The 123,298-nt window shown below is 45.2% G+C and overlaps 1 protein-coding gene across 1 annotated transcript; it reads left to right on the top strand.

The window, feature by feature from the left end:
• The first annotated feature begins 23,472 nt into the window (after positions 1-23,472).
• Positions 23,473-108,053, top strand: LOC148107468 (small G protein signaling modulator 1-like). The gene is given in 16 exon segments (XM_087857172.1): positions 23,473-23,819; positions 50,958-51,167; positions 77,836-77,903; positions 78,978-79,141; positions 79,532-79,661; positions 83,446-83,584; positions 85,951-86,015; positions 87,936-88,081; positions 91,643-91,771; positions 95,695-95,877; positions 97,361-97,429; positions 98,779-98,788; positions 98,791-99,365; positions 101,311-101,435; positions 103,360-103,442; positions 107,875-108,053. Coding segments are annotated over 16 exon segments (2,622 nt in total).
• The last annotated feature ends 15,245 nt before the right edge of the window (positions 108,054-123,298 follow it).

Below are 123,298 nucleotides of genomic sequence, written 5' to 3'. Positions count from 1 at the left end.
AGGCCTGGCGAGAGCAGAGACACGGTGTAACCTGGCCGTGCAGGGGATTTGCAGCAAGTTGGGTCGGGCACCAAGCTAATGATGAAGCTTCACTGAGAGTTCCCATTTGCCACTGACCCTTCCGTTTAAGCGCTTTCAAGATGTAAGCGTTTTTGAAGGCTAATGATGATTTTCTGATAGGCTAAAATATCTTCCCGAATCTTCTCTGCTTTGACCATGTATGAGAAATGTCCCCTACTACGACAGATGTTGGCCCCTTCATTTCTGCCCCATCCCCATCTGAGGAAAGGGAATCCTAAGCAAACCTCCAGGTGTAGCTGTGGTCAGGGAGGCATGTGGTGTCCTAGGCAGTGTGCACAGTGGGGATGAGGTTTACCTTAGGAAATCTGACGCTTGCGTCAGTGAGAAATGTCTTCTGATGAAACACACACACTCAACACTCCCACTGGCACAATCCTGTCGCATCGACTCACACAGAAACAACCCCCAACCCTCATACACACCAGCCACACCCCCTAAAGGACCTACTTGTGTCCGGGGACTGTACAACAGGGTCCTAGGTTTTTACAGGGCAATCCGTTTTTCTCACTCAGTCCCCGCCTCCATTCCCAGTGGGATCCCAGAATCAGGGAAGCTCTCCGGAAAAAAGAAGAGAAAGCCCTACCTGATTCATCAACCAGATGTGTCCTCACGAAAAGACGGATCTTAGAAGATGTACCTTGACCCTGTCCGGTTGCCTCCTCCTGCAGTTAGAAAAAAGGAAACACCATGAGGATCACACCCTCGTCTGCACACCATTTGCACACATCTTTTGTTCTCTGGGTGACGTAAGCAAGCTGGATGGGATACAGTCACTGAGTGCATGATCACAAAAATGATAACTTCACCTGCCAAAAAGGCTCCAGCGTTGAATGTCAGGTCTCACGGGTCCATTCTGGCCAGCAAACACAAAGTCATTTTCCAGATCAGGAAATGATCTGGAAAATGCTCGCAACCATGCATCGTGTAACTAATTGGTGGTGACGTTTTTAACGCCCCTCTAAATACAGTGTCCATGAGTGATAGAGACTCGCTACGACCTCTCAGCACCAAGGAAGTTGTATATGCCCTCTGGGACGTACGTGCTCGCATGTTCATGGAAACAGAAGCAGAACGATGGTCGTATCTGAGGCACAAGACATGAGTTTACCTGAGGGAGAGTTGGAGCTTCTTCCTCGGCCTTTGAACCGGGTAGCTCTTCCACCAGGTCCTCTTCCACCAGGTCCTCGGGGGGAGCTGGGAGGATACAGAGCCGCTGTTAGGACCGGTGTCGGCTGTTCAGGGACTGCACAGGGAGTCTGGGTGGATGAGGACAGGAGGCGAGTGCGTGTGTGTGGTTGGTGAACATGTAGGGACTGCACGGCTGCTGGGCACCCTCCTTGGTGGACAGAGGAAGGGACGGGAGAGGAGCAGGAAGGAAATGAGTAAAGGGATTTTGGTGTTTCTAGCGAGGCGGGCCTGATCAACACGAAATAGTCCATCAAATACGGGTAAACCCTACAGTGCCTTCTGCGTGAGGACCGAGTCCCAGAACCTCTCTCGACTGAAGTGCCACTAAGCTGTCACTCTCTTCTTCTTTGGAAATCAGTTCTTGCCCCAGGATCTGCCTATGCTGCTCCTGTATTCATCATGTCCTTGTAAGATTTTGCCCTGGATGAAAAGCAGCCTTTATTGCGGGGCAGCATTTGGTCCTAGGGAAGGTACCTCAGTAGTTTCCTTCACTCATCATTTGTCCTAAGGAAACTCCGATGTGTAGCATTGGAAAATATGGACACCCTACGTTGTAAAACATAGCCAAGTCAATGAGTTTGATGTATTCCTTCTACTTTCCTTGGGCTGTACCATGTGGGTGTGTCTATCAAGACAGTGGTGGTCCCAACCGGCCCAGGCCATCGGACAAATGGGAAGTTCCTTACACAGAGGAGGCCTGGAATGAGCACTGGCACTCTAACCCTGCTGTGCAGGAGATGTGGAAAAGCGGTATTGGGCACAAAGCGTACAACCAAGTTTGACCTTGAGTTCCTATTTGCCCATGGCCCTTGGGTGTGTGCATACAGACCTGCCACCCTGCTAAGGCTTCTGGAAATCTGATGAAGCACACTAAATTACCTCCCTGGTTCTTATCTGCCAGTGGTCCTGTATACGCAATAACCCCAGCATGACGGATGTTGCCCTGTGCTGTCCCTCCATGGGGCCTCCCATTTGCAGCATCTATGGGCTTGACCAGGATGATGTGGCCTTTCTATGTCTGCTCCACACCAGTGGCCAGGCCACAGCCAGTGCTTTGTGCCCCTAGAGTTTCCCTGCTTTATGTGACCATGGAGGCCACTGTGTCATGTTGGGCAGTGTAGGGGGCCTTTGTAGAATCTAGGACGTGAGCTAAGTAAGCAATGCTGGCGCTCCTTTGCTGGCCAGCTCCCTTGCAAGCTCCTGACCCCGTGGCTGAAAGATAAGTGCAGGTCAATAGTCCCAAGCAACGTGCCGACCGACACCTGGGTTCACACCTTGGCTCTTCACGTAGGGAGTCAAAGGTTTTGATCATTCATCTCTGTGCCAACCCCGTCTCAGGAAAGGAAATGGAAACATCCTCCATGTATAGCTGTGGTGGTGGTGGGGGGGATGAGTATGTAAAGTGTGCCATGGTGATGGGAGTGTTTCAGAAGGGTGACACTTTTATTGCGATGGAAGTGTGAGAAGTACGTCCTGAAAAATGCACACACTCACGTTCACAATCCTAACACACAGACTCACACACACAGGCCCTTCACCCCACGTGCACACAAGTCACACCTTCTGCACGCCATAGTTCCGCCAGGCCCTGTAACACACGGTCACAGTGCCTTACTGGACAATCTCTCTCAATTTACCCCCACCTCATTCGCAGGAGGAACCCATAATCAGGGGGCAAACTTCTTTTTACCCTAGATTTCATCACCAAGTATGATACTCTTAAATACGTACACTGTTCGTTTCTCCCAGCATCTACCTGTGATTGGAGAAAATAAAACACAATGAGGATCACACCATCCTGTCCACTGTTTGCACAGCTCTTCTGTTTGGTGAGGACTTCAGGAAATTGGTGGGGTACAGCGGTTGAGTCAATGTCCCCCCACCCACGTTAAAGAGGACACATTTAGTGATGCTTGAGCTTTGCACGGCAGATCTCTGAGATCCACTGTGATCAACAGATAGAACATTCTTTTTCCAGGAGAAACATGTTCTGCTGAAGAAGGTGTTCGATCCCATACAGTTTGTCACTGAGGCTGTCCTGTTTCGTCGCCCTTTTTTGTGTCCCCTGTCAGTGGGTAACAGACTTCCGCTCGGCATTCCTCCAACAAAGGAGACTGCCTATCTCATGTCTGAGGTATCGTGCCAGATTTCCATCCTGCAGTGATTGAAGAAGAAGGAAGGAACATCGCTATCTCAGAGGAAGAGAGGCGCACTTACCTGAGGGACAGATGGGGCCCCCTCCTCTGTCCCGTCCGTGGGCAGACCCTCGGCCTGGCCCTCCGTAGGATCTAGGAGAACACAGAGTAGCTGTCAGGATATTGGTTGTGCTACTCAGGAATGACTCAGGGAATTTTGCTTGATGTGGACATGGGGCCACAGGGGATGTATGTGATCGGTGAACGAGGAAGGCCTGACCTGCTGCCGGGCCAACCTCCTTGGTGTACAAAGAAATACAGAGGCAAGGAGCAGGAAGGAAAAGAGAAAGGGGGCCTTTGCTTTCAAGCCAAGGGGATCCCATCAGCGGGAAATCATCCATCTCAAACAGGGAAACACTCAAGGCACACTGTGTTTCATGACGCAGTCCCCTGAGCCCTCCCGCCCACTGTGAAGGCCAGCCACACTCCCACGTCTTCACCTCTCATGGGACCAGTTAGCTTTCATCCCTGCGAATCTGCTGCGACTGTATCTGTCCTCTATTGCCTCGGGGGACTCGGTGTTTATGTGATGGACTCTACGTGGTGTTTACGCTTTCAGTAATTACTAGGTGTGTGCTCAGTGACACCATTTGCATTCATAACGCTTTGTAGTCGACACTACCATCTGCATCCCAAACATTTGCATCCTGTCTTGAGGGACCTCTGTACGCATGCACCAATGACTGCACTTCCCCCTTCCTCCCTCCATCGTACTCTCTACTTTCTGGGTCTATCGATTTCCCTACTCTAGTTTCCTCAAAGGTGGGACCGTGTAATATACGTCTTTCTGTGTGTGCCTTGCTTCCAATAGCATATTAGTTTCTCATGGTGCATCCATTTCATAGCATATTGAAAACTTTAGTTTCTTCTTAGGGCTGAAGAGCACTCCATGATGTGTATGTATCCCATTGAATGTGTGCTTTCCCCACAGGACGGATTTTTTTTTTAATGATTTTTTATTATATTATGTTAGTCACCATACAGTACATCCCCAGTTTCCGATGTAAGGCTCGATGATTCATTAGTTGTGTATAACACCCAGTGCACCATGCAATACGTGCCCTCCTTACTACCCATCACCGGTCTATCCCATTCCCCCACCCCCTTCCCCTCTGAAGCCCTCAGTTTGTTTCTCATAGTCCATAGTCTCTCATGTTTCATTCCCCCTTCTGATTACCCCCCCTTTCTTTATCCCTTTCTTCTCCTACCGATCGTTCTAGTTTTTATGTTCCATAGATGAGAGAAATCATGATAGTTGTCTTTCTCTGCTTGACTTATTTCACTTAGCATTATCTCCTCCAGTGCTGTCCATGTTGTAGCAAATGTTGAGAACTCGTTCTTTCTGATAGCTGAGTAATATTCCATTGTACATATGGACCACAACTTCTTAATCCAGTCATCTGTTGAAGGGCATCTCGGCTCCTTCCACGATTTAGCTATTGTGGACAATGCTGCTATGAACATTGGGGTGCATATGGCCCTTCTCTTTACTACGTCTGTATCTTTGGGGTAGATACCCAGTAGTGCAATGGCTGGATCATAGGGTAGCTCAATGTTTAACTTTTTAAGGGACCTCCACACTGTTTTCCAGAGTGGCTGTACCAACTTGCATTCCCACCAACAATGTAGGAGGGATCCCCTTTCTCCACATCCTCTCCAACAATTGTTGTTTCTTGCCTTGTCTATTTTTGCCATTCTAACTGGCGTAAGGTGGTATCTCAGTGTGGTTTTGATTTGAATTTCCTTGATGGCTAATGATTTTGAACATTTTTTCATGTGTCTGTTAGCCATTTGTATGTCTTCATTGGAAAAGTGTCTGTTCATATCTTCTGCCCATTTTTTGATTTGTTTATTTGTTTCTCGTGTACTGAGTTTGAGAAGTTCTTTGTAGATCTTGGGTACCAGTCTTTTATCTGTAGCATCATTTGCAAGTATATTCTCCCATTCCGTGGGCTGCCTCTTAGTTTTTCTGACTGTTTCCTTGGCTGTGCAGAAGCTTTTTATCTTGATGAAGTCCCATAAATTCATTTTATCTTTTGTTTCTCTTGCCTTTGGGGATGTATCATGAAAAAGGTTGCTTTGGCCGATGTCGTAGAGGTTGCTGCCTATGTTCCCCTCTAGAATTTTGATGGATTCCTGTCTCACATCGAGGTCTTTCATCCATTTGGAGTTTATTTTTGTGTATGGTGTGAGAGAGTGGTCAAGTTTCATTCTTTTGCATGTAGCTGTCCAATTTTCCCAGCACCATTTATTGAAGAGACTGTCTTTCTCCCACCGGATGTTTTTTCCTGCTTTATCAAATATTAGTTGCCCAAAGAGCCGAGGGTCCATTTCTGGGCTCTCTATTCTGTTCCATTGGTCTATGTGTCTGTTTTTGTGCCAGTACCATGCTGTCTTTGTGATCACAGCTTTGTAGTACAGCTCGAAATCCGGCATTGTGATGCCCCCAGCTTTGTTTTTCCTTTTCAACAGTTCCTTGGAGATTCGGGGCCTTTTCTGTTTCCATACAAATTTAAGGACTATTTGTTCCAGTTCTTTGAAAAATGTCCTTGGTATTTTGATCGGGATAGCTTTGAAAGTGTAGATTGCTCTGGGTAGCATGGACATTTTAACTATGCTAATTCTTCCGATCCATGAGCATGGAATATCTTTCCATCTTTTTATGTCTTCCTCAATGTCTTTCAAGAGTGATTTATAGTTTCTAGAATATAAATCCTTTACGTCTCTGGTTAAGTTAATTCCAAGGTAACGTATGATTTTTGGTGCTATTGTAAATGGAATGGATTCCCTAATTTCTCTTTCTTTGGTCTCGTTATTCGTGTATAGAAATGCAACTGATTTCTGAGCATTGATTTTGTATCCCGCCACATTACTGAATTGCTCTATAACTTCTAATAGTTTGGGAGTGGATTCTTTTGGGTTTTCCATATAGAGTATCATGTCATCTGCAAAGAGAGACATTTTGACTTCTTCTTTGCTGATTTGGATACCTTTGATCCCTTTTTGTCGTCTGATTGCTGTTGCAAGGACTTCTAGTACTATGTTGAATAATAGTGGCAAAAGGCATCCTTGTCGTGTTCCTGATCTTAAGGGAAAGGCTCCAGCTTTTCCCCATTGAGAATAATATTTGCAGTAGGCTTTTCATAGATGGCTTTTATAAGATTGAGAAATGTACCCTCTATTCCTACACTCTGAAGGGTTTTAATCAGGAAAGGATGCTGTATTTTGTCAAATGCTTTTTCGGCATCAATTGAGAGGATCATATGGTTCCTGAGTCTTTTCTTGTTGATATGATGTATCACGCTGATTGATTTGCGAATATTGAACCACGCTTGCATCCCAGGTATGAATCCCACTTGATCGTGATGGATAATCCTTTTAATGTACTGTTGGATTCTATTAGCAAGTATCTTGTTGAGGATTTTGGCGTTGATATTCATTAGGGAAATCGGTCTGTAATTCTCCTTTTTGAGGGGGTCTTGCCTGGTTTGGGGATCAAGGTAATATTGGCCTCATAGAATGAGTTTGGTAGCTTTCCTTCTGTTTCTATTTTTTGAAATAGCTTTAGGAGAATAGGTATTATTTCTTCTTTGAATGTGTGGTAGAATTCCCCAGGAATACCGTCCAGGCCTGGAGTTTTGTTATTTGGAAGGTTGTTTATCACTGACTCAATTTCTTCATAATTAATTGGCCTGTTTAAGGAATCAATTTCTTCCGGTTTCAATCTTGGTAGTTTATAGGTTTCCAGGAAGGATTCCATCTTTTCCAGATTGCTTAGTTTATTGGCATATAGCTGTTGATAAAAAATTCTAATAGTTCTTCCAATTTCAATGGTGTTGGTCATGACCTCTCCTTTTTCATTCATAATTTTAATAATTTAGGTCCTTTCTCTTTTCTTTTGGATAAGTCTTGCCAGTGGTCTGTCAATTTTATTGATTCTCTCAAGGAACCAGCTTCTAGGCCTGTTGATCTGCTCTACTGTACTTCTGGTTTCTGATTGATTGATTTCTGCTCTAATTTTGGTCAACTGCTTCCTTGTGAGTGGATTAGGCCTGTCCCTCTGTTGCTGTTCCAGCTTCTTGAGGTGAGAATATAAAAACTGCATTTTAGATTTTTCTATTCTTTTGAGTGAGGCTTGGATGGCTATGTATTTCCCCCTTAGGACTGCCTTTGCAGTATCCCATAGGTTTTGGACCATTGTGTTTTCATTCTCGTTGGTCTCCATAAATCGTTTAAGTTGATTTTTGATTTCCTGGTTTACCGAGTCATTCCTGAGCAGGATGGTTCTTAGTCTCCAAGTGTTTGAGCTTCTTCCAAATTTTTCCTTGTGGTTGAGTTCCAATTTCAGAGCGTTGTGGTCTGAGAATATGCAGGGGATAATTTCAATCTTTTGGTATCGGTTGAGACCTGTTTTGTGTCCCAGAACATGGTCTATTCTTGAGAATGTTCCATGGGCAGTAGAATAGAATGAGTATGCTTTGGTTCTGGGATGTAGTGTTCTATATATATCTATAAGGTCCAACTCGACGAGTATGGCATTCAAAGCCTTTGATTCTTTGCTTAGTTTTTGCCAGGGTGTTCTATTTCTGATAGTGGAGTGTTGAGGTCCCCTACCATTAATGTATTTTTATGTATATGTCTCTTTATTCTGGTTAAGAGTTGGCTTGTGTATCTTGCTGCTCCCCTGTTGGGGGCATATATATTTATTATTGTCATATCCACTTGTTGAATACTTCCTTTAAGAATAATATAGTGCCCTTCTGCATCTCTAACTATAGTCTCTAGTTTAAAATCCAATCTATCTGATATGAGAATTGCTACCCCAGCTTTCTTTTGAGGTCCATTTGCGTGAAAGATGTTACTCCATCCCCTTACTCTCAGTCTGAATGCATCTTTGGGTTCGAAATGAGTCTCTTGTAGACAGCAAATGGATGGGTCATTTCTTTTTATCCAATCTGCAACCCTGTGGCGTTTAAGGGAGAATTTAAGCCATTCACATTGAGACTGAGTACTGAGAGATATGATTTTAATGATGCCATGTTGCCAGTAAAGTCTTTGTTTGTATTGGTTGTAACTTTATTTTCTGTATCATTCTTGGGGCCTTTTTACCTTTATAGAACCCCCCTTAATATCTCCTGTAGGGCTGGTTTCATGGTTACAAAATTGGCTAGTGACTGTCGATTCTGAAATGTCTTTATTTGTCCATCAATTCTGAATGACAGCCTTGCTGGATAAAGGATCCTTGGCTGCATGTTTTTCTCTGAAAGAGTTTTAAAAATACCCCCTCCCCATGCTTTCTCTCATTCCAGGTCTGTGTAGACAGGTCTGACGTAATTCTGATGCCTTTGCCTTGGTACGTGAGAAATTTCTTTGCCCTGGCCGCTTTCAATACTGTATCCTTGGATCTAACATTTGCGAAATGCACTATGACGTGATGTGGCGTAGGTTTGTCGTGGTTGAGCTTGGGAGGGGTCCTCTCTGCCTCTTGGACACGAATGTTTGTTTCCCTCGCTAGATTAGGGAAGTTTTCAGCTACAATTTGTTCAAATATCTCTTCTAGACCTCTGTTTTTCTCCACCCCCTCGGGGATGCCGATGATTCTAACATTGGATTGTTTCATTGAGTCAGTAATCTCCCGTAACCTACATTCGTGGGCGTGGATTTTTTTAAGACCAGCTTCTATTTTCATTTTTTCCTCTATTAACTCATCATCCAATTCACTAACACGTTCCTCTGTTTCGGTGACCCTGGCCATCAGAGCCTCTAGTTTTGCCTGCATTTGGCTCATAGAATTTTTAATTTCTGTCAGATTCGCTCTCATTTCTGTTCTTAGGGATTCTATATTCTCAGTAACCTTTTCGTTAATACTTATTTCAATTCTACTCATCATTTTGACCATTGTTACTCTGAATTCCATTTCTGATAATTTGGTTACATCCATATCCATTATTTCTGTGGCAGAGGCCACAGACTCACTGTCTTTTCTTTGCTGGAGGGGGGGGCTTCTCCTTCTTGTCATTCTGATGAGGAGAGGTTGCGGGGTTGTCCAGAGCCCAAATTATTGACTGGGTCCCAGGCCGTGCCCCTTGTTTTATAGGGATCTTGGGGATGTGGGCTTCTTCTTTAAAGATTTTATTTATTTATCTGAGAGAGACAGACAGTCAGCAAGAACGGGAACAGAAGCAGGGGAGTGGGAGAGGAAGAAGCAGGCTCCCAGCAGAGGAGCCCGATGAGGGACTCCTTTCCGGAATGCCGGGATCACGCGCTAAGCCGAAGACAGGCGCTCAATGACTGCGCCACCCAGGTGCCCCGGGTTGTGGGCTTCTTGATTTTTCAGCCTGCCTTCTGTGTTCTGGGGGAGGGGCCTGCCGCGCCGATACTCAGGCAACCCTGTTTGGGTAGAGTCACCATGTCCCCTGCGAGGGGGGATGGGGATGGGCACTCTCTGAGCCGGTATTTCCAGGCTTTTGTTCTATGGCGGCTTTCCCTGGCGGTTTGCTGTGCCTCTTCTGAGAGTCAGAGCAGCAGCGGCCGAATTTCAGCCTCTGTCACAGAACAGAGGGATTGCGGCCCGTTCTCTACTAATGTTCTGGCCACTTTAACTCCGTTACTGTTGGTGCTGCTTAACCCTGCAGCGACCCGGGATGTGCGCTCCACACCCGGCGTCCCAGCCCTCACTTCCAGGGCTGGCGCATCTCTGTCCTTTGTGTTTCTAACGCCGCCAGCCGCCCCGCGCGCTCCGGAAGCTCCCGGTGTCAGTCTGGATCCCGTGAGCGCACCGGGATTCCGGTGTTCCGCGAAATGCCTGGTGGCGTGCGCTCCCGGCTCACGGTCTCAGTCTGCTGTTTCGCGGGTGGGGTGCCATCCGTGAGTCCGCCCGCTCCCCCGTGCAGGTGGCTACTGCTTCCCGCTGCCCAAACTCGGCGGCTCCCTCCCCCTTCCATTTATCTTCCGATATCTGTGCGCGGTTTCACGGCTCCCCGCTTCGTACCTCAATACTCATCACTGGAGATGTTCATTTGTAGAGATCCAGATGTATCTTCCTGTGTCTCAGGCTGATTCCATGGTTGTTTAGGCTGGTCTGGTACCTATCCAGCTCGACTCAGGGGACCGGCTGGAAAAGGGGTCCCCTACTCCTCTGCCATCTTACCTCTCTCCTAATCTCCCAGTTCTAGATATGGTCTCTGCTTACTAAAAATCTGAAACCCGTGGTTCGTGGAGAGATGTATATTGACCTGTGTTCCAAAAATAGCTAAGATCCATACATTCAGCTAGTAGATACTTTCTTCCTATGACACACGGATCCACTTTCAGGGAGAAATGCATCTTGACTTTGACACTTAATGGCGATGGACTTAATAAATTTAAATGCATACATATGAAATCATAGAAAAATCTGTCTCAGCATTTTTCTCTTCTTCTGTAATGTCTATGTCACTAAATGAAAGAATGATTCTGAAATCAACTTAATGAGTAAATTGCCACAGTACCGTCCTCGGTGTCCCTGATCAGGTACACACGGTGATCCAGGCAGAAACGGACTCTCTTCTGTGTTGGCCTGGCAGGGGCCGGCATGACTGTGAGGGGCTCCTCAAATTTAGGTTCCCCCTCCACACAAATTCCTGGGAAATGCATAGAAAGAGAGAGCAGTGTTGGCATCTTGTTGTCAGAAGACCATAGGAAAACAAGTCATAATTTACTCCCAGTTCAACCTTCGGCTCCCCCTACTCACCAGCTGCCTAGCAGACAGTCCTCCCTCAAAGTGGGACCTAGGACGATGTTGCAGTGTGGTGTGCACTGAAATCCCCCAACTGACAGGTTTTCTGGGCAACCACTGTTGTTTAGCAGAGATATTAGAGAAATGCAGCTACGCACAGAGACCACACCTGATGGCCTGGATTCACATTCCATTTAGCAGCCACACATACCTGAGAGAGTTCTTGAGAGCCCTCTGTGACTTAGTTTCCTGGTCTGAAATGTGGACATAGTCATACCTCCTATTCATTAGCGTGCTGTGAGGATGGGAAATGTGATTGACCTCAAATAAAGCCTCGGACGTAGTAAAGGACTGATCCTTCACCATTGCTCTGTAGGTGTTCAGGTTCTGAATGCCTCCAGAATGAGCTAGACACCCGGTAGTGGGTGAATCCAGACATGGGACTGGGATGACTGCACTGCATGGGGGGAAGGAAGCTCACTCTTTATCCTTCACATGGGAACGATGCCTTAGAGCTCACAGAGTATATGTGTCATCTACTCCTGTCATCCCCCAGCAGCACTGTTGGGAGGGGAAGCAGGGGCTGTGACCCATAATTTACAGTGGAGGGCGTTGAAATATAGGGAGTTGGAAGTGAGTGTCCAGAGGGGCCACGCTGGTGAGTGACGGATCCGGCAGATGAATGTAGTTGGTTCCCTGAGGGGAAGAGATCCTGAGCAACTGACACCAGCCCAGGGCCCCTGAGAAAACTTCCTGAACCTCTAAACCAATAGCTGCCCTCAATTTCCCAAATCCACTTATGCCAGTGTTTCTTTGGGAGAGAGTGGGCGCCTGCAGGAGGTGTCTGTGCCACGAGAACAATCTCAATCCTAACCCACCTCTCTGTTTGGGTCCCTGACATCAACTAATGATGCAGTTCCATCCAAATTGAGCCCCAGTGAAGGACCAGGGAAGCGCAGCTCGGGCCACCTTCCCCCAGCTCTTTGCGATATCAGCTCAGTCAGCCAGGGCCTTCCTGAAGGCCAGTTGACCACCCACTGTGACTGGTGGACTGCTGGCTCCCAAGCTGATTCAAAATCCAGGCCATTACAAACCAACTGTCACGCTATGACCCTGCCAAGAATTCGCTTGCCTTCAACTGACCAATCCCGAGAAGCAGTTCATGGGAATTAGCATGACAGTGGCCATCTGGGCTGGGGATGGTTGCTTTCAGGAACGAAGTCTGTGATGCTGACCGTCCCTACTGTTGATCTCCGGAATGGTCTGAGGGGCCTGGACTAAAGTGAGGCTCCAATGTTTGGAGTGAACTAACTAACTAACTAACTAACTTCCTTAATGGCGATGGACTTAATAAATTTATTTTTTTATTTTTTTATTTTTTTAAAAAGATTTTATTTATTTATCTGACAGAGAGATAGAGACAGCCAGCGAGAGAGGGAGCACAAGCAGGGGGAGTGGGAGAGGAAGAAGCAGGCTCATAGCAGAGGAGCCCGATGTGGGGCTCGATCCCATAACGCCGGGATCACGCCCTGAGCCGAAGGCAGATGCTTAACCGCTGTGCCACCCAGGCGCCCCGGACTTAATAAATTTAAATGCATACATATGAAATCATAGAAAAATCTGTCTCAGCGTTTTTCTCTTCTTCTGTAATGTCTATGTCACTGAATGAAAGAATGATTCTGAAATCAACTTAATGAGTAAATTGCCACAGTACCATCCTTGGTGTCCCCGATCGGGTACACGCGGTGATCCAGGCAGAAACAGACTCTCTTCTGTGTCAGCCTGGCAGGGGCCGGCATGACTGTGAGGGGCTCCTCAAGTTCAGCCTCCTCCTCCACACAAATTCCTGGGAAATGCATAGAAAGAGAGAGCAGTGTTGGCATCTTGTTGTCAGATGCTTGCTTGCTTCCTTCCTTCCTTCCTCCCTCCCTCTTCCTTCCTTCCTCCTTCCTTCCTTCCTTCCTTCCCTCCCTCCCACCCTCCTTCCTTCCTTCTTTCCTTCCTTCCCTCCCTCCCTCCTTCCTTCCTTCCTTCCTTCCTTCCTTCCTTCCTTCCTTCCTTCCTTCCTTCCTTCCCCAATTCCACTCTCTATTCTCAGGTCTCTTCATCCTCTCTAGACACTGTAGGGTTAGGGGACAGTCTCCTGTCTCCTCTTAGGGAGTTCCCTCCATACATACACAGAGCCTTGAGAACCCACCCCAGGACTATCTCTGAAGATCTTCAGACAGTCCATTCCTCAGCTGTGAAATGTTCATCCCACCTACTCGATGGCATGGTCCCTTCTCATGCACTCGCAGGCATCATCCAGACAGACGGGGAAGCCCTCCACATCAACCCATGAAAATACCACAAGATATTCCAGTCTCTCTCCTTCTATAAAGCTCTGGATTTAGACTGTTCGCACTTGCTTTCAGATTTTGTCATCTACACTGAGAAGAGTTGACCTGGAATTCCTTTCTCTATCATGGGTTGCTGGGATGGCATCAAGATCCTCCCAATCCACCGACAGCAGTGTGCTGTATTCCCTGCGGTGTTCTCTGGATGAGTGTGGACAAAATTGACATTCAGAAACAGTCCAGTTTTCTGAATTTAGAATTTCTGAATTTAAGGAAGCCAGCTTCATTGAAAAATCAAAATTAACTAATACGGAAAACCTAGAATTTTCATCTAAAACTGTGGACAAATTGGAGTGTGGAAATGAAAACAGAAATTTAAAAAAAGAAACAAATTTCTCTAAAAGTGAGGCAGCCAACGTGAGAGAAGAGAATTCAGAAAATCAGTACGAACATACCTTTAGAACAACAGTTCAGATTTCCCATCGTGGGAAGCTTCACACCTGCTAGCCAAAGTGCACGGGCTCGGCTCACAGAGTGACAGTTGAAATGGAAAGAGAGGTGTGCATCTTAATCAGGTTGCCATGGCGATGGCTCATGCTAGAACTTTCAGAGCCCAAGGCAGCTCTGCACACTGTCGGTTGATGGAGGGAAGTGGGTCAGGGTTCGGTAGATGGGTGATGGGTATGAAAGAGGACACTTGTTGATATCAGCACTAAATGTTGTATGTAAGTGATGAATGACCAAATTCTACTCCAGAAACCAATACTGTACTGTATGTTAACTTAAAAAAAAAATAAAAGGATACCCCTGTCAGGGACACATAGGTGACTTAAATTTTCATTTTACATCTGCTATACTATAAAACTTTTATTAGTAAAACACTGTTTAAAAAAGTCTGAATTCGGTCAGTTTCGGTAGGAGAAGGAAGGGAAGAATGAAGGGGGAATGAACCATGAGAGACTATGGACTCTGGGAAACAAACTGAGGGCTTCAGAGGGGAGGGGGGTCGGGGACTACGATAGGCAGGTGATGGGTAATAAGGAGGGCACGTATTGCATGGTGCACTGGGTGTTATATGCAAGTAATGAATCATGGAACATTACATCAAAAACTATGGATGAGAAGGGGAGGAGTTAAGATGGCGGAGGAGTAGGGGACCCCTTTTTCAGCTGGTCCCCTGAGTCGAGCTGGATAGGTACCAGACCATCCTGAAAATCCACGGAATCAGCCTGAGACACAGGAAGATACATCTGGATCTCTACAAATGAACATCTCCAGCACTGAGTATTGAGGTACGAAGCAGGGAGCCATGAATCCGAGCACAGATATTGGAAGATAAACGGAAGGGGGAAGAGCCGCCACGCTCGGGCACCGGGAAGCGGTAGCCACCTGCACTGCAACTGGGCAGACTAGAGAGCAGACTGAGACTGTGAGCCTGGGAATGCGTGTGCAGCCAGACTGAAAACCGGAGCTCCGGAGCGCATGCGAACCCTACTGAAACAGGGAGCTCGGGAGTGCGCGGGGGCGCCAGACGGCTGGCGGTGTTAGAAAGACAAAGGACAGAGACGTGCCAGCCCTGGAAGTGAGGGCTGGGATGCCGGCTGTGGGGCACACAACCCAGGACGCTGCAGGGTTTTTAACAGCACCAACAGAAACAGAGGTAAAGTGGCCAGAAGAGCACTGTGGAGAGGGACTGTGATCTCTCTGTTCTGAGACAGAGGCAAGGATTCGGCCACTGCTGCTCTGACTCTCAGAAGAGGCACAGAAAACTGCCAGGGAAAGCCGCCAGAGAACAAAAGCCTGGAAATACCAGCTCACATTGTGCCCATCCCCATCCCCCCTCACAGGGGACAGGGAGTCTCTACCCAAACAGGGTTGCCTGAGTATCAGCGCGGCAGGCCCCTCCCCCAGAAGGCAGGCTGAAAAATCAAGAAGCCCACATCCCTAAGGTCCCTATAAAACAAGAGCACACTGCCTGAGTCCTGGTCAATAATTTGGGCTCTGGGCAACCCTGCAACCTCCCCTCATGAGCATGACGAGTAGGAAATCCCCCCCCGGCAAAGAAAAGATAATGAGTCTGTGCCCTCTGCCACAGAACTGATGGATATGGATATAACCAAATTATCAGAAATGGAGTTCAGAGTAACAGTGGTCAAGATGATGTGTAGGCTTGAAAAAAATATTAACGAAAATATTAACGAGAATGTAGAATCTCTAAGGGCGGAAATGAGAGTGAATCTGGCAGAAATTAAAAATGCTATGAATCATATGCAGTCAAAACCAGATGCTCTGGCAGCCAGGGTAAATGAGGCAGAAGAACGAATTAGTGAATTGGAGGATGGGATGGTAGAAGAGAAAGTTAAAATGAAACTTGGCTCAAAAAAATCCATGTCAAGAATCAAGGTTATGGGAGATTACTGACTCAATGAAACGTTCCAATGTCAGAATCATCAGCATCTCCAAGGGGGTGGAGAAAGAGAGAGGTCTAGAAGAGATATTTGAACAAATTGTAGCTGAGAACATCCCTAATCTGGCAAAGGAAACAAGCATTCGTGTCCAAGAGGCAGAGAGGACCCCTCCCAAGGTAAGTGACCACAGACCTATACCACGTCATGTCATAGTGCAATATGCAAATATTAGATCCAAGGATACGGTATTGAAAGCGGCCAGGGCAAAGAAATTTCTCACATACAAAGGCAAAAGTATCAGGATTACATCAGACCTGTCTACACAGACCTGGAATGAGAGAAAGGGTTGGGGGGGCATTTTTAAAGCTCTTTCAGAGAAAAACATGCAGCCAAGGATCCTTTATCCAGTAAGGCTGTCATTCAGAATTGATGGACAGATAAGGACCTTCCAGAATCGCCAGACACTGACCAATTTCGTAACCACGAAACCAGCCCTACAGGAGATATTAAGGGGGGTTCTATAAAAGTAAAAAGGCCCCAAGAGTGATACAGAACAGAACGTTACAATCTATAGAAACAAAGACTTTACAGGCAACATGACATCATTAAAATAATATCTCTCAATAATTACTCCCAATGTGAATGCCCTAAATGCTCCCATAAAATGCCACAGGGTTGCGGATTGGATAAAAAGACATGACCCATCCATTTGCTGTCTACAAGAGACTCATTTTGAACCTAGAGATACATCCAAACTGAAAGTAAAGGGATGGAAAACCATTTTCATGCCAATGGGCCTCAAAAGAAAGCTGGGGTAGCAATTCTCATTTCAGACAGACTGGATTTTAAACTGAAGACTGCAGTTAGAGATACAGAAGGACACTATATTATTCTTAAAGGATGTATCCAACACGTGGATATGACAATTATAAATATCTACGCCCCCAACAGGGGAGCAGATAGATACACAAGCCAACTCTTAATCAGAATAAAGAGACATATAGATAAAAATACGTTAATAGTAGAGGACCTTAACACTCCACTATCAGCAACAGGTAGATCACCTAAGCAGAAAATCAACAAGGAAACAAGAGCTTTGAATGACATACTAGACCAGATGGACCTCATAGATATATACAGAACACTACACCCCAGAACAACAGAATACTCATTCTTTTCGAATGCACGTGGAACGTTCTCCAGAATGGGTCACAAAACAGGTCTCAACTGATACCAAAAGTCTGACACTATTCCCTGCATATTCTGAGACCACAATGCTTTGAAACTGGAACTCAATCACAAGGAAAAAGTTGGAAGAAACTCGAATACTTGGAAACTAAGAACCATCCTGCTCAAGAATGATTCAATAAACCAGGAAATCAAAAATCAATTTAAACAATTTATGGAGACCAACGAGAATGAAAACACAACGGTCCAAAACCTATGGGACACTGCAAAGGCAGTCCTGAGGGGAAAATACATAGCCATCCACGCCTCACTCAAAAGAATAGAAAAATCCAAAATGCAGTTTTTATATTCTCACCTCAAGAAGCTGGAACAGCAACAGAGGGACAGGCCTAACCCACGCACAAGAAAGCAGCTGGTCAAGAATAGAGCAGAGATCAATGAATCAGAAACCAGGAGCCCAGTAGAGCAGATCAATAGAACTAGAAGCTGGTTCTTTGAAAGAATAAATAAGATCGATAAGCCACTGGCAAGACTTATCCAAAAGAATAGAGAAAGGACCCAAATTAATAAAATTATGAATGAAAAGGGAGAGGCCACAACCAACACCAATGAAATAGGAAGGATCATTAGAAACTTTTATCAACAGCTTTATGCCAATAAATTAAACAACCTGGCAGAAATGGATGCCTTCCTGGAAACCTATAAACTACCAAGACTGAAACTGGAAGAAATTGATTTCTTAAACAGAAGACCAATTAATTACAAAGAGATTGAAGCAGTGATCAAAAACCTCCCGAAAAACAAGACTCCAGGGCCTGATGGATTCCCCAGGGAATTCTACCAAACATTCAAAGAAGAAATAATACCTATTCTCCTGAAGCTGTTTCAAAAAATAGAAAGAGAAGGAAAACTATCAAACTCATTCTATGAGGCCAATATTACCTTGATCCCCAAACCAGGCAAAGACCCCATCAAAAAGGAGAATTACAGACTGATATTCCTGATTAATATGGACGCCAAAATACTCAACAAGATCCTAGCCAATAGGATCCAACAGTACATTAAAAGTTTTATCCATCATGACCAAGTGGGATTCATCCCTGGGATGCAAGGGTGGTTCAACATTCACAAATCTATCAGTGTGATAGATTATATCAACAAGAAAGGAGTCAAGAACCATATGATCCTCTCAATAGATGCAGAAAAAGCATTTGACAAAATACAGCATCCTTTCCTGATTAAAACAATTCAGAGTGTAGGGATAGAGGGCACACTCCTCAATTTCATAAAAACCATCTACAAAAAGCCTACAGCAAATATCATTCTCAATGGGGAAAAGCTGGAAGCCTTTCCCTTAAGATCAGGAACACGACAAGGATGCCCACTCTCGCCACTATTATTCAACATAGTACTAGAAGTCCTTGCAACAGCCATCAGACGACAAAAAGGGATAAAAGGTATCCAAATCAGCAAAGAAGAAGTCAAACTGTCTCTCTTCACAGATGACATGATACTCTATATATGGAAAACCCAAAAGAATTCACCCCCAAACTACTAGAAGTTATAGAGCAATTCAGTAATGTGGTGGGATACAAAATCAATGTTCAGAAACCGGTTGCATTTCTATACACGAACAGTGAGACTGAAGAAAGAGAAATTAGGGAATCCATTCCATTTACAATAGCACCAAAAATCATACGTTATCTCGGAATTAACTTAACCAGAGAAGTAAAGGATGTATATTCTAGAAACTACAAATCACTCTTGAAAGACATTGAAGAAGACACAAAAAGATGGAAAAATATTCCATGCTCATGGATCGGAAGAACTAACATAGTTAAAATGTCTATGCTATCCAGAGCAATCTACACTTTCAATGCCATCCTGATCAAAATACCAATGACTTTTTTCAAAGAACTGGAACAAATAGTCCTCAAATTTGTGCGGAACCAGAAAAGGCCCCGAGTTGCCAAGGAATTGTTGAAAAGGAAAAATAAAGCTGGGGGCATCACGTTGCCAGATTTCAAGCTATACTACAAAGCTGTGATCACCAAGACAGCATGGTACTGGCACAAAAACAGACACATAGACCAATGGAACAGAATAGAGAACCCAGAAACAGACCCTCGGCTCTTTGGGCAACTAATGTCTGACAAAGCAGGAAAAAAACATCCAGTGGAAAAAAGACAGTCTCTTCAATAAATGGTGCTGGGAAAATTGGACAGCTACATGCAAAAGAATGAAAATTGACCACTCTCTCACACCATATACAATGATAAACGCCAAATGGATGAAAGACCTTGATGTGAGACAGGAATCCATCAAAATCCTAGAGGAGAACATAGGCAGCAACCTCTACGACATTGGCCACAGCAACTTTTTTCATGACACATCTCCAAAGGCAAGAGATACAAAAGAAAAAATGAAATTGTGGGACTTCATGAAAATAAAAAGCTTCTGCACAGCCAAGGAAACAGTCAAAAAAAACTAAGAGGCAGCCCACGGAATGGGAGAAGATATTTGCAAATGACATTACAGGTAAAAGACTGGTATCCAAGATCTACAAAGAACTTCTCAAACTCAATACACGAGAAACAAATAAATCAAAAAATGGGCAGAAGACATGAACAGACACTTTTCCAATGAAGACACACAAATGGCTAACAGACACATGAAAAAATGTTCAAAATCATTAGCCATCAGGGAAATTCAAATCAAAACCACACTGAGATACCACCTTACACCAGTGAGAATGGCAAAAATTGACAAGGCAGGAAACAACAAATGTTGGAGAGGATGTGGAGAAAGGGGATCCCTTTTACACTATTGGTGGGAATGCAAATTGGTACAGCCACTCTGGAAAACAGTGTGGAGGTCCCTTAAAAAGTTAAAAATTGAGCTACCCTATGATCCAGCAATTGCACTACTGGGTATTTACCCCAAAGATACAGAGGTAGTGAAGAGAAGGGCCATATGCACCCCAATGCTCATAGCAGCATTGTCCACAATAGCTAAATCGTGGAAGAAGCCGAGATGCCCTTCAACAGATGACTGGATTAAGAAGATGTGGTCCATATATACAATGGAATATTACTCAGCTATCAAAAAGAACGATTTCTCAACATTTGCTGCAACATGGATGGGACTGGAGGAGATAATGCTATGCGAAATAAGTCAAGCAGAGAAAGACAATTATCATATGGTTTCACTCATTTATGGAACATAATAAGTAGGAAGATCGGTAGGAGAAGAATAGGCAGAAGAAAGGGGGGGGGTAAACAGAAGGGGGATTGAACCAGGAGAGACTATGGACTCTGGGAAACAAACTGAGGGCTTTAGAGGGGAGGGGGTGGGGGAATGGGATAGGCTGGTGATGGGTATTAAGGAGGCCACATATTGCATGGTGCACTGGGTGTTATACGCAAGTAATGAATCCTGGAACTTTACGTCAAAAACTAGGGATGTACTGTATGGTGACTAATATAATAAAAAAAAATATTATTATAAAAAAATAAAGTATATTAGAAGGTATGGTCCTATCCAGATCAATTATGTACCTCTCCCATTTGTTCAGTCTTCTTTTACATCCTTTGGTGACATTTTAAATTTTCTCCATGAAAATCTTGATTATTTCTTGTTTAGTTACTTCTAGATATTTTAGTCTTTGTTGTCACTGTGATTTATTTCTTTCTGTTTTGTTTTTTATTTTATTTTTTAGAAGATTTTATTTATTTATTTGATAAAGAGAGACAGAGATAAAAAAGAGCGAGAGAGAGCACGAATGGATGGGAGAGGGAGAGGCAGGCTCCCCACTGAGCAGGGAGCCGGACACAGGGCTGGATCCCAGGACCCCGGGATCAAAACCTGAGATGATGGCAGATGCTTAACCAACTGAGCCAACCAGGTGCCCCTAGTCTGTTTTTTAAATGGCTAATGACAGTGGATAAGAATGTTCCTGTGTTTTTCTTTGTTGATTATCAGATTATTCTCTGCAATTTTTAAAGTACAAATTCTCTGCCTTTGTAATAGAATCAACCTGTTCGTTGTTCTTGCTCTTGTTGTTGTTGTTGTTACTGTTTGCTTTGGCCAGAACCTGAATCACAACATTGAATAAAATGAGCGATAATGAGAAAAAAAACCAACAACTATGGATGTACTGTATGGTGACTAACATGACATAATAAAAAATTATTATTAAAGAAAAAGACAGATGGGGCGCCTGGGTGGCACAGCAGTTAAGCATCTGCCTTCGGCTCAGGGCGTGATCCCGGGGTTCTGGGATCGAGCCCCACATCAGGCTCCTCCGCTGGGAGCCTGCTTCTTCCTCTCCCACTCCCCCTGCTTGTGTTCCCTCTCTCGCTGGCTGTCTATCTCTGTCAAATAAATAAATAAAATCTTTAAAAATAAATAAAAAATAAATAAATAATTTTTAAAAAGACAGAAATAACAAACCTTACCTAGGATGTGAAGGAAAGGGATCCCTGGCGCACTGTTGCTGGGTACCTAAGTAGGTGCACACGCTGTGGAAAACAGTATGCAGGCTCTGCAAACAAAAGAAAAATTAAAAAGAGAACTACCCCACCATACAGTAACTTCTCTTCTTAGCTTTTAGCCAAAGAAAATGAAAATACCTATTTGAAATATATTTAGACCTGCGTTTTCATTGCAACAGTATTGTTTAGTAATATAACATATAAAGCATAATATTTAAATAAACAGCATATACAACATCTATAATGCAAAGTATAATACAAGACTGTATATACATAACGTAACATAGAGGAGCCAAGAGAGAAGGATAACCTACAAGTCCACGTCCGTGGAGAAATGGTTCCATAACGAAGATTTGTTGTGCCCTTGCCACCGCAAGTGCCCTCCCCGACTCCACTGCCCTGGCTGCTCTTGACACCCGGACACTCACCGACCTCTCCCTCCCCCCCATCCTCACCGCCAATGCTGCCCACCATGCCAACCCACTTGATGTCACTGGTGCATGGAAGGGCCTGCGCTGCTGCCTCCACGGCCCTTGAGGTCACTGATGCACCACCACCGCCAGAAACGCCAGGGACCTCACTGCCAGCGTCCTGGCTGCTAGAAATGCCAGGGACCTCATCACCAGAGCTGTGGCTGCCACCGCCGCAGAACTCCCTGCCCACACCACCACTCCCATAGACAGGATGCCACTCCCGCCCTTACCGCTGAGGTTGCCCCGGAACACACCATTTTCGCCCATGCCAGGGCTGCCATTGAGGCTGCATCCATCCACTCCACTGCCCTGACAGAACTAACAACCCTGATCTCTGATGTCGTCCACACGGCCTACGCCACCCACAACATTGCCGCCCCTGATGTCACTGACACACCGCTGCCAGCAATGCCAGGGACCTCACCACCATCGCCACCACGCCGCCCTTGCCACCGCAGAACTCACCGCCCTCGCCACGCTGCGTTCCCCAACCTCACCACCCTTTCCAACGCAGCCCATCTCCCTGCCACCCGAGCCGCAGCCCTTGCTGCTGTGGCCACCGCTGAACATTCCACCCATGCCCTCTTCCATCTTCGCCTACGACCATACCACTGCTGCCCTCGCCACCCGGTGACAACTCATATCCCTCGCCCTCACCGCCGCCTGGGACTCAGAGCCCTAACCAAGCACGCCATCCTCTTCCCCGCCAGGAAACCCATGACTTCACGGCCCTTGACCTCACTGCGTACCTACAATGCACGCGCCGCTGCCACCGGGGCCCCTGACCTCACTGACGCGCCGCCACCGCCGGCAACACCACGGACATCCACACCCGCGACACCATCACCACCCTCACTGCCACTCGCATCGCAGCCCATGCCGCCTGGGAACTCACCATCGCCCTTGCTGCCACTGCCTCCACCGCCGCCGCCTCCAGCGCTGAAGCCGAATCTGTTGACGCCGCCCTGGCCTCCAGTGATGCTGCCTTCAATGCCAGAGTCCGGGCACCACTGATGTCAGAGGGAGGCGCCGCCGACGCTGGGGCTGCCTCCAGCACCGAGGCGTCCTCAGTCAACGCCCCTCCAGGAACACCGCCACTGGCGCCGCCTCCAGCACGGCCTGCACGGCCTCCAACGCCTCCAGCAACGCCGCTGCTCCCGCTGACTCCCTTGAGGCCGAGGACGCCTTCAGCGCCACCGCTGCTGACTTCATCAACGCTGCTGAAGCCTCCAGCGCCGCCATCTGCATCCACGCCGGAGTCCCTGCCGCACTAAAGTGAGGAGGGCCGTCCAGCGCGCGGGGCTTCCACGGGTGCCCTTCGGCCTCCTGCGCACCGGGCCCCGCCTCCAGAAGGAGCGCGGTCCCAGAAGCCTTTGGCAGGGGCGCCGCATGCATGACTGCTCCTGCCGCCTCCAGTGAGGCGGGCGCTGCCTGCAAGAAAGGCACTGCTGCGGACACCACCTCCAGCAAGGGGACTGCTGCCGCCGTCTCTGGCAGGGGTGCCGCTTCCGTGGACGCCCGCCGCCTCCTCCAGCTTGAGGCCCCGGGAGCGGCGGGCGCCGCCTGCGTCGTCTCTTGCAGGCCTGCAGTGCGCCGGTCGCGCTGGTGGTGCCTCCAGCAGGGCGCCGCGTCTGTGCACGTCCCTGCTTCCTTCACTGCTGCCGGTACCGCCTCCAGCAAGTCATCGCCGCCTCCTCGAAGGGCGCTGCTTCTGTGTGGGCTTCGGCCACCTCCAGCTCGGTGGGTGCCGCCTCCTGGAAGGGCACCGATGCCGGCGCCTCCGGTTGAGGCGCGGCTTCCGTGAACCCCGTGCGGCCTTCACCGCGCCTGGTGCTGCCTCCAACAAGGGCGCCACCGCCAGTGCTTCCCGCAGGGGCGCCGCTTCCCGTGGTCGCCCTTGCGGCCTCCAGCGCAGCGGGCCCCGCTTTCAAGGGTCACCCTTGCGGCCTCCAGCCTGGCGGGCGTTGCTTTTGTTGGAAGGTTGGATAGGCAAGTATTAACGAACATATTTTTTCAGACACTCCTCTTTACAAATTCTTTCTCCCCTTTCACATTCAGAGAAATTGGAGTGACGACAGAAGGAAACAAAACATTATGCAGTGTATAGAATAAATGATGGGTGGATGGATGAATGGATGATTTAATCTGGTTGTTTAAAATTATACACAAGTATTATGAATTCTTTCTTAAATGACTCAATTCTGTATATCTCCATTCAAAATACATAATATATAAAGACATATTTTCCATAATTTATTTATAACTATATATATGTAGATATATTTCATTCATATTAATGGCTTTCCATTATATACCATGTCAAATTTGAAGAGAAATTAAAATAAGATGGTTTTAACTCCTTATATAAATTATAAAGAAAATAATGATAATTTATATTAATATAAAAAAGCAGAACTGTATCTTGGAATTTAAAAATATCTTAAATATACATATTTGTAGTTTATGATTATTTACATTTTTTAAGCTATTGAGGGTGAATGGTTTAAGCAATAACCTTATTATATATTTTACCAGAATGTCACAGTATTGGATTAGACCGAGCACATTTCCTCTGAAATACAATAAATACTGAACAGTACTTTGCAAAATGAATAAATGGGCAAGTGCATGCTAACTCTACCTTTAGACAGTATTTTAGGCTAGTCCTCCAAGATAAATTAGATGAACTGCTTACAAGTGTATCATCAAGTAATCATATAAATGGGCTAGTGATTCATGCCTTTTAAACTGCATGGATAACTGCTAATTGAATCAGATATCAAACATGCAGTGAATGTTATGATAGATGAGCTAACCAGTTTGACATACAAACAATTAAACCAACAGCCACGTCATAACTATGTAATTATCTGTGTTCATAGCTATGTATTTATATGGTTTACAAAATGTTCACATCTATTATACCACTCTTTACAATTAGGAACCCAAAGTTAAGCAATTACGACTTGGGCTATTTCAGATACATAAGAATTAGCAGAATCAGAATTAGGAATTTAGGTTTGTGTCTTTAAATCTAATGCCCTTTTTACTACACGATAAATGATTAAATATAGTTATAGACATAGATAATAAAACCACACACGCATAAATATACAAACAGATATATATCAATATACTTACAGACACTATGATGATACTAAATTTGCCATATTTAAAATCATAATAATAAAAATTTTAAGTAAGTGTCAACACTACTATTTTCTACATTTTGCTTTTTACCTACGAAGTAATCTGGGTGGTCTGCTCTGAGAAATTTCCTAAGTTTTGGGTTGTCGGAATATAGTGCTAACAGCAAAGAGGAAACGACAAGTACAAGGAAAGTTAGAAAAAAAGTCATACTCTGCTTACAATGAAGGAAAATAGAAGAAACTGTGACAGCTGATCTCACACATTTTAAGAACATTCATATGAAGAAAAGGAATTTGTTCTGTTACGGGATTGTGGCATCGAAATAAACAGACTTCGTGGAATACCATCGTTTTTGCCCGAGGAAAGGTTCATCTAGAGTTTCCGACATGGACGTGCTCCGGCCATGTAAGCAGATGCTGACGCCCTAAGGAAAGTTGAGTCTTCATTCCTGCACTCACGCTTGATGCACGTGCCGGCGCTGTACTTCGTTCTCTGTAGAGATTTGGACCAAGTGGGAAGATTTGATTTCTCAGATGAATTAATTTCCTAGGACAGCCCGTTCCCTGAAAATCTGAGAAGTCGTGTTGCAGACAGTGAGTTCGGAATGCGGAAGACTTGTCAGGGGTTACAGCTGTGAACGTTAAAGGGAGGAAACGTGATTCAGTTGGGGGAGTTACTAGACCAGGATGCTGCTCCGGCAGTGTCTACCAGCTCAGTGAGAAGCCCTGGAGCAAAGACTGCCCTTTTTAGAAGTATCTCATGTTGGACGAAAATGACTATGTCCCTGAATGACTTTCTCACGCCTTCTCCGGAAGTGGCACCGTCACCTTCTTTAGCTCTTCTGCTGGATCTGTCCTGAAAAAAGCATGATGTTGGCTAGAGAGCTGAAGCAAACCCTGAAGGAGCTAGCAGTGAGCTGGCAGCGATCAGCTAGCCATTTTCTTCTGAGTTGGACGGATTTCCTCTCTTGAAGGGGTCCTGAGAGCATATCTGTATCCCTGCCACACCCTACCCTAACCTGCTTCTATGAAAACCTACTTTGCAGAAACTAGCAGTTACACAGGATAAAAAACTTGGAGTCATTACTCTCTCTTCTCTTTAATAACCCCTGTGTGATCTATCAGTCTTGTTGCTTCTCCTTTCAGACACTGTCCACGTCCCTGACTCCATACCTGCTGCCCCAGTTCAACCCATCATAATCTTTTTTCTTGGATTACTGTGATAGTTTCCTCACTAGTCTTACTGATTTTAAGCTTGCCTCTATAGTCTATTCTCTGCACAGTATATTATATCTCCTTTGTGTTCTCAAATCTTGCTGTCCATATCCTTGGGTCCTATCATATCTTTCATTTACTCAGACTCTTCAGTGATTACCCTTCTTACTCTTGAGAAGAAAACCACATTATCTAGTCCTCTCATTGTTATTATTAATCTTTATTCTGACCTCTAATTCTCTACTTACTCTGTTCCAACCTTAGTATTCCTTAAATATGCTAGGCACCTTTTAGCCTCAGGGCCTTGAACTTGCTATTCCCACTCCTTTCATACATATTCAGGTCTTTGATAAAGTGTCATCTTTTCAGAAAGACTTTCCCTGACAACTCTATTAAAAGTGCAATTCAAACCATAACTCCAGGTTGAAAGATGGCACTGCCATTTCTCCATCTATTATTTTTTTTCATAACACTTAACAACAAGTGTCAATTACTGTATCTCCAGGACCTAGACAGATTTTGGCATTTGTTATGTTTTCGAATGAGTATTTGTCGAATGTGCGAACTCTCAAAAACTATCATTTTCCTACCTTCACTCCGTGATGGTAATAGGAACTGTGTATTTGCACATTTTGTGTGGTTATCAGTGAGAGACTCGGTTGGGCCTGATCCAAAAATAACCAGAAGATTATTAGGAACAAGGCAACAACATAAAAAGAGATCCATGATGGGGCGCCTGGGTAGCTCAGTCAGTTGAACCTCTGACTCTCAATTTCAGCTCAGGTCATGATCTCAGGGTTGTGAGATGGAGCCCAACATCAGGCTCTGCCCTGGGTGTGGAGCCTACTTGGAATTCTTTCTCTCCCGGTCCCCCTGCTCTTCCCCCTTTCCCCCTCGCTCACACAGGCACTCACTCTCTCTCTCTCTCTCTCTCTCTCTCTCTCTCTCAAACATAAATAAGCAAGTAAATAACAAAAGAGATCCATGACATAAGAAATGTAATGCCAAGTAACGTTAAATGCTTACTCTGTGACTGGCACATGCAAATTATGAATAATTAATTATTTAATTTGTCCTTAAATAGGTATTAATATCATCTGGTCTACTGATAGAAACAGGTTTAGAGAAGTAAAGTACTTAACCAAGTCTCTGTTTATATGGAGAAGTAAAGATTATCTTCCCCATCCCTTTATCATTTCTACTGCATTCTGAGAATTAAGTACAATAACCATTTGTCAGGAATCATGCAATAACTTCCTAAATTTCACCAAAAAAATTCTGCATTTCCTAGTCTTTTATGGACCTCCCTCAAATGCACATTATTTTTTTTATCCCAACCTTGATTTAAATATATAACTCAGTCTTTAGCATAGATTTGTAACTCTGTAAACTCAGATTTTTCACAAAGTAGCATTTACTCATTCATTGACAGTTCTGCCTATCCACCCACAATTGATTCAGTCACGCATCCGTTCACTTATTAGATTTTTCTTTAACTGTGCAATCTCCTGATGGTTTATTTGAAGATCACAAAGACAAAGTTTATACCTTCATGGGAATTAAATATATATAAGCATTTTGTATAAGCTAAGTGACACCGGTATTAAAAATAAGATTTTCTGTCAGTGGGTGCAGACATCATGAGGCTCTAATTTAGTTTGGAGATTAAAGCATTCACATAAACCCCACATACACCAAGATGAAATAACAACATCTTAAGAATGTGGTCTTGATGGAGCCAAGGGAAGAATAGCTCAGGACTGTTCCAACCCAAAGGAATTGCCAAAGTCAAAAAATGGGGGCATATGTGAAGAAATGAATTATGCTTAGCTGAGCTTTCTAAGCTAAGTGTATCTTATCTTGAGAGAAATTGGAATCCGTGAAAGTATTTTATTTATTTATTTATTTTAAAAAGATTTTATTTATTTATTTGACATGGAGACAGCCAGTGAGAGAGAGACAAGCAGGGGGAGTGGGAGAGGAAGAAGCAGGCTCCTAGCAGAGGAGCCTGATGTGGGGCTCGATCCCATAACGCCAGGATCACGCCCTGAGCCGAAGGCAGACGCTTAACGACTCCGCCACCCAGGCGCCCCCCGTGAAAGTATTTTAACTGAAAGACTGAAGTTGCCAGAACTGTATAATTGAGGAATTACTCTTACAATAATAGGGAAAAAGGATTGAAAGCGAGCATCTGCTGATACCTGGTTTCCCATGCCCTAATAGTTGAATGAAACTATTTTCACTAAATTTAACAATGACTGCCTGTTGCTAAATATTGTTTATATATGTCTTATACCTTCATCTTGTTTGACGTCCCATTATCACTTAGTACTTACATAGTAATAGAAAGTAAGCAGCAGGACAGAAAGGTTAAAAACTCAGATGAGATACAGAATGAAAAATAGAAAAGACCCTAAATGGGGCATACTGGGATAGACTCAGAACCCAATTAGCAAGACTTATCTTTAATGCAAGTAGGAATGTGAGTGTCATGGGGGAAAACAGCTTGAAAAATGTAGACTTGATTTGAATTTGGTCATTTTGGAGAATGGCATTGGAAGTTGATTACTGAACCATATGTAGATAAACCTAATGGGATTACTGGGCCATAAATTATACGGACACAAATCTTGGCTTTCATGCCTTTGTCTCCTATAGATCTCAGCTAACAGGTGCAAGAACCAAGTCCTGACCCTTGGAGTCCATATCCTATTCTGGTTTTGACAGGCGCAAAGGAGGGAAGAAAAGGTAAGAGTTTGGGATGCGGGCAGCAGGGTGACTGAATTTGGGCCCCGACTTCTAGTAAAGTGAAGAGAGGTTAATTAGAGTTAAATGAATAATTATTAAATAAGTGTTGTTCTGAGTTGCCATGTACAATGAAGTAAAGGTGATATTTCGTCAATTATGTAAGTTTCAAATTTTTCTCTGAAAGCAAGGTTACTTAAATAAATTGCTGGACTTGTCCGGACCAAGCATGTGCTTAACCCATGTTATTCCAGAATTTTTCAGGCCTCATAAGCTGCATTTAAGTTGTTTTTGTTGAGCTACCAGAATGTTAAAAAAAAAAAAGTGTTCCAATATCTCTAGTTTTAGAGCTTCACCGCAACTATTGGTTTATAAGAACCTTTTTAATCTATAAATGAAAATTGCTTAACCTTTAATGGCATTTGAATATAAATCAAAAGAAAACAAGCATATATGTACAACATGAGATATAAAGGCAAACTATAAAGATAAGGTATTTTCAATAATTAAAAATCATTATTCGTAGAGCTTATATTCTTGTGAGATTTTCAGATCCACATAAAGTATCTTTAAGCATGTCATTTTTTTTAAAGATTTTATTTATTTATTCGACAGAGATAGAGACAGCCAGCGAGAGAGGGAACACAAGCAGGGGGAGTGGGAGAGGAAGAAGCAGGCTCCCAGCGGAGGAGCCTGATGTGGGGCTCGATCCCAGAACGCCGGGATCATGCCCTGAGCCGAAGGCAGACGCTTAACCGCTGTGTCACCCAGGCGCCCCTAAGCATGTCATTTTTAAAGAATTTTGGTATAAACTAAGAAATAATGCAAATGTAGCTAAGCTGTTCCTTAAGCAAATATAACCAATTCTTAGAGTGTGCTCTCAAAGATTTTAAGGTCTTTTAATGACAAAGAAGTGAGAAATTCAAATATCATAACTGCTTCGTTGTAAGTTTGCCTCCATGTTATAAATTTGTCTTCTCCACCCACTCCAAACTTCACACCTCATTTCACACAACCCTATATACTTGGAAGAGCATTCTGATTAATGTTTACTCTTTTCCCTCTGTCTGAAATCATTTTTTTTTCTCTTTCTTAAGCCCATCTGTTTTGTGGCAAACCCACCTGCTTCAATTGCTCCTTTGTCTTTTTCATTTTTCTTAGCACCGTCTATGGTTGCTGATAAAACCTCTCTTCGTGAGAATTGCGAACTCATTGAGTTAGAATTTGAATGTGCTTGACCTGTTTTCTTTCCTACACATTTCTGTATGAAAGCTAGGTACTGGGGCGCCTGGGTAGCGCAGTGGTTAAGCATCTGCCTTCGGCTCAGGGCGTGATCCCAGCATTCTGGGTTCAAGCCCCACATCAGGCTCCTCCACCAGGAGCCTGCTTCTTCCTCTCCCACTCCCCCTGCTTGTGTTCCCTCTCTCTCTGGCTGTCTCTCTCTGTCAAATAAATAAATAAAATCTTAAAAAAAAAAAGGAAGCCAGGTACTCATAAATAATATTAGGAGTAATAATATAATTAAAAATACTAAACAAAAGATTTATCCTCTCAAATCAGTAAAGATGCATAAAATTCTGAGATGTACATTTCTGATTTATAGTTAAGTGCTGAAAAATATTTGAAGACATAGCACTGAAATATATTAAGTACTGCTTTTATATAGCTCACTAAAGGATAGGATAAAATTTCCACTTTCCTATAACAACAACTTTAAAAGTATTTGAGAGTATAATTTCAAAAATCATATTTACGGTGTATGTTGCTGACATATATTTTATGCTATAAATGCCAGAGTATTGAATTACAGTATTTCCACCTTGTTTAATGCATGCTTTTTCTGTTAAAATTATGAAACATTGATCATTTTGAAGACTGTCCTTTTTTTTCTCTCAACATCATAGATAGGTTTGTTTTTTCTAAGATTTTATTTATTAGAGAGAGAAAGAGAGAGAGCGCAGGGGGAGGGGCAGAGGGGAAAGGAGAGGGAGAGAATCTCAAGCAAACTCTGTGCTGAGATCATGACCTGAGCCAAAACCAAGAGTCAGATACTTAACTGACTGAGCCACCCAGGCGCCCCTCTCAACATCATTTATACATTATTTTTTCCATAAAAAGCCAAAACAAAAAAAGGTTTGACGAGTACAGCTTCAACTTTTCAAAGACTAAGTCAGAATGTTTTTATTCGGAAGTACAGCTGGATTCATATATGACATAAATTTGCATAATAACTAAGCAAAGGCAAAACAGGGTTTATAAACCACTTTTTTGTTTGTTAAATAAATAAATAAATAAATAAATAAATAAATAAATAAATAAATAAATAAAAATTTCCCTCAACATCATTTATAAAAATTTTTATAAAATTTTTAAAAAGTAGTTCTACCTCGGGGGCGCCTGGGTGGCACAGCGGTTAAGCATCTGCCTTCAGCTCAGGGCGTGATCCCGGCGTTATGGGATCGAGCCCCACATCAGGCTCCTCCACCATGAGCCTGCTTCTTCCTCTCCCACTCCCCCTGCTTGTGTTCCCTCTCTTGCTGGCTGTCTCTATCTCTGTCGAATAAATAAATAAAATCTTAAAAAAAAAAAAGTAGTTCTACCTTCCTGAACACATAAACACACCACACCCACATTCTATTGAATACCAAAAAGAACGGTGTCCTAGGTTTTATTTTTAAGATATTAGTAAAATTACCAGGGCCATTGATTGTTGAGACCTACCACTTTAGAAGACTGACGGTTCTCAATAATGACTTTGTGATTGATTATAGGGTTGCAGTTCCATTTAAGAGTGATTGTCATACTGTCTTGTCAGTTTGTGTTTCTTATATAGTAGAAGTCTCGTGGATCCTCTGCAATTTCTGTCTCTTAACCGTCTGGAGAAATATGGTTTTGGTTTTGTTTTGTTATTCCCATACAACTGTGTTCTCAGCGTGACCAGATAGAAAACACGTATTAATGCACAAGAAACATCACATATAGGGCGCCTGGGTGGCACAGCGGTTAAGCGTCTGCCTTCGGCTCAGGGCGTGATCCCAGCCATCTGGGATCGAGCCCCACATCAGGCTCTTCTGCTATGAGCCTGTTTCTTTCTCTTCCACTCCCCCTGCTGTGTTCCCTCTCTCGCTGGCTGTCTCTCTCTCTGTTGAATAAATAAAAAAAAAAAAAAAGAAAGAAAGAAACATCACATATAGATAACTTCACATCTTTTTCATAGCAGCCTGTCAAAAGGGAGACTTGATGACAAGATCCATTCCACACAGATGTTATTTTTTCTATCCCCTGTGTTCAAATGGACTTTCGGGCTTCTATGACGGCGTTTATTCTATTTGTGTATTAGGGCTCTATGTGCATTGATCCCCATTTTAAAGTATATTTAAAGAACTTGCAGGTAAGGGATAATTTTATTTTTCATCTTTGCATATGCTGTAATACCGAACAAAAACTTTTTGCGCATCAATGCATATTTATTGAAGTAACTACTTAAGAATACATTAAGCATTCAGTTTTTTTTTAAACCTACCATGTGGATTTAAGAATTTAATTGTATTATATTTTATATTAAAGTGTTTTTTTCATATAGCAGTTGTAATAGTATGTATGGAACCTGTTGTTGTAACTCATTGCCTGGGTTCAAATGTTAGAATTCTTCAGTATAAGTGTGTTCTTCGAAGACAGGAAACTACTATTCACCTAGAATGTGAACAACAGGAAAATTGCAATGGCCATGTATTTTACTTAAGGTTCTGTGAGCCATTTGAAGTAGAAGCATACCAATAGAATGAATAGACCTGTAGTGAACACAGCCAAGAATCAAAGAAAAACAGGGGCGCCGGGGTGGCGCAGTCCGATTAAGTGATTGACTCTTAATTTCAGCTCAGGCTTTGATCTCTGGGTCCTGAACTCAAGCCCTGCGTTGTGCTCCGCACTGGGCCCGGAGCCTACTTAAAAACAAAACGAAACATAAATATGAAACTAAAAATACCAAAGGACATAGGACCACAGAATTAGAGGAGCAAATTTACATAAGATTATGCATATAGTTCTCACTTAATAAATTGTCAACATCACAAACAGAATTCACTGGGAAAATGTAAATGACCAAAACTGAGCCAAGAAATAGACAACCTCAGGCGGCCAAACAGCAGAGAAGACATCGAAAATGTCGTCAAAATACTACGTCTAAGAAACGTGGCAGGCCTAGCCATAAAGGCGAATGCTTTTTGTATATTCCAAGAAGAGATCCGTTGAGGATGTAATATAAACTCTTCCATAGGAAAAGATGGCATGCTTGCTGGCTTATCGTATGAAACAACATAACCCTGGCAGAAAAACCTGTTAAAATGTGGGAGGAAAAAAAATATACATTGATATTTGTGCAAATATAATACAAATACAGCTATAAATAGAGATTCGGAATGAAATATTAGTGCATCTCTTCAAGGATTCAGTATGGATAAGCCATCGTGGGTGGATAGACAAAAGGCATTTGGTTAAAATTAGCATTCGCTCGCAATCCAAACTCTTAGTAAACTAAGAATAAGACATTCATCCTCAACTTGATGAGGAGCGTGTCCTGGAAACTGGCACACGGCATCACACTTCAGCGCTGTCACGTATTCCCATTCGCCAGAAATAAGAAGTGAGGTCCGGTAACACCGTGGTTAGAGCAGTATTCAGGGTTGCTCTATCCAATGCAAGGAAATGCGAGACATGCATTTGAGACCAAATTGTTATTGTGTGCTGATTATATAACTGGCTAACAGAATCAACAACGAATACTTTCAAACAATCAGAATTTTATCATATATTTATTTTTTTTAAGAAAATACATTTTTATTAGATTCTTTTTCTTATAAGTTTTCTTTTTTTTGGTGTATTTTTTTATAATAATATTTTTTATTATATTGTGTTAGTCACCATACAGTACATCCCTGGTTTTTGATGTAAAGTTCCATGATTCATTAGTTGCGTATAACACCCAGTGCACCATGCAATACGTGCCCTCCTTACTACCCACCACCAGTCTATCCCATTCCCCCACCTCCCTCCCCTCTGAAGCCCTCAGTTTGTTTCCCAGAGTCCATAATCTCTCATGCTTCACTCCTCCTTCTGATTACTCCCACTTTCTTTATCCCTTTCTTCTCCTACCGATCTTCCTACTTCTTATGTTCCATAGATGAGAGAAACCATATGATAATTGTCTTTCTCTGCTTGACTTATTTCACTTAGCATTATCTCCTCCAGTGCCATCCATGTTGCAGCAAATGTTGAGAACTCGTTCTTTCTGATAGCTGAGTAATATTCCATTGTATATATGGACCACATCTTCTTTTTTTTTTTTTTAAGATTTTATTTATTTATTTGACAGAGATAGAGACTGCCAGCGAGAGAGGGAACACAAGCAGGGGGAGTGGGAGAGGAAGAAGCAGGCTCATATCAGAAGCCTGATGTGGGGCTCGATCTCATAATGCCAGGATCACGCCCTGAGCCAAAGGCAGACGCTTAACTGCTGTGCCACCCAGGCGCCCCATGGACCACATCTTCTTAATCCAGTCATCTGTTGAAGGGCATCTCGGCTCCTTCCACGATTTAGCTATTGTGGACACTGCTGCTATGAACATTGGGGTGCATATGGCTCTTCTCTTCACTACGTCTGTATCTTTGGGGTAGATACCCAGTAGTGCAATGGCTGGATCATAGGGTAGCTCAATTTTTAACTTTTTAAGGGACCTCCACACTGTTTTCCAGAGTGGCTGTACCAACTTGCATTCCCACCAACAATGTAGGAGGGATCCCCTTTCTCCACATCCTCTCCAACGATTGTTGTTTCCTGCCTTGTCTATTTTTGCCATTCTAACTGGCGTAAGGTGGTATCTTAGTGTGGTTTTGATTTGAATTTACCTGGTGGCTAATGATTTTGAACATTTTTTCATGTGTCTGTTAGCCATTTGTATGTCTTCATTGGAAAAGTGTCTGTTCATATCTTCTGCCCATTTTATGATTTATTTATTTGTTTCTTGTGTATTGAGTTTGAGAAGTTCTTTGTAGATCTTGGATACCAGTTTTTTATCTGTAGTGTCATTTGCAAATATATTCTCCCTCTTTTCCCTTGTTTTGATGTACATGTATGGGGACTCCATAGGCAAAACAAAACAAAACAAAACAAAAAACCCAAAACAAAACCCACTGAGGCTCTTTCACCAAATTTACTACCATATGGTATGTGTGATATTTCAGTTTCTGCAAAGTTGGGTTAAACTTGACCCATCTTCAAACACAGAAGAGAATTTAGCTTCAAAATTATTTCACCTGTCACGGAGAAGTTTAAACAGGTCACGCCGGTTGCTATTATTTTGTCAGTAGCGTGCTCTCTTGGGTAGAATGGGCCTTTCAGTGGGTTGTAGGATGTCATTCTGAATTCTGCAAGTCTGGTGGCTGCTGCTCCCCTAAGAGGCATTAGCGGGACCCTCAGAGTTCACCTCCCAAGCTGACAGCCGTGCCCCTGTTGTCGATCTCTGCTAACACCACCCTTTTTGCTCAGACCACAGAACTATGGCAGCAAACAAGACTTTGGGGTGTGGTTGCACAAATACATTTTGCACTGAGCCTGTGTTTGCCTACAGTTGGCTCTGAGGGAGCCTCTTACCCTTAGGGACTGAGTTAACTCTTAGAGAATCTCTAAACCCTGTGATGCGAAGGAGCCCTGAGCCATGTTACAGTTCAAGCCTGAGGCACCAAAGAAGGTCCAACCTGTAGCTTCTAGGCCAGCCTAGAGAATGACCTGAACTTAGTTGCAATGACAACAGCATAGGAAATAAAATTCATGAAGGTATTTGTGAGAGCAACACAAATTGAATTGGAAAATATAATTATAGGGGCGCCTGGGTGGCTCAGTCAGTTAAGCGTCCCACTCTTGGTATTGGCTCAGATCATGATCTTGTGGGATCGGGCCCTGAGTTGGGCTCACGCTCAGTGGGGAGTCTGCTTGAGATTCTTTCCCTCTATGCCCCCCCTGCCCTGCGTGCTCACTCTATTGCTCGCTCGCTCCTTCTCTCTCTCTCTAAAATAAATAAATAAATCTTTTAAAATTTTTAAAAAATTTAAAAATTAAAAAGAAGAAAAAAAACACATGTAATTATAATCATTGCTGAATTAACCATGAGCATATCCACCAAGCAACTGAGGGATGATTTCAGAACCATTGGTAGTTTTCCTGCTATGCTCAGTCTTTTCTTCAAACACTCCTTCTAATAAACATATCCTATGGTATCCTAGAAAAAGGGGCTTGAAACTTTCTTGGGATGAACGATGTTCACACATGTGAAATATTTGTTTCAATGCCCATAATAGAACAATACAGTTAAGTTTGGGGAATGAATTAGAAAGAGGGCAAAACTTCAAAATAAATTTTAAAATTTCATGAAATCAGCCCATGGCAATTTGTGTCTGCGTTTTAAAATAGAGATAATTTACTGTGCTACTGAAAATAGCCTATGAAATTATAAGGGGATAACAAAAATTAAAAGATCAAGGGGGAAATGTTGCTATTCCTGGAGAAGAAAGCTGAAAAGGAATGCTGTTTAAAAAAAAAAAAAAAAAATTGTCAGGGGCAAGGTCATGCTCGATAGCTATGGTACTAGCGCCACCCACTGTTCTAAGTATAAATTGCAGCTATGCCAGAGCCTATTCGTTCTGAATTTTCAGAATTCTTTTAAAACCTGCCCTTTCATGGCAGAAACAGGTGTGTTTTTGTTTTTGTTGTTTTGTATAATAATTTTTTATTATATTATGTTAGTCACCATACAGTACATCCCTAGTTTTCGATGTAAAGTTCCATGATTCATTACTTGCGTATAACACCCAGTGCACCATGCAATACGTGCCCTCCGTAATACCCATCACCGGCCTATCCCAATCCCTCACCCCCCTCCCCTCTGAAGCCCTCAGCTTGCTTCCCAGAGTCCATAGTCTCTCATGGTTCATTCCCCGTTCTGTTTACCCCCCCTTTCTTCTTCCCTTTCTTCTCTTACCGATCTTCCTACTTCTGTTCCATAAATGAGTGAAACCATATGAATATTGTCTTTCTCTGCTTGACTTATTTCGCTTAGCATTAGAAACTGGTGTTTTGTGTTGCTTTCACTATTTCCACTTACCTAAATCTTATTAAGGATTACTGTGCTAAGAGCTTTACATAGATCTTTGTACTTACTTGTCATAACCTTATCAGGCTGGTAGTATTTTTATCCCCATTGGATAGATGAACAGAACAGAACTTAAGAGTCCCTAAATAACTTAGCCAAGGTCCCATAGGTGGTGACGGACAGAGCCAGGGGTAGAACTTTCTGATCAGCAATCAACCTCAAGGCTGCTGTTCTGCCTTTGTCTGCTTTATGGCTATGTCTTGGTATCTCTCCTGTAGGAGATCTTCCAGAATGTATGTTTCCATCACTTCAGCCTTCGCTTATCATCTTTAGAAGAACTCACACAGAGGAACGAATTATTATAAAACACTATTAGGGCAAAAAAGAGCATCTGCAGGATATTTTGGGTGGTCCTTCCTATTTTAATTAAAAAAAAAACACGGGTATCGAGTTTCAGGCCTTTATGTGCCTTTGTACTAATTTGTGTGTCTGACAGTGATAACTTGTATTTGGATATTTTCAGATTACCGTAAGTGAGAGATAGGAAGATGGGTCAGATTTTCCCTGAAAGGCACCCCCTCTAAGACTAAGGATTCCACCACCAATGTATTTCTATCAGGGGGACAAGAATGGCTTATTGGTGCTTACTTTGTATAGAAGGCTTGTTATCAAACCTTCACTGGCTGTCATATGGAGATGCTAAAAACTCTTAGTACTATCTTCCAATGAATCCCCGGGTTGTGCTAAATGTAATGGTATTTTGTGTCCAAGGTTTGAAAACACAAAACGGAGAGAGGAGGAAGCAAATGGAAAAGTATAGACTGGATGAAGTCCAGGAGGGCAGAGGGCAAAAGTAGAGGGAGACACGGACAGGGTCGCAAATCCAACTGGAGGAGAGAAGCAAAATCAGGGAAGTGTACCCAGGAGCCAGGTCCTAGGAAAAGCAGAAGTTGGAGATCCAGTGTCAGCACGCAGCCACGAGCTGCACAAACGCCGAGTGATGTGGAGTTGAGACCAGTTGGAAGCCCACAGTGGGGACTCCATGACAGTGTGTTGGTTGTTAGGAGGACAGCTTTCAAATCAAGAGAGTCAACACCAGATGCTATTAGAGTCCCTTCAATTCAACGGCATAAATATTTATCCAGTGCCTTTGGAATGAAAAGCACTGTGGTAGTTGTGCACTGTGAGTAGTCAAAAAATCTGCCTCAACAGACCTCTTCCCCTGTTCTCTCTGCAGATTAGCACAGGTAGTATTTAACGCCATCTAGCGGTAAAGACCGGTAAAGCTCAATGGCTGAGTTCCAATCTGATTAAGCATGGTGAGCCCGAAAGCTACAGTTTAGTTACCTAGTTACAGCCTAGATTGGCATCTCCAAGCTGTGTAATGATTCCCGAGCCAGCATCCTACTTCTAGCCTGGAGAACCCTACTTCTTACGTGTGTGTATTAGTTGTAATTTTTTTTCTCTTTTTAAAAATTGTGGTTAAAAAACACATAACATTAAGTTTATTATCTGAATCATTTTTAAGTGTACAGCTCAGTTGCCTGAAGTATATTTACATTGTTGTGCAACAGATCTCTAGAACTTCCTCATCTTACAGAACTGAAACTCTGTACCCATTAAAACAAATTCCTCCTCCCTCCTCTCTCCAGCGCTTGGTCACCACCTTCCTATTTATTGATTACTTTAGAGACGTCATATGAGTTGAATCACACAGTATTTTTCCTTTTGTAACTGGCTTAGCATAATGTTCTCAAGGTTCCTCCAAGTCTTAGCATGTGACAGAATTTTTTTTCTTTTTTTTTTTTAAGGCTGCATAATATGTGCTTGTATATACCACATTTTCTTTATCCGTTCATCCATTGATCACATCTCTTGGCTGTTGTGAATGCTGCAATGGGCCTGGTGCTTATTTTTTAAAAACCCAAACTACCCCACCTAGAGGTTTAGCAGTCTACGGAGTGTTGATGGAAACAGAGGCAGAAAGGTGATGGGTTGCAGGCTAAGTGTCTCAGGAAGCAGAGCATGTAGCAGAATTGTTGGCTGCCATGCCTCACCGCCTGTACCTTTCACTTAGAAGAAAGTGTAACTGTTGGTATGACCCCTTGGGTTTACAGAAAGACAAACTTGCAACAAAGGGCTGGAACTTCTCTTCAGTGACTCATGCCGGTCACATAGCTCAGATCTCTAGTGTCCTTGTATGTCCCCCAGAGATTTCATGGGAGTCATCCTCATCTGCTTCCGACATGGACACATGTGTGCTTTGTCCAATTCCACAAAGGAAGGCATGCTAGAGGGGAAGAAAGAACACGGATTCTGAACTCTGGCCTCTGAGGATACTCGTTTTAGTCCATTGTTTTTAAACTTGGGAAAATCATTTAAATTCTTCGAATTTCAGCCTTCTCATTTATCAAATGAGGATGATAATGCAGACTACAAATTTTTGGTGAGGATTTAATGAGAGTAATTGTCAATTCTAAAAAAAAAGCCCAAGGAGGGTGAGCTAATTTAGGGGTTATCAACAGCTGCTACCACCACTGGGTCCAAGGGACAGAGGGAAATGATATAGATTATATCATTGTTCCCATTTATTCACTACGCTCCCAGGTTTGTATGTCTTGCCTCATGGATATGTGACTTGCTTGGCTAAGAAAGTGTGAGCAGAAGTGATAGACACTTACAAACAGCTGGCATCACAGTCTTTCTGACAGCTGGGCAGCTTGATAAGTAGGCAGCACTGGGCTTGGAGTCAGGACATCTGTATTAAATTCCTGGCTCGGCCACTTACCACCTAATAGATCTTGGGTCAATCACTGGGCTTCACCTGAAGGCAATTTCTTCACTGGGGAAGTGGGCTCTGTGATGGTTTTATACTGATCTGTCAGTGTCCTTTTATCCTGCTACCATATACCTTGGCTCAACCATACAACAACGGTCCCTTAAAGGAGGAATTCTTGTCCCTAGATTGAGTACTTTATTTTCCCTGTTCTTTGACTAAACATTGTCTTTGTCCTGGTACTTATGCACCAAGCAGGGTTTTTTTGTTTGTTTGTTTGTTTTCTGCTAAGAATGACTATTTCTTCTATCAACCAAAGCACTGCAAAGTCGACTCATTCCAATTTTTAATAGAACGATTCCATTGGCTGGGAAAAAGAGTGTCAGTTTCAGGAATGATTTGGCAGGTGCAGGAAAAACCTCAGCACTCTAGGGCCTCAGACAGATGCAGATCCTTTCAAGTGGCGCTGAGTGTTGTGATAAAGCAGTTTTCAAAAAGGAGCTGTAATGCAATCTTTTAGTCCCCCACCTCCCCCCAACTACACTTCCAAACTCCCAATTGGGCTTGTCACCTGCCCTGCCACCACCTTCTTTTCCTCCTTTTCATTGGAAGAAAGATTGTATTTCACTTGAGTTACTCCAACCAGATTTCCTGGACTGGCTACCAAGGACATCTCTGGTGGTTTTAAATCCTGCACACAGTTGTGATAAAAGTGAAGGGATAAGGGTGAAGAGTGCCATTTTAGGTGATCACCAGTAAGTCTGAGAGTTGTGGTGCTCTCCAAATCACTATATCAACATTCATTAACGATGTGCTTACAAGTCATCCTGCTAGGTACTTCTGAAGTGTAAAGTCCCAGCACTGGGGAAAACAGTCACCCCAAAGAATGGTAGAGAGAAGATGGGATGAAGGAAGGGAGGTCTCTTGCCTACCTGGCTGAGACAGAGCTATGCCCATCTTTCCTAGGCACTGTCCTGGGATCTCTTACCAATCCTACCTGACGGCCACACTGATTTCTCAATAAAAGGCCACGAGTGGGGCCATCACCCTCTCACAGGGCCTAGATTGCTCAGAGATATCCATATGCACAGGTGTCAGCTTGATCCCTAGGCCAACCTCCCTGGGCAGCACCACGGTGGGTGGGATGGCAGAAAGTTCTTCAGGTTGAAAGTCTTTCAAAACAGATTATCATGTCTGATAATCCCGTGTTTGGGTTTCCATGACAATGGATCTTCCTGCAGTTTTTCCAGCCTGGTTAAAACTTTTAAAATGAATACATGCAAAATCAAAATATGGCCTTGCCTGCCTTCACCAAGAAAGAGGGTGGGATTTCATCCCACTTCCCACCTTTCCTCCACCAACAGGCTTACATCTGTTTGTTTCTATTTCTTTAAATTTTTTTTAAAGTAGTAAAAGTAATACACACGGAGTGTGTTCGTTTCCTGTTACTATTGTGCAAATGACCACGAACTGAGTGGCTTGAGACAACACAAACTTACTATCTTCGGGTTCTGCAGGTCAGAAGTGCAAAATGAATCTCAGGGGCTAAAATCTAGGTGTCAGCAAACCTGTATTCCTTTTGGAGACTGTAAGGGAGAATCCTTTTTGCTATGTTTTCCAGCTTCTAGAAGGCTCCTCGGCTCCTGGCTGCTTCCTCCTCAAGATCTGTCGCTTAATCACATCTGCGAAGTCCCTTGTGCCATGTACATACAGTACCATAGTCCCAGGTTCCAAGGATGAGGAAACAGACATCCTTGGGGATCACGTTGTGTCTACCACACTTATTAAAAAGATAATAAGTAGTATAGAGAACATAAAATAAAAAGTCAAATCGTGCCCCAAGTAATTTTTAATTGCGTCTGTGTACATCCCTGAAACTGTACCTCTTGGAGGAAAAAATTCCAAGCATCAAGGCCAATGGAATCCCCCCACTCACCCCAGCAACTACTCAAAATTGGCTCACGTTTTAATTTGCCTCATAGAGACCTGTGACCTCCTTGGATAGAGGCCCTTCTGGCAAATTACAGGAGAAATCAAAACACAACTCCCAGGGCTAGAGCCCTCTGGGCACTTGAAGTGTGGGCCATGCCCAGTTAACAAGGACAGACATTAGCAGTCAGGCCATTTCTAACTGGAGTTTGTCTCCACAAAGAACATAACCGAATTTACTTCTCCTAAAAGACTTTTTGCCTCTGTGGTATGAATGGTTCTGAGAAACGAACCCTGAGGCCTAATTTTATGGGAGGGAAGGGCTTGTTTAAATAAGAACATTCTGCCACAGTAACATGACTAAGAAACTATGTAAGTAGAAAGCCCTGGGGCGCCCTCCCCCGATGCAGCAGAGCCCGGTGATCTGGGCAAAGTGTGTAGACAGATCTTGTTATCTTGAAAGTGAGCTCGGGAATATTGCCCAAATAGGAGGCGAAACCATCTTGGGCTGAAGCCATACCCTGAGATTGCAGAGTATTACTTTAGAATGTTGACTGCATTTTAACGTGAAAAGTTTGTTAAGCTATCATTAATGGGCTTGGCAATCACAGATTTGCTTGATTCAAAGAATGGCTTTCGAACGATCCCAATTTAAAATCTTGTAATCCCAATGAACAATCCCTAAAACGTGGAGTTACTCGTACTGTGGCACGAACAATCCGAGGCTGAATGTAGGTTCTCTCAAGAGAATAAAAAGGCGGACGTTCAAAAAACATGAATTCTGAAACCAAGGACAGTTACAGACAGCAAACAGCGGTCTCAATTTTAGTGAGCTAATGAATGTGAAAGCATTTCAGAATATTACTTATCTGTGTGTCCAAACGAGATGAGAACAGGGTATTGAAGAGATATCTGCACTCCCATGTTCACTGCAGCATTATTCACAATGGTCGAGATATGGAAATATCCTATCAACGGATGAATGGGAAAAGGAAATGTGGTGTATTTATGCACAGTGTGATATTATTCAGCGTGGAAATAGAAGGAAATCCTCCCATTTGCAAGAACATGGATGGATCTTGAGGGTATTAGGCTGAGTGAAATAAATCAGACAGAAAAAGACCAATACTGTACGATCTTATGTATATGTGGAATCTAAAAAAAAAAGTCGAACTTATAGAAATAGAGAGGAAATTGGTGGTTACCAGGGCCTGGGGGGAGGGGGAAAAGTTGGTCAAAGGGCACAGACTTCCAGTTATAAAGTAGATAGGTTCTGGAAATCCAATGTACAGCATGGTGATTATAGCTAACAATACTGTATTATGGGGTGCCTGCGTGGCACAGCGGTTAAGCATCTGCCTTCGGCTCAGGGCGTGATCCCGGCGTTATGGGATCGAGCCCCACATCAGGCTGCTCCGCTAGGAGCCTGCTTCTTCCTCTCCCACTCCCCCTGCTTGTGTTCCCTCTCTCGCTGGCTGGCTCTATCTCTGTCAAATAAATAAATAAAATCTTAAAAAAAAAAACAATACTGTATTATGTCCTTGAAACTTCCTAAGAGTAAATCTTAAATGTTTTTACCACACACACAAAGTGGTAGAAGTGACAGAAGGGGACCTTACTGTGGTCCTTATCTCACAATATAGAAGTGTATCAAAATCTTTAAAAAAAAAAAGGGGGGGGGCGCCTGGGTGGCACAGCGGTTAAGCGTCTGCCTTCGGCTCAGGGCGTGATCCCGGCGATCTAGGATCGAGCCCCACATCAGGCTCCTCCGCTGTGAGCCTGCTTCTTCCTCTCCCACTCCCCCTGCTTGTGTTCCCTCTCTCGCTGACTGTCTCTATCTCTGTCGAATAAATAAATAAATAATCTTTAAAAAAAAAAAAAAGAAGTGTATCAAGTCATCCCATCGCACACCTTAACCACATGCAATTCGATATGTCATTATATTTCAGCAAAACTGAAAAAAAAAAAAAAAAGAACTCCTATCGGTCTCTGGTTCTACACTTTCAACACCCTCCTTTCCCTGCCAAGTCTCCCTTCTAGTATTTCTGGAAAAGCCCAGAGGGTGTAACTCAGAATTCACACCCATCTGCCCACGTTGCTTTCTTTTCTTCTGCTCTGACCTTTGCCAGGTGATATCATCAGTAGCTACCTGGCCGTGCAAACGTTTTCACAGAGGTTGTCACATCTCCTTCTGGCACCGTGATCTGAGATACTCAGGAGAATGCCCCCTCCACTCATTTCCCCCTCAGCTTTACTGAGATATAATTAACATATAACATTGTGTAAGTTTAAGGTGTATAACATGTTGATTTGATACCTTCATATATTGCAAAATAATTACCCCCGCGGCTATGGCTAACACCTTGATCACATCACGTAATTACCATATGCTTTCCTGTATAGTTCAGGTGAGAACATTTCAGATCTACTCTCTTAGCAGCTTTTAAGTATATAATACAGTATCATTAGCTATAATCACCGTACTGTACATTAGATCCTCAGAACTCATTCATCTTTGACCTGGAAGTTTGTGCCCTTTGACCAGCATCCCCTCACTTCTCTCAACCCCCAGACCTGGCAACCACCATTATACTCTCTATGAATTTGGCTTTTTTTAGACTTCACCGTTAAGTGAGATCATACAGTATTTATCTTTCTCTGTTTGACTTATTTCACTTAGCATACTGCCCTCGAGGTCCATCCATGTGCTATCACACATGCCTGTCTTTCTCATGACTGAACAGTAATCTGTTGTATGTACACACCACATCTTCTTTATCCATTCATCTTTGGATGGACACTTAGCTGTTTCCATATCTTGGCTGTTGTGAACAATGGTGTGATAAATGTTCCTCCCCCGTCCACCTGTAGATGTCTACTTGTTCAGCGGGTAGCAAAGCAGTTGCTTGTATGCTGTCTTACAGAGGTTTAGTTATGTTTATTTATAGTTCCTGTCATCCAGAATAGAGTTCAGAGGGCTAGGCCAGGAGACAATTCCCCCAAACATACTGTTTTCAGAAGTGCCCCAACCTCTAAGGTAACTTGTATTACTTGGAGTCCTTCTCTTCACTCAAACTCATACAGCGGACTTCTGGTGGAAAGTTCCTACACTGATGTCTCCCTTGTCACCCTGACCCTTCTCCTGGTGGCACCCTCAGCCTTTCCGCTCACTTCAAAATGTGGTAGTAATGGTTTTGAGCAGGAATTGGCCAACTATGGCCCCCGGGCCAACAACAACACACAACCTGTTTTTGTACAAGCTTCAAGTTAAGAATGTTTTCTACATTTTTAAAGGATTGAAAAAGTAAAAAACAAAGATTATTTCATGACACATGAAAATCATATGAGATTCAAATTTCACGTCTACAAATAAAGTTTTATTGGAAAACGGCCCCATTCATTTGTTCACGTATTGTCTATGGGTATTTTCCTGTTCTAATTACAGAGTGGAGTGGTTGCAACAGAGACCAGATGGCCTGAAAATCTAAAATATATATATGGGCCCCTTATAGCAACGGTTCACTGACTCCTGGTTCAGAGCATGGACCCTGGAGCCAGTCTGCTCAGGGTTTGAATTTCGTTCTGACACTAACTTATGATGTGGGCAATATCTTAGCATGTTCTGGGCCATGCTTTCCACATTTGTAAGGGGGGAGGATGAAAATAGTTTGATTTATCTCATTAGCTTGTGTGAGGATTAAACAAGTTGATTTAGAATAGTGCCAGGCACAGGCCGTGAATATTAATTATTATTGTTACACTACAGCTGGTAACCATGGAAAATCTATCTGGTGTTAAATAAAAATTCTAGATCGAATGTGTGTTTCTTAACTGACCATGAAGTAATAGGAAGACAAATCTGCTGACTATGACAGTCACTTAAACAATATAGTCACAGTGTCACTGTTACCAAGCGGCTGCAGAATGAAACTTCACTCTTGTCCCAAATAAAGGTCAAATTTAGGCATTTAATTTCCTGGTTTCCTACAGCATCCAGGAATCTCAGCAACCAAGTGGTTTTCTTTTGTTTATTTTATTTTGAAGAAGGTTGAATAAAACTTTCCATTTTTTAATGGTCCTCTATAGTAATTTTTCCATGTAAAATATAATTTTATATAGTTGTATTATGGCATATACAATTTAATTATTTTTTACTTAAGCTTACATTATAATTTTTTCACATTGCTTCTTAGTTCCCACCATCTCTTGTTTTAAAGAGTTTAAGGAAGACAGATTTTCAAGTTCATATAGGAACTTTTCAAGATACATCTATAAGCAAAGTTTTGAAAACTCAGGTGGTTTTCATTGCTTCTCACCTACGTATTGATCCAATTTTCATCAGACTGATGACTTTGAATTGCTCATGTCATTGGTTTCTCCCAAAGGTGATCTTGGAGCATATTTCGATATTTGCAGCAACGAGCATTCGTTTTAGAGGGTTTTTTTTTTTTTTTAGATTTTATTTATTTATTCGACAGAGATAGAGACAGCCAGCGAGAGAGGGAACACAAGCAGGGGGAGTGGGAGAGGAAGAAGCAGACTCCTAGCGGAGGAGCCTGATGTGGGGCTCGATCCCACAACGCCGGGATCACGCCCTGAGCCGAAGGCAGATGCTTAACCGCTGTGCCACCCAGGCGTCCCAGCAACGAGCATTCTAGAAACAAACTAAAGGCTTTTTGCTGTATTCATGAAGAGGGTTCCCAAGCATAAATCTTGCAGCGATGGGGATGAGGATATGACTGGCATTAGAACACCGACCATCATTTCTCACTCAGCAGAGAAACAGGACCTACAAAGCCACATGGCAGAGGCAAGAACAGACCCAAAGATGCTTACCAGACAAATCATTTGGGGGGCAAAGAGTAGATAGTGAGTTTGTAGGGTACAATTTTTAAAAAAATTGCTCCTAGGGGTGTGGAGGTCAGTTCCTTCGTCCCATTTGGCTCACAGGTCCCAAATAACCATGCATCGCCCTGCACCTGACCTACATACAACCACCTTGTCCTAAAGCATTTGCCCTTGAAAGACCTTAAAGTGGTGGTTAGAGCCAATTACGTTTTTCCTCTATTTTGGGGGGGGTGCATTCTAGCAGCTACATTCACTCATATGTAGGCTCAAAGAATGAGCCTCTTCTACCTAGAAAAAAAAAGAGACGCTTTTTAAGCAGAATCCATAACTTCCCTCAGAGAAGCAATCAAGTCAGCGCAAAATAAACCTGGTAATCAATGGAGGAAGTGAAGCTCTTGCCAGTTACCCTCACATGCATCTATTCTCTTAGGCATTGTAAGGGATAGCCACAATTTTCATGTCAAACTAGCCTCCAAATTCATGTATCCTCATTTCTTTCTCCAAGGCACCTTCAAGCAGAGTGTGCTGGTGCATAAATATGTTTGTATTTGTGTAGATTTTGGAGTCTGAATATCTCTGGTTGTGAGGTATGCTTACTGTTTCTTCTGAAAAGATATCAGAGGAAAGAGCAAGTGGTATTTCTGGGAATCCTGCTCTTATTCCACCCACCCATCTAGTTGACTCCCTAATTCTCAGCCTCATTTTAATAAAAGACATTGAGTAGCTCTGCGTTTATGATTTAAATGGACTTTCAAATTGGGATTTAACCATCTGATATAACAAAGTGGGCAGACTTCAGTCTTCAGAGGGAAAAGAATAAACATACCGAAAGCTGTAATTAAAATTTTGCCTTTGCCTCCAACCCTCTTCATGCAACTATTGTCAAACTTGAAATATCCAGTGCCCAAATTCCAACCTCAGGTTTTACAAAAAGTGGTAGGGGGTGGCAGCTGAAAACATTCCAGAAAAGGCAGCTGAAATGATTTTGGTAGAAATCCAGATCCGCCGGATGAGCATGAACACGCTGACGTGTATTAAATTCAAATTGTACCGGAGGTTAGAGACCATTGGTCAATTTCCTTGAACAGAGGGGGTTAAAATAACTTTGTGAAGCCCGCATTCTAGAACGCAAATGCTTCAGCTCCTAACGGTCCACGTGGAGGCATCACCGAGGAAGGTATGACCAAGTAGGCCCTAAAGAAATAAGAAAGAAAAACTTCAATACAGAACAATTGGGTATATTTACCAGTTACTCAAGCCCCCAACCTTAGAGTCATCCTTGACCCATCTTGTCTCTCACACCCAGGGATGAGATCCAAGGTCTCTGGGGCCTGAAGCATATATAGTAAAGATCTTAAGAAAAGACACACACACACACACACACACACACACACACACACACACACACGCGGGTTTTTTTTTTCTTTGCAAACTTTCCAGAAACATAAGCTAATGAAAGTGTCCAGAAGCCTCACAGTAAATTCCCCTCTGTGCACACTGCGCTCCTGTTGGTTCTGCCTTCAGTATATGTAAGAATCCAGCCTCTTTTCCATCTCTCCCCTACCATCCTGGACCCAACTACTTTCATTTCTTGCTTGAACTACTGAAATATTACTATGTCTTCCCTTGGGCCTTTGTAGTCTGTTCGTCCCACAGGCAAGCAAATTAGATTGTGTCCTCGGTTGGCTTAAAACCCTCCAACTTCGTCTTCTGTTGTACTCTGTAAGTCCTTACAGTGCCTTTCAGGGTGCCACTCTATCTGGCCACCCTGTGCCTCTTGGACCAAGTTTGCTCCTCACTCACCTCTTACCGACCAGGATTCCTTGCAGTTTTGGGAACCTGCTAAACATGCCTCCAGGCTTCTGCATTTGTCATTCCTGTTATCCAGAATACTTTCCCCTGGAATCCGTACTTCTGTCTGGTCTTACACTTCAATGTCACCTTCGCAGACCACCCAGTATAAAACAGCAGCAGCCTGTCCCCCCAGACATCCTCTCTTCCCTGCTTTGCATTTGTCTCTACATGCTCAGTGTCATGTGGCATATCTTTGTTTGTTTTACTCTCCTCTTCCAGACTGCAGGCTCTATGACGGTAGGGATTTTACTGTATTCACTGCTGCGATCCATTCTTACAACAGTGCCTAACGTTTGTGGAAAGAAGAGATTATCTAGCCTGGGTCATTAGGTTAATCATGATGTCATTGGCAGGGAAAGAAAAAATATATTCAGGGAGATGGTGGAATGCCTTCATGCCTTCTGGATGTTAAGTCTAAAGTGACAGATTCTTAAATTATCACTATATGCTGTAAATAAATACCTATTTTTGATGGAGAAGAAAGTGAGTGCTAGGAGTAACCCGCCTAGAACAGGACCTTTTTTTTTTTTTACATTTTTTATTTTATTTTTTAAAATATTTTTTTATTATGTTAGTCACCATACAGTACATCCCTGGTTTTTGATGTAACGTTCGATGATTCATTAGTTGCGTATAACACCCAGTGCACCATGCAATACATGCCCTCCTTACTACCCATAACCAGCCTATCCCATTCTCCCACCCCCCTCCCCTCTGAAGCCCGCAGTTTGTTTCTCAGAAGTTGTGGTCCATACACACGTAGTAAAAGGGAGTGAAACTTGACTGGAGAATTCGTGCATTGTAACTTTAGTAACTTTTGTAAAACCAGATATGAAATTTAAAAAAAAAAAAGCATGAGAGACTATGGACTCTGAGAAACCTTTTTTTTTTTTAATTTCATATCTGGTTTTACAAAAGTTACTAAAGTTACAGTGCACGAATTCTCCAATCAAGTTTCACTCCCTTTTACTACGTGTTTATCTTTCATGTTCCAAATAGGCAAGGAAAATTTCACAGACTGCAAGGACAAAACAATTTCTTTCAAGAGGTATTTTCTCAAACCGTGAACACAAATCGGCTGGTCATTTACTCTGAGATTTTACTTCTGTGGGTCAGGTAGCAAAACGTCCCTCCCCTTCACTCCTCAACTGGGGGTCTCTAATCCCATCTTCATTTCCCAGGTCTCTCCAGGAAGAAGTGAGTTCCAGGAGGGGTTTCAGAGGGCTCCAACAAGAGCCTTCTGCAGTTCAAAGGAGCAGTCCCTGGATTTGGCTGTTGGTCAAAGGATGCAATCAGTGAAGGAGAGAAGACTGGACGTGCCCTGTCCCCGTCTCCGCCTCCGCGGGGATGCTCTTTAGGCTGCTGGTCTCTTGGAAAAGGGGGGTCTTGGGGCGAACTTTCCCCTGGAGCATAAGGGTGTGCATTTCTCCAGCTGGGGAGGAGTCCCGGTGTTTGGGGGGTACAGGATGTCCAAGTTAAGGCTCTCTAAAGAATTTTTCCCAACGGATCTCCCCCAGGAAACTGACACTTCTGAGGAGCTTTTCTCCCTCGCATCAGGTCTCTATTTACCCGAAGAGTAAATGAGCCTGTTTTGAAAGCTATAAAAGGTGGCGCGGGGGGATCACGTCTGCCCTGGAGTCCGGCTTCCGGCTCTCTCAGTGTCAGTTAAAGCTCCAGGGGGTGAACGCAGTTGTCAACTGCTCATTCATTCAACAAATATTTATTGAGCGCCCGCTGAGTGCCAGGCACTGGGGGTGCCCGGGCCCCAGTAGCAACTTAAGAATTTATACTCGTTCCCCCAGAGGCGCGGCGCACAGTGGGAGCGACCCCGCACTCCTCGCCCACCCGCAGCTCCCCTGGGTGTGTCCCGCGCCTCCAGCGCTGCCCTCCCGACGCCCCCCGGGATCCAACCTCGAGGGTTTAACCCGGGGGAGGAAGGCGGGGGGGGGGGGGGGCGGCGCCAAACACTCAAAGGAAAAAAACCTGAGCCCAGTCGGCCCTGGGAAACCGCTCCCGGGAAGCACGCGAGGCGAACCCAGGAGAGCGCAGCGCCCCGGGGCGGGCGGGAGAGGCCGGCGCCCGCGGGTCGGGGCGGGGAGGCGGCCCCGGCGGGAGGAGGGCGCGGCCCGCGGCAGGGGCTGGGGCCGCGCCGCAGGGAGGGGCGCGCGACGGCGGGGCTGCCCGGCCCAGCAGGTGACCGCGGGCCGGGGCGGAGCAGGAGCAAATCCGCGCGCGCGGCGCGGCGGGGAGACGGCTCGCGGGGTCGGCGAAGTTTGCCGGAACACGGCGGAGGAGCCCGAGCCGTGCAGGAGCGCGGCACGGCGGCTGCCGGGGACGCAGGAGCTGTAGCCGCCGCAGCCGCCGCTGCGGGGCGACGTCGCCGCCATGGCCAGCTGGATCCCGACCAAGAGGCAGAAGTACGGGGTTGGTGAGTGCTCGCCCCACCCCGCCCGCGCCCTGCTGCCGCGAAGTTCGCGGGAGCGGCCCTGCCTTGCGCAGAGTTGGGTGGCGGACGCCGGGCCGCTGGGTACCCGCGCTGCCCGGCACCGGTTTCGGCTCCCGCTGCCCTCGCGGGCTCAAGCAGAGCTCAACTCCCGCAGCGGCAGTTCCCGGTTGGGGACGTCCCTCCGGGTTTGGGGAATCCGAGTGCACTCGGGCTCCGGGACTGGTAATTGGGCTCCAGAACCCAGAGCTCCAGCGCTTTGCATGGTGGGAACGTCAAAAGATGAGCGCTCGCTTGCTATTCATTCATTTGGGGCACCGGGCCTGGGTGCTCGCCTTTCTCCTCCCCATCCTTGGGGTTTCATTGAGTAGTTGTAATCGGCCGCCGTCGGCGGATTGCGGGTTGCCGCTCGCGGACCCGGGGCTTTCTGCCTTCCCTCTTCCTGGGTTCTCTCTGATGTCCCAAAGTGAGGGTTTGGCGGGAGAAAGCCGCCCGCCCCCCTTTCCTCCCAGGGACTGGGACCCTGCTAACAGTTATAAACTGAATGGGAAACTGAAGTCGTGGGGTGGAGGTGATGGAAGAGACATGAAGTGTGTGACCAGGCAACGGGGGTGGTTGCGCTGGGGGCTGATTGTGCAAACACCCTCGTCGCTAACGGAGCGTGTATGAGACGGTGTAAGACTGCCTTCCGAGCCCCGAGTTTCGTCGTGGGATAACATGAGGATTTTTTTTTTAAAAGATTTTATTTATTTATTTGACAGAGATAGAGACAGCCAGCGAGAGAGGGAACACAAGCAGGGGGAGTGGGAGAGGAAGAAGCAGGCTCCTAGCGGAGGAGCCTGATGTGGGGCTCGATCCCATAACACCGGGATCACGCCCTGAGCCGAAGGCAGACGCTTAACCGCTGTGCCACCCAGGCGCCCCAACATGAGGATATTTTGTTAAGAAAACTGTGACAGGTCCTGGCCAGGCCCTTGGCATTCCTAGCAGCCCTCCTGGAAGAACCCCCACCACCCGCGGAGGGATTGTTGTTGTGTTGTTTTGCATCGGAAACACTGGATGTGCCTGGTTTTGACCCGGGTGAAAAACCATGGCCCTTGCACCTTTTAACCAGGAGAGAGGTTGCAGAGGTCTCCTGGAAAGACTGCCTTAAGTCCGGCGATTACAAGGGCAAGTAGACTTCCTGGCGGTTCCCTAGAATAAACAACAGTTGTGTGTGTTGAGAATTTTATCACTTCCTCTCAGGTTCATTCACTGGGCCCATTTGTAATTTAATCTTTTACTTTCGTCCCTTTCCTGCCCCCATTTTCCCTCCGAGCTTCAGTTAGGAGTGGTCCCTGAACCTCTTCCGTGCTTCTGCGTTTTCTGTCAGTGGAGTTCTTTCAGAGATACTCTTAACATCCTCTGGGTGCTTTTTACCTCTGTAACCGCGAGTCAGTTAAACCAACAACCAGACCCTTTTACATTTACTATAGTATTCTTGATTGTGACCCTTTATGTATGTATGTATCTGTGTATATAATAATATATATTGTATATACATAATTCCTTGTTTTCCCTCTGCTCCAAAAAGCTTGTTTCCTCTTAAATTTTATTTAGAATCCTTGCACTCTCCTGTGGCTACAACTCAGAAATGAGTAGGCGTTTCTTCTGCCTCAGACTACCTGGTCCTGGGGCTTCAGGCAGGTGCCAGCACTAGCCAGTAGTTATGGAAGTGAAATGGTCTAAGATAGAGGGAATCCATTTCTTTATTTTTGAGCATTTCAGAGTACTACTAAATTAAAGCATATTTAGCAATGCCTAATCATTAATTACTACTTACAAAGTTTAATTTTATCAGTTTTAATTTTAACAGGATCCAAAACTATTATGACTTTTGTGTAGTTAATGCAAGCATACCCCCAATATGGTTTTAATTGCCATAGTCATAGGAGCAAGTATGACATGTTTTCTTTTTAATATACTTTTTTTTTTCTATTCTGGGGTCAGGTTCCCCCGTTATTTATCATCAGTCGAGAAAGGTATTTGAATTACATTTCCAGGGCATAGGTGGTAGCAAAATGGCCCCAGGATGTAATTTGGCACACTTATTTTACTAGACACAATAGATTCTGATTAATCTTGGCTTGACAAAAGGACCCACTGTTAGGACAGATTAGCTGAGGAGATAAATCACCATTGTTTTTTTTTTTTTTTAAGATTTTATTTATTTATTCGACAGAGATAGAGACAGCCAGTGAGAGAGGGAACACAAGCAGGGGGAGTGGGAGAGGAAGAAGCAGGCTCATAGCAGAGGAGCCTGATGTGGGGCTCGATCCCAGAACGCCGGGATCACGCCCTGAGCCGAAGGCAGACGCTTAACCGCTGTGCCACCCAGGCGCCCCAACCATTGTTTATCCCTAAAACTCACTGTTGTTCCTAACACCTCCCTGCTTGGAAGCCTTCATTGGCCTACAGGGTAAAGTCTAAATTGAGCCCAATTTTCAAGGTTAAGATAATCTGGTTCAACCTATCTCCACCAACCTTATCTCTCCTGGCTTCTTTCTTGAACTCACCAGTGCCGACACTGCCCTTCCTTGCTCTTGCGCCATGTGCAATGGCGAGTCTCTCCTTTGAGACTTTGCTCTCTTGTGCCTGTCCCCTGTCCAGAGTGCCCTCCCACTTCTCCATCCCCCCAATCCGGCCTTTTCCTCAGGGCTCAAATCCATTGCCATTACTTCCCCAGATTTGGTATGAACCAGACCTTCCCAAACCTTTACGCCTGTCCTCACAGTCACTACATTGTGCCATCCTTTGTTACTTACCCTTTTATCCTTGGGTTCACTGAATCAGGTTATGGTTCTGTATTCCTGTCACAGTACTAGGCATAGAGCGTGTCTTCAGTAACCGCTTGTCCTTGGTGTTGAGGTGACATTCTAAAGCCCTAACCTAATTTCTGTGATGATTTAATGCAGTTCCTCTCCCACCCCCCCAACCCTCCATTCACCACCATTTGAGTTTTATTTTGTTTAGTTAAGTGCAGAAAGTGAGAGCCTTCACTCTGTCTTCATCTTTGCAAGTAAAAAGAGACAGAGAGAGAGAGAGAGAGAGAGAGAGAGAGAGAGAGATGTGCTGTTGAGAAAATAAGGAAGCATAGAGTAGAAAGACTCACTTAAACAGAATTAGGAAAATTGGCTTGTTGGACTTTTGGGAGGATAGTAATCACTTACGAGTGTCTGTTGGTCAGATTGCGTTTCTGGGTGAAGGAAGCCATATGGTAGCCATTTTGAAGCATTTCAATGACTCACAGCTACTCTGTGTGAGGGTAGGGCTTTGATCTCAATTTGAATTTTGCTAAGTGAAGCTAGCAGTCTCTACTCATATTATCTTGGTGCCACTATTGGTTGCTCCTGACGTAGCCCAGATTTTTCTATGGGGACTGAGATGCAATCTGTCTGGGCTTTCTTGGTTATTAAACATAGCTGTGTTGGCTCAATCTCTAGCATTTAGAAGGGCCTAAATGACCCATGTGTGTTTTCTGTGTTATCAAGGGAGAGAAGCAGTAGATTTGCTTCTTTAAAGTTCTAGTCCATTCATATCCCAGTGTGAAGTGCTCCCTGCCAAGTGCTTAGAATAAAGTGCTCTTCCTATAGCCATGGAAAATTCCCTTTCCTCCTTCCTTTTTCTTTTTTCTTTCTTTCTTTCTTTCTTTCTTTCTTTCTTTCTTTCTTTCTTTCTTTCTTTCTTTCTTTCTTTCTTTTTCTTTCTTTCTTTCTTTCTTTCTTTCTTTCTTCTTTACTTTCTCTCTTTCTCTCACTCTTTCTTTCTTTCTTGATTTTTTTCTGTTTGAGGATATGAGGGTACAATCACTTTTATTTAGATTTAAAGCAAATGTTAGTGGTATATATCCAGGTTACTCTTCTGATGATTGGAAACATTTATGTTTAAGTCTGCACCCAAACAAGCTATTTATATCAATAACAGCCCCAGACTATGTTGATGGTTGATTTTTTTTTTTTTTGCAAAATAGTTCATTATTGCTTATTTGTGATCTCTACTGTTATAATGTGATAAAAGATAGTGTGGGAGAATCTTTGCTTTCTGTTTGATTCTGCTAGGCCCCATTAATCTGAATGCATTTAGCTTGGTAGAGTAGATTCTCGAATGCTGGTGTAAAAATTGAAAGCAGACCCTTGTAGCTCTTTGTTAATGCATTCAGGTGTGCTGTGGGTTCCCGTCCAGCTCTTGGGGGGAGGATCTCAGAATAATCTCTAGTATTACTAGTCCAGTTTCCCTTTAAAGAGAAGAACTTAGTGTCTAAAGAGGTAAAGTGAATTGCTTAACACAAGGTAATCTTTTGACTACATGAACTCCCTTGGTCATCTGGTTAAGCCAGTGGATCCCTTCCTTAGAATAATGATTTTAAATACACAAAGTCAACTCTGAAGGATTGAAAATGAAACCCAGTTGTATTGAAATACAGCTGTCAAGATATTTTTCAAAATTTGTGATATTGTAATATACGTGCTTATCTGTGCACTAGATACCAAGATCTCCTGGCAGGTCTAATAACTACCGTACTTTTGAATTAGTGATGAGCATGTATGATTTTCTTAAGATATCTGCAGTAACTGTGAAATGATATGAAAATACCTATGATTTCAGTTTGGTACAAGTGGGGGGTCTATTGCCTGTTGTCATAATTAAGGTACATGCTGAGGGTTAGAAAATAGAGATGTATTTTTTTCCCTTTTCAAGTCCATGGATCTCTGAATTTGAGCACAGACTAAAAATCCTTGGCTGAAGATCACACGGCAGATTAATTACTGAACCAGAGTAAGCAGCAGTAGTAAGTAACCCTTGTTGATCAGCTGTCTACAGAGGCAGGGTGCTGCTAGATATTGTACAGCTGATGAAGAAGTCTTTGCCCTAATGTGTTCTTGTTCTAATAGCATCGAGGCTAAGAACAAAGGGCAGAGAGAAGTAATATTTATTATGAATTTACTTTGTTTTACAAAACCCTTTAATTCAGTATGTTCCAGGTACATGTGGGGGTTGTGGAGACATTTTCAGTGAGCCCATGAGATTGAAAACTTTTTTGGCTATGATGCTAAGATGTTATCGGCCTGTTTCACTCTACCCTCTCTTGAGTATATGGTTTCCCAGAGCCTGCATGAAGTGTGATATCACAGCAGATTGAACGCCGAAGTCGATGGGAGAACCCAGTTGCCTTTCATGAAGGTAGACATTAAAGAGATTTACGAAGATGCAAAGCAGTGCCTCTCCTAAGTGGTTTTGTTTGGAGAAGTGTTTTTTTTTTTAATGATTTTTTATTAGATTATGTTAGTCACCATACAGTACATCCCCGGTTTCCGATGTAAGGCTCGATGATTCATTAGTTGTGTATAACACCCAGTGCTCCATGCAATACGTGCCCTCCTTACTACCCATCACCGGTCTATCCCATTCCCCCACCCCCCTCCCCTCTGAGGTCCTCAGTTTGTTTCTCATAGTCCATAGTCTCTCATGCTTCATTCCCCCTTGTGATTACCCCCCCTTTCTTTATCCCTTTCTTCCCCTACCGATCATCCTAGTTCTTATGTTCCATAGATGAGAGAAATCATATGATAGTTGTCTTTCTCTGCTTGACTTATTTCACTTAGCATCATTGGAGAAGTGTTTTTATTTGGAAAAATACATATTCACAAAAAACATGCATTGGGTTTATTATGATTATTTTATTATTTATTTAAATTTTTAAAAACTTTTATTATTTGAGAAAGAGTGTGCAAGAAGGGGGAGGAGCAGAGGGAGAAGAACGAGCAGACTCCACCCTGAGCATGGAGCCCAAGGTGGGGCCTGATCACAGGACCCGGAGATCATACCCTGAGCTGAAATCAAGAGTCGGTCACTCAACCAACTGAGCCACCCAGGTGCCCCATGATTATTTTATTTTTAAGATTTTATTTATTTATTTGAGAGAAAGAGAGCACAAGTGGAGGAGGAGGGGGGGAGGGGGGAGGGGGAGGCAGAAGCAGACTCCCTGCTGAGCAGGGAGCCCCCTACGAGGCTCCATCCCAGGACGCCAAGATCTTGACCTGAGCCAAAGTCAGCTGCTTAACTGACTGAGCCACCCAGGCGCCCCTATTATGATTATTTTAAATTAGTTAAGTAAAAAAGTATAAAATGTCTCAGTTTTACTTTCTAATATGGTAAATAGTGACAGATGGAACCCAGATAAACAAAATCTCTTTGAGAGTCTCGTAACTTTTAAGAGTATAAAGGGGTTCCAAGACCAAAAAGTTTCAGCTTTGCTTCTCTACCTGCTATTTCATTAAATTGAGATAATGCTGTAGTTCTCATCTATCGTCCCCTTTCCCAGATAAGACAACTGAGGCTCACAGAAGGTACGTTTTTCATCTATGGCTGTATAATCTTACTCTCAAGCCAAAACTCTACTCCATATGTTTCCCCAGACTTTAGTTGTTCGTTGTCACCTTGATCTCTGCCGTGTCCAGGTGACCTTGTGAAGCAGCTTCATGCCTGATTCCAACCCGTTTGCCTGGTCTGTTTCCTAGTTCATCTTCTATGTTGCGACCTTTTTTTTTTTTTTTGTCTTTACTGAAAACAATTATTGCAAAAGAAAATCCTACATTCCTACCACTAAAGGAGAACCAGTATCACATGTCATAGGAAAGAGCAACTATAAAAATAACACCAACAAAAATAAAACAGCAGTGTACTGGAGTCTGGCTAGAATCTGGTACCTGTCAAGCCATTTCTCTATTAAAGAGCAAGGATGATGCCCAACTCCAGCGTTCTCTCTGTTGTAATGTAGATCCCTGTGATTGGTGGAAGTTAATATTCTGTAAAGTAGCTGGGAACACTGACTTAGGGAATACTGAGCCATCGCTCCTAGGCGAAATTCAAGGTCAGGTTGCTGTGAGCCTCTGGTCACATTTTCATCAACTGGTCAGTACATAACCTTATTTTATGTGTCTTCCGTGTAAGGTTTAAAGACTTTATTTATTTATTTATTTATTTATTTATTTATTTATTTATAAAGATTTTATTTATTTATTTATTTATTTATTTATTTATTTATTTATTTATTTATTTGACGGAGAGAGAGACAGCCAGCAAGAGAGAGGGAACACAGGCAGGGGGAGTGGGAGAGGAAGCAGCAGGCTCCCAGTGGAGGAGCCTGATGTGGGGCTCGATCCCAGGGCTCTGGGGTCACGCCCTGAGCCGAAGGCAGATGCTTAACCACTGAGCCACCCAGACACCTCTTTGGCAGTCCTTCGACATTGGTTTATAGGTAGCATCCAGCATACCTCAGGAATCATGGGCTTTTATTTTTAAGTTTAAAAATGTTATATGCAAGTAATGAATCATGGAACTTTACATCAAAAACTAGGGATGTATTGTATGGTGACTAACATAATAAAAAATATTATTTTTTAAAAAAAGTAAGAGGTTAAAAAAAATGTGCTTTGGACATCAGGCGAAGAAATGACTTTGAGGCAGAGATTTGGGTAAGCAAGGGAAAGCAGAGGATGGTTGTGTTAATTTTATTTTTGCAAGTGATGTCCAGGCCGTGTGCTCCGGCAGTCGGGACTCAAACGATTGTCTGAATTACTGGCAGCCAGTTCCCAAGCAAGAGACGAAAGTGGTCTTTGTCTTTCCCAAAGCTCTGTGCCATCGCAAAGCTGCTGTTGTTCCAGTGGCTTTATAGTCATGGATCCACGTTTCCAGATTGTGCCATTTTCTCCTACTTTCCCATACCCCATTAAACTCGGGGACTGCCCATGTCAGATACAGTAGTTGGACCCCTTGGAAGCCCTCTCTCTCTAAGAATCCTAGGCATCCATTCTTTATCTTGTCAAATAACTTGAGGAAAAGAGATCGGAGCAGAGATTCATTCCCTCTTGAAGATAGCTCTTGGCTGACTCAGCCAAGGTGCGTAAGAATGCATCCTGCTGACCGGTTTGTTACATGTGTACCTGGGACAGGATGTGCCGTACTTTGTCTGTACTTTCTCTGAGCCTGGAGTGATAGGGCTCTCCCTCCCCAGACTTTCCTGCTGGAGACTGGTTATAAGTCATAAACCTGAGTTACAGAATCTGACAGCTTTGCCTTTTTGTGTGTAGAATCAAAATATTAAGGGCTAGAGTCTATACGTATCCCTTCATAGCTAACATCCTTGTATATTGGAAAAATATGCCGCAGAGGCATAAAGTGATTAACCAGAGTCATGGGTCTACTAGCAGATTTGTTTCAGCCTATTGTCTTCTGGCTGCTTCCTCTCTCTTTATAACCAGACAGAGCAAGTTTCTTTATACGCCTACTTAGGGGTCTGACAAGTAATTGAACCCCACGCAGTCCTAACGGGAAAATGTCTGTCTTCCCTGGGTTTTTTCTAGGTGGAGGTTTGTTATAAAGAAGATCCAGCTATCAAATCATCTTCTCCCCCCCCCTTATTGAAATATCATTGACATATAACATGATGGCAAGTTCACTTGTACAGTGTCAAGTGTCTAGAATGTGAAATGATCACCACGTTAAGTCTAGTTAACATCCATAAGCACACATCGTTATAAAGTTTTCCTGGTGATGGAGACCTTTTTTTTTTTTTTTAAGATTTATTTATTTATTTTAGAGAGAAATAGCATGAGTAGGAGGGGCAGAGGGAAAGGCAGAGGGAGAGAGAGAGTCTCAAGCCGACTCCACACTAAGCATGGAGCCCGATGTGGCTCGATCCCGTGATCCTGAGATCACAGCCTGAGCTGAAACCAAGAGTTGCACGGGTAACCAACTGCGGCACCCAAGCGCCCCGTGATGAGGACTTTTAAAGGCTAATTTCAACTTTCAAATAGACAGTACAGTATTATTAACTGTAGTCATTAGGCTGTACACTACATCCCCAGGACTTACTTATTTTAGAATTGGACTTTTAAAGGCTAATTTCAACTTTCAAATAGACAGTACAGTATTATTAACTGTAGTCACTAGGCTGTACATTACATCCCCAGGACTTACTTATTTTAGAATTGGAAATTTGTACCTTTCGATCGCCACCCATCCCCCACCTCTGGCAGCCACCAATCTGTTCTATCTATGAGTTCCATTTTTGGGGTTTTTTTTTTTTGCTTACAATCCACATGTAAGTGATATCAGACAATATTTGTCTTTCTCTCTCTGTCTTCTTTCACTTAGCATAATCCTGCAAATGGCAGGATTTTCTTCTTTTTTATGGGTGAATAATATTCCGGTGTGTCTGTATCACATTTTCTTTATCCATTCATCCATCAGTGGACGCTTAGCTTGTTTCCAAATCTTGGCTATTTTAAATAATGATGCATGAAACATGGAGGTGCAGCTATCTTTTCAAGTTAGTGTTCCTTTGAATAAATACCCAGAAGGGGGATTGATGGATTAGATGGTAGTTCTATTTTTAATTTTTGAGGAAACTCCATACTGTTTTCCATACTAGCTGCACTAATTTACATTCCCATCAACTGACACAAGACTTTCCTTTGCTCCATATCCTCACTAATACTTGCTTCTTGTCTTTTTAATAATAACGTTCTAAAAGATTTGCGGTGATATCTCATTGTGGTTTTGATTTGTGTTTCCCTGATGATTCGTGACATTGGACATCTTTTCATGTGTCTCTGGGGCATGTGTCTTTGGAAAAATGTCTGTTCATATCTTCTTCCCATTTCTAATTTGGATTTTTTTTTTTGCTACTGAGTTTATGATTTCTTTCTATATTGGATAACTCCTTATCAGATAGGTGATTTGCAGATATTTTCTTTCATTTGGTAGGCTGCCTTTCCGTTTTGTTGACGGTTTTCTTTGCTGTTCACCTTCCCCTTTTTAAGAGTTCTGGGAAGGAAGGATGTTTTGAAGGTTTGAGCCTGCAAAGTAGAAGTCACGCTGTGGGTTCCATGGTGGTCATGTTTCAGGCCTGCTATGGGCCCAGTGGTCTTTGGTCCATGGTATTGACATAATGTCAGTCGCCCAGCACCATGGTATTGAAATAATGTCAGTCGCAAAATTAATAAGTAGTGTGACAGTCTTACAACTTTACAGGCATGTTTGAGAATGAATGTTACTATGGTTTAACGAGTGTTGATGGGTGAAGGAGAGGTCATGTATCGATCATAAAGGATTATAATATTGACCTGGAAGTGAGAGAACGTTGGTCTTTTTTTAGACCTGTATTTTGAGCAAAATAGTGATGCTTTATTCAGAACACTTAAGCTAGGAGAAGTCTGAGCAAGGCTCCCTGCTGTCGTGGGGGATGCCAGTCCTCCTGCACTGTTCTGATGGGAAGGGGCAGTGGGCAGTTCGATACTGGGAGGATATGCTCCCTCATCTCAGGCCGAGAGCTACTGTGGACTTCGTATTGGAACACACTCCTCCTAGAACAGGGCTGGCGTCCGTCTACCTGGTTTCTGAGCTCTCCAGCCAGGCTTTGAGCTCCCTTATGAACAGAAGCAAATAAACAGAGAAGGCTTGCCCCCCACATCATGACAGCGTGATTCATTTTAGTTTTTCCATCTCACAGGATTGTGAGGCACAGTTTCTATGAACTTCCATGCTTGTATATCTTTTCTCAATCAGTGGGTACTCGAAGCATAGTTACACATTTATTGTCTTTGAAAAAGGAATCCAAAGGCTCAGAAAATGTTGGGAACTTTGGTATAAGCGTAATTCTAATGTGCCGTGTCTTATAAGAATACTGTATGTGCCGTATCATTGTGGTCTGAAAGATCCAATTAAAATTGGTATAACCTTGGGGCGCCTGGGTGGCACAGTGGTTGGGCGTCTGCCTTCGGCTCAGGGCGTGATCCCGGCGTTACGGGATCGAGCCCCACATCAGGCTCCTCCACTGGGAGCCTGCTTCTTCCTCTCCCACTCCCCCTGCTTGTGTTCCCTCTCTCACTGGCAGTCTCTATCTCTGTCAAATAAATAAATAAAATCTTAAAAAAAAATCTTTAAAAAAAAATAAAATAAAATAAAATTGGTATAACCTCTATCAAATATTGATTTAAAATGCATATACCTTTTGACTTACCAATTCCACTTCTGTGAGTTTATCCTGAAGATACAGTAACACATGTGGGGAATGATATATGGACAAGTGTATTCATTAGAGCATTTTCATAAAAAAATGTGAAAATGTATGTGAGTCAGTGGGGGATGGGTTTAGTAATTTATGGCACATGCATGTAAATATCAGGCTCAGACAGACAAAGTGTCTGCTAAAGATGATACTGATGATACTGGCATTTGGTGGTTTAAGGATGATCTCTTCAAAAAATGGTGCCGGGTCAATTGGTTGTGTATATTGAAAAAATGTGCTGGACCCTTGCCTCATGCCAAAAGAATTGATCACTGGACCCCTACTTCATGCCATAAAAAATGATTCCAAAGGTCTGAAAGGTGGAGACTTTCAAAAGAGAGCACAATAGGGGTGTCTGGGTGGCTTAGTCAAGCATCTGACTCTTGATTTTGGCTCAGGTCATGATCTCAGGGTTGTGAGATTGAGCCCTGTGCCCGGCTCTGTGCTAAGCGGGGACCCTGCTTGAGATTCTTTCTCTCCCTCTGCCCCTCCCCCGCTTTCTCTCTTTCTCTAAGAATAAATAAATACATCTTTAAAAAAAAAAAGCAGAGAGCATAAGAGAACATCTTGACCTTGGAATAGGCAGAGATTCTAAAAAGGGACACAAAATACACTAACTTAGGAAAAAAAAATTATACCAAGTCTATTAAAATTAAGAACTTCTGTTCACAGAAAGACACCCTTGAGAGATTAAAATGGCAACCCACAGAAGGAAGAAGACATTCCCAGTACACGTGTCTGACCAACGGATCATATTGCCAACATGTAAAGAACTAGAAATCAGTAAGAGAAAAGAATAACCCAATAGAAAAATGGGCAAAAGACTTGAATAGATTATCATAAAAGATGATAATCCAAATGTCCAGTAAACCTTTGGAAGGTGGCTGCTTTCCATTTGTCATCGTGGAGTTGTAAACACAATGGCAGCCCCACCAGAAGAGCTAAACAGAACAAACAAAACCATGGAGGGCACCTGGCTGGCTCAGTCAGTTCAGCATCTGCCTGCGGCTCAGCTCATGATCCCAGGGTCCTGAATCGAGTGCTGCGTCGGGCTTCTTGCTCAGCAGGGAGTCTACTTCTCCCTCTCCCTCTACCCTTCCCTCCTGCTGGTGCTCTCTCTCTCTCTCTCTCTGACGAATAAATAACTAAAATCTCTAAACAAAACCAAACCATGGAATCATTCCGGCTATTGGTGAGGACATATGGCTGTAGGAAGTCTCACGTGTCGTGGAAGCGTACATCGATCGGTACAACCATTTTGGAAAGCAGTTCAGTAGTTCCTAGGAAAGTTAGGCGTGGACCTCCTCTGTGCCTCAGCAGTTTCACTGTTAGGGGAATGACAAGTTTGTGCAGAATGTTCAAGTACACTAAATAAAATAGCCCCAAATTGGGAACTACACACATACCCGTTGGCAGTTGAACATATGTATCAATGATGGTGTCTCCACTCAATGAAATACCATAGGGCAGTGAGAATGAAGGATTTACATGTCCTCACAAAAATACAGTTTAATCCGACAAAAGGCTATGGGAAAGAAGGTGAACAGAAAAGGGTACCCATTGTATTATTGAATTTCTATAAATACGAATACAGGAGAAACTAATTGGTTTTTAGAAGTCAGGGTAGCGGTTACTCTAGGTGTGTGCAGGGTGAAAGGTGTGCTGGCAGTGAGGATGAGCAGAGCATTTAGGCTGTTGGTAATGTCCTTTCTTGATCAGGGTGCCGCATAGCTAGGTGATTCAGTTTATGAAAACCTAGTGCACTGTGCATGTGTGGCACGTGCATTTCCTGTATGTATATTACACCAAAAGAAGAATTTTGGAAAGGAAAAGAGTGAGGCAGCTATTTCCAAGATATATCTGAATGCAAGGGCAAGATGCAAAAAGTACCTATAGTACTAATTCTGTTAAATGAATATTTGTGCCTTACCCACTGTGTCCAGCACTGTTCAAGGCACTGAATGCAGTAGGCAGAGAAAGGTATGTGTTTGCGTGCGCTTGTAAATGCCAGACCATTTCTGAAACTGTACGTAAGAAATTGTCCCATCAGTCGTTTCTTGGAAGGGGATGGTGGATTGGGTGTCAGAAGTAGAGAGCTTTTATTGAGTACTTTTGCGTCTTTTAAAGTTTGTCTGATGTGGATTCGTTACCAATTTGAACAAATAAATAAATTGGACTTAAGGATCCTATGATTATTCATGTAATGTGTGACCTAAAGGCAGTAGCTGTTGTCACCTCTGTGTTAGGGGTCTAGCAAATGAAACAGAGTATTTTGGTGGTTTGCCCCAAATCACACAGGATGTCTTGTCTGGGTTCAGCAGTTAGGTCTTCGACCCCATCTCTCAAACTTACACTGACTCTTGCATATTCTAGCAGAAATCTAACCTTATGTGTCCCTGTGTACTTGAGGACAGTCTGTAATTTTGTATACTTTGCTTTCTATGGTTGGGTGAATTACTTATGACACACTCTGTCTCTGTTCACAATCAAAAACCAATTCCAAGATTGTTCTTCACTTAAGGGCAAAATGGAATCTTCATGTTTACACCAGTCTCATCTCTTTATAACCCTAAAACTAAAAACTCGCAGAATCACATCTCACTAATTCTAACCTATCGGCTGTCCTAAGGCCCTAGATGACTATTTTATGGCTGATAAACCATTAGTCTCTGGCTTTGACCCCTCTATCTGTTCAGAGACAGTAGGTGTGAGGTCATGGTCTTTTTTTGTTAAGGTAATGGACAGTCCCGTGGAATACATAAGACTTGGTGTCGTTGGGGCGCCTGGGTGGCACAGCGGTTAAGCGTCTGCCTTCGGCTTAGGGCGTGATCCCGGCGTTATGGGATCGAGCCCCACATCAGGCTCCTCCGGTGGGAGCCTGCTTCTTCCTCTCCCACTCCCCCTGCTTGTGTTCCCTCTCTCGCTGGCTGTCTCTATTTCTGTCGAATAAATAAATAAAATCTTTAAAAAAATCTAAAAAAAAAAAAAAAAGACTTGGTCTCACATTACATAAAATATTTGGCTAACAAAACAGAACAGTTACATACGATTATTTCTTAGTCTAACAGCTTCACTAATAGGGTATGCCTTTCAAAAAAATAAGTCCTGTTCTGCATGAGTGAAGAAGAACAAGGTACAGATGTTGATTTACTCAGTGCCACATGGTAAGCCGACATGGTAACTACTTCCAGTCCTGCAGACTGTGGTTAGTGCCAGTGGCCAAACCACGCTTAAAATCAGAATTGTCAAGGCAGACGCAAGAGTGAAGTTTTGGAGGGTAGCTTCTTGTGGCTTGGAACTTTGAAGTTCAGGTCTACTAACTTTTGTTACTCTTGGCCTTTATGAAGTCATACAAGGCTCTAAGCCAAGTGAGAAGTTGGGAATATGATTAGCACACTTCCTGGTACCGCGGGCAGTATGGCGATCATTACCTGAAATTTTGCTAGGCCGGAGCCTGCCTGAGAGTACGCTGGGCTGGCAATCAGGTGCCCTTGTTTGCAGAGCAGGGTAGATTATTAAGTAGTTAATGTTGGTTAGCTCTGAACCCATCTTCAAAGGTCCAGACTAAACTCTAGTATCAAAGTGTCAAAGTTCTTATGGCTGGAAATGGCCTGGTCTTGCAAAAATTGTCATAGAAAATATGTGAATTCCCAGGGGTCTCTGGGTGAGGGGACTTCTATTCTCTGTTTCTGTGCTCTTGAAGTAGCACTCGCTCACTGGCTCAGATCAGTCTGGGATCTGAAGAGGTAAAAATAAATAATAAACTCACACATAACTGACTGACTAACATGGGTGTTTTGAGTCAGGCCAACTGGAATTTTTTTTTTTTTTAAGATTTTATTTATTCGACAGAGAGAGAGACAGCCAGTGAGAGAGGGAACACAAGCAGGGGGAGTGGGAGAGGAAGAAGCAGGCTCCTAGCGGAGGAGCCTGATGTGGGGCTCGATCCCATAACGCCGGGATCACGCCCTGAGCCGAAGGCAGACGCTTAACCGCTGTGCCACCCAGGCGCCCCAGGCCAACTGGAATTTGAATCCCTACTCACTCTGACGAACTTACTGCTCTGAGGAAGTACACGTTCTCCGAGTACCTGCTACTTTCCAGTGGCTCATGTGCTGTGAGGATTATGTAAGATACAGAATGTGTGGAAAATACATAGAGAGAGTAGGCACTTCATAAAGGCTGGCTTCCTTCCCTCTGGCTTGATAGAATGCCACACAGTCCATCCTCTCCAGCCTCGTCTCCGGTCATGGACACACAGCCATTTGTGACCAGTAGCCCGCCATTTCTGGCCCTATCACACAGACTATCATAGAATCTGAAAACAGGAGTCCCCTGAGGACAGAATCCTGAATGACTATCTTGTGGGCCTGTGAGCCTCTCCTAAAGAAGACCGATGCCTGCTTGAGTCAAAGAGTTGACTGTGTATAGAATACTGCAGAGTATTTCAGAAGAACCGTAGACACCTTGGGAGAGGCCAGTACCCAGTTCACGTTGGGTGACGTGAGGATTGCAGCTCCAGCTTTTTTTCCATTTGCGCGATAGCTTCAGGGAGGTCTTTTTGGAAGCTCACAGATTCAGAAATGGTTTGACTCTGGAAGAATTCCTTTCATGTTTGAGTTCCGATCTAAGCCAAGAGCCTTGGAAATTTTGAATCCACCTCTTTGGTATAGTTGCTATAGAAAATATAATGATCACTATGGTAAACATATCATATATTAAAATATATAGCATATTGGGGCGCCTGGGTGGCTCAGTCGTTAAGCGTCTGCCTTTGGCTCAGGGCGTGATCCTGGTGTTATGGGATCGAGCCCCGCATCAGGCTCCTCCGCTGGGAGCCTGCTTCTTCCTCTCCCAGTCCCCCTGCTTGTGTTCCCTCTCTCGCTGGCTGTCTCTCTCTGTCAAATAAATAAATAAAATCTTAAAAATATATATATAACATATTAAAAGAATGTATAAATTATCATAGTTTTGTTTTAAGAATTATTTAGTGAACTATCCAACCCTTAGCTATTTGGGAATTTTTCCATTAAAAGAACCATTTCACGTTTCACAGGTCAAAGCTACCATTTAGAGAAACATGCATTTAGCTTACAGCAAAATTCTGAAGCTCTCCTGGTGAGAAGTACTTAGATATAGACCGCAATGAAAAGAAAACTACACTCATTTTCCTTAGCCCGTAACGTGAGAGTTCAGAAGGAAAGAAGCACTTCTCACTAAGAATAAACTGTGAAATGCGTGGGAAGTTGTTGGAGGCTGTGCCAGGCGGTTTGTAAGAGGAAGTACACAGAAGTTCGCAACTATTAGTGGTTAATTCGAAGGTACTTAAATCCGCAGTGACTAAATGGCATTAATGTTACATCAACAAATTGACCTGCAAAGGTAACCATCCTCAATGTCCCTGTGATCGTGAATGATTTGTACTTAAAAGTAAGTATATGAAAGTCCTCATTATAGTTGTCATTGCTCCAGAAATAAGTTAAAAGAAGCCTTGCTTATCTTTTCCCTGCTAAGACTACTGTAACGTTCGCCAGGTCATCTCTTCAAAAGACAGCTGGCCTGATTGTTAGAGTGTTCGATTAAGAAAACTAGATACTAAGGCAACATAAGGGTTCCAGCTTGCTCAAACTCTCGGTCAAGCCTAGAAACCTAATAACTGTGGATTATATTGACCATATTTGAATCAGTTATTGAAGCTGAAAAAATCGATCAACTTCTATTTCTGGAATTCAAAACAATACTCCTAAGACTAGAAGCAATCCTTCGTAGCCACAGATTATCAATGAAGATATTTGGAATTTCCATGTTTTTGTTTAAAAATGGTCACATGTATACAGGTCCTTAGGGTTGACCCTAATGCTTTACAGCATTTCAGTTGCAGTCATCCAAGTAGAAGTGTGTGAAGAAAAATACCCCACCGTTAAGCTTACTGATACATGAAAATGTTATCTGCAAAATAAACCACAGGTGAAATGCTGTAAATATGTGTTGGAGCTCTTCAGTGAAGGAAGTGGGTTACGTTTTAAAGTTGAATGAAATAATCATAACTCATCAGTAAAATGTGTGACCCTTGATAAAATGTGTCACTTTTAGTCTAATTCAGTGTGGTGATTTCTAAGGTATTTTTGCTCATTCCTCAGTATGAAAATCCGCATCGTTGAGTTACTCATTGGGGCTCATATGTCACTTTTTCAGAACCTTATCCAAAATGTCAGTTGAATCCTCGACGTCAGTATATTCTTGAAAACCTGGCAAGTTTTACTTTTTTCTACTTTCTTTAAATTGTCATTAATGTAGTTTAATACACTTTATTAGTAAATCCAAAGAAGAAATCAAGAATAGATGTAGAAAAGAAAAGTTTTTGGTTCTTTGTGTATTTAGGAGTCTAGTTTAGTATTTGAGTGATTTATTCAATAATAATTGTTGAATGCCACTTAAAACAAAATGAAAATCATCATCTTTTACCTATAAAAAAATCCCTTACATAGATGAATTCACAAATGGAAATTGGTGGTATGCTTTCTTAAGACGAAATTGTTGGGATTTAAAATATGATATTTTTATATGATTTGATATCTCTCAAATCTGAGAAATAAAAATCCATTCTGCAGATAGTTTTAAATTTGCATTTTCAAGTTAATATTTTCAGTGGGATGTTAGACCTACCACGCGAGCAGATTTGTCCTGAGAGTATTTCCATATCTCTGCCGTGAAGTGCATCCTTAGTCTGGAACTGAATGAAGCAAAGTTGCTCACATTACCTCGAGATACAGACTCAGGGACTGCTCTCTGTTACGGGGTATTAAATGGCTCTCTCTGGTAAGCAGTGTACAGAATAATCCTGTGCAGTCTGAAAAATCCCTAGAGATGTTTACATTTAAATTGCCTGTTTTCCACTGAAAAGCAAAATAATTCCAGCGGAGAAATATTACCATTTATGTTCAGGAAAAAAGGATGGGCAGACCCGTAGCTGCAGAACTTCAGTACCAACTAAATATTTAGTAAATAAAGCAAAAGAAGAGCTGAAAATGAGTTTGAAATCCATATGTAATGTGCAGTAGGCTTACATGATATTAATTGATGGCATAAATATATGCAATGTTAAACTTACTAAAAATTCACTGTGAGGGGCGCCTGGGTGGCACAGCGGTTAAGTGTCTGCCTTCGGCTCAGGGCGTGATCCCGGCGTTGTGGGATCGAGCCCCACGTCAGGCTCCTCCGCTATGAGCCTGCTTCTTCCTCTCCCACTCCCCCTGCTTGTGTTCCCTCTCTCACTGGCTGTCTCTATCTCTGTCGAATAAATAAATAAATAAATAAATAAATAAATAAATAAATAAATGAAGTCTTAAAAAAAAAATTCACTGTGAGACTAGAGCAATGCTCTTAACTTCCCAGTCGTTGCTGGCAGTTTTGAACGAAAGGAAGTTTTGGTTTGGGTTTACGCCCCTTATCATCATTTAACAATAATGTCGTCTTCATCATTATTAACATACTCGTTCTCATCCTTATTTTCATTGTTAAACAAAACGTGTCACAAAGCATTGTTTTCATAACCATATGTATATTAACTCTGGTTTCACAAACGAGAAATTGGATTCTTATAGAAGAGTTTTAAATACCTTGCCTGAGGTCATGAAGTTATTTTAAACGACAGTTGGGATTTGAACCTGTGTCATCTGGTCCCATAGGTCACTTCTCACATTGCAAAAATCGTATCATAACTTTAAACATAATTTGGGAAAGAACATGTTTTCTAGGTTTCTCATATATGGGGGAGCGATTAGAAAGTGACTCAGAATACTAAATTTTCACGTAACTGGGTTACGTTGCAGATGCTATTTTAGAAGCAAAGGTTCAAAGACAAAGGTGCCTTTAAACATGGAGACACAATTAATTAGATTTTGATTGTTTGAGTGAGGTGGTACCACGGTGAAAATAGTGTTGTTACTATTAACTATTCCCCAGTGAACCACTCCCTGTATTTATGTCTTGTGCGGTCCCCTCATACATTGACTCTACGCCTGACCTTGTGACTTTCTTTAGACAATTTAACGATTGTAAGCACCACACAAATAGAAATTTTATAAACACTTGCAAATTGTGCTGTTCTCTTGTATTATAGTTACAGTGTAAAGAAGTCCAAGCTGTCTATAGGCAGGCAGCGCGTGTAGACAGAGAGAAGTGTACAGGATTTATCTGGACTTTCTAGCCTAGCCAAACCACCATCTGAAAGCAACCTAGTAAGCTCAGTCATCTCCATATAAGCGGAATGGCCAAGATGGACTCATTCAACCCACAAAATCAGGAGAAATAATAAATCGTTGCTGTTATAAGCCATTAATTATTGGAGCAGTTTGTTACACAGCAATAGTCAATCAAAATGCAGAGAGTCTTATTAAATAACTTTGTCAAGAATCTTATTTCAGTGGAAAAGAATAATTTATATGAATGAACTGGAATCTCATCCACATATTTAGTAGGGTCTATGAATATCTTATACACATATTTAATAAGATCTGTAGCATGAATAAATATCCCATACACATATTTAGCAGGGTCTGGGACAAAATGTATAATCAAGGAATTTTGTAATTATAAGCTATTTTATTGATAGAAATGTCATTTATTGGATTCTTACTGCCACATTTTTGATGCTACAGTCAGGGAAATGATGGTTTCATTTCAAATACCTTTCATATGTATATAGTATATATGTGTATACAAACATATGTATGTATATGCACATAATATACATACATACATATGTATATACATGCATGTATATATATTATTGCCTAGAATATATGTAAAATGTGGTTTTAATCAGTTTAAGTAATAATGAATTAATATAATTAATATAAAGAAATTTATTTTTTTAAATTTTTATTCCAAATTGATGTCTGTGTTTTAATTGATTAGTTCAACTCATTTGTATTGATTATGTTGAAACTAAAATTTAATCTTGTTTTTTATTTTCAAATTACTTTTAATTTTTTCTTTTTTGCTATCCATTTTTTTATTTTATTTTTTTTATTATGTTAGTCACCATACAGTACATCCCTAGTTTTCGATGTAAAGTTCCATGATTCATTACTTGCGAACAACACCCAGTGCACCATGCAATATGTGCCCTCCTTACTACCCATCACCAGTCTATCCCATTCCCGGACCCCCCTCCCCTCTGAAGTCCTCAGTTTGCTTCCCAGAGTCCATAGTCTCTCATGGTTCATTCCCCCTTCTGTTTACCCCCCCTTTCTTCTTCCCCTTCTTTTCCTACCAATCTTCCTATTTCTTATGTTCCATAAATGAGTGAAACCATATGATAATTGTCTTTCTCTGCTTGACTTATTTCGCTTAGCATTATCGCCTCCAGTCCAATCCATATTGTAGCAAATGTTGAGAAATCGTTCTTTTTAATGGCTGAGTAATATTCCATTGTATATATGGACCACATCTTCTTAATCCAGTCCTGTTGAAGGGCATCTTGGCTCCTTCCACGATTTAGCTATTGTGGACAATGCTGCTATGAACATTGGGGTGCTTAATGGCCCTTCTCTTCACTACGTCTGTATCTTTGGGGTAAATACCCAGTAGTGCAATGGCTGGGTCATAGGGTAGCTCAATTTTTAACTTTTTAAGGGACCTCCACACTGTTTTCCAGAGTGGCTGTACCAACTTGCATTCCCACCAACAACGTAGGAGGGATCCCCTTTCTCCACATCCTCTCCAACGATTGTTGTTTCCTGCCTTGTCAATTTTTGCCATTCCAACTGGCGGAAGGTGCTATCTCAGTGTGGTTTTGATTTGAATTTCTCTGATGGCTAATGATTTTGAACATTTTTTCATGTGTCTGTTAGCCATTTGTATGTCTTCATTGGAAAAGTGTCTGTTCATATCTTCTGCCCATTTTTTGATTTGTTTATTTGTTTCTCGTGTATTGAGTTTGAGCAGTTCTTTGTAGATCTTGGGTACCAGTCTTTTATCTGTAGTGTCATTTGCAAATATCTTCTCCCATTCCGTGGGCTGCCTCTTAGTTTTTTTGACTGTTTCCTTGGCTGTGCAGAAGCTTTTTATCTTGATGAAGCCCCACAAGTTCATTTTTTCTTTTGTTTCTCTTGCCTTTGGAGATGTATCATGAAAAATGTTGCTGTGGCCGATGTCCTACAGGTTGCTGCCTATGTTCTCCTCTAGGATTTTGATGGAATCCTGTCTCACATCGAGGTCTTTCATCCATTTGGAGTTTACCTTTTTGTATGGTGTGAGAGAGTGGTCAAGTTTCATTCTTTTGCCTGTAGCTGTCCAATTTTCCCAGCACCATTTATTGAAGAGACTGTCTTTTTTCCACTGGATGTTTTTTCCTGCTTTGTCAAAGATTAGTTGCCCAAAGAGCCGAGGGTCCATTTCTGGGTTCTCTATCCTGTTCCATTGGTCTGTGTGTCTGTTTTTGTGCCAGTACCATATTGTCTTTGTGATCACAGCTTTGTAGTACAGCTCGAAATCTGGCCTTGTGATTCCCCCAGCTTTGTTTTTCCTTTTCAACAGTTCCTTGGCGATTCTGGGCCTTTTCTGGTTCCACACAAATTTAAGGGCTGTTTGTTCCAGTTCTTTGTAAAATGTCATTGGTATTTTGATCAGGATGGCATTGAAAGTGTAGATTGTTCTGGGTAGCATAGACATTTTGACTATGTTAATTCTTCCGATCCACGAGCATGGAATGTTTTTCCATCTTTTTGTGTCTTCTTCAATGTCTTTCAAGAGTGATTTGTAGTTTCTAGAATACAGATCCTTTACTTCTCTGGTTAAGTTAATTCCGAGATAATGTATGGTTTTTGGTGCTATCGTAAGTGGAATGGATTCCCTGATTTCTCTTTCTTCAGTCTCATTGTTCGTGTATAGAAATGCAACTGGTTTCTGAGCATTGATTTTGTATCCCACCACATTACTGAATTGCTCTATAACTTCTAGTAGTTTGGGGGTGAATTCTTTGGGTTTTCCATATATAGAGTATCATGTCATCTGCGAAGAGAGACAGTTTGACTTCTTCTTTGCCGATTTGGATATCTTTGATCCCTTTTTGTTGTCTGATTGCTGTTGCAAGGACTTCTAGTACTATGTTGAATAATAGTAGCGAGAGTGGGCATCCTTGTCGTGTTCCTGATCTTAAGGGAAAGGCTTCCAGCTTTTCCCCATTGCGAATGATATTTGCTGTAGGCTTTTCATAGATGGTTTTTATGAAATTGAGGAATGTACCCTCTATCCCTACACTCTGAAGTGTTTTAATCAGGAAACGATGCTGTATTTTGTCAAATGCTTTTTCTGCATCTATTGAGAGGATTGTATGGTTCTTGACTCTTGTTGATATGATCTGTTACACTGATCGATTTGCGAATGTTGAACCACCCTTGCATCCCAGGGATGAATCCCACTTGGTCATGATGGATAATCCTTTTAATGTACTGTTGGATCCTATTAGCTAGGATCTTGTTGAGAATTTTGGCGTCCATATTCATCAGGGAAATCGGTCTGTAATTCTCCTTTTTGAGGGGGTCTTTGCCTGGTTTGGGGATCAGGCAAAGTAATACTGGCCTCATAGAATGAGTTTGCTAGTTTTCCTTCTGTATCTAGTTTTTTGAAACAGCTTCAGGAGAATAGGTATTATTTCTTCTTTGAATGTTTGGTAGAATTGCCTGGGGAATCCATCAGGCCCTGGAGTCTTGTTTTTTGGGAGATTTTTGATCACTGCTTCAATCTCTTATAATTAATTGGTCTGTTTAAAAAATCAATTTCTTCCAGTTTCAGTTTTGGTAGTTTATAGGTTTCCAGGAAGGCATCCATTTCTGCCAGGTTGTTTAATTTATTGGCATAAAGCTGTTGATAAAAGTTTCTAATGATCCTTCCTATTTCATTGGTGTTAGTTGTGACCTCTCCCTTTTCATTCATAATTTTATTAATTTGGGTCCTTTCTCTATTCTTTTGAATAAGTCTTGCCAGTGGCTTATTGATCTTATTTATTCTTTCAAAGAACCAGCTTCTAATTCTGTTGATCTGAACTACTGTGCTCTTTGTTTCTAATTCATTGATCTCTGCTCTAATCTTGAACTGCTTTCTCGTGCATGGGTTAGGCCTGTTCTTCTGTTCCTGTTCCAGCTTCTTGAGGTCAGAATATAAAAACTGCATTTTAGATTTTTCTATTCTTTTGAGTGAGGCCGGGATGGCTATGTATTTCCCCCTTAGGGCTGCCTTTGCAGTGTCCCGTAGGTTTTGGACCATTGTGTTTTCATTTTTGTTATTCTCCATAAATTGTTTAAATTGATTTTTGATTTCCTGGTTTATCGAATCATTCTTGAGCAGGATGGTTCTTAGTTTCCAAGTATTTGAGTTTCTTCCAAATTTTTCCTTTTGATTGAGTTCCAATTTCAAAGCATGTGGTCTGAGAATATGCAGGGAATAATTTCAGTCTTTTGGTATCGGTTGAGACCTGTTTTGTGACCCAGTATATGGTCTATTCTGGAGAAAGTTCCATGTGCATTTGAAAAGAATGAGTATTCTTTTGTTCTGGGGTGTAGTGTTCTATATATATATATATATCTATGAGGTCCATCTGGTCTAGTATCTCATTCAAAGCCTTGTTTCTTTGTTGATTTTCTGCTTAGGTGATCTGTCTGTGAGCAGAGTGTTGAGGTCCCCTACTATTAACATATTTTTATCTATATGTCTCTTTATTCTGGTTAAGAGTTGGCTTGTGTATCTTGCTGCTCCCCTGTTGGGGGTATAGACATTTATAATTGTCATATCCACTTGTTGGATACATCCTTTAAGAATAATATAGTGTCCTACTGTGTCTCTAACTACAGTCTTTAGTAAAATCCAATCTGTCTGATCTGAGAATTGCTACCCCAGCTTTCTTTTGAGGTCCACTGGCATGAAAAATGGTTTTCCATCCCTTCACTTTCAGTCTGGATGTATCTTTAGGTTCAAAATGAGTCTCTTGTAGACAGCAAATGGATGGGTCATGTCTTTTTATCCAATCTGCAACCCTGTGGCATTTATGGGAGCATTTAGGCCATTCACATTGAGAATGATTACTGAGAAATATGATTTTAATGAGGTCATGTTGCCTGTAAAGTCTTTGTTTCTATAGATTGTAGCTTTCTGTTCTGTATCACTCTTGGGCCTTTTTACTTTTATAGAACCCCCCCTTAATATCTCCTGTAGGGCTGGTTTCGTGGTTATGAAATTGGTCAGTGTCTGGCGATTCTGGAAGGTCCTTATCTGTCCATCAATTCTGAATGACAGCCTTGCTGGATAAAGGATCCTTGGCTGCATGTTTTTCTCTGAAAGAGCTTTAAAAATGCCCCCCCCAACCCTTTCTCTCATTCCAGGTCTGTGTAGACAAGTCTGACGTAATCCTGATATTTTTGCCTTTGTATGTGAGAAATTTCTTTGCCCTGGCCGCTTTCAATACTGCATCCTTCAATCTAATAGTTACGAAATGCACTATGACATGACGGGCGTGGCGTAGGTTTGTCGTGGTTGAATTTGGGACGGGTCCTCTCTGCCTCTTGAACACGAATGCTTGAATCCTTTGCTAGATTAGGGAAGTTTTCAGCTACAATTTGTTCAAATATCTCTTCTAGACCTCTCTCTTTTTCCACCCCTTCGGGGATGCTGATGATTCTGACATTGGAACGTTTCATTGAGTCAGTAATCTCCCGTAACCTACATTCTTGAGATTGGATTTTTTTGAGCCAAGTTTCATTTTAACTTTCCCTTCTACCATCCCATCCTCCATTTCACTAATTCCTTCTTCTGCCTCATTCACCCTAGCCGTCAGAGCCTCTAGTTTAGACTGCATTTGATTCATAGCATTTTTAATTTCTGCCAGATTCGCTCTCATTTCCGCCCTTAGAGATTCTATATTCTCGTTAATATTTTCTTCAAGTCTACACATCATCTTGACCATTGTTACTCTGAACTCCATTTCTCACAATTTGGTTATATCCATAAATATCAGTTCTGTGGCAGAGGCCACAGACTCATGGTCTTTTCTTTGCTGGGGGGTATTTCTCCTTCTCGTCATTCTGATGAGGAGAGGTAGCCGGGATGCCCAGAGCCCAAATTATTGACCAGGACCCAGGCAGCGTGCTTTTGTTTTATAGGGACCTTAGGAATGTGGGCTTCTTGATTTTTCAGCCTGCCTTCTGGGGGAGGGGCCTGCCGCACTGATACTCAGGCACCCCTGTTTGGGTAGAGTTGCCCTGTCCCCTGCGAGGGGGGATGGGGATGGGCACAATGTGAGCTGGTAATTCCGGGCTTTTGTTCTCTGGCAGCTTTCCCTGATGGTTTTCTGTGCCTCTTCTGAGAGTCAGAGCAGCAGTGGCTGAATCCTAGCCTCTGTCTCAGAACAGAGAGATCACAGTCCGCTCTCCACTGAACTCTCCTGGCCACTTTACCTCTGTTTCTGTTGGTGCTGCTAAAAACCCTGAAGTGTCCCGGGTTGTGCGCCCCACAGCCACTCTCCCAGTCCTCGCTTCCAGGGCTGGCAAGTCCCTATCCTTTGTGCTTCGAACACCGCCAGCCGCCCCGGTTCCCGCGTGCGCTCCCGAGCTCTCGGTTTCAGTGTGGTTCGGGGTGCTCCGGAGCACCGGTTTTCAGTCTGGTCGCGCACGCGCACTCCCAAACTGTTGGTTTCAGCCTAGTTTGAGTGTGCACTCCAGAGCTCTGGTTTTCAGTTTGGACGCGCGCACACTCCCGAGCTCCCGGTATCAGTCCGGTTCCAGTGAGCACTCCGGGGCGTTGGTTTTCACTCTGGTCGGGCGCGTTCCCAGGCTTACGGTCTCAGTCTGCTCTCTCTCTTGCGGGTGCCAGTCCGGGAGCCCGCCCGCTCCCCCGTGCAGGTGGCTCCTGCTTCCTGGTCGGTGCCCGAGCACGGTGGCTCCCTCCCCCTTCTAATTTATCTTCCAATATCTGTGCGGGGATTCACGGCTCCCCCACTTCGTACCTCAATGCTCAGTGCTAGAGATGTTCATTTGTAGAGATCCAGATGTATCTTCCTGCGTCTCAGGCTGATTCCGTGGGTGTTTAGGCTGGTCTGGTACCTATCCAGCTCGACTCAGGGGACCGGCTGAAAAAGGGGACCCCCTACTCCTCTGCCATCTTAACTCTCTCTCCGAGCCTCATTATTTCTGCTTGGGTTGCAGGGCCATCCCTAAACCAGTCACTTGGCTGGAACAGTGGAAAATGCTGACCGGCCAGGCTGGGGTCAGATGGCCATTCCTGGAATCCTGGCATAGAGGGTGGGTGGACTCCGCCTCAGCCACATGGACTGGGGTTAAGAGAGGAGTGGTCCTTAGAAAACTGGGGTGCTGGGACCAAAGAAGGGGAGATGGATTCTGGGAAGCCTGGAATACAGATGTTGGAGACAGGTGGGTCCTAGTGAGAAGGGTGCAGGAGCCCATGGGTGTGGTTTCGTGGCCTCCTGGGCCCTTTGCCACGAATCGGTGAGCAGGCATCCTGCGGACCTAACCATCCCTCCCCTTCCAGCGTCTACTGGGACTATGCCATGACCATCTGCCTGGAGGAGATTGTGTACCTGCACTGCCATCAGCAAGGTAGGGACCATGGGGGAGCACGGGGCTGGGGTGTTCCTCCTGGCTCCCCTGCCTGGCCCCACCTCCTTAGTACCTGTGCAGCCTCAAACAAGTGACCTCTCGCTGAGCCTCAGTTTCCCCATCTGTAAAACGGAATCACAACAGCACCTACTCCTGGCGTTGTTGTGAACATCCTGTGACATATGATAAGGGCTCAGCACCAAACCCATGGTATTAGCTGCTCACGCCTATTGAGCGCTTACGATGTGCCAAGCAGGGCTCTAAACAGCTTGGCACGAGGTCACACACCCCGGGAACTCCTGAGTTTGGACTCGAAATCAGGTCTTTATCATTCCAAAGCCTGTGCTCTCAAGATCTGGGATTAATAACTAGAGTTCTCCTTTAAGGCTCAGAGAAGGCACATTCAGAACAAGCAAAAGGCCATCCTGCTGTAGAAAGCAAGTGATCCATGCCCCACCAAGGCACAAAACATGAAGCTTAGTTAGTGAGACAGATCTGGGTTCAGATCCAGGCCCTACTGTGCAGCCCTGGGCAAATTACATCGCCTCTCTGAGCCTTGGTTTCATCACTTGTAAAACACACAATAAGAGATATACCTCATAGGTCTATTTTGAGTATTCCAGTAAGACACTGCCTTTAACATGCTGTGCTATATACAGTAAGCGCTCAATACGTGCTAGCAAGTCAACTACTGCCCTGAGAAGGGATAGGTCTGCAAGCCTCCATGAAGAAATAGGTCAGGCTGATTCGTAGAGGGTGATTGAGGGTGTAGAGGGACATCACATGTTTAGGGGCATCATTTCCTTTGGGGGGTGACTTCATCGGGGCCAAACATAGTCTTCTGGATCATGTCCTCTACTTCCTGGTCAGTGACCGTGGCAGGTGGGGTGGAAGAGGCTTGGCGGGGGCTAAAAACTGGCCCTGACCTTCTGCCCAGGCCTTTCTCAGAGCCTTGGAGCAGGTCTGTGGGTCTGGTTTGACATGCCTGGGGGGATGTGTATGCCGGGAGGGCCCCATACCCATGCCTCATACTGACTTCCCGCTGGATCTCCTCTGGCTGGGTCGTGGTGGCAGTGGACAGCGGCGGGACAGTGGTGCTGGTCAGCCAGGACGGGATCCAGAGGCCGCCTTTCTGCTTCCCCAAGGGAGGGCACCTCCTGCAGTTCCTCTCGTGCCTGGAAAATGGGCTGCTCCCTCATGGGCAGCTGGACCCTCCACTCTGGTCTCAGCGGGGAAAGGTGAGTGATCACAGGGGACCCAGGGAGGCTGGGGTGGGGGTCAGCTACGGGGAGTGGTCATTCTTTATTTTTTGAAAGAGAGGTGCATGCGTGTGTGTGCAAGCAGGGTGGGGGAGGGGTGGGGGAGAGGGAGAATCCCAAGTAGGCTCCGCACCCAACCCAAGACTTGGGGCCGGATCTCACGACCCTGAGATCATGACTTGAGCCGAAATCAAGAGTCAGATGCTTAACCGACTGAGCCACCCAGGCACCCGGAGGAGTGGTCATTCTTGCCCATGGATCCTTAAGTGGCTTTGTGGGCACATACACACCCCACTGAAACCCTCAGGCTGTGCAGATTGTGGGGACAGGTGTATCCCAAGGACTGTGCAATAGGACACCTTCTTTCAGGGCAAAGTATTTCCCAAACTGCGCAAGCGAAGCCCTCAGGGTTCCGAGTCCACGTCTTCAGACAAGGAAGACGACGAGGCCACAGATTACGTGTTCAGGACCATCTGCCCCGGCATGCGGTCTGAATTCGGTAAGCTGCCCCGTCTCTGGGCCCCCTGGATCCAGATGTTAGCTGATCATGAAAATGATTCCAGGTGTTTGGAACTAGAGGACAAGTGGTTTTTTTCCCAGGGGCCTGAGCCTCACAGAGCTAACACAAGCAGTCATGTATGGTTTTCAGAATCTTTGAGAACAAGGACGTCCTTTCTGAAGAAGTGCCTACATCAGAAATGGGCAGACTCCTTCCTGTGGTCCAAATTCGGCCCCCTGCCTACTTTTGTAAATAAAGTTTTATTGGAACACAGTCCCGCCCATTCATATCCATATTGTGTGTGGCTGCTCTCACACCGCAGCAGCGGAGTGGGAGTGTTGTGACAGAGACCGTATGGTCCACAAAGCCAAAAATAGTTACTATCTGGCCCTTTATAGAAAAAGTTTGCAGATGCCTGCCTCAAGTAATAAGAGAGAAGAGTTTGGCCCTGTGGGAGGGATGAGGGGCCATAAATGGTTCTAAACCCCCTCTCAGTGTCTTCCTGCCTCTGTCTCCACCACCCGGTCTGTGTGCACAGAGGAGGCAAAGACAAGTTCTGAACCGTGCAGACAGGCTCAGAGTCAGAGGAGGGCATTTTCAGACTCCTGTGTTGCTGAGACTGTCTGTACCATCTGGCGTGGTAGGCGTGAGCCACGTGTGGCTCCCGAGCACTTGAAATGCAACGAGTTCGAAGAGAGATGTGCCTTAAGTGTAAAAGACACCCTGCATTCTGGAGACTTTGGAGCAACAATAGGAAAGAATGTAAAATATCTCATCAGCAATGTTATATTGACTCTATGTTAAAATGGTAACATTAGGGATACACTAGGTCAAACAGAATATACTGTTGAAATTGATTTCATCTGTTTCTTTCCCCCCTTTTAGTGTGGCTACTAGAAACTTCTAAAATAAGCTGGTGGCTCAGGGAAGATTCCTATTGAACAGAGCTGGCCTAGGGCGGGGTTGACACATTGGATGAATAATTGTGTGTTTGGGAGGGGGGGTCTTGTCCATTATAGGATGGCAAGCAGCATCCCTGGTCTCTACCCACTGGATAGATGCCAATAGCATCTAGCAAATTCTCAGGTTGCGACAACAAAAAATGTCGCCAGACATCGCCAAATGTCCTTGAGGGGCCAGAATTGCCCCAGTTGAGAACTGCTGGTCTGGACAGAGGATGGATGAGGTTGAGGGGGGATATCGGTCAGGAGAGTGTGAATAGGGTCTTGGGGTCTGATGCCCTGGGTCAGAATCCCAGCTGCACTATTTGTTCACTGGGTGGTCTTGGGCATGATGCTTCCATCTGTGCCTCAGTTCCCAAATCTGTAAAAGGGGATAATAATAATAATAATATTTGCTCTCAGTAAGTGATAGCTGTCGTTAGCAGAAAGAGAAAGGGGACCTCGGTCGGAAAGAGCTGTTATGCCAGTTACCACCTGCTGGGGCCGTGGATGGTTCAGTAGTGTTGCCATTCTGAGCCTCAGTTTCCACTCTGCAGAATGGGAGGAGAGATGCGTCTCCCACAGGGGCATTAAGGCTGATAAAGCAATCCCTGCACAGCAGCCGGCACACAGTAGGGCATTTTATAAACATCAGCGTTCTTTCTTCCTCAAAGCCAACACAATACATGGGAGCTGTGCAGAGCCGGGCAGGGGGGAGATCAAGCCCCGAGGAGTGGGTTCTTTGGCTGTTTCAGGGTTCTGCCCACCTCAGACATTTCATTTCACTAGTGCTTTTTGTTTTGTGTCTCAAGTTGCTCCTGACCCCCTGGGCAGCCCTGCCCCCGGCTCCGCGAGCCCCGCCAGGACGGTGGTTCCTACCAGCCGGTCCGTGCTGGTGGTGGCCAGGGGCGGTCAGTGGGCGCGAGCCAGATGGGACACCACCTTCCCCGTGTCGGGCCGGAAGCAGCAGCCCCCCAGTAATGTCTGGGCTCCTCCCATGCCTGGGGCTGGGTGCTGGCCACCTCTGCCATGCTGTCTTTTGAGTCTTGGTCCCCAGGACGAGGGAAGCCGGAGACAAATGGATGCCCTCACGCTGTCCAGCCTCCACGTGGCAGAATGCAGCTTGGAGTGTTGTGGGGTCCATAGGGAAGGGGTCCACTGGTGATGCTGGTGGAGTGTGAGATGCTGGGGCCGGGGCCAAGGCATACTGGCCACAGCTTGCTGAAGCTGATCAATGCTTCCCTCAGACTGGCGGAGAACTGGGGATGCTTTTCTAGAACATTTTACAGGGGCTCACTGGTCTTTCTTGGCCAGCTCATCAGTGAGTCAGCTTGGGGAGGAGCTTTCTGCACTAACAGTGGCTAGGGCTGGGCCCTGTCAGCTACTGAGCTCTGATGACAAGTGGCCCTGGGTCCATAACTTCCCAGCCTCGCAGCCCAAGGGAAGAGGCCAGGGATTACCAGTCATCCTTGAGGGGGCAGGGCCTGTGGGACAGATGTGCACCCTTCTCAATCTCCTAGGTCAGGACTTGGCAAACCAGGGCCCAGGGGCCGGAGCCAACCTCATTCAGTGCGACCCATGAGCTAAGAATGGTTTTTACATTTTTTTAATGATTGAAAAAAATCAAAAGAAGAGTAATATTTGTGACCTGTAAAAATACGAAACTCAGATTTCAGTGTCCATAAATAAAGTGTTATTGGAACATAGCCACGCTCACGTGTTTGCAGCTTGTGGATGGCTGTGTTTGCATGATGATGACAAAGTTGAGTGGCTATGATCGCGGCCAAATGGTTCACGAACCCTAAAAATGTTTACTGCCTGGCCCTTGACGGAAAATGTTTCCCGAGCCCTGTCCTAGAGAAAATAAAATGTTTGCACCTGTCTGGAACTGCCAGGAGGCCAGGAAGTTAGTGATAGAAATTGTAATGTGTGAGTCACCGTTGTGTCTGTCATGCGGCTCTGCAGACGGGGCGGTTTCCATGGAGCTGGCAGGGAAGGCGGTGAGGGACACTCCAAGTGCTGCATCCTGGGACCATGTGATCACAAGTCACCAGTGTCCGTGTTAGGATATCAGTCATGCTCTCTTGGTTCTCGAACGTGGCTGCTGTTATCAAAATTTTTTTGGATATACGGATTTAAGGGCTGTATCTCCAGGAGGTTTAAATTCAGTAGGTCAGGGGTAGGATACAGGCATGGCTTTTTAAGAAGCCCCCCGCCACGTGATTCTGGGTGGGGGTAACCCACCTGTTTGAGACCTGTTGATGGAAGAGCCCTATGGCTCAGGATGATGGACAGTGCAGGTGGCCTCATCAGCAGGAGCTCCATTGGGTCCCTCGTCCTTGGCACCCTGCCTCATCTGTTGAGTTAGGCTCCCTTCTGTCTCCCCGGTAGACTCTGTCTTCCAGAGAGGCTGTCTCTGGCGACTCGGGACTATGAGCCGTCCCCAGAAGCCCCCAGCAGGCTCCTCTTCCTTCTTGTCAGCCTCCTGTGAGGACGCTTGAATGACAACATGGTGAGGCTCGGCCTCCTGCTCTGGGACTGGGTCTGTCCCTCTTGTCTGTCTCTCTTCCCCCCATGCCCCACTTCTTCCTCTCTCTTCAGCTCTCATCAGCTCTGCCTGTCTGCTGAGGGCCCCAAATCTTGGTGGTGGTTTTCCCTGGATCAGGTGGGCTCACAGGTCTGGGTCAGATAATGATTGGGGTCGCTGTCTCTGACTGTCACATTCAGGGTCTTTCCCTGTCCCTGTGCTGGCCTAGGGGCAAGCTGGTTGCTTTGGGATGAGCTTTCTGTGACCCACATAGGCTTAACCGGGGCTCTTGCTCCGACCCTCCTGTCCACCACAGTCCCCCAGGACCTGATGGATGTCTCCGTGAGCAACCTACCGCCCCTTTGGCAACCCAGCCCCCAGAAATCCTCCTGCTCACCCTGTTCACAGAGTGGCCTGGCCGATGGTGGCTCGTCCAATGGCTGCAACCATGAGAGGTATGAGGGGCTTAATCTGTGGGTGGAGGGTGTGGAAGGATTTGCCAAAGATTTGTAGATACCCATGTCTTGCCCAGCACTGAATTCAGAGGAGGAACATAAGCTATGAGATCATCGAGGTCTGGGTTAAATCCTAGCCTCATGAAGTCCTAGCTTCCTTACACGTATCAGTCAGGATAACCAAGGTTATGTTGCAGTAACAAACAGTCCTGGAATCTCAATGGCTTAGTACAACAGAGGTTGATTTATCATGCGTACTGTGTGTCTCTCGTGGGTCAGCTGGGGGCTCTGCTTGCACCACATTAAAGGGCCTGGCTGATGGAACGACACCTTCTGGAATATTCCCAGTCGCAGTGACAGAGGGAAAGGTAGGTCTGGGGCTCCTGAAGGACAATGAAATGCTCCACCCTGAGAGCAGCACATACTCTTTCTGCTCACGCCTCATTGACCTCATCCACAACATTCCAGGAAGCGCAGCCCTATCATGCTCTTGGAAGGCGGAAACTAGCAATACTACTCACTGCAAACCACATGTGCCTCCATTTGCTTCTCCACCGAATGGGGATACGAATGCTTGCTTTGCATAGCTATTGTAAGGACAAATCAGATACTGGTCTAATGTGGCCAGCACGTGGTACCCAGCCCCTGGAAATGTTCAATTAAGTGACGCTTCTTATTTTATTGGATAAAGTTAGACCCCCCCAGATCATCTATCTCCTGGCCGACAGATCTCATGTGTCTTCAGGGCTGCTCAGTGCAATAATGAGACTGGTCTTGTTTCCCACCAAACCCACCTGGCCTGGCTGGGGAGAGTGGAACCCCTTTTTCCATGCCAGGCCCCTGGCCCCATGGGTGGTCCTGTCTTCAGCCATAGGAGCTTAAGGGGTGGGAGCTGGCATCACACTCTTGCAGTCGTCCAGGGCCTGCTTTCGGCACGTGGTCCACAGACCTGCAGCAGCATCCTGGGGCAGATCTCAGTCCATCTTGCCAGACCTACTGAAGCAGAATCTGCATTTCACTGGATCCTAAGATCGTGTGTGCACGTTTCAGTTTGAGAAGCTTTCCTGTAATCAGAGAGTCTCCCACGTTTGTGTGCATCAGAATCACCAGCGGGAGGTGATACTGGTTCCCAGACAACTTCCTTAGGGGCCCCGATTGAGTCGGTCTGTGCGGGGCCCAGGAATCCGCATATTGGAGAAATCCCAAGTGATTCTTGGGCTGTGGTCCAGGGGCCATTGAAAAATGCTGTTGTAACCTAGTGTCCCCTCTCGTGGCATCTGCTTCCACACCTGGAGTGACGGGGAGTTCATCACCTTTCACAAGCCAAGTCCCCTGTGGGACAGCTGTCCGTGTGGTGCTCTTCTTAGGTAAACTGAGCAAGCCTGAGCCCCACCAACTTGAGGCCATGACGAGGGTGATTTTCATGTTTAATGCCTCCATGTGTGTAACTGGAACACCTTAGCCATGCCCCTGTTCCTGTCTTGTTGAGTTTTCCTGAGTGTCCCCAGGATGTCCTGAGAAAAAAAGATGCAGATATTCCTCCACTCTGTTCTCTGTGAGAATGCAGTCCCATCAGCAGTCCTTGATTTCCCCAACAGTGCTAGGGCCTTACTCCCCTCTCCTCTTTCAGCCAAAACAGCCCCCCCCCCAAATTCCCATGCAAGGAGAAGCTCTGAGGCATCACCTCCTTTGCAACAGCCAGACTCTGAGTCCCAGTTCGGCTCAGTTTGGTTTAGCTGGGTCACTTCAGAAGTCAGAACTCTTTCTACAAGTGACAGAAACCCACTGCAGACTGGTTCAAATACAGAAGAAAATCTCAGCAGAACTGAGGAGTCTAGAGGTGCAGTGACTTCAGGCATGGTTGGTTCCAGACGCTCAGAACACAAATGTCTCTGTTTCTTCACCTCTTGTCTCTGGCTGCCTCCGTGATGGTTTCATTCTCAGGCAGGCCCTTCCTATGCAGCGGCAGAAATGGATCCCAGCAGCCACTGCCCTACATCCCTCTGGCTTAGGAACTCGAGCAGAGAAAAGAGTGTGTATCTCCCCGTAGTTCCAACGAAAGTCCCAGGGCTCGTTCTCATTGGCTCAGGTCGGATCACATGACCACGTCTTACCCAATGCCTGTGCCTCCAGCCTGAATCCTGCACGGGGTCGAATCAGCCCCATGCAAACCACAGAGAGTTGGGGAGAAAGTGACCCCAGAGCTGATAGGTGAAGTGGACGAATGGGTAGAAACAGTAGTCCCCCCAGAGTCCCCTTGGCTGGTTGGTTTTAATCTGCCCCCTCCGGGTAACGGGCTCCACTCCTCCAGGAAACGTGGGCTCTGTGTGGTCTTTTCTAAGTGTCCCCTCTTCCTCCACCTGCAGGGCACCGCTGAAGCTCCTCTGTGACAACATGAAGTACCAGATCCTTTCCAGAGCCTTCTATGGATGTGCGTACTGGCCTTTTTTGCCACTGTGGTCTACGGGCACGTTGATCGAATGCCTGTTGTATGGCATCAGTATTGGGGGAAGGAGCCCGGCTCTGGCACGTGAACCTCGGCTCCCCTAGTTCCCGGATGTGTCTAGTTTTAGTGAAGTTAGGCAGACTTCTCGGAGCCTGAACTCCCTCCACCAGGGACTGGGCATAAGTTTTATCTCTAGTTCTTAGAGAGGGCAGCCAACGATGGGGCTCCTCGTGGCAGGGGTTTGGTTGGTCACCATCGCATCCCCAGTGCCTGCCTTAGAGGGTTTGTTCTCAGAATTAAAAGAGAAGCCTGTATAAAACCCCTAGCACCCAGCATTCCATGTCATGGGTGCTCAGCGAAAGTCCGTTCCCCTCACCTGTGGGCAGAAGCAGAAGAGTAAGGAGAAGTTAAAAATTAAAGCTTAAATACAGGTATTCTGATTATTTCCAGTTAGCATATGAGGAAGCTAAGGCACAAGGAGGCAGAGTGACTTGTCCAAGGTCACACCGCTAATGCAGGACAGAGCTGGGACTCAAACCTAGGCCTGTCTGACCTCAAAGGCTGTTTTGTTTGTTTTCCTTCACTCGCTGTGTTGATTCTTAGCACGTTTTATTTTCCCAGCCTCCCAGCCTAGATGAGGGAGATAAATCGTGTGTATTATCAGGGATTCTAGAAAAGTGTTAATATATCCTGCGTAGGCCTGGGGAATAGCAGGGCCAGCCGTGTGCCCGAGTGCCTGGAGGGGCAGGGAGAGCATGAGCTCCCAAGAGCAAGGATTTTTGCCTGTTCTGTTATCACCCATCCCCAGTGCCTAATGCAGGGCCTGGCGTGGAGCAGGCCCTGGACGAGTATTTATGGGACCCAAATGGAAGAGCTTCCTGGAGGAAGGGTTGGGGGTCAAGAGGGATCTCAAACAATGTTATCGCATTCAGTGGCTTGTCCCTGGTGGTGGTTAAGAGCCCAGGTTCTGGTGCTGTGCAGCTTGTGATCAAATCCCAACTCTGCACTTCCTAGCAGTGTGACCTGGGCAGGAGACAGAAGCAGTCTGTGCCTCGGTTTCCCCGTCTATAATGTGGAGAAGATAGGAGTACCTGTTTCATATGGTTGTATGAGAATTTAGTGAGTTAAGTATGTGAGGTACGGGCAGCTCCCTGGCACGTAGTGCGTGCTTGTGTAAGTGTTAGTCACTCCCTCCTCCTCCCCCTCCTTTCCCCTCCCCCTCCTCCTCCTCATTGCTGGTAGGGACCTGTCCTCAGGCCCCAGAAGGGTCCTCTCTGGGCCTTGGTAAGGGAGAGTCAGAGGGCGGGGGCACAGGCAGAGCAAACACACTCTGGCATTTGCTGATTGCCTCTTGTGTACCAGGCACTGTGCCCTCCAGGTGCCCAGGGCAGAGCAAGTAAGGGGCAGCAGGTTAGTGGGAAACCCTTTAAGAGTGCAGAGCCATCTCTGAAAGCAAACTAGGTACATCTCCCAGGGCCTTCTTTATCCAGCTGCACTTTGCACAAGATTCGTCCACCTCTGCCATTCTCCTCCCTTGGGACAGATTGGAGGCACCCAGAGGCACAGCGAGCCTGTGGGGTCACTTACCACCTCCTTCCTGCCGCCCCTTCCCGGCCTCTGCCCATGGATTAAATACCTTGGCTTCTGGCAGAAATAATGTCACCCTGGCCCAGGCTAAGAAAGGTGATCGGACGTCTCCAGGCTCACCCAACTATTAAGCAGTCAGGCCAGCAAGGGATTTTGCCCCTCAGAGCCCCTTCCTCGCCTGGAAGAAAGGGATGGTGGGACTTTCTAGGTCATGAGGGTTCACTGGGATTGCGGGCGGGGCAGTGCTTTGAGATCCATGAGACAAGGCAAGGTGGGTTGGGTGGTGGATGATGGCCCTTTCCCTCCCTCCCTCTCCAGGGCTTGCCTACTGCAGACACCTGTCCACCGTGAGGACCCACCTGTCAGCCCTGGTCAATCACATGATCGTGTCTCCAGACTCGCCCTGTGATGCTGGGCACGGGCTGACGGCCAGGATCTGGGAGCAGTACCTTCAGGACAGCACAGTAAGGCTTGGCCTGGCTCGGTCTGCAGTGGGGCAGACAGAGCCTGTGGGGGGACCGTCTGGTTATCTGAGCAGTAGACCCACCTGCTTGTGAGGACTTGAGGCTGTTATGACACCTTTGGGTTCTGCATACCCAACGCAAAGGCCCTTCCCTTCTTGAGAGTTCCAAGACCCACAGCCCACTTCTGCCTGTAAGGGTGAGGATCAAGGAGGATGGAAAGTACATATTCTCATCTAGAAGGAGTAAGAATGAATCCATCACCAAGCATTTATTAAGCACCAGCTGTATGCTCAGTGGTGCAAGAAGTGCTTTAAGTCCCCAGCAGGAAGGAACTTACAGCACAGTTGAACTACTTAGAGTGACGGAGGTAGTGAAGTCAGAGGAGGCAGCTGGGTGGAGGAAAGCCCGCCACGTGCCCCTCTGCCTCAGGGCCAGAGAATCCTCCCATTAGATATTTCACCCGGAGACAGATTTCTAAGATTTTCTTATCAGAAGGCAAATGTCCCCACAAGGAAGGTGTTTACGGTGGAAAAAAGCTTCACGGTCGGAGAGTTTGGGAAACAAGATGAGTCAACTTTTCTGTACCCTGCAGCACTTCCTAGAACCTTGGCTAGGCTGATACACTTGCCGGTCTCAAGAAACGGGGGTGGGTGGGATGGGGGGGGAGCATATGGAACAATCCCTCAAATGTGTGGGGCCACAGGGACCTTTGTTGGAAAAGTGCCTCCATGGCTGGTGTGGAAGGCAGAATCGATTTCGATAGACACTAGTCTCACTGCCGCCAGCAGCAGGCTTTCAGAAGAGAGACCTGATTTCTCCACGCGGGACGAACGCGGTGGCTCAGTCCGCCGGGTGCCTTCCCACCCGGGCCCTGGGGAGGGCCTGGCTTCGCCACGCTGGGGAAAGGTGCTATCCTGTGTATTGATTTGGGAATGCTGGGGGACTCTGGGAGAAACAAACTGGTTCCCAAACCTGGACAAACAGAAGGGTTATTTGACATTTTTTTTTGGCCAAAATTAGCTGTTTTTCTGAACAACAGGAGGAATGCCTGCTTACTGGGACAACTCAAACAAGGAAGAATGCAGGTGTATAAAACAAAAATTGTTTAGTTACCTTCTTTCTGCCACAATGCGTTCGTTCTGATCGCCTGAGTTAATGAATAGTGTCAGTTATGTAGAGACCCTAATGTATATTTCTGGTGCTTATACATTCATAGATATGTCTACATAGATATGTCTGTAATTCTTATTTTTTTAAAATGAGGTGATGTTATATTTGTATTTTAAGCAACAATTTCAGTTTATATCAAAGACGTCTTTCAGGGGCGCCTGGGTGGCACAGCGGTTAAGCGTCTGCCTTCGGCTCAGGGCGTGATCCCGGTGTTCTGGGATCGAGCCCCACATCGGCTCCTCCGCTATGAGCCTGCTTCTTCCTCTCCCACTTCCCCTGCTTGTGTTCCCTCTCTCGCTGGCTGTCTCTCTCTCTCTGTCGAATAAACAAAATCTTAAAAAAAAAAAAAAAGACGTCTTTCAGATCTGTAGGTGAAGTCCTAAATGCTAGCACCTTAACACCTCACAGATGAGTAGCCCATAATTTATTCAAATCTTCCCCTAATGATAGACAACGGGGCTCTTTCTCTTTTTAAAAACTATTTCAAACAGTGCTCCAGTCAACATCTTCATAAGCACATACCATTCTGCCTAGTGCTTTTATTTCAGGGGTAGATTCCTAGAAATTGATTGATACGCATTTAAAATTTAAATAGATATGCCAGCTTACTTTCTCAAAAAAGTCACAGTGTTCATAATCCCCGGGGGCCTGGGAGAGTGCACATTTCCTGAGGAATTCGAAAGATATAGACTTCTGGGCTCCACTCCAGTGTTACTGATTTAGCATCTCTGGGAGTGGAGCCCAAGAATTTATATTTTTTGGAAGTTCCCCAAACGCTTCAGTGATCCCCCCAGTTTGGAAGGTACTAGTCTAAGTACAAGTTGGTTGATCAAATAAATTAGTCAAAAATGAAAAATTTTCGTCTAACACTTTTGCAGTCCTTTCACAAATGGGCCGTATTTTTACCCTTCTTGGTTGCATTGTTGTATTAGGGTGGACTGAGCAGCAGTATAACAAATGTCCCCACTTTTTCAGTTGCTTGACATCATGGGGTATGTTTCTTGCTCCGTGAGGAGTCCTAGGTGGGCATTCCTGGCGAGTGGGCATTTGTCCTCCCTCCAGAGGTTCAGGGGCCTTTCATTCTCATGGCCCCACCATCCTCCAGGGTTAATGGGGGGATGCAGAGTCTGAAGGGAGTACACTTGCTCCTTTAAAGCCCTGGCCTGGAAATGGCTTATAGCACATCCTGCCAGATCCCATTGGCCAGCGCCTCATCACGTGGCCACACCTAACTGCAAGGGAGGCTGGGAAATGGAGTCCAGCTGTGGGCTCCAGGACCCAAGCAGGTGGCTTTTTAATGAAGCGTTTACAGCCTCGGACACAAATAGTTCTCGGATTTTAAGCAGCTTTGACAAGGCTGTCTGCAGAATACAAGTTAAAATTTCCAACAAAGACAAAAGAATGGCTGGTTTTGCCATTGTGGTTGGGTACATCTAAGACGTGCATTAAGATGTAAAATCAGTGGGATGCCTGGCTGGCTCAGTCAGTAGAGCATGTGACTCTTGATCTCAGGGTTGTGAGTTTGAGCCCCATGCTGGGCATTGAGCTTACTTTTAAAAAATGTCACATATGCTTGTAATTTTGGAATGTAAAGAGATAGGAGGAAACAGAACCCTACTACCCTTCAGAGTAGCTTTCTAGTAGTCATTGGTACTTTCCATACACACACACACACACACACACACACACACACACACACACACACACAAACATGAACAGATTGGGCCTGCTGGGTGCCCAGCATGACTAATTATAACTGCAAAGTCTTTGCCTGAAAGTGAATTTTTGAAAAGAGAGTAAATCTATTGGACAATACAGCAAACAGTTGTTAAAGTCGTCTTAGTGTGCACAGGAGTCATAGTGCATGAAGAACCAGCTGGAAATGTTCATTTGGGATTGATTTGCTTTTAAGCAATTTTCTTTGAGCTGAATCAAGGTTAATAACTTTGAACTCATGCTGCCATATCGACACAATGCACAACATCGACTAAAAATTCAGTAGAAATGTTCGTTCATTCTATACTGACCTTTTGGGATTTTTTGCAAAAAAATGGGTTCACACTAGATATGTTCCGCCTCTTGGGATTTTTTTCCACCTAATAATACACTTTGAACATCTTTTTGTGTAAGTTCTCACGGATGCACGTCCTGCCCTTTCTCCTCCTGCCCTTTCGATGTGGTGTTCCCATGTAGGGATCCGTTGTTCCTCCGTCAGTGGGCAGTTGGGGGTTTTCCCATATGATGCCAGGATGGCTGTCCCGGTACACACAGCTTTGCTTATTCACAGCATGATCTCTAAAGGCCAGGTCTGAGAAGTAGGGCTGCCAGGTCACGGAGCCCTCCTTCTGGTTTTCTGTTGACCAACCCTTTACTTCCTGCCACCTACCACAGAGCTACGAGGAACGGGAGCTGCTACATCTCATCTCCTATGGCGGCATCCAGCCAGAGATCCGCAAGGCTGTGTGGCCCTTCCTCCTGGGCCACTACCAGTTCGGGATGACAGAGGCAGAAAGGAAGGAGGTTGGTTGCCCCTGATGGGCAGTGGGGTCTTTGGCAGCAAAAGGTGGGGCTGGGGGTGCTCTGGTTTCATGCTGGACCAAGATGGGGCAGGGGAACGTGGGGGAGCCAGGAAACCCCAGGGCGGGGCTGTCCGGTAGAAATACAATGCAAGCCACAGATGCCATTGCTTAAAATTTTATTTTGGGAGATAATTATAGATTCACATAGTTACAAGAAATAATGCAGAAGGGTCTCGCATATCCTTTATCCAATTTCTCCCAATGGTAGCATCTTACAAAACTATAATACAGTATCACAACCAGGGCATTGACGTGTGTGTGTGTGTGTGTGTGTGTGTGTGTGTGTGTGTGTGTGTGTGTGTGTGTTGTATGTTTGTGTGTGTGTGTGTGTGTGTGTACCACCCCAGTCAACATACTGAACACTTCCGGTGCTACCAGGGTCCTCGTGTTACCCTTTTTGAGCCCCACCTCCCGGCCTAACATTTGGCAACCACCAGTCTGTTCCTCCTTCCTGCAACTTTGTCATTTGGACGATGTTGTAGAAATGGGATCATGTCGTATCTAACCTTTTGGGATTGACCTTTTCACTCAGCATAATCCCCTGGCAGTCTGTCCTTTCTATGGCCAAGAGTTCCATGGTGTCCCATGGCCTGGGTGAATCACAGTTTGACTATCCATCTGTCGGCGGATAGGTGGGTTTTGTCCTGGTTTGGGCTATTACAAAGAAAGCTGCAGTGAACATTCGTGTTTTCGTGGGAGTGTAAGTCATCATTAAACGCTCAAGGGTACAATGCTGGGACGCACACTATGCATGCTTAGTTTTGGGAGAAACTGTCCAGCTTCTGCAGCGGCTGAGCTGTGTTCTCTTCCCACCCGCAATATCCAAGTGAGCCACACCTGCACCCTCCCTGGAGTTTTGGTCTCGTTGCTGTTTTTTACGTTAGTCACTCAGACAGGTGTCAAGGAGGTTTCATTGTGGTTTTAATTTGCATTTCCCAAATGGCCAGTGACAGTGAACATCTTTGCACACGCTTACTTGGCATCTGGGTATCTTTGGTGAGGTGTCTGCTCACGTCGTTTGTCCATTCTCTAGCTGAATTGTTCGGGTTTTTACTGTTGCATTCGGGAGTTCTTAATACACTCCAGATATTCCTTCTCTGTTGGATAAATGGTTTGCAAGTATTTTCTCCCAGTCTGTGTCTTGTCTTTTCATCCTCTTAATGGGGCTTTTGCAGAACAAATGTCTAAATTTTTTATGAGGTTTAGTTTACCAATTTTTCCTCATGTACATTGAGCTTTTGGTGTCGAGTCTAAGAACGTTTTGCTTAGTTAGCCCTAGATTCCGAAGATTTTCTCTTATGTTTCTTTTCTCAAAGTTTTATAGTTGCACGTGTTACACTTATGTCTGTGATCCATTTTGAGTTCCTTTGTGTATACAGGGAGTGGTTGAGGTCGGGGTTCATTGTTTGCCTTTGACGTCCAGCGGCTTCAGCCCCATTCGACAAAATGGCCATCCTTCTTGCACTGAACTGCTTTTGTGTCCCTGTCAGCAATCAGTTGGGCCCGTTAGTGTGGATTCCCGTTCCGTTGCATTGGTCTAATGCTACCCTGCTGTGAGTCGTCTCCAGCCGATAGCACACCGGGGCACCTACGTTGATCCTGAGTGTTCGGTTAATGCTTTAGTAGTCCTGTTTCAGAAAGTAGAAAGGAACAGATGCCCATAAATATTTTTACAAATGATAAGTTCACAAGAAGTTGCAAAAACTGTGACAAAGAGGTCCTGCCGTACCCAATGGAAGCATCGCCTAGAACAGTAGCTCATTATCAAAACCGGTACGTTAGCGTGGGCACCATAGAGCTCCCTTGACTACAGGCCTCACTAGGACTTCACCAGCTTCTGCAGTATCTCGTGTGTGTGCACACGCGTGTGTGTGCGTGTGTGTGTGTGTGTGTATGGGTAGGTCTGTATCATTTTATCAAGGTGAAAGTAATTTTAATAATACATTTTATTTAACCCAACATACCCAGTATATTACCATTTCAGCCTGTAGTCAATATAAAAATTATCGAGAGATTCTGCATTCTTTTATTCATACTAAGTTCTTAAAACCTGGTGGTATTAACATTCCATATCCGAGTACCACCTGTGCTATTATACATTTGTCAGTAAGTTGACTCACTATGTATATAGCTTATTTAAAAAGATATTTGGTATCCCTGCCATCAATGGAAAACTGACATGACTTGCGTAATAGAAGGAAACCATAAAAACAAATAGGATATGACAAAAGGACATAATTCAGTTCCACGCAGATGCCGTAGCCTGCCTGAGGCCAGCTCTCTCTTTGTCAGGAGGGGGTTTCTGAAGTGTGATAGGAGGTGTTCAAGACACTGTAGCACCAGACTGACCTTCCCCGTAATCTGAAAAGTTAAAGGGGAGCTGAAAATAGAAATCACACCGTGATTCTGTATGATAAGACCCCATGCCAGTGAACTGTCTGAAATCGTCTCGGAAATAGCGGGAGGCCCCTGCCACACCTCACCCCCTTGCCTGCTGGGCTCCCGGTGAACAGGAACAGCGTTCTGGTGTGCCAGGCCCTGTGCTTGGGACCGGGGACCCAGCGGTGTGTTAGACGAGGCCCTTGCCAGGTTAGTGGGGGTCGTGCAGAGTCCGATGGAGGCAAACCCAGGGTTGTAAGAGCGCATAGGAGGCACCTCTACCAGGCAGAAGGCTTACCTGCTCTCTTTCCAGGCCATGGGGGTGAGGCAGGGCCTCTAGGAACAGGGGCCAGCCAGAGCTAAGCCCAAGGGGAGACTCGTGCATAATGCAGTGTGTGTGTGTATCTGTGTGGGGAGGGGCGGGAAGGGCATGGTGGACATGGTGGCTGGCACATAAAGGACAGGAGGGTGGGGGGTGACAGTGAGAGGTGGGGCTGGGGAGGAAAAAAGAGGAGGCTGCTGAGGGGTAAACTCATAGGAGGGGCCAGGCTGGGACAAGCAGGCACCGGGAAGGAGGCTGCTGGGGTCGTCCTGGTGCAGGGTCATGGAAACCTAGCCTAGAAAGGCAGTGGGAATGGGGAGGTATGCTGGGATGAATCTTCTGGAAGTCCGTGGGAGGGAGGACAGGCCTTGGGCAGGGTGGACCCTGAGTCTCTCTCTGGAAGCCCTGAATAGCTAAAGGATTCCCCACCCCTCCCAACCTGGACACGGAGCAAGCTCCCTGCCTTCTGTCTTCATGCCTGTCCACACCCTTACTTAGATCAGCCTGTCTGTCCCGACTTGTGCCCAGAGGCCGGGCTGATTCAGAGCCTCGGTTACCCAGGCCGTGTATCAGGAACAAGGCCAGCTACCCTCCCATCCGCTGACATGCCACAAGGGAAATGCTTGAAATCTGTAGTCCTCCTGTAAGTAAAGGGAGGGGTCAGTTTTGTTCATCTTTGTATCCTCGGCACCTGGCCCTGCACAGGGCACGTGGGAGGCCCTCAGTAAATGTGGGGGGGGGGAGGGTGGACGGGTGGTGGAGTGGGTACCTGGCACATTGTAGGTGCCTCCCGAATTAGGGGTGAATGAGTGAATGAGGAAGGAGAGAAGGTAATAAGAAAGGAAAGAAACAGTCCTCTCACTTCAGTACGCCCTGGGCTTAGTATGCTCCCTGGCTCCACGGATATTTGAATGTGTGAATGAATGAATGAATGAATGAATGAATGAATAGGAGGGAGGAAGGGAACATTGAAAGAAAGATGCAGCCTCGCGCACGTTTGTGTACCCTCAGGGCCCAGCCGGTGCCCTGCACATAGTGGGTGTCCGTTGGATGTCCATGACATCTGGGGTGTCTCTGGGGCTCAGGCTCCCAGGTCGGAGCTGGCGTCCTCGTCTGGCTTGGGCTGGCTCTCCCCAGGGCTGACCTTGTCTCTGCCCCGGCAGGTGGACGAGCAGATTCACGCGTGCTATGCGCAGACCATGGCCGAATGGCTGGGCTGTGAGGCGATCGTGCGGCAGAGGGAGCGGGAGTCCCACGCGGCTGCCTTGGCCAAATGCTCGTCAGGGGCCAGCCTGGACGGCCACCTGCACCAGATGAGGCACAGGGACGCTACCATCAGCAACGAGGTGATGGGCGGCACCCATCTGGGAGCACGGGGGTGGGGGAGGGGCGGTAAAGGCAGGGATCTGCTCCGCGTAGCTCTTGTAGGGACGGTGACGGCTGTCTGGAGCTGTCACCCCTAGCATGTGGGTGGGAGGTGACCTTGGAGTTCGAGAGACCTGCATTGGAATCCAGCCTCACCATTTTCTGGCTGCGGGGCCTCCAGCAAGCACCTTTACTTCCGGGCCTCAATTTCCACATCTGTTAAAGGGAACACCCACTGGCATAGGGGAAGTTTGTGTGCAGCTCACGTGAGATCGTGCATACAAAGCGCCTGGCACAGCGCTCGACTTTCACATATTCGGCACATGCGCGCTGAGCACCGCGTTCTGGAATGTCGGGAACGCTCCCGTGGCCACATCACACCTCTCCGCCCTCACCGAAGCGCCGGCTTGGCAGCCCAAAGAAGGAGCTGAGAACAAGGTTAATTCTCTTCCCCAGCGAGGCACACTCATCGGGTTGCCAGCAGTCACGCTGCACAGCATAGCAAGCGACCACCAAAAGTCAGTGACTTCTGACAATGAGCCCTGAATGTGTCCTCGTGGGTCTGGCTCAGCGGAGCACTTCTTTTTTTTTTTTTTTTTTTAAAGATTTTATTTATTTATTTAACAGAGATAGAGACAGCCAGCAAGAGAGGGAACACAGCAGGGGGAGTGGGAGAGGAAGAAGCAGGCTCATAGTGGAGGAGCCTGATGTGGGGCTCGATCCCATAACGCCGGGATCACGCCCTGAGCCGAAGGCAGACGCTTAACCGCTGTGCCACCCAGGCGCCCCAGCGGAGCACTTCTGAGTGGGGCTGGCAGGGCTCACTCTTACCCGCTGTCAGCGCCTGGTCCGCTAAAAGGTTTCTTGATCTTCGCTGGGCTCTCTGCCATGTCTGGGGTGACCGGGATGTGCCCCACATGTCCCATCGTCCAGCAGGCAGAGCTGGGCATGTTCTCATAGTGAACGCAGATCATAGACAAAGTGGAGATACACGAGGGCTGGTTAAACGTCTGCCCTGGCAAGGTTGCTCACATCCCCGGGCTGCCGCAGGTCCCAGGGCCAAGCCTCGCAGCCGAGTAGGCAGGAATGAGAAGTTCTAAGGGCAAAAGCATGTAGACAAAGGAATAAAAAAATCAGGCCATTAGTGCCAACCAGTCACTGGGAGTTGAACTTAAATAGTAGGCGGAAGTCTCAAGTACAGGGCAATTAAAGGTAGGGTTTTGCGGTTGCAGGAGTGGGAACTGGGGTCCCCTGGCTGCTGTGTGGCCCTGAGGCTCCAGGGAGCAGAGGGATACCCCCCCCCACTCTCATTGTACAGATAGGAGGCTGAGGCCCTGAAGGGACCTGCCCAAGTCAGGAATAGAGATGAGGCCGCACTTACAGAATCCCTGCCTGAGCTGAGAGCAGGGCCCCAAAGCCGGGATACAGCCTCACCCCTGCTCTCTCGGCCCCTTTTTCTATCAGTCCTCCCAGAGCTGCAGTTCAGGCCGCCAGCATGTCCGCCTGCAGAGTGACTCCAGCAGCAGCACACAGGTGACCTTCCAGAGGCCCCGCCCCTTCCCCATCCTCCCCTTCCCCCACCCACCCTCTCCCTCCAACCTGGAGTAAAGGGATGGGAGGTCCATCATCTATAGGTCACCTAGGGTTTATTTGTTTTAGCTTTTCATGCTAGCATTAAAAATGGAGTTTTTAGGCACACAAGTAATATATGAATCTCTTCTCCCTGTAAAAAATTAAAGTATTGCAGAAAAAGCTAAATTTGGCTTTGATCATTCCTAATACCCACTTGCCCTCCCTAGAAATAGCATCATTTTGCTGTGTGTGCTGTCAGACCCTACTGATTGCCTGTACGTACACAGAAATATGTACACGGTATATAGAGGACATATTGCAATGTTTGGTAATTTTTGAAAATTTCTACATAAATGCCATCATGTGTGTTGGTCCACAGCTTTCCATTTTATTCAGTGAAATGTTAACTCGTCTCATGTGATATTAAATAAAAAAGCAAAGCCCCCAAAATAGGTGTACTATGTCACCTCTTGCATAACAAGAGGGAATATTAATATTAATATACCTATTTTCAAAAACAATGGATGAATAAGCCAGAAATGAATCAGAATGGTCGCCTGCAGGAGTCAAGGGAGGGCTCAGGAAAAGAAGCTACATTTCCCTGAATAGCCCTTGTTTCCTAGTTCCAACTTTGGAGTTAGGGACATTTTTTTTTTTTGCATAATTTAAAACAGTTGAATCTAGAAGAAATTTTGAAAAACCAAAAACGTGATTTTAACAGCAAATCAGATTGGTGACATAAACACACAGAGAAGAAATACTTCGTGTTCCCTTGGAACATGGTCTTACATCCTTGATAGGATCTGACCTCAGGACACAAAGAACCACAGAACAATCTTTGAGATGTATCCTGGAGGCTTTTCCATGGTAGTTCATACATTATCAAAGTACTTTTGAAAATTAATCCGTAACAGCCAAGCACGTGGATATACTATGCTGTTTCTAGCCTGTTCCTTCTGTTTTTAACCAATTTTTTGCTTTAAAAACTATGTGCCTATCATTTTGTGTGATGAAAGTTACGCTCCTTGCCACTTGAATTCCCTAGTACTCTCTCCTCAGGCAATTTCAGTGCTTCCTTATTTCTGGATTATTCTATGCATTTCCATGCAATAGGTCACTTTTTTTATTTTTCACAGCGGGAGCTTGTATCATACCTGGTTCCACCCCATCCTTTTCCCCAACTGTATAGTATTCCACGTGCATGTTCCATATTTGAACCAGTCCCCTGCTGATGGATATTTAGGCGGCTGCTGGAACCAGGCCACAGGGGACATTCTCTGTCTGTCTGTTTTTGTGCACCTCGTCTTCAGGTGTTTGAGTCTGTGACAAAGTGGAGCAAGTCGAGGCAGAAGGCAGGTTGGAGGAGAAACAGCCCAAGATCCCCAATGGGAACCTGGTGAATGGCACCTGTTTCCCAGACTCTGGCCATCCCTCCTCCCACAACGTCTCCTCGGGCCTCTCGGAGCACTCGGAGCCCAGCCTGAGCACAGAAGACAGTGTCATGGACACCCAACAGAATGCCCCCCTGGCACTTCGGCCTGGGGACAGCAGCGTGGAGAACGGGCAGAGCAGTGAGGCCACCACCTCCTGGGATGAGGCCCCCCATGAGGAGCTGGCCATGCAGGACAGCCTGGAGAGCGACCTCCTCGCCAACAAGAGCATGGACGAGTTCATGTCCTTCACCGGCAGCATGGACGTGGCCCTGCCCGTGGAGGGGGCTGCCATGGAGGGCTGGGGGGGCGGTGAGGTGGAGAAGCACAGCCAGGTGGACAGTGAGGACAAGCTCTCAGAAGAACCCGAGATGGAAAGTCTCTTCCCCGCCCTGGCTTCTCTGGCCGTGGCCGTTTCTGCCAACAACGAGGCATCACCCGTGTCCTCCAGCGGCGTCACTTACTCTGTAAGTCACCAGGATTCTCCTCCACTCCGTGTTCTCACCTAACAGCTGCGGGAGGGTGGGCGTGTCCCACAAGCCTCAGTTTCCCAGCACGACCTCTGCTCTGTTACATTTTCCCAGGCACAGAGGCTGCACTGGAAAAGCCCCTTTGGGAGGGAGGACAATATCATACCAGGCTCTGCTGTTCAAACCACCCCAGGTTCAATCCCAGCTGAGGCACGCCACTTCATGTCTCTGAGCCTCAGTTTCCCTATCAGTCGAGTACCTTCTCTCTTGAGCTGTTCTCAGAATTAGTGAGTCCGGTCCTCCATGCCTGACATGCGGTGACCTCTCAGTCAATAGCAGCCTTGAGGATGAGTATCTTGGCGTACGATCAGGTCCAACGTCCTTTAAATCCTCAAGTTTGCTTTCTTGCCAGAAGGTCCAAGCCAAAGGATGTCAACTGAACGGGAGGTTTTCGGAGCCAGGAGTTGTGTTTCCATTTTCCTTTGAAGAACTTGTTATTTCTATCTAAGATACACATGCCCATAGTTTGTAGAGTCAAACAGACAAGGCTGAATAGGAAATCAGAAGTGCCCCCCACCTGCCCCTGTGGAGCCCTCCCCAGAGGTCATAGTGGTTACTTACTCTGCCCAAGTTATCTGGTGTTTACCCCTGTGTCCGTAAATAACATACTTGTATTGCTACTTCTTGATCTTTTTTTTCCCCTTTTTTTCTGCAATTCCAGACATTCCACACCCACACCCTCGCCCCATAAGTGACACCTTCCCATCCCCATCCATCCACTACAGTTACAATGATTTCAGTTAAATGGCTCTTGTTCACACTCGTATAACAACAGAATGTATACACCACGTAGGAAGCACTATTTCTTTTTCTTTCCTACAAAAACAATTTTGTTTTCCCCGGATGCATTTTGATTTCCTTATCTCTGTTGTCTTTTCCTACGTTTGCTACGTATGGGTCATCACTCCATGCCCCCAGCCTCCGCACTCTGCCAGTTTTCTAAATCTCTCCTGGAACACTGCGGACACATGAGGTTTTCTGTTCATTTGTATGTCTCGCGAAGTCTCTCCAGTGGCCTTCCCCGGTCCACTGCTCCCAATGGATAGCTGTCATCTTAGATTTTTCTCCACCTGTACATGGAGGTTACTTTTGCTTTTGAATTATGCACCTGTGTATGTTGTAAATCTGATTCAAAGCTGTTAATTATCCAGAGAGATCTATTTTACAGTTCATCTGACACCTTGATTCAAAACAGGCAGCTGTCCTTGAGAACCCAAATGTTAGTTTTTCTTCCGGGGTTCCCTTACCAGGGATGGGGCTTTTGAGGGGGTCCCACCTTCATGCAGGAAAGTCTCTTATTAGATTCCTTACCTTAGGGGAGAAAGACCCCAAAACCATTCAACCCAAGCTTATGTTTTGCCAATTTGGAAGCTTCCTTCAAGGCAGAAGCCAGATTTGGTATTTTCTTGCCTTTCTGGGTTAAATTTTGGCCTTGGAATGTTCCGTATTTTTCTTGCCATATCATTGGACCTTTTCATCAGGTGGGGTCAAGGCAGTAAGTCCAGCATATGGTGGGAACCAGACTCCCGCTCGCTTCCTCCCTTCTTCCTGTCCGGTGTTCAGTGGGGGAGGGTCGCTGCCCCTCCAGCTGGTTATAACCCTCGTCCACTCAACGGGGACCATTCGTCTGTGCACCTTAGAGAATTGTTCTGTTTTATAGAAGGGAGAAAAGCTAAAAGAACTTCCATCCCACAAAGTGAAAAGAGGCTTTCGGGGGAAACAACAGAAACGAAATCGAACACCCACCCGGGCCAGGGAGAGGACATGCTTTTCAGTGGCAGCAGGAGAGGGCGAGGAGGGAGGAGGGAGAACCCTTGGAATCCCACCTCTGGGAGGAGTTGGGGTGTAACTGTTCCTTCCTCCCCGTCCCCTGGGTCTGCAGCCGGAGCTCCTGGACCTGTACACGGTGAACCTGCACCGCATCGAGAAGGACGTGCAGAGGTGTGACCGCAACTAGTGGTACTTCACGCCCGCCAACCTGGAGAAGCTGTGCAACATCATGTGCAGGTGGGGGGATGGGGAGGTCTGCGGGGGGGGGGGGCGGGAGGGGTGGCAGAGACGGGGCTCACAGGGAGCCCAGCCGGACGGCAGCCTCTGCCCCTGGCACCTTGCCCACCTGGCATTTACACCAGCCCACGCTGACAATAAGATAACAATCCGAGCAATGATCACAACAGGGAGCATTTATTAAGCACTTACTGTATACAGGCACTCTCCTGAGCCCTTCACTAAACACTGTTTCATCTCGTCCTCACAGCAAGCCCGTGGGGTGAAGTGTTACCCCCGTCCACAGGGGAGGAGATGGAGGTTGAAGGCCAGCGCTTTGCTCCCGTCCCCCAGCGGGCAGTTGGCTGAGCAGGAGCTTGTACTCACGTCTCTCGGGCTCCAGAGTCTTGTGCTTTGTTTCCTTAAGCCAAGACCTGGAGCCTCTCATTACTTTTCACTACATACTGAATATTTTCTTTCTTAAAATAAGAAGGTAACTCAGGCTTATTAAAAACCTCAATCACCCAGCGAAACCACAAGTTCCTAAGGTCTAAAGAGAAGCTGCTTCCCTCTCCAGTCATAATGCCCCCTCGCCTAGAAGAAACTACTGCTAACAATTGAGTAAACATCCTCCCAAGCCATGTGTATATTTATGTGTAAATAACATAATATAGTGTGTATTATATAATATCACATGAGTACATATGTGTTTTAATGTTTTTTTATTTTATCTATATGGGATTAATACTCTGTCTTCTACGAATTGCTTTATACACTTAATCATGCATCGTGGGCATCTCTCCAGGCTGCTCTAACTCAGGGTTAGGGCTATACTAGTGTAGCCCACAGGCCAAATCCGGCCCACCACTCGTTTTTGTAAATAAAGCTTTATTAGAACCCAGCCATGCCCATTCGTTCGCATAGTCTCTATGATTGCTTCTGCAGAGTTGAGTAGTTGAGACAGAGAACGCACGGCGTGCAAAGCTGAAAATAATTATTATCCGGACCTCTCAGGAAAGGTGTGCCAATCCCTGCTCTAACTCATTTTTATTAATAAGTACTATCCCTTAACTATTCTATTTTACAGTCTCCTAAGCAATCATTGCCTCTCAAAATTGAGTTGAGGAGATACAAATATAATGAACTTTAATATAGTATGTTACATTAAAATGAAAAGGTGCTGGGGAAGAAGGAAGGATAAACCAACCTTTTCTGGGTTATGGCCTTGGAAGAAATCATGGAAGGCCTCACAGAGGAGGTGACATTCAAGATGGCCTTTGACAAAATTAGGAGAGACTCAAGAAACCACTTGGCATATATGTACTCTGTGGTGAGGCCACCTGGGTTCAGATCCTGCCTCTGCCATTTATTATTAGGTGTATGACTCTATGCATGTCACTTGTGTCTCTGGCCTCAGTCTCCTCATCTGTAAAACGGGATATGATAATACCTTTCTCATATGATTATTTTGAGAATTTCATGGTGTAATACATTTTTAGTGGCTGAGTATACAGTAAATGCTCAGTAGATATTAGTTATTATTAAGGGGGCAGATGGGAACTCCAGGCACAGAACTGCTAGGGCAAAGCACAGGGGCATGAATGTGTGCCTGAGAGGAGGAAGTACCAGGAGGTGGTGGGGCTGTGATGGGGAGGAGACAGTGAATGCCGTGTACCCCCAGCGAAGGGGTTTGCATGTTGTCTTGTCATAGTGGGGGGCCTGTGAACATGTGGTGCTTTGAGTTGGGCTTTAGGAAGGCCATCGTGGTGCCTGAGAATAGGATATTTGAAGCGTGTCAGATGGGGGAAGGGAATGAAGGTGGGAGCTGAAGGAATGAGTGGTCCAGGTGAGGGGTGGGGAACTGCGTCAGGGAGGAGGGAGAGGACGAGCGGGTTGGAGAGACAGGTCGTGAGTGCCATCCTTGGGCCCCTTGTCTCTCTTGAAGCTACATCTGGCAGCACATTGAGATCGGCTATGTCCAGGGCATACGTGACCTCCTGGCTCCACTGTTGGTCATCCTGGATGACGGTGAGTATGTCCTCCCCACTCAGGGCCAGGGGTGCAATTTTCTCCCTACTGCAGAGGAGGGGATGTGAACCTCATTTTGTGACTCCATGGAATGGGTCAGTGCAGGTGCTCAGAGGACCTGTTGGTGACCACACCAAGGTCCTAGTAAAATAAAAAGTTCGTTCCACATTAGCCAACACTTATCGCCAGGTGCCCAACACCCCGCCAGGCCTTCGCTAGCCACTGATTGTACAAACGTGAATGGGAACAAAGAAAAACCCAGGCCCAGATGTCTTCACTGGTGAATTAATACCAGTTCTTCACAAACTCTTCCAAAAGGTAGAATAGGAGGGAATACGTTCCGACTCACTCTATAAGACCATTCCTTATATGAGGACCCATTGGTACCTTGATACCTATACCAGACAAAGATGTCACAAGAAAAGAAAACTACAGACTGATGTCCTCTATGAATATAAAGACAAAAATCCTTAGCAAAACACTTGCAAACTGAATCCAGCAAGATATAGTAGGACTATATACCATGGCCAAATGGGATTTATCCCAGAAACGCAGGCTGGTTCAACGAATGAAAATGAATCCATGTAATTCACTATACTAATAGAATTAAGGACAAAAATGACATGGTCATCTTAATTGACGAGGAAATGGCATTTGACCAAATCCGACACCCTTTCATGTTAAAAACACTCTACAAACTAGAAATAGAAGGAAACTTTCTAAACACGATAAAAGGCACCTAAGAAAAACCTACGGCTATTTCATACTCAATGGTGAATGACTGAATGCTTTCCTCCTAAGATTAGGAAAAAGATAAGGATGTCCACTTTTGCTACAGAAGATTCTAGTCAGGACAATTACGGAAGCAAAAGAAATAAAAGGTAGCATACTGGAAAGGAAGTAAAACTATCTATTTGCAGATGATGTGATTTTTTCATATAGTAATCCCAAGAAATAAGAAAAAAAGTATTGGAGGGGTGCCTGGGTGGCTTAGTAGGTTAAACATCTGACTCTTGATTTCGACTCTGGTCGTGATCTCCAGGTTGTGAGATCGAGCCCTGTGTCAGGCTCCACACTGGGCATGGAGTCTGCTTAAAATTCTCTCTTCCTCTCCTGCTTCCCTCCCCCCCCCAAAAAAAAAATATTGGCGCTAATAAAAAAGTTCAGCAAGGTTGGAAGATACAAGATATATATACAAAAGTCAGTGGTACTTCTATACACGTGCGTTGAACAATCCGAAAGCGAAATTAGGAAGGCAATTCCAATTGTAATAGCATCTTAGAAGATATTTATGAATAAACTTAACAGAAGAAGTGAAAGACTCGCAGGTTCAATTCCAGACTGCTGTGATACAGCAAATATTGCAATGAAGCGAGTCAAATGAATTGTTTGATTTCCCAGCGCATATACAAGTTGTGTTTACACCACACTGTAGTCTGTTAAGTGTGCAGTGGCATTATGTCTAGAAAAATAATGTACTTACCTTATTTTAAAAATACTTTATTGCTAAAAGAAAAAAAAAATACTAACCATCATCTGCGCTCCCGGCGAGTCATAATCACTGATTACAGATCACTGTAACAAACACGATAATAATGAAAACATTTGAAACAGTGCAGGTATTACCCAAATGTGACACAGAGACACAAAGTGAGCAAATGCCGTTGGAAAAATGGTGCTGATAGACTTGCTCGATGCTACAAACCTTTAATTTGTAAAAAAAAAAAAAAAAAAAGCGGTATCAGAGAAGTGCAATAAAACAAGTATGCCTATATACCAAACCTGTAAAACACTGTTAACAAAATTAAAGATCTAGGGACCCCTGGGTGGCTCGGTCAGGTGAGCGTCTGCCTTCGGCTCAAGTCATGATCTCAGGGTCCTAGGATTGAGCCCCATGTCGGGCTCCCTGCTCATTGGGGAGCCTGCTTCTCCCTCTCCCTCTACTCCTCCTCCCTGCTCACGTACTCTGTCTCTCTCAAATAAACAAAAGCTTTAAAAAAATTAAAAGATCTAAGTAAATGGAAAGACATGTCATGTTTGTGAATTAGAAGACTTGGTAGTGTTAAGACGGCAGTACTCTCCAAATTGACTAGAGTCAGTGTGATCCCTATCGATATCCCAGCTGCATTTTTTGTACAAATGGACAAGCTGACTCTAATGCGGATAGCATTTCGGTGGAAACCTGGCGGTGAACTCCAGGTAGTGCATTCACCTCTCCGGTTCTCCCCCACCCCCGCCCCCACCCTGAACAGGGCCCCAGAGCTGAGTGCCTTTGCACTTGCCCTCCTCACCTTTTGGAAGGCTGTTCCTCTTCTTCCCAAAGGAGCAATCTCTCCCGTGTGCTACCACCTCTAACAAAAAGTGAAAATAATTATTCTGCCTGTATATTTAGCTCCTGTATGCAAAATTGACTCGGGATCATAAAAAGCTGCCTTTCTCTGCCGAGGCCTGTAATAAACACGTGTTGTACATTTCAGAAATCAGACGGGCCTGCGCTTTACTTCTGACACTTTTGGCTCTGCTCCCTTGGGCAGGAATCTCGGCCCCCTCACCAGTTTCTTTCACCTCCACGCAGTCCCTCCCCTGGACGTGGCATGAGTCTTTGTGGCAGTACATATGCCGATTCCTATTCAGTCAGCTTTGTGCCTGGAAGGTCAGAGGACGCCCTTCTCCTACACCAAATCCCAATTCCCCACCTGCACTTAAGGGCTCTGCGTGGTCTGCTTTGTGCCTGACTTTTTGAGCTCAATTCGGACTCTTCTTCTCCTGGGTTACCTGCTCCTTTGGCCTTCGTCCTGTATGTGGGGCATGTCAACCTGTGCCTCCTTGTCCCTCTGCTTGGGAAGGCTCTTCCTTTGGACCATTTCCCTTGTGGTTACGAGATGCATCAACTCACACATCACACCTCAGAGAAGAGATGGTATCCAGCCCCCCGCCCCCCAGTCTTTGAGAGTGGTGCAGACACTGTCCACCACACCACCCTTCATGAGCTCCGCTTTGACTCCTCTTACTTACTTGTCTGCTTTTTGCCCTGTCTCCCCCATTGGGTGGGAAGCTCAGTGAGGTCTAGTTTAGTTCACGCCAGTGGTGCCTGGCACATGGCCACTCAGTAAACTCTAGTGGACAAATGTCTTGTTTCTCCAACTAGATTGTAAGCTCTTGAGCAGTGGGACAGCTTGTCCTTCCTTTGACTCCTTCTCCATAGTGCCTGGCACATAGGAAGTGCCCGGTGAGCGCCGCTTCATAGCTTGTTGAATGTGGTTGACTGTCATTTAGGGGACAGCGACTGAAGAGGAAGGCATCTAGAGTCACAAGTTTCCAAGTGCCGCTGTAAATGTGCTCTCACATGCTATGTAAACATGGGGAGCCCGTGACATGGGACAAGCTTTGATCTGGATTCTAGTTCCACTGCTACCACTAACCAGCGGGCATCCTTGGGCAAGTTTTTTTACGTATTCTTCAAGGGAGCAAGTCCCCTAGACCCCCTCAGCTCTCACCCCTGTGAGTATGGGAGTAAAGTGAGGGGCCACCTAAGGCTTCCTCTCAGCTCTAAATTCTGACCGCCATCCTTTGAGGCCAGGACCATCCCCAGCATCAGGTGGTTTCCGCTTGGTTTTTTGAACATTTACTAATATCCATAGCTTAATCCTATGCAATAAGAGGCGTCGTTCTTTCCAGGACAGACAACAGGTGCAAAGGTCAGCGGCATAGAGATGTCACTGAGAAGTTGGGTCGGAGGTGTAGGCAAGAGGAGGGCCCCGTAGCTGGAGAACGGAGGTGGAAGGCTGGGTCCTGCCCTGCGGTTTCTTGCGGGTTGCTCCCGTGAATGCTTGAAACGCGAAATGCGCGTGGTTCATTTGTGAGAACTGGCCTTGAAAAGCAATCTGGTGACGGAGGTGAGGAGGGCAATGAGTGGGCAAAAGTTGAATTTTGCAATCAAGTTAAATTCCAGGCCTCGTCGTGTACAGCTTCAACACACCCTCCACAGAGGGAAAGGAAAAGCTGATTCGCGAAATTGTTCCAGTGAGCGCTTGGGCTGATGCCCGCCGCCCCCGCCTCCCCTCGCTGCGCACGAATTGTGGGGGCTTTCTAGATGGCTTTAGGACATATCCCTTGTGAATGGCAAATGTGTATATGAATAAAAAATGAGTCGGGCACATGCCCAAAGCTCGTGGGGGGACGGCGGTGCCTGTGCACCTTCCTCAGCTGCTCGCACTGGCGCCTCTGCTGGGTCCCACCTACACATTTCTCTTCCCTGGGCTCCGGGGCTAATCTGAGCCGGGGCCCCGCCGGGGACCGTGGTCGCAGGCCACAGTGGGGGGCTCTGAAAGGGTTCTTGTGAGCCTTCTATCCAGGGTGCTGGGTGCCCCGTGTGTCCACCGAAGGCACCGAGGCGCGCATTGCCCCCCCCCCTTTCTTTTTCCCTGTCAAGTCACTGCAGCTCTTTTGAGTGCTGTGCGCCTCGCCTTCCCCACGGAGCACCCCAGGCCCCCGCACTGGCACTGGAGCTTGTGTGCCGAGGGTCCCGACCCCCGGCCTAACTTCTTGGTCCCCTTGGCAGGAATGTGCTGGCCCTTCTTCCGGCTGTGGTCAGAGTCCGGTCACGCCTAGATGGTTTCTGTGAATCCTGGGCGGCCGCCTACACCGCCTCCCAAAGCCGGGTTCCTCCCCCGACCGCTGCAGCCGACGACTTCCACGTTCACAAGCCCCGAGTGGCCAGAACGGCTGCGCCTCTTTTTGTAGACTTACCGGGGGGATGCGTGTGCTCGCCTGGGCCGGCAGCTTTGGTCGCTGCCAGGGCGCCATCAGGACTGGCTTCCTTTCCCTTCCTCGACACGTTCAAGGTGCTGAAGCCACGTGGCATTTTTGCTGGCGTCCACACTGTGCTTAGTGAAGCGTCCCTGAGAAGGGAAGTTACCTCCCGTTTGAAAACCATCCCAAACTATAGCTTGAGAGTATGGGAGGTTGATATGAACTTTATCTAAGAATGTTCGGAGCTTTTAAACAAATTAACTTAAAAATAAAATTGACTTTCTTTAGAATTGTTAAGTTGAGAAAAAAGTTTAAGCGTGTTACTACGTGTCAGCCAATGAGATCTTCAAGATCAAATTTTTTAGATGGATTGTGCCTGCTCATTATGCCAGGTATGAATGTTTGGGGAGTTATCTGTGTTTCTCATCATTTTTAAGCCTTGATCTTTTGGCCATTATACCTTTATTTGGGCACATGACGAGCCAGAACTTTTGTGGAAAAGAGCTCTCTGGAGAAGGTTTCTGAACCAAAGAGCCGTTTACCCACGTGTCAATTGCTTTCTCTATTCACAATAGTACTTGAGATTGGTTACCTTTCCCCCAAGAGGGCGCCTGGGAGCCTCAGGCAGAAAGGTGGTTAGAAGTCTGCTGAGGTGGGTCTGGTCCAGACGCACCTTCATGGTGTTCTGTTTGACAGTGTATAGCCTCTATGCCCACACTTCTGATGACAGGGAACTCATGACCTCTGAAGAGGGACAAGCACGTACTTGGTGCTGGCAGGTGTTTTCCTGAGCCCAAGTGCGTCTTCTCATACTTACTCTCTCCCACTCTCCAGATTTACTTCTTCCCTTTGGGGCCCCGTGGAAGTCAGTCCTGGTTTTTAGCCTGGGTTCTCTAGAAATCAAGGCTGGAGGCAGAAGGAAGAGGGAGCAGGGATAAAAAGGAGGGCGGCAGGGGAGTCCATAGCAGGGAACTTGCCGCTGTTAATCACGACTGATGCCCCAGTCCACGGGACCGTGCCTCTGAGGGGCCGCCCCAGCCAAACCCTGAGATGTCCCCTCGGCAGTGAGAAAGGGGAAGAATCCAGGTATTGGGTCTGGTCTCACGCTGGGGGTCCAGCTCCCTTACACGCCAGGCTCCACCCACTCATGTGACCTCCCCAGGGTTGGGGACAAGAGGCACGTGGGCAGCACCACTCTTAAAGTTCAAACCAGGACCCCTTTGAGAGTGAAAGGGACACGTGAATTATGTCTAAACAACAGGCGTAAACTGGGGCTGGTCTGGGCAAACTGGGATGCATGACCATCATCCTCAGAGCCCATGAAGAGCAGGATCCGGGACTCATGAGGCCTCGAGGCTCTGCAAAGGTGCCTAAGGGGCTCTGCTACAACTCTCATCCACATGGCAGTCTGAGTTGAGGGTTCATTCATTCCACAAATATTTATTGAGTGTCTGCTAATACCAGCACTGCCCTGGGCCCTAGGGAGGCAGCGGCAGTGTGCAAAGCCAGGCACAGGTTTCTGCTTTCTGGGAGTCTATAGTTTAGGAGAGCAGATATCCACTTAACAATAACTAAACAACTCTTTAATTACCAGTGTGGTGCTGTGGAGAAATGCTGTAAATACACAGAAGGGTATAACCTCTTCTGGGGCAGGTGGCAATCAGCAAAATGTCCCCGTGGGAGTAAAGTGAAAGGTGAGATTCTAAAGTGTGAGTGGAATTAGCCAGGCTGGGCTGGGCAGAGGAGGAAAGCCTGAGGGAGGGAGAAGGGGAGAGGCAGGGGAGGAGAGAAGATTGTCTCAGTCAGGGGGGATCTCATGGCAGAAGATTCCCGGCCGGGAGGACTTTGGTGCCCAAGATGGTATGAAATGCCCCCATGGGTCTGGGACCCAGGATCCAGGGGGAAGACTGGGTGGTGGTGAGACCACATGGGAGGGCCATGTTGCTCCAGCCTGACACCAGGCTAAGGATCACATCTTCAGTGATTTAAGTTGAAGCTGTGTCCTCACTACCAAGTGCGGTGTGGCAGCATGTGCAAAGGGGAAAATCTTTAACATGCTTTTGGGAGTGTCCTACAGTGAAAGTTACAGGTGCTTTGGGTAGGACGGAGGGAGTGGAGATGGAGAAAAGTAGATGGGTTGGGGATATACTTAGGAGACAGGATAGGCAGAGCTCAACAACCCATTGGGTGCAAGTGGGGAGGTACAGGGAAGCAGGGAAGGGTCAAGGATGAGCTCTGGTTTTAGCACGAAGAGCTTCAGCATGGAGGTGCCCTTTCACGAGGGGAGAGGGATGGAGAGGGAGGGAGGAGCTGTTTGTGTGGGAGGAAGAGACCCAGCCATTCCTTTTGGATTTGTAGAGGCTGGGGGCAAGTGAGACCTCCCCATGGAGATGGGAAGTAGGTAGCTGGGGTGGAGGTCTGCCACCTGGAGCAGATATTTGGCCTGGAGTTAGGGACTGGGGCTTTATGAATCTGTGAAGCCACGGGAGAGGTTAGACCTGCGAGGGAGAACTAGAAAGGAGTGTCCAGGATGGAGTCTTGGTTTAACTCTACTGTTTAAAGATCTGGAGGCGAAGAGAGAGCTCTCAAAGCAAATTTAGAAAAAGGGGCCAATCAGAAGGTGAACAGAGAGAGCGGTCACTTGGGAAGCTGAGGGAAGAGTGTTTCAAGAAGGAACAAAATAGTTAACTGCGCTCAAGGCTTCTGAAAGGTCCAAAAGATTTAAACCAAGAGGCTGCAGGTTTATCAACGTGCAAAGCCATTGCTGACCGGAAGGAAAAAAGAGAGTTTTAGCAGAGGGCAGTTCGATCGGAGGGGCTTGAGGAGTACGGGAGCCAAAGAAAAGCAAACAGTGGAGTGTGGATGAATTGGAGCGAGGCTGGGACAAGAAGAGATGAGGCGCGTTTGGTGGGGGCCACCGGGGAGGGCTCACTTCGGGAAGGTGAGAGAAGGTCCAAAGGCTGCTGGCAAGGAAGCTTGTAAGGAGAGGCTGAGGTTATATGGGAAAGAGGGGAAAGTGAAGTCAAGTGCCTGAGAGGACGGGGCAGGGAGGGGACTATGAAGCAGCCAGAGATGTGAAGGCCGAGTGAATGCGAAAGGGCTGCCCATAGGTTCAGATAAGATGGTGGCAGGATAGGACAGAATTCCTGGCTGTAGGCTTCGTATTTTCTTTGAAACTTTGAGAGAAGTTCACCTGCTACATGGTAGCAAGAAAAGCTGGAGGTTGGAGGGAACAGTTGAAGTATTAAGTTCCATGATGCGAAGACGAACCAGACGGGTCCACCGGCTTCTCGATACCGGCTGGCCGGGACGCTGGCCGGCCGAACTGGCCGCACAGGTGGTGGCCACTTTCTTGAGAGTTTGAGGCACGATGTTCCTGCCTTCTCATTAAAAGGCGTTCTGGACTCAGTCTATTAATGAGCATCTGAGATGCTGTTCTCACTTTTTTAGCTCCTCCATTCATTTCACAAACTACTATTCTCTGCTACCTGTCTCAAGATCTGAAATTTGGCTTAAAAAAAAAATCACTTTCTGGGAATGGCTTTGACATCATAGCTGAAGCGACAAAGCCTTTAGAACAGAGTACATTTTGTTCTTGCTTTTGCAGTTGTTCATTGGGATGGGGGTCATTTCATCAGGACAGGAAGGCCCCAAATGCACACAGATCAGAGGTGGCAACGGTCCTCATCTCTCGTCTGTGCTCCTTTGTTGTAGAAACGATGGTCCTGTTCGAGGGCCACATCTGGAGGCTTGAGTTTGCTAAATGTGCTCTACACCTGGACAAGTCACAGAGACTTTTTTTCCCTCCAAATTTTTATTTAAATCAGTTAACACACAGTGTAATATTGGTTTTAGGTGTAAAATTTAGGGATTCAACATTCCATACGTCACCCGGTGCCGCTCATAGCAAGGGCACTCCTTAATCGCCGTCACCTGTTTCACCCACCCCCTCTCACCCGCCTCCCCTCCAGTAACCATCAGTTTGGTCTCTATAGTCAGGAGTCAGTTTCTTGGTTTGTCTCTCTCTTCCCCCCTCCCCCACCATGTTCATTTGTTTCTTCGATTCGAAGGTCAGGTGGCAAATACATATACACTGGAATATTACTCAGCCATAAATATGAAGCCTTGCCACTCACAGACAATTTTTATGAGAAGCTGTTTAAGGGACACTATCCCTCCTGGGAATGCCAGAGATCCAGGGGATTTAAAAGTCTGGAATAAAATCTGTTGCAAACCACTATATTGGTGAGTGGCCTAATTCTAAGTTCTGTTCGGCTAAGATGCCCCAATAATGGGCCTATGCCCCTTGTGGGAGAGAGCAGTGTTGATCTGAAAGCTGTGGTTTAGTGCTATGGGACTTCCGGTGAATTCCTTTAGGAGGAGTATAAACTTTGTGCCCTGGAGTTAAGATTATGGTGTAGAAGAATAACAGGCCTTCATAAACGTGAACACTGCTGCATGCCCTCTCTTGACTTCTGACTCATAACCTGGCCAGGCTAACCTCTGATTCCTGGCAGGAACCTTCCACTCTAGCTATGCAGATTAGATGAGGTTGAATCCGCTCGAACTGCCCGCAGAGCACTCGGGGCTCTGTACCTTCTTTCACCTCGGCACCCTCAGTTCCTTGAAGACCAGGACGATGCCTCCTACGTGTTTGTATTCCTAGAGTTTCGCACTCCTCCTTTCTTGATGTACTTACCTTCTCGAGTTTTCAGAAGAGTTGCTCGGTTGTAACGACTAGACTTTGAAGTTGCTAATTTCTAAAGCTGGGCCTTTTCCCTTTTGTTGTGATATCAGCAAATTCTATTTTCTCTCTGCTTTTAGTAGACAAATAGCAGCATTCTCATGATGCTCCCATTGTCTGGACCCAGCTCTCCCATTCTCCTCCTCTCCCCTCCTATACCTCTCTACTGCTGAATTAATAAGAGATGAGCCAAGAAGTGTGAGCCGCTTGTGTGGTTAAAGGTGACTGATGCCACGTGAATTTCAGCCCTAAAATAACAGGCACAGGCAATGTAATGCATGGTGGTGTAGACTGCCCTCTGCTGGTATCATTCAGAACTGCAGAAAGCCTTGTTCTAACCCACTCTGTGTCACATTAACGGAAGAAGAAACAGCTTTTCACAAGTCAAGAAGCTTAGCCCCTTGGAAATCCGAAGACATGGAATGTTAATGTCCCTTGGATCCCCTCGGATCCCCTCTCCAGAGCCATACACTTGATTTTAGTAAATCACTTAGCATCACTGGGAGAGGTTGTATTGCTTTAGAAACCGAATGGTCTTTCTACTTTACAATTTTACCAAGTCCTGGCACTGGGTAAAGCCGTCCTTTGAAAAGTCACACTTACCCTAGAAGCCAAAGCGGTGGCTGTGTGCACTGAGGGAGACAGGGGTGGCCCGTGCTGGAGAAAGGGTGCTGGGCTAAGCTGGGGAAGGACAGCCTTGGATTCCTGGCTCCTTCCCCAACCTGAGTTTTAACTTGTGAAAAATAGGGTGGTTTGACTAGATGATTTCTAAGGACCCTTCCAGCTTTGTGTCTACTGTAGACAGCACCATCCCGGCCCTCCAGGAGCGTATAATCCAGGTAGCATGTTTCCCGGAGCCCCCAGGGGTCACTGTGGTAAAGCACGTGCGTGGCCTGCAGTGGCTGGTTGCATGAAGTGATCTGACATGACAGATGGCTGGCCATCTCTGTGACTGGACCTGAGTGTTGGCACGTGCGCGCGCGCACACACACACACAAAATCACACTCATGCTTCCCTCCGGCTTGCTGCCCCTATCGAGTCATGTTTGCTGAGGTCATGTGGGCATCCAACACTCCATGGCAATTCCTGTGTACGTTCCCACATGGCTTTCGCTTCCATTGAGCACAAAAGCTCTTTCAAAGCTTCCCTCCCCCAGTCCTTTGGTCCTGCCACCTGTCACCAAACTCCTAGTGGGTGATTTTGCCTCCCTCCCGCTTCACAGAGGAAGACAGAAGCTATTGGTAAAGAGCTCCCCTGCCCTGCCAGCCTCTCTCTCACGGCTGGCCGACTCCTGTCAGTATTTAACTCACTCATGCTGCCCCGTCCAAAAAACCAAAACACAAAACACAAAGCCAGCCTCTCCGAGGATGCCACATCCCCATCCTGTATCTTCTGTCTCCTCCCTTTCACAGCCAAATTTCTTGAAAGCAGTGTCTACATTCACTCTCTCCCTCTCCTTCCCCCCACTCATCCCTTGCGCCACTCCGTTGGGCTTCCTTGCTCCTCTCCACTCCCCTGAAACTCTCACCACTGACCTCCATGTTGCTAAAGGCAGTGGACACTTGGGCATTTCCTGTCTTCTCATGCCTAGGTGGTTCCCCTCTCCCTCTGTGAGCCTCTCTCTTCCCATGACTACTGTTACCCTAGATGCTTCTGGTTTCTCTCCTCCCTCTTTGGCTGCTTATTTCCAATGTGTGGGGTCCTGCCACCCTTGTTTTTCCTTTTGGGTTCTGTCCTAGATACTTTTCTGTTTTGCTCCACACACTCTCTTGTCAAAAGGAGAAGGAAACAGAGTGGTGGGGGTGGGATCAAGAACAGAGAGGGAGGTGTCTTGGATAGGTTGGTTATAAAAAGCAAAAGGGGAGGGAACTTGGTCCTGTTTCCAGTTCAGAACTGTTGGTGGGGCAGTGGTGGTGGTGATCAGGTTGGATGGAACAGTGTAGGAAAAGAGAACAGCACCAGGTGGCAGGCCTGAGCCCCATCAGCCCCTGTGGGACATTGGGGGCTGGGGCCCGGACATGCGTGCACATCCTCAGGGGCCAGCAGGCCGAACCCTCTAGATGGCTGCCAAGGTGGGGGTGGTGATGGGACCCCGTAGATGAACGTGGCTAGGGTGAGCTGCCTGGAGAAGGAATGGGGTGGAGACTGTATTGTAATTGTGACAAGGGGACCCCAAGGGGCCCATAGCACCAGCAAGGGCTGAGCTGGGGTGTATCAGCCAGAGCAGGTCGACAGGCCCTTTGGGAAAAATGCCAAAGGAGAAGCCTCATTTTCCAGCTGGATACAAGGGGCAGGACCAGACCACCTCGCTAAGTGAAACCAGCTTATGCATTCCTAGTGCCCAGTCCAAGGTGGAGGTCAGCAGAAGGCAAGGCCTCCATGCCCTCTAGGGGTGCTTGCATGTTTTCATGGCATGGTCATTGGTTTCCCCCAGAATGAGTGATCCAGGAGAGCTCAAGGGAAATCCCAAATGTCTTTGATGGCCTAGTCTTGGAAGGAATACGCTGTGATTTCTGTTGGTTACACACACAGGCCCTGCTCGCTGTGAAATAGGAATACACCAGGGCACCAGCACCTCTAAGCCCTGACGACCTCGTGGATAGGGGCATGGGAGTGAGAGAACATAGGACATCTTATCCACCCCCAGAAGTCATCCAAAAGAACTCCTTTAATTATTTGGGCAGAGACTGTAGCAACATAAACTGTCAAGTTGAAAGTTTACTGGTCCTTATTCTTAAGGAGGTGTGGGATCATGAGAATATCCAAGTAGTTAACAGAGGATAAAGAACCCATGTTTTCTTTGCACACTTGGGTATGAAGTGAGAAATTTATAAATTTTACAAGAAATTTGAAGGGGCCTTAAAATGCTTGAAAATATACTAGGAAGATCGGTAGGGGAAGAAAGGGATAAAGAAAGGGGGGGTAATCAGAAGGGGGAATGAAGCATGAGAGACTATGGACTCTGAGAAACAAACTGAGGGCTTCAGAGGGGAGGCGGGTGGGGGAATGGGATAGGCTGGTGATGGGTAGTAAGGAGGGCACGTATTGCATGGTGCACTGGGTGTTATACGCAACCAATGAATCATCGAAGTTTACATCAAAAACCAGGGATGTACTGTATGATGACTAACATAATAAAAAAAAAACATTAAAAAAATAAAGGTTTATAATTTTTTCCACAGGGAAAAAAAATACACTCGTAATAATGATAAACATAGTCTATGGGTCAACACAAAAACCCCTGTAAGACAATGTAATGTTAAGTGAGCAAAGAATACACCTTGTGTGTTTGCTTTTAACCACTGAAAACTATATGCAGTTGGGTAGAAACTAGGAAAAAAGCACAGGGAGCTGAAACTATCTCTTTGACAGGCACCTGGATAGATTTTTACAAAGTTTGTATTAATAAAATGAAAGTATTATAAATTCATTTTATTAATTATGGTTTGTTTTAAAGTGATGAGTAAAAATCATATTTTTGCTTTGTTTTCTGGTGGGGCAGCCCACTGCACACTTCTTTTTTCTTTCACTGGAATGAGTGTTTCCATTTGAAAACCACCCAGAATATAATTTTCACTGGCCATTGCTTTAAAAATCTTTCTTAAAAAACATACAACTGACATACCATTTCCTTCTGCTCTGAAACATTGTAGAAGTTTTAGGGTGCACCACAGACTACAGAATAGAAAGTATAGGATGATCTCATTTGTGCACAATAGTCAGATGTTTCCACCCCACCTGCCCCCTCTGTGTTACTGATTCCTGACTATGGTCTACGCTTCCCTTGAGTTTCAGTAAATTTATTTCTTTTGTGAAATATATTTACTATGAAATGTATTATTTATCTATTGCTGCATAAAAAATTACCCCAATGCTCAGTGGCTTTAAACAGTGGGCATGTATGTATTGTCTGACATTGATTTGGGGGGGTCAGGGATTTGGGAGTGGCTTAGCTTGAAATTGCTCACGAGGTTGTATTCAAGGCCTGGTCTAGCCCTGTAGTTGTCAGAAAGCTTGTGCAGGGGGTGGAGGACCCAGCTTCTGCCCACTGCTAAATCTACAGCTTCTCCCACATTTTAGATTTTGGTTATAGTAGCATCCCATTACCAAGTTCCCAAGTCTATTAGTTATCTCTGGCTGCATGACTGCATAACAAGTTACCCCAAAACTTAGATGCTTGAAACAACAATTTCAAGGTCTCTTTTGAATGGCCAGTAAGTGAGGGCTGACTGTTGCTTGCTGTGTGGACCTTCTTCAAAGTACAGCTGCCTGTATTTTTCCATGGCATGGTCATTGGCTTTCGGCTGAGTGAGTGATCCAGGAGAGCTCAAAGGAAGTCCCAAACGTCTTTGATGACCTAGTCTTGGAAGTCATATGCTGTGATTTCTATTGGTTACACACACAGGCCCTGCTCGCTGTGAAATAGAAGTACACTAGGGCATAAATACCAGGAGGTGAGGAGCATTGGGGGCCATCTTGGAGACTGGCCACCATAGTTCACCCTCTGGCCTCCAATGACTCATGTCCTTCCCACATCCAAAATATACTCATCTCTTCTCAAGGTCCCTTGTTAAGGGTTTCATCCCATTAAAGTATCTCCTCAAAAAAAAAGAAAGAAAGAAAGAAAGAAAGAAAACCAAACCTAGGATCTCATTATTTACATTAGGGCCAACTGTGGGGCTACTCAGGCCCAGTTGCTCACAGTCTGAAGATCTGTGAGTTAAAGAGACAAGTTATTTGCCTCTCACACACCCAATATTCAATGGTGGGGCAGCGGGCACGGGATAACTGTTATAGACATTCCTGCCAAAAAGCAGGGAGAAGGGGGCCACATAGGAGTCACTGGTCCATAGCAATTCTGAAATCCATTGGGATACATTTAAAAAATCACTTTAAAAGGACTCAGTCCTACTGCTGCCTTGGAATGAGTCTCTTTGCCTTTTGGCTTTGCCATCTGGCTCTTATTTCTACCCTAATCATCTTTCCTTTCCCATGAGAGGCAGCCTATGCTTGCAACCAAGTCGTTTCCCAGTCTTCCTGTCTGTAGATGTTTGAGGTCCAAAGTCTACTTTTCATTTTGAACTGTCTCTGCCCTTTCAGTCCAAGCTGGTGGTGTTTCTGCCACAGCGATTCTCTTATTAAAGTTTTTGTGGGTCTCCTGCCATAGTGTGTTTTATTCCTTGGACGAAAGCCACACCCACAAATCTCTTCCAGATAAGACTTTATCTCTACCTTAGGCTGCTACTGACTGAGAAATCGAAAGGCAATGCCTTCAAAGTCCTTAGAAGTCCCAGACAGTATGGGGCTGAACAGTTCTTTGAGGTCATAACAAAGGATTTTTCAGTTCCACTCTCAGCTTCACCTTTAGACCACGTTTTCTTGAGAGGGCCCTGGATTTGTTCTTTGCCCAGAAGCCATTTCTTAATTTTAGCATCCTTTCCATTTGGGGAGACTGGGGGTTTTCAAATGCAACCATTCCTGGATCCTTCCTGTGTAATTGTCCCTCCTCTGGCTTATCTCTGCCCTGTTGCATTTTGGTCTGAGCAGTAAGACAAACACCAGCACACCTTCAGAATTCAGTTCCGTCACCAGCTCGGGAGGTACATTATATGCTCCACGTTCTGTAGATGACAGTGTTGATCATCAACTTTCTGCCACTACACAACCTCTTGTTTCCAATAATAGTCTCCTCTGCTTCCTTGAAGCCCTCACAGGCAGCCTCCTCAAATGCCACCAGCTTTTGCTAACAGTTTGTTCCAAGTCCTCTAGGCTCTCGTTAGCCCTCTTCAAAGTACCCTCCCCCCGCTGCTGCCCGCTGCCAAGCACACAGCTTCTCCCACCTTGTAGGTTTGTGTTTTAGTAGCACTTTACTTCCATGGTCCCCGATTTATTAGTTACCCACTGCTGCATAACAAACCACCCCAATACTTAGATGTTTAAGGCAATAATGACCATTGATTATCTCTACCCATTTTCTGTGGGTTGGGAACTAGGGGACGACTCAGCTGGTGGTCCTGCTTCAGGGTGTCTCATCTCCTGGAGTAGCAGTTCAAATGTCAGCTGGAGCTGCGGTCATTTGAAGGCTTTCCCAGGACCAGCAGATCCAGTTGCAAGATGTCTCACTCACCTGGCTGGCCAGTTATTGCTGGCTGTACACAGGAGGCCTCAATTCCTTACTGCGTGGATCCCGGGCTATTTGAGATTCCTCACAACATGACCGCTGGCTTCTCTCAGAATGGGTGAGAATTTACTTTTTGTGACCAAAACTTGGAAACCACACACTGTCATTTCTGTAGTGACAGCCAGGTGTTCTTACTGTGGGAGGGGACATGCAGGGGGGCACTGATGCCAGATAACAAGACCAGGATGGGGGCGCTGAGGAGGGATCTTGGACACGGGCTGCCACTTGAACTATGTGAACAAAACAATGTAGACACACACATACATTTATTGAGGTGGAGAAAAAAAACACCCCCAAGGAAAGAGTACACATGTGTGTGCACACACACGTACATGTGCACACACACACACCCACACACAAATGTGTCTAGAATAAAAGAATAATAAAATGAGAAATAGGTACTCTCAGACAAGTACAAGAAATAAAACATTATCAATAACTTTAACTTTCAAGCCTTTGTTCCCCACATCTCATTCCTTTCCCAAAATGGGAAGGTATTGAACATTGTGGTTACATGACCTCTGCTTTCTTCATAGATTTTTGGAGGGGTAATGTTCTAAATATTTAACAACCAGTATGATGTGGGCCTGATGACTGGGATGAGGCCCTAAGTGTTCAGCACAGCTGTGCCAGTGCATACTGGCTAATACCAAGCTTGGTGGTGGTATCTCTAACCAACAGGTTTCATTGAGAATGTTTTTAGAGTTTGCTTTTTTCATTTACTGTTTTATTTCTGGGATTCATTCATGTGGAAACATGCAGCTATAGTTCACTGCTGTGTAGTGTTCCACCGTGTGACCATCCCTTACTTTGTTTAGTCTCTCTCCGAATGATGGCCATTAGGTTCTTTCCAGTTTTGTTTTCTTTCCTCCTATTAAGACAATGCTGGTATGAGATTATCTATACATTTCTTCCAATATACTTGTGTAAGAATTGCTCTAGGTATATAGCTAGCAGTGCAGTTCCTGGATCTCGGAATATATATGTGTTCAACTTTAGAAGGTAATGTCAAACTGTTTTTCCAAATGGATGTAGGAATTTGTATCCTGATTACCATTTAAAGAGTTTTCTTTGCTTGACACTTTGGAATCGTTAATTTTATTATTATTACTTTTTTGTCTGATGGATGTTAAATGGTAAGTTAGGTTTCCTTTAGTTTCTGTTTCTTGATTAGTAATGAAGATGATGATCTTTTCGTATTCTGGGTTTTTAATCATTCCTGTTTCTCCTTTTTTGGATGTCAGTTCCTGCCTTTTGTCTACTTTTCTACTGGGTTATTTCTGTTTCCCACTCTCCCCCCCCCCACAAGTCCCACACTTTATATGTTTTATTGAATCAGATAATTGATATTCAAATTCAGTGACTTAGTCATGTCATTAAAGACATCAAGGGCTGTTCTGGCCTGTCCTGCCTGCCTTCTGGGCCTCCCTTAGGGTGAGTGGTTGCAGCAATCCTGAGCCTCACGTTCTCTGCACTGCACCTCCAGAGGCAGCAGAATATAATTGACCATGGACATGTCAGAGAGCTCAGGGATTGAGGCCAGGGATTATCCCCTGTCTGGTCAAAGATGTGTTTCCTATACTTAACATTCCTGGTACTTTGTGGGCTCCCACAAAGTATGTGTTGCAGGAATGAGCAGAAATTGCTTCCTTCCTAGGAGATCCTGCCAATCCTCTCCACCTGCCTCACTGACCACAGGTGGGTCCTGTGCAGCTTCCTGAGCAGTCTCGAGCCAGGAAACACCTTGCATGGACAGGTGCGGGCTTGATGAGTTGGGCGGATATAATTTCGCCTTAGAGCTATTGGGATTTTCAGTCTCCAGATTCCACAAAAGAAGGAGACGGGTCACTGTGGAATCTGTTCCAGGGAAAGGGCCATAATATCCTCTGGGAGCGGTCTTGCATTCCATTTACAACAGGAAATACGATGAGAACTTCTCCAAGGGGACCTCACCTACCCCATCTTCTTCTCTTTGTACTGATGGGTCTACAGCTCTCTCACTGTTGGTAGGAGCCAATGCTGATGCTGGGTGCGGTCAATGGCAGCAGAGCAGAAGGAGGATGGAGTGGTGGGAGGTTTTGCTTGATACCCTATACAGCTCTCTGGACTGATCAGTGTTTTCAGCAGAATGTTTTCCTGCTCTATCTAGTAGTTTCCATTTTTCAGCTCTTTTCTCTTTGTGAGGATCCACTTCCTTTCCAATTGTGGAAGTCAAATATCTTTTCACCAGATCCACAGTTTGCCTCAATCTATCTCCAGTACTTCCCTTCACACTAGAGAGGATTGCAAGCTCTAAGTGTCGTGAGTAGCAAGTCCTCCCCACACACAAGATGAGTCTCAGGGCCAAGACAATGGAAGTTCCTGTCTTACACAAAGAGATCCTTCAAGTGTGCCTGTTTGGATAGTCTCTGTTTTTGGCTTTTGTCACTTCTGAAGATGGATAAAAATTTCATTGAAAAACATGGAGAAGGAATTGGAAAAAGGAACATTTTCCCTGAAGGAAACACACATTTCTTCTGAATGTGACCTGACATGATCAAGGAAATAGTTTATGGTGATGGCACACCTACTTAGAGATGACCTATAGTCTTTTATGCTCATTTTCCAGAGTTTTACTGAGATGCAATTATATAAAATAAATGGCATCTACCTTAAGTGTATAGTTTTATGAGTTTTAACATATGGATATACCCATGATACCATCACCACAATCAGAATAAGGAACATATTTGTCACCACCAAAAGTTTCTTCATATCTCTTTGTAATCCATTCTCAGGTAACCAGTGAACTGGTTTCTGTCACTATAGATTACTTTGCATTGTCCAGAATTTTATATAAATGGAATTGTACAGTAGGACTTTATTTTTGTCTTCCTTCTTTCACTCAGCATAATTATTTTGAGATTCATCCACCATTGCATGTATCAATAGTTTTATTTTTTTATCACTGAGTAGTAATCCTTCTCATGAATATACCATAATTTATTGATTCACCTGGTAATGGACATTTCGTTATTTTCCAGACTTTGGCAATTGCAAAGAAAGCTGCCATAGTTTTACTGTATGGTGACTAACATAATATAATAAAAAATATTATTATTAAAAAAAAGAAGGCTGCCATAAATATTCATGTCCTACTCTTTATTTGGATACACACTTTGATTTTTCTTGGTTAAATACTTAGGAGTGGAATAGCTGGGTCATAGGGTAGATGTTATGTTTAACCTTTTAAGAAACTGCCCAACTGTTTTCCAAACTGGTTGTACTATTTTGCACTCCCACAAGCAGTGGAAGAGTGTTGCAACTGATCCAAATTCTTGGCATCATTTAATGTCTTCCGTCTTCTTAATTTTAACCATGCTAGTAGGTACGTCATGGTATCTCGTTGGAGTTTTAGTTTCTATTTCCTTAATGACTAATAATGTTGAGAGTTTTCCCATGTGCTGTTATGTTATTCATATATTTTCTTTGGGAAAGTGTCTGTTGAAATATTTTGGCAGTTTAAAAATTAAGCTATTTGTCTTTGAGCTGTAAGTGTTTTTTATATGTTCTAGATACAAGTCCTTTGTTGCATTTATATTTTGGAAATACTTTCTCCCAGTCCTTGGTTTGTCTTTTCATTTTCTTAACATTGTATTTTGAAGGTCAAAAGGTTGGAATTCTGATGAAGTCCATTTTATAAATTTTCCTGTGTTACAGTTTCTGCTTATGATGCTCTGTTTAAGAAATATATGTTAAGGGGCGCCTGGGTGGCACAGCGGTTAAGCGTCTGCCTTCAGCTCAGGGCGTGATCCCAGTGTTCTGGGATCAAGTCCCACATCAGGCTCCTCTGTTATGAGCCTGCTTCTTCCTCTCCCACTCCCCCTGCTTGTGTTCCCTCTCTCGCTGGCTGTCTCTATCTCTGTCGAATAAATAAATAAAATCTTTAAAAAAAAAAAAAGAAATATATGTTAAGCACAGTTTACTAGGTATTTCTTTTCTGTTTTCTCCTGAAAGTTCTACTTTTATAGTTAGGTCTTTGATCGATTTTGAGGTTAAATTTTGTGTATGGTGTTAAGGGTCAAGATTTATTTATTTATTTATTTATTTATTTATTTATTTATTTATTTTATATTTTAATAATATTTTTTATTATGTTAGTCACCATACAGTACATCCTTGGTTTTTGATGTAAAGTT

This window comes from Ursus americanus, chromosome 30 (assembly GCF_024610735.1).
Source record: "Ursus americanus isolate L20-20 chromosome 30, mUrsAme1.1.p, whole genome shotgun sequence".
Classification (NCBI taxonomy): Eukaryota; Metazoa; Chordata; class Mammalia; order Carnivora; family Ursidae; genus Ursus; species Ursus americanus.
The sequence above is the reverse complement of the archived record's forward strand: the minus strand, read 5'-3'. Positions and strand labels throughout refer to the sequence as shown.